Source organism: Limanda limanda, chromosome 6, assembly GCF_963576545.1.
Source record: "Limanda limanda chromosome 6, fLimLim1.1, whole genome shotgun sequence".
NCBI lineage: Eukaryota > Metazoa > Chordata > Actinopteri > Pleuronectiformes > Pleuronectidae > Limanda > Limanda limanda.
In genome coordinates, this window is record NC_083641.1 from 6,149,493 (window position 1) to 6,273,941 (window position 124,449).

General features: G+C 40.8%; 4 protein-coding genes across 9 annotated transcripts; 1 reads left to right on the forward strand and 3 right to left on the reverse strand.

The window, feature by feature from the left end:
* Positions 1–36,783: 36,783 nt before the first annotated feature.
* Positions 36,784–40,538, reverse strand: serpinh1b (serpin peptidase inhibitor, clade H (heat shock protein 47), member 1b). Of its 2 annotated transcripts, XM_061072937.1 has the most exons (8): positions 40,442–40,489; positions 39,752–39,783; positions 38,749–38,898; positions 38,443–38,635; positions 38,042–38,312; positions 37,838–37,936; positions 37,515–37,747; positions 36,784–37,410 (listed from the first exon to the last, which is right to left on the reverse strand). In XM_061072937.1, the coding sequence occupies exons 3-8, from the start codon at positions 38,865–38,867 to the stop codon at positions 37,108–37,110; spliced, it is 1,218 nt and encodes a 405-aa protein (XP_060928920.1). In that variant the 5' UTR covers positions 38,868–38,898; positions 39,752–39,783; positions 40,442–40,489; the 3' UTR covers positions 36,784–37,107. The 2 variants fall into 2 exon arrangements, with proteins under 2 accessions (XP_060928920.1, XP_060928919.1); XM_061072936.1 differs by lacking the exon at positions 39,752–39,783 and having other exon boundaries at positions 40,442–40,538.
* A 5,823-nt stretch (positions 40,539–46,361) lies between these two features.
* Positions 46,362–94,331, forward strand: gdpd5b (glycerophosphodiester phosphodiesterase domain containing 5b). Of its 3 annotated transcripts, XR_009678285.1 has the most exons (17): positions 46,362–46,717; positions 63,786–63,965; positions 74,881–74,984; positions 78,244–78,337; positions 78,525–78,584; positions 79,567–79,665; positions 80,518–80,611; positions 82,007–82,152; positions 83,426–83,508; positions 85,091–85,241; positions 86,975–87,196; positions 87,500–87,657; positions 87,744–87,891; positions 89,032–89,114; positions 91,312–91,424; positions 91,725–92,029; positions 93,042–93,105. XR_009678285.1 is itself a non-coding variant. In XM_061073211.1 (16 exons), the coding sequence occupies exons 2-16, from the start codon at positions 63,849–63,851 to the stop codon at positions 93,125–93,127; spliced, it is 1,758 nt and encodes a 585-aa protein (XP_060929194.1). In that variant the 5' UTR covers positions 46,362–46,717; positions 63,786–63,848; the 3' UTR covers positions 93,128–94,331. The 3 variants fall into 3 exon arrangements, 2 of the variants coding, with proteins under 2 accessions (XP_060929194.1, XP_060929195.1); XM_061073211.1 differs by lacking the exon at positions 91,725–92,029 and having other exon boundaries at positions 93,042–94,331; XM_061073212.1 differs by having other exon boundaries at positions 91,725–93,109.
* Positions 94,332–95,074: 743 nt separating this feature from the next.
* On the reverse strand, positions 95,075–100,659 carry hspa13 (heat shock protein 70 family, member 13). The gene is made up of 5 exons (XM_061073423.1): positions 100,497–100,659; positions 100,067–100,407; positions 99,158–99,371; positions 98,817–98,984; positions 95,075–97,511 (listed from the first exon to the last, which is right to left on the reverse strand). The coding sequence occupies exons 1-5, from the start codon at positions 100,519–100,521 to the stop codon at positions 96,931–96,933; spliced, it is 1,329 nt and encodes a 442-aa protein (XP_060929406.1). The 5' UTR covers positions 100,522–100,659; the 3' UTR covers positions 95,075–96,930.
* Positions 100,660–101,986: 1,327 nt separating this feature from the next.
* On the reverse strand, positions 101,987–111,259 carry samsn1a (SAM domain, SH3 domain and nuclear localisation signals 1a). 3 transcript variants are annotated; one of them, XM_061073297.1, is made up of 8 exons: positions 111,238–111,259; positions 106,857–106,937; positions 106,557–106,685; positions 105,398–105,515; positions 105,156–105,307; positions 104,759–104,974; positions 104,432–104,579; positions 101,987–102,721 (listed from the first exon to the last, which is right to left on the reverse strand). In XM_061073297.1, the coding sequence occupies exons 3-8, from the start codon at positions 106,626–106,628 to the stop codon at positions 102,567–102,569; spliced, it is 861 nt and encodes a 286-aa protein (XP_060929280.1). In that variant the 5' UTR covers positions 106,629–106,685; positions 106,857–106,937; positions 111,238–111,259; the 3' UTR covers positions 101,987–102,566. The 3 variants fall into 3 exon arrangements, with proteins under 3 accessions (XP_060929280.1, XP_060929278.1, XP_060929279.1); XM_061073295.1 differs by lacking the exon at positions 111,238–111,259 and adding an exon at positions 107,961–108,101; XM_061073296.1 differs by lacking the exons at positions 101,987–102,721; positions 111,238–111,259 and adding exons at positions 103,993–104,041; positions 107,961–108,101.
* Between the last annotated feature and the right edge of the window lie 13,190 nt (positions 111,260–124,449).

The following is a 124,449-nucleotide window of genomic DNA, read 5'->3' on the forward strand; positions in this document are numbered from 1 at the left end:
CCACATTGTGTAACTACCTGTACTTACAATTTCAATCAGTGCATCATTTACTTTGAGCTAAACTCCTTGGCTGTAATCCTGCTGTCTTGATGAGAGACATTACTTGGCAGAGTGAGAAAGCCAGCGCAGCAGCGATGCAGACTCCCCAAGGTCCTAGTGCCCGGCCTTTTATAGTTAAGTATGATGAGAGGCTATTGGATTGTAATTTGAAGGGGGAGAAAACATACAAACCAAAAACGCACTCACATATGTAGCATTTTAGAGTTATAAATAACTTGCCAATGTGTAAAACAATAGTTTAATTTAAAAAAAAAATCCCAATAATTATTTGGGGGGTCTGAAGAACATTTAAGGGGGGCTTCAGCCCCATAAAACAGGCCTAACGACGCCCCTGGTTGAAATTCATTTTTTAAATGCAGGCTGTTCAACCAAAGAAAATGGATGAAGACCCTCACAAATTAAATTAACCAGGAGCTTATCAATCTCTCCCTGTGCCAAACGTATGTGGCCACCCATTGAAATTCCAGTATTTATTTCGACCTGCTTGCTTGAGGTGGCCGCTGGCCGATTTGCGGTTCGCTCGCGGGTTACAGATTGATTGAATTCCGTCAGTTTAGTTGGATGTTTCCTCTGTGAAGAAAGAAAATGTTTCCATCAGTATGTAAACCGATGTGGTGTTAATTTAACACACTGACATTAAAATTGATTGACATAAGTTTTTCTATTCCTACATCCATCAAATTCATAATCCTCAATTCTTGCTTACCGAGACCCCTAAGCATGAACATGAAAGACGTGCACGTTGTAAAGCCACCACTTATTGTTATCAATATCTGACTAAACATTGTGATAAATTCCAGATAACGACATACACATTGACATTGACTTGTCCAACTGTCTGACAATGATGGTGTGCATATTCACATCGTCCCTGTTTCAGGGCATTGGAGGCAGCCAAATGATTAGCCTAATATCAGTTTATGTAGTGTAGTTTATTCATTGCTAATGACTGACCTGCAGTTTTTGACACAATATGAGATACTGAACATAATAATGCTATGACCTGAAACGAATGGAAGACAGGAATGGAATTATTATTAGTCCATTGGATGATGGCTGTTAACAGAAGGATGGACATGAGGTGCGTGCACAAGGGTATAGATAGTAGGGATGAGCGAGTACAGCATTATCTGTATCTGTTAACCATATGAATTATCCGTATCCGTACTCGGAGTGGGCGGGGCCTAACCCGGAAGTGGGTGTGATTTAACCCGGAAGTGGGCTGGTTCAACATAACTTTCTTTTTTAACTTTTTTTAAAAAAATTTTATGATTTTTTTATTTTTATTTTTTTTAAAATTTATTTCCACACCAGGTGTGTGTGTGTGTGTGTGTGTGTGTGTGTGTGTGTGTGTGTGTGAGTGAGATGCGAGGGACGTTCACTGTCTCCCGGAGAAATGAACACTCTATGTTTTTAGTATATAAAGACGTGAATTATATTCGTTCACAAGTCATACAGACTGGTTTTGTTATTTTCACTTTACATTAACACTTAAAGTTTAGTGCAGTGTAATAGTTTGCCGTGATAATTAAATGCCAGTGTGATAATAAATGACAATTTCAAACCATACAAACTGTCATGTTGTACTGTATTTAATAGAGGTTTACTTTACTGTAAAGTAAGTGTAAATGTAAAGTGAAAATAACAAAACCAGTCATTATGACTTGTGAACAAATATAATTCATGTCTTTATATACTAAAAACACAGAGTGTTCATTTCTCCGGGAGAAAGTGAACGTCCCTCGCATCTCCAGCGCTCCTCTACTGAGCCAATGCAGGTCTCGTGAAATTTTTTCCAAAGACTCGTACCCCAAGACCCAGTCGGGAAATGAACGAATCATTTCTGCTTCCTTGGCTGAGCCTATGGAACAGTCCCGATGCGCAGTGAACTTGAGTGACTGAGAGACAGAGAGCTGTTCTGTGAGTGAGTGAGCAGAGCCGTGTGTGACGGGAGGAGCGCTGTGACGCTGTGTGAGGATTTTCATTCAGTCCGAGCACAGATAATGACTCCGATTACTCGTATAATAATCGGACTCGGCAAAAGTGCTTTATCCGTACCGGATACTCGTTTCAGCCGAGTATCCGGCTCATCTCTAATAGATAGCCTAACTATTGTCGACGTTAACATACTCAGGGCGATTGCAAGTGCTAGCCAAAATTAGGCTTCTAGTGCCATGAAACGCATATTTTGCTTAATGGAGCAAAGCTCACTAAACAACAAAAACGCTGTCTGAACTACCAATGGAAAGGGACAAATACTGTACTTACCAACACATACTTGCGCAGATTTGAAGATGAATTTTTATAAGCAGAAAGTTCTTTCTGGCGGGGCAGGCATGGCTTACACAGCATTATATAGCTGTTGCCTCTTTTGCGTTTGAAGGCAAACTGCTTGCTGAGCTGTGGCCACGGGTTTTCTTCATCTTCTGTAATCTCAACTGCCGGAAAGTTCGATGCTTCCGCTTGTTGGTCGTCCGCAGCTTGTTGGTAGTCTGCAATATCATCCTTCTCTAGCTCTTGTGACTCGGCACCGGCGGCTTGCATCGACTCCATCATCCACTCTATGAAGCAACGGATGTAATTTCCAATGTAGCAAAGTAGAATACTTCAGTCAAAATCTACTTAAGTAAAAGTAAAATTACCCATTTCAAAAACTACTAAAAATTACCAAGTACACAAAAAACTACTCAATAACAGTAACGTGAGTAAATGTATTTCGTTACTTTACACCTCTGTCTGCAAGCTTACAGTTTCTTCTTAGCCTAATGCAGTGGTTCTCAAACTTTTTCTGTCATGCCCCACTTATGAGCGAGAATATTTTTCATGCCCCACCCGCTCCCCTGCCCCAAAAAATTATGACAAAATAGGCCAAGTTTAACTTCACTTAACTGTATTATAAATAACATACACATGAACATTAACTTCACATCACTTTCAGTAATTTCTGATAAGCAATTAAAACAACTTTTTGTGACATTTGTCACTACTTTGCTACATCAGTCTGTGTGCCTTTTACAAAAAATAGTGCAATAACTTTGGCAAGTTTAACTTGTGTACTTAAATAACATGTACATGAACATTAACTTCACATCCCTTTCAGTAATTTCTGATAAGCAATTAAAACAACTTTTTGTGACATTTGTCACTACTTTGCTACATCAGTCTGTGTGCCTTTAACAAAAAATAGTGCAATAACTTTGGCAAGTTTAACTTGTGTACTTAAATAACATGAACATGAACATTAACTTCACATCACTTTCAGTAATTTCTTTTGTCACTACTTTGCTACATCAGTACATACTATTTCTAAAATGGAGAAAAAATAAATTTAATTATAATTACTTTGTTTCAAAGATTATAAAATTCAACCAAAAATAACACATGCAGAAACTTGGCAAGAAAGATAGGCAAGTCACTATGTGAGAACTTAAGTCTTCTCAACTCTTTTAGTGGCTGCAATGAGACTGTTTTACACTGCACATCTTTTCAAAACGGGGTTGCAGGCTTGATAATGCCACTCTTAAGTCATTTTCAATATTGAGCCTAGATCTGTACTTGGATTTCAGTGAGGCAACAGCAGAAAAGCCTATCTCACAGAGATAGGATGTGGCAAAGGGAAGCAGAATCCTCACAGCCCTCTGCCCTATGAGTGAAGCCACCGTGCTTCGCTGTGAAACAGCACTGCTGAATGTTGAGCTCCCATCTCCTCACAAAGTGCAGGGAACAGCCGCGCTTTCAGTGGTCTTGTTTTTATGACATTTACCACGTTAACAACATCACCCAAAACCTTGTTAAGTTCAGGACTAAGCTGCTTTGATGCTAGAGCTTCTCTGTGTATAACACAGTGGGTCCATTGCACATTTGGTGAGACCTGCTTGGTCAGTGCCTGCAAACCCCTCCTTTTCCCTGCCATGGTCTGTGCTCCATCCGTGCAAACACCTTCACAGTTCCCCCACTTCAGTTCATTTTCTGTCATGTAACAGTCAAGCAGCTTAAAGAGCTCATCAGCTGTGGCTCTACTTTGGACGTACTTGCAAACCAGCAAATCCTCACAGAGTGATTCTGATGTGACAAAGCGAACATAAGCAATTAATAAGCAGTCTTTATTGCAGTCAGTAGCCTCGTCCACTTGTAGGTCGAAACGTTTCTCTTTCATTTTTTTGGTGAGTTGTTCTTCAAAGGTCATTTGAAATGTCGCATATACGTCTTGCAACTGTGTCATTGGACAGGGGAATAACCTTCAGTTTTGAGGCGGTGCTGTCATCAAACATCGTTGACACCATATCTAAAGCTGCAGGGAGTATGAGATCCTCTGCTATCGTGTGTGGTTTTTTGCACTGGGCAATTCTATATGCGACTTTGAAAGATGCCATGGCTGCTTTGCAGTTCACCGATGTAGCTTTGACCTGGGCCTCAAACTGTCAGCCGCCAGAGACACAATACACACAGTGGTCTCTTCTCATCTCCTACTGCACTCACTGTGAATCCAAGAGCAAGATAGGCTTCGTCATACTTCCTTCTCAACTTGGATTTTGAACACTTGTTTGTCTCAGTGTCATCGCTGGTTTTCCTTTTCGTCCCTGTCAAAAATCTGTCCATTTCATCCACGTTGCTGACCAAACACTATAGCTAAGGTGAAAGAAAGATTTGTTAACTGTTCCGCTGTTAAAGAGATTCCGACGTAAAACATTAGTTCCGCTACATTAGTTCCGCATCACGGCAGGTTCGAACCGGAAGCGCCGCGCCAGGTAGCGCCAAGAACAGCCGGGCGCCTCCTCTCAGCCACACTCAATTGTGCTGCTGTTGTCATCGGCTGCGCCTCGCGCCCTGCACCGCCAGAGAACTGAGCTGCGCGGCGCTTCGGTGTATTGTTTGAACCCGCCGTCACATTTCCCCCTCCCGGTCGCGCTAGCGTGCCCCACCTGTAATGCCTCCGCGCCCCACAAGTGGTGCGCGCCACACAGTTTGAGAATCACTGGCCTAATGGGTCTATCAGACAGATTAGTGACCTTCATGGGGACCCACCTATCGCCCCACAGCTGTCACAACGCGGCCAACCATGATGTTTCGCGGCTTTGATTTGGATGAAGTGGGTTTAACAATAACAGTACTTCCTGGTGACATAGGTGTATCTTTAGGCATTATGCCAAAAACAAGGCATTCTTGCCTCGCCAGAAGAATGACAGACTGCTTGAGCCTGACTGTGCCAATCTTGTTTGGCAGCTCCTCACCCCTCCAACGGGATGTGTTTGCAATGAGATCCAAGAACTGCTCACACTTAGAAGATGATGAGAGACTGTTATTGGCGATGAGCCGCCAATAATCATCATTGTTTTTCAACCGGTACATAAGGAACTTTATCACATTTGTACCAATGATAAGGTCGTCTCCCTGACCTGGTACCACAAGAGCTGAAACAATGCAACTCTCCCCATACGCTTTCAGTTCAACCTCGTACATACTGTACATTTTGGTTTCGTGAGTTTTCCTCCACACCCGACTAAAACCACTTCTTTGTCTATTTGTTTAGGTTATGACAATATGTTTTCTATGAGCATCTTTTTCTCTGCTGAATGTACAGGCCATGGAACCCGAGTCTAGCATTCCTGTCATCTGGAATTTATTATTTACACTGACTGGAGCGTAGAACAGTTCATCGTATGGTTCAACTCTTTGTTTGTTCTGAGCTATCACTTTCACACCAACTGTTGCTGTACTGCACGCTGCCGCGACAGCCTTGTTATGGCAAATCCAATATTCAACTTGCTTTAGAAGTCAGCAAGAGGCATACTTGAACATGTTGCATCACCAAAATGTTGTTTCAGTATATCCGTTATCACTTTTGGGTTCTCATGGGGTTTCAGTGATGGGTTGCTACGTAAGGTTACTCTTAATCTTCACTACGTTTAGCTTTACCCATTAGCTTGGATAAAATCTCTTCGAACTGCGCCTCAAGTCGTACCCTCTTTCTCTAATGTGTTCATAAGCTCCTCCCCCTCATTTACAGAATGCTTGTCTGAACCATCTCCTCTGAAAACAGGAGGCTCTCTCACATCGAACTGCATGACTAACTTCATTCCAGTCAGGTTAAGAGCTGAGTCAGTGAGTGTCTGGCCTGCACCTGAGTTCTGAACCTGTACGCCCTCATCTGTCTTAACCTCCCCCTTTAACTGAGCTGATAGAGTCTGTCCCACTTGCTGGGTGATGTGTGTGATGAGATGATTTAAAGCTGGGTCACTAATGTCTGGAATTGCTGAAGGCATCTCAGCAAGTCTATTGGTAGGGATTGGACAATTAGATAATCTGGTGGAGCTAAACGCTGGTGAGCCCACATTGCCTGGAACTCTAATGGGAGTATTACACAGCTCACTTAAAAGTCTTCCCCTCCCAGAATCACCAGAAGGAACATATTCTCCCCTTCCCACATTGAAAGTAATTCTCTTCTGATTAAACACTTAAGCGAGTGCCAAAGAAAATAATAATAAAATAACTGAGAATGTTCTTTCACATTAGGCAATAAAGAAAAATAATAAAATACTATGGGCAACAAATAAAAAAAAAAATCAAAGGGAAATAAGAAAATAAAACGGAATCCCAATGTGACAACGTCACTTCAAGATAAAGTTATTTTAACTGTCATTATCACTTCAGTGCAAACGTTAAAAAACCTTGGGATGACATTCAGCAACCTCCGGTGACCGCTGGTGTTAATCCATGATGGATCCGGGTCACGGCACCAATGTAACCGGTCTATCTTTTGGGTCGTATGCTTTGCGTTGTGTATCAATTAATGAAGACGAAGACCGGGACTTGATTTTCGGCACAGGACTTGTATTGCTGTTAAGAGTTGCGCCAGGAGAAAAGAAAAACGCGTTGGTAATTTGGTCACATGCCGCTCTCAGCCAGCTCTCAGGGGGGCACTCAAAACAGGTCAATCTGAGAAGGGGTGTTTTAAACAGGGTAAAAAGGGTGCTTTTTTAAATTATCCTTGTGGTATTTTGACCAAAATATGTTACAGACATTTCATTAACACCCCAAGGAACGATATCAACTTGTGGTAAAATGGGCATAATATGTCCCCTTTAATATATTTTATATGCAAAAATCTTGATTTGAAAAGTAACTACCAACCATAGCTTGATAGAAAATAATAGTATAGGGAATGAAGGACACTGCTGCAGCTCTGACTTGGAAAATAGAGAAGGCTGATGTAGCTCAGACACAGGGCCTGAAGATGCCGGATTTAGCACAGGCTAGTAAATGCTGGAGTAGATGTATAAAGTAACATGAAATTGCAACACTCAAATGATGTCGTGCCTCAAATTTGTATATGTACAAATGATGAATTAAATCATTGTTTGCCCCCAGACCAGTATAAAACAACAACAAAAATAATAAAATGCAAGTTTTCAGGCACATATCAGATGAATAACATGGCTTGGTGTATGGCTGATTTTCCTGACAGAGAACTCAATGAAGTCTTTGCGCCAGTTTATGTGGTAAGGAAAATACAGCATTGTATTATTTTGTGATATGCTTCCTGCCCTGCTGTGCCCTTCTATCCTCTCTCTCTTGTCTGACCCTCTCAGGTGTTCCTGATCATGCATCTCTGTCTCTGGTTTGCAGAGCGCACAAGCTGCCAGGTGCATTAATTCAACAAGTTTACAATTTGAAAGAATTTTAATCTGAAGGTACTTACATACCAACTTCCAGTTTCTTACCATTTGTTGCATCCACAAGAAGCTCATTCCCGTCAGTCTGTCCTGGTCCCTGATCCCACAAGAAAAGGGATCAATTTCTGACCTCTCCGGTCCTCGCTTTGGTCGTCTCATTTACCAGAGTCTCTCTCTCTCTAATTACGCCACAGTCCATAATACTAATAAATGAAGAAAGCTGGCAGGTCAAGGAGCTTGGCTTCCTAAAGCAGACATAGCCGACAAATCATTTCATACATCCTTCGCGTGAAATCTGTTCGACATCCGGTGAGAAAGGTCGTAGAGCAACCCGAGCATTTAAAACCGTCAGAGAGGCGGTGTTCTTGAGAGTTCCAGCTGTTCTCCATCCGCTGGATGATTCCTCCTGTTACTTTCCCCTAAGCTCAAGTGCATCTCTCTCCAACTTAAACTTCTTCAATCCCTCCACTACCGTTCAAAAGTTTGGGGTCACCCAGACAATTTTGTGTTTTCCATGAAAACTCACACTTTTATTTATCAAATGAGTTGCAAAATGAATAGAAAATATAGTCACGACATTGACAAGGTTAGAAATAATGATTTTTATTTGAAATATTAATTTTGTTCTTCAAACTTTGCTTTCGTCAAAGAATGCTCCATTTGCAGCAATTGCAGCATTGCAGACCTTTGGCACTTCAGTCGCTGTACCATTTTATAATTTCTGTTGGCACTTTATATTATTGGGTCCTCAGAATTAATTTTCGTTTGGTCAAATAACCTTTTATTTTACTTTGCTGAACTTTTGTTATGCTCTTCATTTTAGAACCCATATCATTCATGCACCTGATATTCTGTTTGTAAACACTTTTATTTGGTTCTATGCTCACCTCAATTTCTTTTAATTATGATCTTTACTTCGTTTGGTCGCCCAGATCTTTATCTCATATGGCTTCACTATCACTTGGCCTTCAGCTAAATTGTAGCAAGAGCTATCACCTCAATACATTTATTTGATAAATATCTATATTTGATGATGTTCAAAAAATGTTTGTTCTCACTAAGGTATGAATTCTATATTCTATTGCCTTGAATACTACATTTAAAAGGTAAACATAATTTATCAATTTCAGTTCTCTGTCAAAGTTATCGATCATCTTCACTTTGTTTCCCTCTTTTTATTTTTGGGGGTATTTCCTATACTATGTTCTGCTTCACCCCATTCTATGTTCGATGACATCATATAGAGTCTAAAACGCCAAAAGACTATAACATTCACATCACTTCCTGTGCACATATCAATAAATATTATTAAAATATTGAATCGAAGTGTCTCTTCGGATTGAAATTAAGCTCATCTCAGTTAGAAAATACTTTACCCGAATTAAATCAATCTCAAATTTCTTACTCTCTCTATGCTTATTGATCAGCTGAATGGGGACATTTCTAAATGGCCAATCATGCGGCTGCTGTCAAACTTCAAATCCCTTCTTTTCTCTTCCACAGTCAGATGTCATTCAGTGACACACGCAACCCACCTCCACCCCAATCTCCTCTAGTCTTCAGCAGAATCATCATCATCTCATCTGGATCCTCAACTTCAACTGATCGGGATCGTATTACCGGATCCTGTATCGAGTTCATTGCTCAGCAATGCTTGTGCAGATATTCAAAACCGACTCCTAAAAAGAAAACCAAACAGAAAATATGAATATGACATTGGAGAAAGAAAGTGTCTCTAGATGATAAACATTTGTCCCTGGGGGGCGCCGGTGCTGATTGTCTCGGTGGTGGATGTGATGTTTCCCAGCCTTACCTGCTGCCTCCTCTCTGTCGGGAAGTTGTTGATCCACTGACAGGTGGAGGCTGGCACAGAAAGCTGGGAGAGTTTGGGTTGTAGGTCGGCAAGCTGCAGGGGGGTCCAGCAGGTGGCCTGTGATGTCCTTCAGATAGGTCAACACCAGTCTCTCCAATGCAGTGGTTCTCAAACTTTTTCTGTCATGCCCCACTTTGGGTCTAAAATATTTTTCATTCCCCACCCGCTCCGCCGCCCCAACAAAATGGGCCAAGTTTAACATGTGTATTTGCATAACATACACATGAACATTAAATCCACATTACTTTCATGAATTTCTGACAAAAAGTTGTTTGAAAAATCCTTTTTCAAACTACTTTTTGTGACATTTGTCGCTTCTTTCAAAAAATAGTGCCATAACTTTGCTTAAATTCAACATAATTTAAGTTCTTTTGGTGACATTTATCACTACATTCCTCCATCAGTCTGTACTTTTTCAATAATAGAGAAAAAATTAATTAAATTAAAATCACTTTGTTACAAAGATGATGAAGCTCAACCAAAAAGAACACATGCATGGGACTGGGGTGTAATGTTTCTAAGTGTCTTCTTAATTTGTTTGGTCTCATAGAGTTTTCACTTTTCAGACATAAAATACACACTGGTCTCTCCTCATGTCCTACCACATTGACTGTGAACCCAAGAGCAAGACAGGTTTCATCGTACTTTCTTTTCAACTTGGTTTTTGAACACTGTCTCTTGTTTGTCCCTGACCGTCTGATATTCAGAGTGTGGGTAGTCAGAGAGGTCCTGAACACAGGCATATCAGTCTGACTCTGGAATTATTGATTGATTATTAAGTCTTTTTATAGTACTTTTATTTATTAAAATCTCTTCATTGATACAGTAAAAATGCCATTCATAAAAATTACACAGGTAAGACGATATATACTACTTCTGAATATAATCCAATACATTTTACTTTCAATTATGCATGTTTTATAGGCTCCATGTTAACAGTTTATTTTGAAAACCGGACGTAGGCCCACATATGTTCATCCTCTAACTTCGAGTACTCAGCTGCCGTTCCCGGTCTGGGCGTTTTGGATGCGTTTACCATAAATGTCAGTATATGAGTGCAGTAGAATTTCTGTGTCAGCTGATTTGACCACAGAGATGCGAGTGTCGGCTGGCTTGACCGCAGTCGGCTGCTTCACGTGAACGATGCTCTCCACTGTGTGTGTCTCTGAGTGAGTGAGTGGGGGCGGGGCGGAGCCCCGGGGCTTGAGTGTGTGAGCGACATGGACGACACTGCACAGGGAGCCGCTGCAGAAGGGCTGAAGCCGCGGGCTGCCGACCACTGGCTACGGCGAAAGAGCGATTTGTTTACTGCTCCGCCGTTAAAGAGATGCAGACGTCAAAACATTAGTTTGGCTATAATATTAGTTCCGCCTCACATTTCCTCCTCCCGGTCGCGCGCCCCACCTGTTATGCCTCCGCGCCCCCCACACAGTTTGAGAATCACTGCTCTAATGATTCCATGACTACAAATGTCAGGGCGATCATTAGAGCATTTAATGCTGTGATGGAGGATTTCATGTGGACTGGGATGATGGTGGCGCGTTTGAATCAGGAGGGGACTTCACAGAGCTCCAGCGATCGGTTGAAGATCTGCGTGAAAATTTAGGCCAGCTGGTCAGCACAGACTTTCAGGCAAGAGGGTGACACAGCGTCTGGGCCAGGTGCCTTCCTGAGCTTCTGTCTGTTAAAGACTAATTTCCTCTTCACAGATCATGAAAAAAACAGAACTATATAACAACAGCCAGAACAGAAAAGGTTTTAACAGACAACAGTTACAAGAAAGATCAACTGTATGGAACAGAAAGAAATGACAGGAGACATTTTGATAATGGTACACTGGATACCAGCAGATAACCCAAACACGCGCAGTGGGAACTGTTGCAAGGTGGACTTAGGTTGACTTGGGCTTCGTCTCAGCATCTGTGACCTGGCGGATGAAGATGGCATCTTCCAGGTGGCTGATGTCACCCTTTTCTTGTCAGTTTGGAGAGGTGAGGAGGTGGCAGGGGACGGAGGTTGTTGTCTGATGTCAGAGCAGATGGGGAGGGGGGTGGGGGGGGTGGGGGGAGAATGGGCTTATCAAACCTGCAGTAGAACACATTTAGGTCATCAGCCAGTCAGTGATACTCCGAAGTGTGGAGGCATGGTCTCCTGTAGTTGGTGAGGTCCTGCAGGCCACACTGACACCGAATCGTTGGTTGAAAACCTGTTTTCCATCTTTTCAGTGTCGCTCCTCTTTGCTACTCTCATCTCCTTTCTCAGTATGTTTCTGGCCTGGTTGTACAGGATCCTGTCTCTGCCTGAGTTCAGAAATGAACAAGGGTTTATTGTTGTTGTAAGTGCAGAAGGATTAAGTCTGCACACACATATCCAATGTGTGTATCCCAAAAGCTAATGTACAATGTCATAGTGTCAGTGAGCTCATCCAGGTATGTTGCAGCAGCCTCAAAAAGACTCTGATCAGTGCAGTCAAAGCAGGGCTGTGACTCCAGCTTTGCCTAATAGGTCCATCTCCTCCCAGTCTTGACCACAGGCTTTTCAGATCTTAGTTTCTGCCTGGAGTAAGGGCAGTGTTGTGCATTTTGAACGCGTTCATTGAACGCTTTCATTTTTATGAGAACGATGAACTGAACGCAACCTAATGACAAATAATGAATTTGAACGGTAAACACGTTAATATTGTAGCGTCCTCGCTTATAGACGACAGGAAACTTCTCTCTTTATGTGTAACTTTATTAAAGTCCAACGAACACCACTGTATTCTTCACTCCCCTTCCTCATTCACCCTTGACTCGCCAACTCATCAGCCAATGAGAGCCTGTCATCCCACAATTCCCACAGCTATTGGTCTAGAACTGTCACGTGCCCCATCCCGACCGCTTCACTGACCCTCAGGAAATCTCAATACTTATTGACATGGTGTAGTTAGCTTAACACAAGTCATAGCAAACACAGAACAGTCAAACAGCGATTACATCCGATGCACCTTGTTATTATCTAAGGGATTTTTACACACTGTCTGATAAAGATTCCGACAGTTAAGACAAGGGGTAGTGATGGATAAAGTTTTGGATGGAGAAAGTCTTTCATTCTCACTTTCCACCTTAAAACTATGAAATGAAATGAACAGAATTTAAATGGTGAACTATGAACGTGAACTATTAATTTTTACTTGTATGAACTGAACTTTGAACTAGTTCATGAGAGGTGTGAAATTGCACAACACTGAGTAAGGGAGAATATGAACCAGACATTACATTTACGTTTCAGAGGAGGTTGCACCTTGTAAAGCCCTATGAGACAAATTATGATTTGTGAATATGGGCTCGACACACAACATTTGATGGATTGCATCAACTCAGTGTGGCAGGTGGCAACAAACGACTGAACAAAGAAGAATATATAAACAAATAGTAAACAATGTTCCCTTTATGTAACATGCCTTTGATGTTGGTCATTTGATCTGTTGATATTATAAGCCTATGACATCCACAGATCAAAGGATCAGTTGACCATTTCTCCTATTTAGATCTATTATGTCAAGGTGCACCACCACTAATGACAGGTTAATAAATACAAGCCCAATAACTTTATCATGCAAATCTATGACTTAGAAATTGTGAATTTTGGGGCTATAATCTAAGAATAGCTAACATGGCGACATTTTACTATTGACAAGTACAGTAAGCCATCACAACATTTAGCAGGAAAATCAATACAACATAATTATTTAAGAATTCCAATTGGTAAACAGAATAACATCAATATGAATGTGTGTAGTCCATATATTCCTTTATATTGAATTATACAATTTATTCATGAAGTTAGTTTGATTAACAGCAGGCTAATTTAAGTTATGTAGTGTTTTTATATTATAACAACAGTAAATAAAGCCTTAAACTCCTACCTTACCAATATACTTGCTCTAAGGGTAAGTCTTAACGTTTTCTTGTTTTTACTTTGAATAGAAAGGCAAAGTGAAGTCATGGATGTGAAAAAGCAGAACCTCAGGAAGCCAGCATCTGCTCTCAAGTGGGATTGTAACATTAATGATGCACACAAGTGGCAAGAATCAACATTATCTGGGAAGGAGACAGGTATTCTTTTCAACCTGATTTGATATTTGTGAGGTTGGAAATGTGTTGTTTCTTTGGCATGTAAATATATTGATTTCAATTCTATCTAAATACACTCGGCACTCTCACCCCAGATACAAAAACCCAAGGAACTGTTCAAAGCCGAAGCGTGAAGTTTCCTTCGAACAAGCCCCAGCAGGTTTCAGACCCAAGGACCGTGTCTAACAACCAGATCTGCATCAGTGAGCTGAAGAACCGGGGGGCGGATCTATTGCAGCAGCTGAGGGAGGTGCTGAATGAGAATAGACAGCTGAAGACTCTCCACCATCGCCACAATGTGGCACTCCAGCGCTACCAAAGTGCTGATAACGGTATTTATATGGTAGGTTGTTGTTGGTTATGTTCTTCTGGTGTCTCCAATGCTCATTCAGGTCTGAATCATTACCAATAGTTGTGTTCACAGAACTGTCAGAGACAAACAACACAGGTCGTGGTTTCCCAATCCCTAAAATTTGGAATGCTTTTATCTGCCCCATGCATTACCCAAGTTTTTAAAATCTATGTCTTTTCTCTCAAAACTGAATTTGATTTGTCTTAGATAATCTTTCTCAAATTCTTAAGTTCTGTGTTATTAACTTGATGACATTCCTATTCACAGACCATTGTCAAACAAACAAACGAGGTCCGGACCCTGACTTCTTTGCTCCGTCGAACCCGTGCCTGTCGTAACAACACGGCAGCTAAGCTTAACGCCACAACAGATAGGTTGCTGAACACAAACGACTCTCTTCAGCACCTGCAGCGCCTCAGCATGGATCACAACCTACTGGAGCAAGAGCAGCTCAACTGCATGATGACCGAGGTCTCTGCCAATCTGGAGCAGAAGAACAAGAGGATAAAGGTACAAGGGAATGTGTGGGATGGTTATGGGTGTGGGAATCCAGTGTCCAGCCCATAACTCAAACCAGCATGTGCAGTTTAAGCCCAAATATTTTGATTATAACCCCTGAGGTTTTAATTGGTAATGTGGGGTTTTATGATTTCATTTCTTTGTTAATTTTCTCTTTTTGTATTCTAGGACTTAGAGAGGTATGCTCGGTTGAGCAGAGCCTGGTTCAATTTCCAGTTAGCCTCTGGGCAAAGAATGTTCAACATTACGATGAGCTGTTCGTGCCCAGAGCATAACCTCACCCAGGACAGATTGGTAAGTTGAAAAGACATGCTTTCTAGTTCTCGGTAATATATCATGGGGCAAGCTTGTATCTTCTAAGATGTCACTAGTAGCTTCCAGTATTTTTGTGTCATATACAAGTTCAAGTCAAACTTAAGCATTTGTGGGAGAATTAGATGTTTAACGTTTTTCACCTATGATTGATCACCATGAGTGAACCAATGATACTGAGGACTTTATGCTTGAGTTTGATGGTGTTGTTCCTTCTTAGTGGTCACCAATGATACAGAGAAAACTTACAGATTGTTGTTTATGTTTTATCTAAGCATTTTGCAGACATATATTCGTGAATATGAAATTATTTTTGAATAGTGTTCCAATGAACTGTCACACATTTGCTCAGGTAGGATATCAGACTATATATTTATTGCAGTTCTTGCCTTCCCTTTTATAGGATAAAGCGTGTAGTCTACAAACGCAGAAAATCCTGAGAAGGATGGCCGAATTAGGTAAGGCTTAGAAACTCAAAATAAAACATAACAAGTTCTTGTTGTTACACACAATATATTGTCTAACACACACATCTGATTCACAGCAAGTAAAAGCAAGGAAATTCAAACTTATGGATTAGTTCTCCCCCCCACTGAGGCTTTGGGTCCTGTTAAGTCAGAAACATATGAGACTGTACAACTGGAGGAGCAGCAAGAGGAGCATCAGGAGGAGCAGCAGGAGGAGCAGCAGTTGGAGCAGCTGGAGGACATGCTGGATGAGCAGGAAGATGAGCAGCTGGATATGCTGCTGGAGAAGCTGCTGGAGGAGCAGCTGGAGGATCAGGAAGATGAGCAGCTGGAGGAGCAGGAAGATGCGCAGCTGGAGAAGCAGATACATAAGCAGCTGGAGGAGCAGCAAGAGGAGCAGAAGGAGGAGCAGGAAGACGAGCAGCTGGAGGAACAGGAAGATGAGCAGGAAGATGAGCAGAAGAACCCTGCAAACTGGGTATGTCATTGAAATATTGTCCTGTGTATTTGCAATGTTTTACATTCTTGGTCCTCAATGTATTGCAGAATATAATAACTGTAAAAACATTTACTCTGAAGACGTTCAGATCTATATTTTTGTCATTTATGCATTTATTTTATTGTCTGAAAAATTATGTACAGACTAACAAAACCTGTCTATCATTTCAGTGCTTTTATGACCCATTGCAAGCGTCTTTGGATACTGAAACAGAAGGTCCAACAAATTCCATAAAGAGTCATGTTGATGATCCTGCTGAGGAATTCTCGGAGTCACCAGTGGCATCCCAGGCACCGATGGCATTCAAAGTAAAGCAGAAAATTCGGGAACATGTCTTGAAGGAGTCTCTGAAAATGCTCAACAAAACCAAACAAAACCTTTCATTCAAGCAAACTATAGATAACCTGCACAAAGGAATACCTGCCTTCAGAGGTGAATATGTAAAGAACACAACGACATCTCAAGCCATCGGGAGCAGGATTCATAAACTTCCTCCTAAAAGTTCAAAATCTGGAAAACCCACACAACGTGTTACATGTAGTACTCTAAATAGAGATGGCACAATGAGGAAGTTTTCACACTGGGTAGTAAACCATTGAAAACATTGGCGTTACCGATATTTCATCTGGAGATCTGTAGAGCACTTATAACATTTATGATCTCTAACTTCGTATTTTGTGCTGCACTCTGCACCTCTCTTCCTGTCTCTCTCTCTTTTGTGAGGAAATCTTTGCATTTCATTGATACAAAATAAACATCTGAGCGAACCTCTGACTGCCATATAACATAGAATCTTCATCAGCCAAAACACCACTTAAAACTAAAGTATCCAGAGTATGTTATTAAAAGATGAGGGATGATTCAGATGCTTTCCGATTCTATACACTCCAAGAAGGTGGTGAGGCTGCCACCTGTTTCTGTCTATGCCATTTGTGCTGTGTATGAATGTTTATTAGAAAGCAATGCAAAAACTAGGTAACTCTGAATAACATTTGGCAGATTAGAATTTGCTGTACAATATTACATTGTTACAAATTTGTGTAAGTTAATTACAAAATAAGCTGACTAGGTGAGTGACTATGGAGTTATAATTTTAAATGAACACTAGCTAGCTCAGGGGTTGGCAAACATTTTGACTCGCGGGCCACAATGGGTTCTAAAATTTGACAGAGGGGCCGGGCCAGGAACAGATGGATGAAGTGCTTTTGTGAACTATTATAAATGACATGGAAAAATCATTACATGAAAGGATTTGGCCTTTACCAAGTAGCAAAGCACCTATTTGCAAGGCCATTTAACAAAAACTCGCCTTCAGAGAAAGGCTTGCTAGCCTTTGCTATTTTGAATGCCACCCAAAAAACATGCCTTGGTAGATGACTCTTTAATGGCAGTTTGTCTGTGAAAAAAAATGTTGCTGAGTCTGTAAATTAGTCGCCAACCTCTGAGCTGCAGCCACCCGTTCTTGTGTTGACTGCTTGCTAGCGTAGTTAGCATGCTTCATAGCAAAGTGACGGCTGATGTTGTACTCCATGAAAACTGTGACAGTTTCTCGGCATATCAGGCATACAGCCTTTGATTGGACTTCAGTAAAAAAAGTATTTTGTTGTCGACTCCGTGTTAAACACTCGGCACTCATTGTCCACTTTTCGTTTCCTTGATCCTCTCATTTTACAGAAGGGCTCACAGGGCAAAGGGAAAAGGTGAAGGGAGATCATGTGCCCTTTCGAGCCCTATACACCACACTCCCAGGCAAAATGAATTTAGCTAACGCTTTTATCCAAAGCGACTTACAATAAGTGCATTCAACCCTGAGGGTTCAAACCCAGAACAACAAGAATCAAGAAAGTACGATTTCTTAAAAAATAAAGCAAAACTACAAAGTGCTATAAGTACGTGCCATTTAAGTGCTACTAAATTGCTAGTTGTTTTTTTTTATTTAATTTTTTTTTTTTTTTAATTATTTGGACAAGTTCGGCAGGCCGGATTAAAAAGCCCAACGGGCCGTACTTTGCCCATGTCTGCTCTACACTGTCAAGAACTCCATAACCTTAACTGTTCGTTATATAATCGTGGTTCTCAACCTTTTTTCAGTGATGTAACCCTTTGAAAAAATGTTTCAGTCGAGTACCCACTAACCAGCGCAAAGCATTTTTTGTTGAAAAAATATGTAAAACATAGTGCTGTGCCGTTAGTGTCTGATTTATTTAACTTTGTAACTAGACACTTTCAAATTACAACTCTATCAAAGTGCATAACATTGCTCATTTTTAGTGGTCTATCGTGAACAATTTTGAAATAAAAAGATATAAAAATAACTAAAGATTTATTAGAAAAAGAAATTATTATCGGCTGGTGTCAGTTTGCGGGAGAAAAGGCAAATGGGTGCATTTTCTGGTCCTCTGCCGACCACTGGGAGAGGACTGCTCCCACCCCGGAGTCAGATGCGTCCACCTCCACCGTAAACTGACGCTCTGGATCCGGAAAAGCGAGGATGGGAGCAGATGACAACCTTGTTTTCAGCTCACTGAATGCTTCTTCAGAAGCAGAGGACCACTGGAAGGTGAGTCTCGGGGAGGTGAGAGCCGTAAGAGGGGCCGCCACAGTACTATAATTGCGGATAAAGTGCCTATAGAAATTGGCAATTCCCAGGAACTGCTGAAGCTTCTTCCGAGTGGTGGGGATTGGCCAATCAGCCACTGCTTTTAACTTGGTGGGGTCCATAGCAAGTGCCTGGTGCAGGAGGTTGGTGTCGGCCCCAGAGTCAATTAGGACAGAGACAGTGTTAACCTGTCCTTTGCAGAAGAGCTGGGCGTGGATAAGGGGCCGAGAGGGCTTTTCAGAACTAGTAATGTGGCTCACCAGCGCCCTTGGAATCTCTGGTGAGCCCGGTCTTTTACCGGACAAGATGACACATAGTGACCTCCCTGCCCACAGTACATGCAGCAGTTCTCCACAAGGCGCTGCTGTCGTTCCACTGATGACAGCCGGGTCCTGCCGAGTAACATTGGCTCCGAGGGTGCTTGTGATCGATGCAGGAGGAGTCTGGAGATGGTGAGGGTAGACGGCTACGTTGACTACTCGTCCCCGCTCTCTTTTGTCTCCATTCCTGGAGGCGCCCATCGATGCGGATAGCAGTTGCAATGAGCGCGTCCAAATCAGCCGGGAATCCCGTGCCGCCAACTCATCTTTGATGACGTCAGAAAGACCGTTGTGGAAAGCGTCCCTCAGCGCGAAGGAATTCCACTCACTCTCCATGGCGATAGTCCGGAAGTCAATTGAATAATCCACTACTCGCCGACTCCCCTGGGTCAGGTTAAAAAGCCCCCGAGCAGCCTCTCGGCCGGGATTAGCATGGTCAAACACCTTCCGGAGACCATCGGAGAAGGCTGAGACGGAGGAGCAGATCGCCAACTGTTTCTCCTTCTCGGCGGTTCCCCACTCCCGTGCTCTTCCCGAAAGCTGGGTGATCATACCAGCCACTCTTGATCTCTCGATGGGATAAGTGAGGGGTGTAATTTACGGTACGGTTTTTCTAGATAAGTGACAGGTAGCTGTCACTACCTGTTCAAGGCCAGTGATCTGAACGTAGCCTTTGCTTCAATAAATTCAATACATTTGGTTATCAAAATAAAATATAAAACATTAATATTTAAAATATTAATATTAAATCATAACTTTAGTTTGTTTAAGTTCTCGCGGGGCACCACCCTTCACAGAAGGGAAAAGAAAGCCAATTTATTGATTAAGATCAGTCTCATTTAGATCTAGTTCAATTAGAAATCTTAATATTTACTATTAAAGATTATATATTGAACATTGAAGGTTTATAGAGTTCTTGACAGTGTAGAGCAGGGGTGTCAAACTCAAATACGCAGTGGGCCGAAATCAAAAAATTGCTTCAAGTCGAGGGCAACATGGGTTCAACGTTTATTGAAAACTTATTGAAAGAACCTTAGTGCACATATTGAACCTGGAACTAACAAGGCCTATAGAGTATGCCGATAAAACAACATTAATTATGAAAAAAATGAAATACAAATAATAAATAATACATTAATAAATATAAAAGTAATAAAATCAGTTTCATTAATTGCTTTCTGGCTCTATCTGCAGTATTTCCAGAGTAATTTCCAGCGAAAACATTTTCTACAGGCAAACAACAGCCAAAAATAATTGACTTCAAAGAAAAATCAAATGTCCTGTAGTAGCAAGAGAAAAACAAGTTTCCCTGCAGCATCTGCGTCTCCCACAGGCGCAGCTTGGTTTTAAAGCCCTCACTGTAGCGTACATGTCAGTGATGACACGCCCCCCCCCCCCCCCCGAAGCTGCAGGTGGAGCTCATTCAGGTGGCTCGTGATGTCACACAGAAACGTTTTATTTCGGAGCTCTGTTGGGCCTTTCCCTTTGTTTCAATAAACTCACAGATCTCCTCACGCAACTGGAACCATCTTTCCAGCAACTTTCCCTGGTTCAGCCATCGCACCTGTGTGTGATAGTGCAAGTCACCATATTCTGTACTTAACTCCTCCAGAAAAGACTTGAACTGGTGGTGATTTAAACCTTTGGCTCTGATAAAGTTAACCGCTAATGTTATGATGCTCATCACATGTTCATTTTCAAGGCCTTGCCACACACGACTCCTGGTGTATGATGCCGTGATAAGCTGTCAACTCACTTTTTTCCTCACTTTTTTCCTCCTTCATCTTTTCTCGGATCCACACTTTACATCCGCGAACGTATACTGTTCCTCCCACCTGTCTTGAAAGCTCCTGTTTTCAAATGCCACCTTTCATTTAGACGTTTTTGGGGAGCGGGATAGTTGAAAGTTGTCACAAGTGATATGTGATACTGTGAGGCGCGCGTTCGCGGGACCGTGATTGACGTGCCGACACACGGGCAGTGCATTGTGGGATCTGTCATTCACCATTGACCCGCCCACTCGTCAGCCAATGAGAGCCTGCCATTGGTCTAGAACTGTCACGTGCCCCATCCCGACGTGTTCACTGACCCTCAGGAATTCTCAGTACTTATTTTGTATCGAGAACTTGCAAAACACTGCCGGCGGGCCAGCTCTAATAGTAAATAGATTTTATCATGCGGGCCACATATAATTCATCCGCGGGCCACATGTGGCGGCCTGCTCTTAAATAGGGCTGATGACCCTCAGGTCATGGGACCAGATTGACCAATTGAAGTTGACCCTGGTGGCTCCATGTGTGAAGATGTCCAGAACAGAAGGAACCTGTGGCCCCCTTGGAGACTCAGTTTCTTAGCTTTCCAAGAACAAAGAAAACATGTTGTCCCCTGGGAGACTGAGTTCGCTCCAGCACATGCGGCTTCAAGTTTTTCCACACATACAGAAGGAAGCCAAGTGGTTTGCACAAAGACATTGCCCAACACTGTGCGGGACGGGACATTTTGTAAAATTACGTTATGACGACTTGACTGGAGCTCTGTCCACATCCTCACTAGAGAGAAAATTATCCACCTGAGGAAAGCAGGTGAAATCCCCATGTGCAGAGGACATATAATACAGGGAAAAACATGTATAAGGTATATGTAATGAGTCAACGCTTTATTTACATACAGCACTAATATTGTACAAACACAACTGGCCTAGCCAGTGAAAAACTCAGGTGAAGCTTGAAATGTCTCTTTGCAGCCTCTGGGTCATACGTTCTTTGTGGGACTCTGTCTGAATCTTCTCCAGTGTGTAGACGTCTGTGGTGTATAGCTGTGAGATCCAGTGTAGCTTCCAGTCTTATTTGAAGTGTGGCACACAGGTCGGTGAGCTCCTGGCTGTGGAAGGATGGATCCATGTCATCTGTCCCGCTTCAATCAGCTGTAATCACAATCAGTACAATTAGCACAGTTCAATGACAACCCTATACATCTAACTGAAACATTATCTAATGAATCTAATCTTACCCTCTTTTTTCTGTGACGACTCCTGAACTCCTCAATGCTGCTGCAAGGTCCGGTTGGATGTACTGGAAGCTCCTTCATACTAGCTCATACTGTCTTAGTACGTCATAGTACAGGCAGCTGGAAAACAACACGAGTAGCATGATTTTATTATTAATAAACGGAAATAGCCTCGCTGCATCACCGTTGGAAGATCCACAGCAAAAAAACACAATTACACAAAAACAGTTACTTACATACAATGGCGTCTTTTTCCGCACTGCAAATCCGGACTTGCAGCTAGAGTCTCGGCCTAACGCGCAGTGACTGCCTCGTTGTGTGCGGGAATCAGGATGTGAAAAAACAATGATAAAATGGATCAACCTGGAGAATGTATTTTAAACAGCACAGCACGTCTCTTCTTAAATCTTACCCTCACTCAGGTTCGTGGCCCCGGCCATTTGCATCAGAGGTGTGAAAAGACGGGACTTTCCGACCAATTACATCCGGAGAAAAAGTCACGTTTATGAAAAAACTTAACGAGAAAATACTGTTCGATTTAAGCAGTTCATACATATTTAATCCTTATGTGGTGCTCGGGGCTGTGAGACCCGTTTTCAATGTTTGCTAAAAGAAAAAGTATGTGATTAGTAGTTTTTTCAATCTCAAACTCATTGGCCTAGGCTCATTTTCTGTAATGAACATATACAAGAACATATGTTGGATGACTGTACATGGTACACGCCCCATCTACATGTACCTTACATATGTGGTGTTGGGTCCATTGGACCCAGGGGTAAGAAAAGTGTGGAAATTGTACATTTTAAGCACATCTGCAGGACATACCGTCTTAACCCGCAATATACTGAATCAAGATCTGGCTGCAAGTGTTGCGTAGACTGCCAGAGTTTGTTCAATTTATAACTGAGTTCCAAGAAATAAACATCAATACTGATATTAGTTTTCTCCACCAGTAGCTTGATTGTACTTAATTTTTCTTGTTTAATTGCATTGGATAAAAAAAAAAACGAAAAGCCATTTTATTCATAAATGTGATTTAGCAGGGGTAAATGACAAATATTAACCATATATGCTATCTATATTGCTTGTTATTAGGATAAAGAAAACATCTGTTAAGTCTTTTTACAAAAATTGTTATATCTGTATTGATTTTAAGACCCAATAATGCAGTGGGTCCTCCAGACCCGCAAACATTGGCTGAGCGACAAAAACATGAACACAACACAAGGGTTAAACATGCACTAGTTCTGCTGAAGCAGAATGCTCTATTCTTCTTTTAGCAGCTTTCTCTCTTATCCAACAGTTGTTGACACGCTTTTCAGATCTAAGAGATAGCTTAGCAGTAAGTAATGTCTTCTCTATGTAGCTGGGTCTCACCTTTACTTAGGGACTGTGTGCCCGTCTTCTCCGCCAACACTCGTCCACACTGGGCCCGCGGCATTGCACTCATCTTCACCTCCGAAACAGTGTTGTGTCGACTTCAGCAAGTTATTTACCCCGAAAACAGAGTCACTCGTTCGGTACAATGTAATTCATTATAGCACACTTACTTACTTAAGGGAAACAATTTACAATTTCTGGTTTTATATTTATTTTAAGCCTGGTGTACTTACACCAGATAGTTTAGTTGGTACCTTTTAGAAAAAAGTGTTATCTGCACTGAGGGAAACTATCCTGATTTGCATTTGTAAAGCTCAGAGCATTGTCATTTGCACGTGAAAGCCTTCCCTAGGGGGGTCACCTCCCAACATTCCCAGGCCTGTAAAACTGCCAGAAACTGGTCAGTTTTCTGTACTGCCTGCAGATTCCTGTGAACAGCCGTTAACCGAAACTTCTCCCAACATTTCCTGCGAAACATACTGACACAAATTCTTCTTTTCATGCAGTGAAAGATGTGCTGGCTGCATTCCACTGTTGGCTAATCTCTCCCCACAGAAAAAACACAAAGCCTTGGGTGGGTGGCAACTCGTGAACGTAAATCCCATTAAAACACATTCTTCTGAATATTGACAAAATTTTACCGGCTCTGGTTTCGCCTTCTTTGGCACTTGTCCCTCCGTGTTTTCTCCGTGATTGAATATTTATTAAATAAAAAAATTTTAAAGGATTTTTTGAATGGATGCTAATTTTAAATATATTTAAAAAAAATCTCATGTACCCCCTTGAATACCTTCACGTACCCCCATTTGAGAGCTACTGTCCTATACAATGCTTCATCACCATATAATCCCGATGACATCACATAGGGTCTAAAACGCCAAAAGACTATAACATTCACATCACTTTCTGTGCACATGTCAATAAATATTGGTAAAACGTTGAATCAAAGTCTCTCCTGATTGAAATGAAGCTCAGCTTAAGTTCAGTCAGAAAATACTTAACCCCAATTCAATCAATCTCAAATTTCTTACTCTCTCTGTGCTTATTGATCAGCTGATTGTGGGTGTTTCTAAATGGCCAATTAGATTCTGCCCTAGTCTCTTCTAGCCAATCTTTCTTATCCTGTATGATGTTCATTGCCCAGCAATTCTTGGGCAGATATTCAAAACCAACTCCTAAAAAGGAAACCTAACCAAAACTTGGTGTGAATATGACACAGGAGTAAACAAGTGTCTCCAGAAGATAAAAGTTTGGAGGTTGTTGGTGCACTCCTGCATTAGAGAACAGCAGGTGAGAGTGCCAGGACGACTGAGAGGTGGTGGAAGTGTTGACCTGTAATGTCATCCACCTATTAAAAAAACACCTACTGGAGTGAACAGTATGCTCTTATATCCTCCCCCTGATGCCACCATTTCCAACAGTTAAAGATGAAACATTCAACTCGTGCAGGACATTTCCTCTTTTATTTTTTCAACCCCACAGTGATGGTGGCTTGTAGATTGTGATTCAGGATCATGATGGTGTATCCGTATTAAGCATAGTGGTGATGTAATGTGATCTTGGTGCTGGATAGTGATGGTGGATCCTGAACATAAATGTATATACAAAAGTATACATATATGAACATAAAAAACAACAATGAGCAATGAACAACAAGAATGAGAATGAAATAAGGAAATAGTGCAATGGTTTATGCAGTGTACAAAGATGCTTCAATAAATATTGAAAGATGTTACAGGATACTTTATATTCATGAGGTAGTTGGAATCTCTGGATCATGATGGTGGATTGTGGGTCATGATGGTGGATCCTGATTGTAGGTAGTGATGATGGATTATGATTATGGATCCAGATTAAGCATAATGGCGATGGATCGTGATCTTGGTGGTGGATTATAATGGTGGATGGTGATGGTGCATCTTGTTTGTAGATAGTAAGTAAGACTGCTTTATATACAATATGCCTACTCACATATTCGACCATAACCATTAGTGATTTGTGAATATGGGCTAGACACATACCATTTGATTGATTGATCTATCAACTCAGTGTTTTTAGGTATTTTCATACTTATTCTTTGTTCGGCTTTATTGGCAGGTAGCAACCAACATCAATATTCATTACCACAATCTACTCCTGAACTTCTCTTTCCTTATTTGTTTAGAAGAAGGAAGACAAAGAAGAAGTAGATCCGGTGGTAATGCACCTGGACGTTGGTTGCCACCCGCCAATACACTGAACAAAGATGAATATATAAACAAATAGATACAAACAATGTGCCCCATATGTAACATGCCTTTGATGTTGGTCAGGTGATCTGTTGATATCATAAGCCTATGATAATAAGATATCTGTTGATATCATAAGCTTAAGAAATCAACAGATCAAAGGATCAGTTAACCATTGCCCCTTTTTAGATCTATTATATCAAGGTGCACGATCACCAATCCACACAGGTAAATAAAGACAAGCCCAAGAACTTTATCATGCAAGTCTATGACTTAGAAATTGGGAATTTTCGGGCTATAATCTAAGAATAGCTAACATTGTGACTTCTGATTGTCAAGTCCAGTCAGCCATCGCAACATTTAGCAGGAACATTAATATAACATAATTATTTAAGAACTCCAAGTGGTAAACACAATAACATCAATATGAATGTGTGTAGTGTAAATATTAATTCATATTGAAATATAGAATCCATTCATGAAGTTAGTTTGATTAACAGCAGGCAAATTTAAGTTATATTATAAAAACAGTAAATACAACCCTAAAACTCCTACCTTACAAAAATACTTTCTGTAAGGTTAAGTCTTATGTTTTACTGTTTTTAATTTGAAGCACAGTGAAGCCATGGATGTGAAAAAGCAGAACCTCAGGAAGCCAGTATTTGCTCTCAAGAGGGCACACACGTGGCAAGAATCAAAATTATCTGGGAAGGAGAAAGGTATTCTATTCACCCTGATTTGATATTTGTGAGGTTGGACATGTGTTGTTTCTTTGAAATGTAAAAATATTGATTACATTGAATCTAAATACACTCGGCACTCTCACCCCAGATACAAAAACCCAAGGAACTGTTCAAAGCCGAAGCCTGAAGTTTCCTTCGAACAAGCCCCAGCAGGTTTCAGACCCAAGGACCCTGTCTAACAACCAGATCTGCATCAGCGAGCTGAAGAACCGGAGGGCGGATCTATTGCAGCAGCTGAGTGAGGTGCTGAATGAGAACAGACAGCTGAAGACTCTCCACCATCACCACACTGTGTCACTGCAGCGCTACCAAAATGCAGAAAACGGTGTTTATATGGTAGGTTGTTGTTGGTTATGTTCTTCTGATGTCTCCCATGCTCATGCAGGTCTGAATCATTACCAATCGTGTGCACAGAACTGTCAGAGACAAACAACAGAGGTGTTGGTGCTTTTATCTTCCCCATGCTTTTGAAATCTGCTACCATATATAACCCAAATTGAAATAATCTCAGTTTTTTCTCTCAAAAGAAAGAATTTGTTAAATAATCTTTCTCAAATTCTTAAGTTCTGTGTTATTAACTTGATGACATTCCTATTGCCAGACCATCGTCAAACAAACGGACGAGGTCCAGACCCTGCATTCCGTGCTCCGTCAAACCCGTGCCTGTCGTAACAACACGGCAGCCATGCTAAACGGCACAACGGATAAGTTACTGAACACAAAGGACTCTCTTCAGGAGCTGCAGCGCCTCAGTCAGGATCATAACCTCCTTGAACAAGAGAAGCTCACCCGCATGTTGGCCGAGGCCTCTGCTGAGCTGGAGGAGAAGGACAAGAGGATAAAGGTACAAAGAGGATGAGTGGGGTGGTTATGGGTGTGTGGGAATCAACTATCTTAGCCACCAGAACTTAAACCCGCATCCATAGTTAAAGCCCAAATATTTTGATTATAACCCCTGAGCTTTTACTTAGTAATGTGGATTTTATGATTTCATTCTTTGTTAATTTTCTCTTTTTGTATTCTAGGACTTAGAGAGGTATGCTCGGTTGAGCAGAAGCTGGTTCAATTTCCAGTTAGCCTCTGATAGAGCGTCTGCTGGCCCGGTCGGTGCCCGCTCCTGCTCACGCCTGCCGCATCCCACTGAAGTATATGGTGAAAGAAGCCCAGACTCCGCGTCCTTGTGCAGCACCAATGCGACGGCAAAGCCGCGCCCTCGCTCATTGCTGAGGCTGATGGAGGGTGCAGCTCCGATTCTGGGTACGTCGGCTGCAATGTCAATGTATGCTCCTGTCTCCCCGCCTCATCCTGTCTCCTTGCCCCTTCGTTTTCTTGCACTGAGGCCAGCGGTGGAACTGGCGTCCCCTTTTCCAGTTCCGAGCCCAAGGTCTGTGGTGAGGCCGACACCTGCAGCCCCTGTCCTGGGACCCTCGTCAGCGGAGAGGCCGACGCCTGCAGCCCCTTCAACCACAGTTTGTAGTCCCTCGACGTTGGAGAGGCCAACGCCTTTAGGCCCTGCAGCCCCCGTTCCTGGCCCCTCGTCGGCGGAGAGGTCATCGCCTGCAGGCCCTACAGCCCCTGCTCCTGGTCCCTTGTCAGCGGTGAGGCCGACGCCTGCAGCTCCTTCAGCCCCCATTCCTGGTCCCTCGTCGGCGGAGAGGCCGACGTCTGCAACCCCTGTTCCTGGTCCCTTGTCGGCGGAGAGGCCGACGTCTGCAACCCCCGTTCCTGGTCCCTCGGCAGTGGAGAGGCCGATGCCTGCAGCCCCCCTTCCTGGTACCTTGTCCTTGGAGAGGCCGATTCCTTTAGGCCCTGCAGCCCCCGTTCCTGGTCCCTTGTCAGTGGTGAAGCCGTTGTCTCCTGCACTGAGGCCAGAGGTGGAACTGGCGTCCCATTCTCCTGTTCCGACCCCAAGGTCTGCGGTGAGGCCGACACCTGCAGCCCCTAGTCCCTCATCGTTGGACAGGCCAACGCCTTTAGGCCCTTTATCCCCTGTTCCTGGTCCCTCAGCTGTGGAGAGGCCGACGTCTGCAGGAACTGCAGCCCCTGTTCCTGGTCTCTCGTCGTTCGAGAGGCCGATTCCCTTAGGTCCTGCAGCCCCTGATCCTGGTCCCTTGTCAGCGGTAAGGCTGACGCCTGCAGCCCCTGTTCCTGGTCTCTCGTTGTTTGAGAGGCCGATTCCTTTAGGCCCTGCAGCCCCTGTTCCTGGTCCCTTGTCAGCAGTGAGGCCGACGCCTGCAGCCCCTTCAGCCCCCGTTCCTGGTCCCTCGTCGGCGGAGAGGCCTACGCCTGCAGCCCCTGTTCCAGGTCTGTGGTACGCGGAGAGGCCAATACCTGCAGCCCCGGCTCTTGGTCCCTCATCTGCGAAGAGGTCAACACTTGTAGGCCCTGTTCCTGTTGCCAAGATGCCCGTGTGGCGTTGCCCACCTGCCCGGGCTCCGGAGAGACAATACGCACGACAATACACAAATACTCAAACAAACAAAAAAAATATGTGACCATGCTGCACATTTACCAGGACTCCCAAAAAACTGTTAACCCACACAATTGTTTAACAAATCAGTTACTCAAAACAACATATTCCCTGAAATTAACTGGCTGTCTCAAAGCTTTTCAAGAATGAGCACAGTTTGGCGTGGCTCCCTTGGACCTGTGTCGCTACCCAACAGTGGCTCTTCAGCCCTACAGTTTCTATTGGGGGACCCCTTGTCCTGCAGCGAGGGAGCATGAAGAGGAGAACCTGGGGGGTTACTCGCAGAACCCAGAGGCAGTGTAAGGCTTCAGTCTGTCATAATGAACCTACCATTTCTGTCCAGGATTTTAAGGACAGTCAATGCGATAGGTTAGTCCAATTTCTCCATTAGAGTCCAGCACAGCCAGTACCCTATGGTGGCCCTTCCATTGCGGTGCCAGCTTCACAAGGTCCTCCGTAGCATTGTGCAGCCACACCAGATCTCCTTGGCCGATACATTTCATCAAAATACAGTTTTTGTGTTTAATGACCACTGGTACTAAGCTTCCTGGCACTGCCAAAAGCAGTTTCCAGCCTACCTACCAGGGTGGCTACGAAGACAGCGTGAGACAAAAGAATGTCCAAATGCACTGCCTGAGGAGACACTAACACACACTGCAGGAAAAGAAGAAAGAAGAAATTTGTGTCAGTTAGTGTCACTGCAAATTTAGGTGGAATTTCAGGTTACCGGCTGTTCACAGGATTCTGCAGGCAGCTCAGAAAACTGCCGGGAATTGACGCTGGATTCCAGTTTCTGGCAGTTTTACAAGCCTGAGAATGGTGGGAGGTGACTCCCCTGCTCCCAGGCCAAGGGGAGGCTTTCACATGTAAATGACAATGCTGTGAGCTTTACAAATGCACATCAGGATAGTTTCACTCAGTGTTGCAGAGGTAACACCTCTATCTAAAAGGTACTAGCTAAGGTACCAACTTAAAGTACACCAGGCTTAAAATATATATAAAATCTGAAATTGCAGCTTATATAGATTTCCCTTATGTAAGTAATTGTGCTATAATGAATTACTTTGTATACCATGAGCAAAGGTCAATGCTATGAACTTTTTTTGAAACAGTGCAATTTATTGCCTGTCAAGCTCATCCAAGATAATATGTTGGAATTGAGATAAGTCTTTTTGCTGACACCAAAACACTGTGCTTCAAATAAAGCACATCAGTTGCGTCATCGTGTGTCAAAGTCCCAAATATTTGTCCCTAAATACTGTCAAACTCATACCCATATTCACATATCTATGGCACACTTAGCTGTTGACTCATAATTTTAACTTCAAATGTCCTATTGTTATTAAACTTTCCAAGTATTCCATTAAAACACTCAACACTTTTAGCCAAAGCGACTTACAATAACAATTACATTCAACTATGAGGGTACAAACACAGAACAGCAAGAATCATGTAAGTACATTTGCTTAACACCAGAAAGAATAAACTGGTCCTCAGTCACATACTCATCCCATATTATGTAAAGTACAATTTAAAAACTGTTATAACCGTGCTTCAAAAGTGAAAAGGTAATTTGTGAGGTTTTAATCTGAAAACGTCACGTTAGTCTTTAACGTCACCACAGTAGAGGGCTCGTCCCATCACAGCCTCGTGAATGAAGGGTCTGTCTCCCACAGACATGAAACTACCAGCTCGTGTTTTGCGTGGTCCGACGAGTGGTTCTGTTTTGGTGTAAAAAACTTGCTGTACTCGACACAACACTGTACTCGACACGCACTCATCCTCTCCCATGTGAGCGAGTGACAGAGGCACTCCTATGCAATCTCAATTGTATAGAAGTTAGTGGAAAGTATAGTCTCTATTTCAGCTCGAAGCTCAGTATAGCTGTGGAAAATTGACAGCAGCTCCAAAGTTGGGCCACAAGTATGTGTAATTGGCCGCCGTGCAAGCCCTTCCAACGAGGTGGATATGGTTCAATTTCCTTAACGCAGATGACATCAGACCCAGTCACAAATCTTAACATCTTCCGGAGGCCTATTTCATCCAATCCCCTTATGTACTGATTTAAAAACCACAAACTTTGATTCTCTGCTGAAGTAGCTGGAGAGGCCATGATCAGCTGTAACACCTTTCGTGTTGTTGGTTTAAGATCATCATAGATCTTCTGGATTTCCAGCACACTGGGGAAGAACTTCCTGAGAGTTGGTCTTGGGACTGCAGCAATGTTATCCAGTGCATATTTCGGTTGCTGGATTATTTGCTTGTGGGCCACTTGGAGAAGCACAACTTTCGAGTTTTCTTGTGTTGTTATTGTTCTTACTCCCATGCGATCCATAAGATCAAGGAACTTATCTTCATCATCACCAGCTAGAGCCTCTTGCAAAGCAGTGGACAAGAGATCACGCGCAGACTGACTAAGACGCAACATCAGGGAGTCAAACAGTATATCAGCGACAGAATGTTCACCAAATGTGACCGCTGCTGTAAAGGCTAGAACGAGCCGAGAAGGGAAATATCCATGGTCTTTCTGTGTCAGCTGCTCAACAATTTCTGTTGTGTTTTACTGTTGCTTGTCTACGTCTGTCTGTTTATCAGCTCCCTCTGCCATTTCTTTGAACATATCTTCTCTATTGGTCAGATGCTGTGTGAACAGGTAAAATCTTAACACCCCAATTTACGTGTCTCATAGAGTTCTCCCACACTAATACTGTCATCAAGGGATGCTTGCTGAAAGTCAACAATATTGTGACAAAACTCCTCCCACTTTCCATTTCTTGATTTCTCATTTGGGAAAAATAGCCTATTAGCATTTGACAGAATTTCTTTCCTTGTGGCTTTCTTGGAAATATCAAGAAATCTTGTTCCTCCACCATTGCGTTTTCTCACCTGTCTCTCATCATGTATCCACCCTAACTCTATTTTTCTGGTCACGTTTGAAGCCCTTTATACTTTTTTAGATGCATCTTTGTTGGTTGCATAGAATGCTCTTTCTCCGAATCTTGAAGTCTGTCTTTGTTGCTTTTTGTGTTCATTTTTCTTTTCAATATTTCAAACATAGACAGTCTTTTTGGATCAACTCAGGAACCTCAATTCCGTGACCATTCTCTGGCTAATATGTTTTCACGACTGATTTGACATCTATACACCATTTATACCAAATTAAGCCCCCATGTCCCGCGTAAAAATGTCGGCATTTTTCGCTAGAGGGCTGAATCAAAAATGGAAGCCGGCACCATCTTGTAAAAGTAACTTTTTTACCAGAGCACCTAGAATAATGTATGAATACACTTTGTGGTAAATTGACCATAAGGATTGTGATTCTGACATCATTTTAACATTTAGACATCATCTTGACCCGAAATCCAAGCTGGCCACCATCTGGTAGAGCGAAAACGTAATTTTTGATACACAAATTAACTTTTTAACCAGAGCACCTAGAATAATGTATGAGGACACTTTTTGTGGTAAATTGACCATAAAGATTTTGATTCTGAGATAATTTTGACATTAACACATCCTGTTGACCCCAAAATCCAATATGGCCACCATCCGGGAGAGCAAAAATGTAAAGTTTTATACACAAATCAGCCCCCAGGTCTCCAGGAGATGGGTGATGTATGGCCTTTAGACATCACTTATTATGGAAGGACAAAAACAAAGAATATCAGAAATAAGTTGTATTTAATAACTGTAACTTAAGAAAGGAATGAAAATACACTTGAAACATGCCAATAAGAAATCATGTACCCCGATAATTTTACCTTTTGGTCATTAAAAAAAGACATTAAATTGTAAATTACAGGATGCTTTCATGTTGTTAAATGCTACACATTCTAACAATGTAACTGGTGAATAATAAGGACATTGATATATAAGATTAGTCCAAATCAGAGCATTCTGTCTCACTAGAATCTAAATCACAACTATCCGATGAATCGCTTTTATCTTCCTCGATGTCTTCAATTGGTCTTGATGCAGGTAGATGAGTTCCTACTATATCACCATATGCTGGAATGTCAGCAGCCAAAGTTGCATCATCAATTTCTTCAACTACTGGGCTGTCAATCTGTAATTAAAACAGATTTCTGTTCATAATTCAAACTCAATTTCGATTTATTTTGTTTGTCTTTTGTAGTTCACTGTTATTTATACAGGAGAGTCTGACAGTATTTATGTCATGGCGCTAATACAAGAAACCTTGCCAAACAAAAGACTGTCTAAGAGTGCAACAGTAACATGCAGCACGCTGAAAAAGGGCTCTATGCGAAACGTCCATGCAAAATGTAACTTCATCAAAATAGTAGATAAGTTAACAAACAGAGGCTCAAACACAGCTAGCTGGATCGTGCCATAGCCCTTGTGTTGTCCTTGCTTCCCCGGGCATATGATGACACACACACAGGGCAATAGACACGTGAGCAGCCCTTGCAGAAGTATTTGTTACACCGGCAGCAGACGGTGCAAGTTTTACAGTCTTTTTTCGTGGGGCATGTCTGACACCTCTTCCTCTTATTCGACATGAGTGGTGCTGCTGCTAGGGCCGTGGAAGAGGCCGGTTCGAGCGTCTATGTGGACTATAGCTCTCGATGCGGCGGCGTATTTTACGGCATTCACAACCGCTGCGGACGCTTCCTTGCGGGGGATACACTCCCTTCGTTTGATGAACGGAGAAACGAGAGCCTTTCCCAGCTGCTCTAGGAACACCCTCCGCTTGTTCAGCTTGCCCAGCATCTAGTCTGGGTTGATCTCTCTCCATATCACAAAGGCGTTGTAGGAGGAGATGTCAATAATGTTCTGAAAGACAACCAGGGGCCAGCACGCGGTCATCCCCCTGCAGCTGTATGTTCCGATCACCTTGTCTAGGTTGTCCACGCCACCTTTGCTGTGGTTGTAGTCCAGGACGATGGGCGGTTTCTCGTCCCGGTGGTCGCTGACGTCGGCCTTGGTGTGCAGCGTGCTCAGGAGCAACATGTTCCTGTTTTTCTTTGGGCTGTAAGACACCAGAGTGGCGGTGGGCGTGAATGCAAACTTGGATGAGAACACCTCTCTTCCTGACAGCTCGATCGGGAGCTCGGGCTTGTTCTTCCGAACTGTGCCGACCACGGTGATCTTCCTTGTTGCATGTGACGTTACGACTGTGTAGTCCCTCCATTACATCAAGCACTACCCGCAACCCCAAGTTCAGTTCTGGGCGTCCGTTGCCCGGCTTCCCGGCGGTCACTTCGGGCCCCGGGTTGTAGAAACACGGTAGCCGCGCCACCCATGCGTCCCAGACTTCTTTCACGGCTGCCAATTTGTCCGTTGCTCGTCTCTAGGGTCTCGTCTTGCGGTCGTCGAAGCGCAGCAATCTGGAGTACGTGTGGAATAGCTTTAGGGGCATCGTGGCACGAAATATCGCCCGGCACATGTTTGTTTATATAAACTAACATGTGTACATCCATTCACACCACCATACGTGTACAAGCAGGTGGCTGTCTACTTAAAGTCTATCCACAGTCAGTGGGAAAACCCTGCAACCCCACTTCTCCCTTTCTCACCGTACTACATGAGGAACATTTAGGGACAAATATAAAAAAAGATAGACTAAAGAGATGTAGCATGTAGTCTGCAGTTGCCAGACAGTGCGATAAATAAAGTCTGTCCTTGTACTTCAAACTGATTGTCTGGTGTGTTAAGTAGCACATAATCAGTTCGCGCTCTAGGACAGAGATAATCCAAAAAGCACAGAAGAGTGTCTGTCCTGTGGTCTGCAGCCATTGGTTTCACCAAACATTTTGAAAAGAGAATGGCATGATCAATGATGATGGGTGTCTTCCCTACAAGGACTTTTTAAAAATGTGATTCACCTCTAATCGAATGTTTTGAATTAATATAATTTCTTCATTTTGGTTCAGGGTTCTTTATAAAAAACACATGACTTTTACATGTTAATATGAATTAGTGATATTTCTATTTTCTGTTTACAAATGTCTCACAAAGTGACAAATTCAGACAGAATTTTCTTTTTTGGCACATCAAAGACCACTAAAAGCTGTGCCATTATTTATTCTGGTGTGATGAGAAAACAGAATTGTATAATATGTTGGTCTAATGTGTATAACAGATATCGGAATAAGTCACATAATTACAAATTGAAAAAAATGTTTGCAGATTACACAAATTCCTCCTTGAGACAAAATGCCAGCTTTTTGTAATGTGATAAACACAGGAAAGACCTGCCTTATTAATAGGGATGGGTATCGTTTGGTTTTTATCCGATACCGGTTCCTAACCGATACTTTTAAAACGATACCGGTGCCTAAACGGTGCCTGAACCGATACTTTTTTCAAAAAAGTGCACAAAACGATACCTGACTAAGAAAGGCTTTTTTATTGCCAAATATATTAACTGTATAAAGTAGATTATAAATATGAATAAATACAAAACCCTTTTGAACTTAAAACTATGAATAACATACTAACTGTTAACAAAAGTTTACACTATACTTAAATAAATAAAAACAAATACAAAACACACACACTCTGACTCGTGACTCTGACTTCGGTGCCTGAGCCAAATGAAGACTGAGGGTCGCTTTCCCATCACTCAGAGACCCCCGTGTCTCCGCGGGTGGGGCTGTCGCAGGCAGGCTTCGGCCCGCCTTCGTGCCCCTAAAATGCGGTTGCTTTTATGAAACATTTCTCGGCGTGGTCTTCGTTCCTCCCGCCCGAGCCTTTCCAAGCCGGTCCCGGAGGTGGTCCCGGAGGTGGTCCCGGAGGTGGTCCCAGAGGTGGTCCCGGAGCCGGTCCCGGAGTACCGCCAAGGAGGAAATGCGCCCGGCGGGGGGGGGGGGGGCAGCCAGCGCCGGGGAGAGGTCTCACGAAGAGATCCCCCCCTCCACCATCAACTGCACGGGAGCCTGTCCTGTCAGGAGTCTGTCCACCGGCAGCCGCGCCCGCTTCCCGTGAAGGAAGGAGCGGAAGTGTGAGGAGGCGGGACGAGCGGAGACCTCAGCCTTCCATTGGCTCAGGCACCGAAATGAGGAACCGAAATCTCCTTTGCATTTCGGTCCGGGTAGGTACCGGTTGTATTGGATCGGTTCCATATTGGAACCGGTTCTCGGTACCCAACCCTACTTATTAAACAAAGTATGTTTCATAAAATCTGAAGGTGTATTTACTTGTCACTTCTTTTAATTCTGAAAAGGTGGTTATGATGAAAGTTTAGTAAAAAATTTGTAAATTAACATTTTTACTACTGATAACAAGAGTGTAGAAATCTGAACTGTTCCATTATTGTTCTATTTATTGCTTGAATTATTATTATTACTATTATCATTAATTTTATTATTAGTCGTAGTAGTAGTAGTTTTTTTCTTTACCACTTCTATACTTTTGTTTATAGTATGTTGCTGTAACTGAACAATTTTCATGTAATTTTTGCAATTTTCACACTTCATCTCTCTCGTTTGCATTATCCTGTGCTCTATGACATGTAAACTACTGAGATGTGACTTCCTGATCCCCATATTGTTTCTTTTCTCTTTACATCCAGAGGGGGGTGCTTTTGCACTTAGACAGAACTCAGAGGTTTGCATCATTTTGAAAGCTATAATCATTTAATACTGTTCATCAAGCTGTGACTTACTTCTGTGATAGTGAATGAATATAAAAATAAAAGTGTTGAGATAATGTTTTGACTGAGTGAAAAGCGCTCAAATCAACATAAAAAACTAAAACCAAAAGGGTCGTTTTTGATCCTTTGTTAACCTGTTAGTCAGACTATGGTTGCCCTGTGCTGGAACTGAAGGAGACAGCAGTTACCCATTCACCATGAGAACCTTGCACCCCCACTTTGTCACAGCAGATTCTGCTCTTTTTCTAGTTAGCTCCAAGATCCCACTCACTTATTATTTAGGCTAAAGGTTGGAAGAGAAATTAACCATAATGTCATGGACGATTACATATGGCAGATTAGCAATGCAAGGAAAGGGCAGCCACTTTCAAATTGCTGCATTCCAGACCTGGGAGGATTATCTGACCTCCAGCCAACTGGAAGGATTGTTATCCCATTTCCTTTGAGTGTAAACCCTAGCATACTCATATTACTCTGTTCACCACTGCAGGTTTCCTTTTGATGGTATTAAGACATGCATGGTGAAAAAGAAAATATGACAACCACACAAGAGCCTTTGTATTATTATATTGAAAAATTAACATATTATTTCATAATCACACAATTCCAAGAGTTTTTTGTGGAAAATACATTTACAGTAGCAAAATGGCACAATATTGCTGGCAGCTAAACATTAATTAAGCATCAGATGTCTGTCACTTATCCACTGCAAACTAATTTTGTGCAGGGGAAAAAATCTGTGCAGCTAAAACACTGGCAAAAATAAGGATGTAAAGAAAAGAATGTGCTCACGAGCCAGTCATGCCATTAAACACCCACACACAGGATCCTGACAAAATGTCACAATGCTACCTGAGACGATTGATGACGTCATCATTATAGCTCATCGCGCATCTTTTCTCCATTAGGTCTAACTACTCTGCCGATATAAAGGATAGAGTTGGTCTTGCTGTCCTTCACCAGGAAGATGAACGGATGATCCACATAGAAGAGTTTAGGGTCCCTCAGCTTTCCAGAGCCAAAGATGTTGGTGTCGAACGGATTTCCATCAACATCCAGCTCCAGGGCCGAAGCATGGTAGACGTTGGAGAGGTAGAGGTCCTTCTTTCCAGAAATGTTGGACAAATCCGCCTTGGCTTTGTCTGTGGCTTCAGTTAGCCCAAGTTCAGCCAGGTGTTTCTAGTGAAGATAGAGAAAACAGCGATGCTCAGATACATTTTTTTGTATGCACAATATATCTATGCTTGTGAGAACCATCAAATCAACACTTGTCCACCATTTACCTGCAGATTATGGCTGACTTCCAAAGACATCTTAGGAAGAGAGATGGCCACAGCTCTGTTCTCCATCTTACTGAGCCAAATGTCCACCTGATTCCTGGTCAGGAGTTTCTCCAGGCGTTTCAGAGGCTCCAGGTGGTAGGGCATGATGAAGATCATTGAGGCCTGCTTCTGCCCCAGAGGCATGTTCAGCACAAAGAGACCGTTCACAGTGTCCTCGTAGAAATCATACAGACCTGTGTGAAAAGCAGTCAAATAAATTAAATATTTAGTTCACACTGTTGTTGAGTCAGACATTAAGAATCAGCAATGATGGAGAAACTCACCTGTACGATGCATCATGGGAACCCCAACGGTGAATGAGCGAGTAACCAGGAAACCACGATTGTCCACCATTGTTTCATGGAACTTCTCATCCCAGTGAGCTGTGGGACAAAGATAAGAAGACTCTGTTACACCTCTGATTTAATTAAGTCATGATCAGAAATGTAATAACTTGACTTTGAATCAAAGGGATTATTTATACTTACGCTTGAAGAACATGGCGTTGACAATCAAGGCTCCATCTGGGTTCTGTACTTCCTTGGTGACCTCGGGAAGCTTGCCATCAGTTGACTTTGCCGCCCAATCGTTGATGGAGTTCAGAGTGCTCCTCTTGTCTCGTAAGTTTATTTTTGAATGGTCGAAGTTATAGTGCTTTTTGCTGCTTTCCACAAAATCGTCAGCAAAGGAGACGGAACTTGGCCCATAAAGGCGATTGTTAATCTTCCAGGTGGTGTTGCGTGTCTTGGCATTGCTCACCTGGGAAGAAACAACATACGATCTGTGAATCTAAACTCTATTTTAAGGCCTCTTGGGTAGAATTACAAAGGATAAGAGGAAATAAAACAGTTTTATTATAAGGATTCATTTATTGTATCAGTGTACTTACCTCAGAGAGCAGCTCAGACAGTCCTGCATGCAGATGCTCGTCCTTTAGTTTGTCAGCACTGAGGACAGTTTTGACCTGCGAGGCAGTGGAGGACTTTCCACCAAGAGCCAGCATCCCCAGAGAGGAGGCCACCACCACAGGAGAGATGAGGATGTTCTCTGAGTCTTTCTCCTTTGCCATGTTGTGGTAGAGGCTAAAAAAATAACAAGAACAAAACAGTGCTTTCTTCAAGTGCCCAGTCAGGTAAATTAACCTTACATATGTATAGCCATCAGTTTATAAATGATTATTGTCAGATGGACAGACCTGAAAGCCAGGTTTGCACTGTTGTCAGCCAGTGTGATGGCATGACTGCTCAGCTTCTTGTCCTCTGCAGAGGCCACAAGGGCCAGCAGCCAGAAAGCTGCAATGTTTGTCACCCACATCCTGTCTGTCTCTGAATGCAGCTGTAGAAGCCTGCAAAAAAGCAGATAGTTACTGTGTGAACATTACTTAACCTGGGGTGGTTGAGTAAAATCAAATCAATCATGTTGTGAGTAGCATGCATTTCCCCATGGAGGGAGTGTGTGGATAAATAAACATTCAGAACTATATTAATATATCAAATATATTGAGTAGAAAGAAGTGGGAAATTGCGAGGACACAGACTGGATGTGGAGCTGTGGTAGAGGCAGGGCAGGTCTGGATCTGCCCACACAGAAGCTTGGGAATGCCTCCAATTTGAGGCAGACATGTTCCTCGCCACGTCAGCAGCAGCTAGAGGCTCAGCTGTAAAGCCACTGTGTAGCGTGTAAAGCTCTGTGCAGACTCGAGGCTGTAACAAGATGGCTCCTAATTTTCCTGCATTCATTGTAATCAATGCAAACTGTTCTCGTCTGCATTGATATTGTTTAAAGAGCATATTCTTCCAAAGCCTGTGGAAAGGATATTAAATGTTCGACTTGTTTTCTGTAGCAACACTCATTTCCCGGACAAGAGTTTGTACCTACTTCACACTGAATCTAACTTATCTCATCAAACAAAGAACTGCCTTTGCGCAATCAGATTTTTCATTTACGGGCATCATACATTGGAATACGCTTCAAAAACTTGGTGAAAATTAGCTGAGAGCTCATTTTGAGATCAACGTTTTAGTGCATTGTCCTTGTTTGATAAAAGATAACGAATAACTAGATTCATAGCCTTAACACTGTAATAAATTGGCACATTTCTGACAACAATCCTCCACTGCAGAGATACATTGTATTTATCTCTGTGCTTGCATAACTTGTTTTACAGCAGAAATAACTTTTTCATCATGTTAGGATACCTTGAGATGTTTTGATGTCTGCGATTTTCATTCTGAAAGACAAGAGGTGTATGTAGTAATCTCCACAGAGCAGTCAATAAAACATTATTCAGGCTCTGGTGGAAACATTCTTTGGCATCTGATTCCTCCGTCTTATTTTTACAGTTATTCATCCGTGAGAATTAGAGACTTCCAAATTGAGGTTATTATGGAAGTCTGTTCTGCTTGTTCACACACGATCAGACATGCAAAAAGTTTTCATTGTCTGTGGTGTGTGACCCAGAAAAAATGTCATCCAATCAGACGTGCCACAGTAGAGCAGAACTGATTTCTAGAGGACAGATGAACCACCCATCTTCAAAACCGTGATAGATCCAGATTAAGTCAAAAAGCTTGATTGGGTGCATATATCAAACTTTTCACTGAATTTGTACTGAAATACATTTGAATTCTAAACAAGGCAGTGACCTGCAGGGGGCGAACTAATATGAGAATCATCATGCTGGGATAAGTTGAAGAAGGATTTTAAGCACTCCTGAGTTGTTTTCCTAAAAAAGAAGTCATGTGAAATATGCAGGTCAGACAGCACGATTTTAAACTGGTGAAAATGGAAAAATGCTGGAATGAAACCTTAAACCTGAAAAACAAAGCAGCCAATTCACCCTCTGCGTTCCCTCCTGAAAACAAAGACCATTATCTTCCAATCCTTACCTGGCACAGATTCACTCTATGTGTCCCGTCTGAGCTGTGTCCTGTGAATGTAATGTAACGTCAGTTCACTCTCCTGCTCTTTATACCCTGCGAGAGAACTTTCTAGAAGTGGGAATGGGATATTCAAATGAGGGGTGTCTGTGTTATCCTTAGGAAGTTGCAGCTGGGACGTCCCACAGGCTGGACAGAAAGGGGTTGGCTGGAGTTGAACTCCTCAGCACTGGTCTGGGCTCAGCTTTGAGACTTTTACCACAATGGCTGAGGAGAAACTCAGAGAAAATCTGACTGTGGATCAGTTGTGGTTTGCTGATGTGCAAAAAATAATGCTTAGCCTTCAGGTCCTTCTGCCGTTGCTGACTCAATCTCCAACACCACTTGCATCACACGGAAAAGTGTTTTTCAGCTGTTGCAGCTTGTGGGACTGTGTGAGCCTCTTTAGGGAAACCACCCGTCTGCACTCTCAGCCGACGAGACACCAGAGAAAAGAAGCTGTTGTTCTTTGGTAATGTTCGTTAGCAATGTTTCTCGGAAGTTGCAACATCCTCAGCCCAGCCCCCATCACCACCACTGCCCCCACCCCCACAGTGCCACGTAGGTCCGTCTCAACTGCTAATTATAGGGGGGTTGAAGAATGTGGGTGTTGAGGAGAGCCAACTCCCAGACCTCCTTTTTCAATTCATGCAATATTGCTTTAGATATATTAAAGTAAAGATATAGGCGTAAGGTATGTTACCCTGATCAGTCTCAACTTTTTTTTTTTTTTTTCAGTAGATGCTGGTATCATCCTACATCTGCTGCTATTATACTTGTTAATTACTCCCCACAAAGTATTTTGTACTTCTTCTTTGCGCTATTCTGGTTTGCACTACTCACATTCTATCTATCGTGTGCCTTTGGACAGTGTACTATGGTGTGTACTTGAGTACTTAATTTATGACTGTTGTGTACTTATATATTTCGTCTACTTATATGTTTACGCGGGGGATTAAAGGGAAACAGCTTTTCAATCCCATCTATGTCCTGTACATATGGCAGAATTGACAATAAAATTGACTGTGACTTTTTTGGTCTTGCCAGAATGCGCATGAATTACAAATGCTGTTGAAGGGCAGAACAAAACTGTAGATGGATAAGTTAACACTTAAATTTGCACATTATGAAATTTGGATCACAGTGTTTTTCCTATCAGAGGAATTCCAACAATCTCTTAATTACCATACTCCTCCTCTTTAACGTCTCTCAGCAAACTGTCCTGACATACCAACTGATGAGTGACAGTCGGGGGAGGTACTGAAAAAGTTTGACAAAAGTTTGAGGAAACTAAATCTCCATAATCAAATCATGTTGTAAATTTACAGATGTTTTAAAACATGAGCCATATAGTGGGGACATTGACATCATTAGCAGTTTTGACTTTGTGAGATGCACAAAGCATTTTTGCAGCCTCTTTCCTGCTGTGTGGTGGAGGGGTGTGTGTGTGTGGGGGGGGGGGGGGGGGGAGGGGGGGTTGCTAGTCATTCTTTTAGAAAACCCCAGGAGCCACAGTCAGCAGTCAAATTCCTCAGCATGTGGAGAGTGGGGGGTATTTCTGGGTCAAGCAAGTCAAATCCCCAAGAACATTTAATGTCCATTTAAAGAGTTATACTTTGATTGTGTTCCCTGAGAGGTATAAAGGCACAGACTTAAGATGGGGTAATAAGAGGAAGCTCATGAGCAGGAGACCAAAAATCTATATAGTTACAATAAAAGGAACATAGATTTACTGCATAGCTTTTAAGAAAAGGCTCCTATTATATGCAGCATTAGTGCACACATGTGATGTTACTAAGTATATCTAAATACAGTATGTGTACAGTATGGGTCTTGAAACACTTTTCTGATCCACCACCACACACAAACTGAGGGATTTCAGTGCTGTAGACGTAACAAGAAATGATGCAATATTTCAGCAAATTGAATGTGAACATATTGTCAGATTTCTTTCAAAGACAGTCGGTAAAGGCAGGAACCAGGAACATGTCCGTCACGTTTTCTCCACCAGGGACTCCAATAAAAGAGAAAGACTAGCAGGCCTCAAAGGGTGGAGTTAATCAACAAAATGCCACAAAATACTATTTGAGGACCAGAGCCCATTCAACATCTGCACGTCATCACACCAGCCTCAGCACCAGTTTTGGTCGGCTGCCGTCTCTTTTGCAGTTGCTAAAAATTATCTGGATTTTGATCTCTAGTTTCCCTCAGTAACTTTAGTTCAGTTCTGGTGAAGGAATTTGGATTGAACTTTTGTAGGATAATATCAACCGATTTTTTAATTATGGCAGTTGTTTAAGGATTTTTTCTGTCAATTTTTGTTCACCATGGTGGTCTATGAGAGCAGGTTGATAGACCACCACTGTATTATTTCACGTATTAGAACTGTTACTTCAGTTCTGGTATTTCCCACATAAGACAATTTATACATACCATTTTAGGCAAGTTCACACTGTTGGACAGTGTGGCCATAATCAGTGGAACTGACAGTATTTAAATAGTGACCCCTTGGGCAACAAGAGAGGTTGTCAAGTGCTGATTGAATGTTAAATCACCTCTCACTCATAATAGCAAACAAAACAAGGTTTTGCAGTTGGCACGCCATCAGCAAGACACGTGCCTGAGGTTGCTTGGTTAGAAGTTTGGTTTTGTTTAGAAGGAAAAGAGAAATGAATGTGGTGATTATTAATACATTTAACACAATAAGCTAAATACGTGAATAAAAAAAACTAATCTTGAAATTCAAAAGAGTAAATGACAGCACAATTTAAGTTTAAATTTACATAAAATTAACTTAATAAATAATTGAGTGCGTTAGAATATTCATCATATTGGACATACCAATAAGACGAAATGCATCATTCATGTGTCTGAATATTGGAATTTGTAAAATGATAAAAAATTCAAGATTGAGAACTGAGAAGTTTTTCATCTGTGGAAATGTTTACTTACATTACCTGCATATTTGCAAAGGAAATAAATTACCCACGAAATATAATTTGATTAAAAAGATATAATCACCTAAAATAACAAAAAAGTGTATTTTGGCCACAGAATTTGTGAAATGTAGTTTTCTTTTGTTTGGATGTAGAGTGAAGATGCCCCCTGGTGGGAAAAGTTTGGAATTTTTTTCAGAGACACACAAAGTTTCCTTAACAGTATTTGTTCAAGTTTGTATTGTTGCTTTTTCACCAAAGATGTTTTAAAATTAAATTAAATACATTTTTTAATTAGTTGTTGCAAGTTTTTATTTACCAGCCTAAATATGCAGATGAGTGAATCTGAATTAGAAGAGTTCTGCAAGTAAACCAAAGACATCCACCAACTCCTGTATGGTTTTAGGGAAGCTCTATAATAACTTTACATTTAAAGTATATGTATTTACTGTGAATATCTACAATATACGAGGAAGCAACTGCAAAAAGTCTGAACCGTGTAGCAGACATAACTTGTACAACAGATAAACTGCCAGCAACTGTATTGTGGAGAAACAACCACTAGATGGAGTAAAAAACCTACCAGATAAATAACCACCAATGTATGTGACTGTAACTATCTTCTTCAAAATAACGTCCTGAAACTCACAACAGACATGATTGATTTTTTAGGACTGACACGCAAACATCGTAAAGTTACACACTTGGTTGGCAGATAAAGGGAAAAAGCAAAGCTGCTCTGATTAGAGTCATTAAGAGGAGCTCTACACACACTGATCACCTTAGTCTGATGGTGGTTACAAATATTACATATATATTATATTAATTTGTCTGCTTTAATGATTCCATCATATTCAATCAAAGTTTGAAATTAAACATTTGTGAGCTCTTAGCTGAATCTCAACATCAAGGCCTCACTCTTTTCACCTGTGGGATAGTTATACATACATGTACTGTATATGTAATATAAACGTGCATATTTCAGATGCATGCAGTTATGTTCATACCAACTCCTTAAACTGTAATACAAAGTGAGTTCTGTTCAAATGTCTCTCTGGAGATGATAGAGGCCTCTCGAAAGATCGTACCCTGCCGCCAAATTCCAGCAGACCTTCAAAGTCAGAATCAACTGTTGTGTTGGCATTTAAACAATAACACAGTCAAACTCTTTGCGCCCCTCCTCCCAGTTTTTTTAAAGTGCATTCCGTTTCCTCTCAAACGTTATCAGTCATAAAAATCTCCCTCCAGACCCCGGCTGCATCACGTGACACCACCTGCACAGGAGACCCCTACCAGCAGTCCTCCTCCTTCCTGCCTGTGGATGCTGGTAGGCATTTTACAACGGGTGGAGTTCTATGCAACAACTCGGCAGCTGGAGCTTCTGATTAATGCAAACCTGTGGAGAGAAGAGCAGAGAAGCCCAGGTCAGCCACATTAAATAGGGATATGCCACAGGAAATCACCCTGGGAGGAACATTCCCCCTGCTCCCCCCACCTGTGGATGCACATGGAGAGACATTGTCAAGGTGTGTGTGTACATGTGTGTGTCTCCACTAGCATGAGTGGCTGCATGGTTGGGAGATTGGAGATGTAATCTCCACACTTGTTTGACTTGCCAGATGTTTGTTCTAAATGTAAGAAATCGTGTAAAACAGCATCTACGCACCTGGTTGGTTAACGTTAAAGAGTCATCTGATACTCTGTTGGATTGAAGATGACAGAACTAGAAAACACACATAGGAGCTCCCAAAAGGTCGCTGAACTCCCCTCTGTGCTTTGATCATAAGGTGAATTCATTGACCTGGTACATTTGGATTTTTTTTTCAGATGTAGTGGGCTACATAGATTCTGGAAGGTATCAAATTTTAATTGTATAACAATCACATTATTAAAAAAACAAAAGTGATAACAATAAGAGGCATAAACCCTCAGATCTGATGGTGTAAGTAACAAAACCCTCATCCAAGCCATGGACGACATGATTTCTCCTAAAAAAGTGATTTCAAAGCGTCTCAATTGCCACCTGGTAACTGGCTGCACCATAGGTCATAAATCCTGTATCCTCCATGTTAGTGGATAGGACATGGATCAAAACAGTCAAAAGGCAAAGAGTAAAACATGTTTAATTCTTTCTCAAAGATCGTTCCTGTCATTTTAGGTAGTTGTTATAACACTGATGTTTAATCAAGTGTTTATTTTTTTAAGTTTGGTTTTAATTAATCATGTAATGCTATAAAAACAGAATGAAACATCAATATTGACAGCTGAGACTGACTCACAATTGGTTGAGAATGGGTATAGGTGGAACTCTGTTTCCAACAGCTCCCTCCCCTGATCGCAACAGCACAGTTCCTGGCCTCAAATGGACAAGATAGCAGAGTTCATTTCCAGAATATTTTTAATACATTTTTCTGGATAGTGGGAGGAAGGGAATTAATGTCACAGCCTTTCTAAAAATACCAAAATAAGCTTTTATTTAGCATAGAAAGCGTAACAGCAATAAAAAATAATTAAAAAAAATTGAAATAAATGTTCATTAGGAAAAACAGATTTTCCCTCAATTGAATACAATAGGCTTCCGTAGATACCTGCTCAGACCTCAGACCATATGTCTAGGACAAGCTTGAAAATAATTGCATGTTGTTGCGTTCACGGCCCATCGGATTTTCTGCTTTCACCTTGGGAAAACCAACCGCGGATGGTAGTTCAGTTTAGAGGCGGAGACATCTCTCTGTAAGTGGTGCTCATTATAGCACAGGATAGCGGGAAGTCACTTTGGGACCTGAAAAATATCTTACAGTTTTAAATCTACGCGGTTTAACGACGTGGCCGTGAAGGCGCCGGTTGGCGGTGGAGTCGTGTCGGGAACGCGCTGCTCGCCCCCGCACTACGGGAGGGCTGGAGCTAAAAGGGCGACCCTCACTCCCTCCCTGCACCCCCCCACCCTCAGCTTGTCAGCCCGCCGGTGTGTGCTCATGACACCGCCACACACACACCAGGAGACACGCGTGTACCCGCGGACAGCAGCGGCAGAGGGAACCCGACCCGGGACGAAGAGGGGACATGAGGCGGGACTTCTTGTAGCTGACAAGCGTTCGCCCGGCTCCGTCTCCCCTCCTTTGTGTTCGGTGTAAAACTTCGACCGTGTCAGCAGCTTTGACGCTCCACCGGTGAGCTGCTCACCTCCAGCCCGTCACTTCCCACACGGGCTGTCCCGGTTTGACTCTCTGCTCGCCGGGGAGAAAGTCAGAGAAAAGCCGCTGACACCTCACGCTGAGGCAGGAGAGAAGTGGCAGCAGCCCGCAAACAGGTGAGCGTGAAACCTCCACAGTTCCTACACCAGTTCCTACCGTGGACACATTGGTATAGTTGTCTCTATGTTGCATATATGTATCTAGATATACGTATAGTACACATCTTAATCTTTGTGTCTTTGCATGTGTTTTAATCAATGTTGTGTTTTAATTTAACTGGACCCTGAGTCTGAATAACACAAGTCATCATCATTATTATTATTACAGGATAAAACTATGGCAACAGTGGCTAACATGTGTCCTAATGTCAGTACAAGGTAGTTAGGTTTTCAGGATTGACATTTCTTTCCTTTTGTGTGTGTATACACACACACACACACACACACACACACACACACACACACACACACACACATATATATACACACACACACACATTACCCATCACGTGCTTACAGCAGTGATCGTCCTTCAGTTCTCTGGATGGGACACACCCATGATGATTGTTTTCACCCCATGAAATCCAGGGTTTCATTAGCCTGCATGTGTTTCACATCCTCTGAGTGTATCGCCCACTAAATAATAGATGCAATACAAATCTTCATAATGCAAGTCGATCTTCAGAGGCTGATCGTTGGTTCATCCATCAAAATTGTTCCCCACTCTTTACTCGTTTTGCAGCACTCTTCCTACTCACTTGAATAATTCATGACACCATTAATTTCGTTTGAGGATGAGGATTGTCATGTTGATGTTCCTTGTGCATTATTTAGCATATTAAAAAAGACGGTCATAGTGTGTTAAAAACATATACTTAATTGTAGTGGTACAAGATTGCACAAAAATTTGCTTTGTTCAATGTTAATCATATTTATAGCAATCTTACAATATTCATGTTTTTTATGGTGTCTAAAATAAAGTATGGTGCAGTAAATTGTCTTAATAGTTATGACAACTAAAAATATAAGTCAGTATGCATGTACATACATTGCACACATACATGTACTGACCACATACTTTTACACGTTGCATATTTATACTTTTACATACATCTGCCCATAATCACACTCACAATAAAAACATACAAATAATAACAAACAGGCAACTAGACAAATCTTCAGGGCATTATTAGTTAGCTATATCCATATATTTGATCAATTTATTCGTCCGTTTCTAGTATTCCAGGTCTTGATTTCGAACTTTAGGTTATTTTTTTTCCATTCCAGAATGCTCTTTGCATTTGACCTCAAGTTGTTAAATGAAGGGATTGTTAGTTTTAACCAGCTCCTTGTTCCTTCGGGTCATGCTTGAGTTTAATTTGTTGAACAGCATCTTAAAAATCTTTGGGTGCTAGAGCGGATCCATTTGGTTCAGTTTCTCTATCCGTTACATCCCTCGAGTCTGTTTTTAACACTTCCCCATCTGTCACTCCTCATCTCCAGTAAAAACAGCTAACACTTTTTTGTGTTTGTTCTGAGCTCCAGTTGACAGATGACATTTGTTTACAGCCCACAGGTATGTAAATTAGTATTTCAAAGAGATTAGAACCTGTTTACTCAGAGTTTCAATAAATGGATGAGTCAGGACTAGTGGAGAGTGCCAGGCTGTTATCATTTTATCACTTTAAAAGGATTCAAGGGTTGTGTTGTGCAGTGCGTTGAATATTGGGTTGTTGATATTACTTGCTTTTCCAGTACAGTTGTCTATATGCTCCTGTTTAGGGAAGTGGCCTTGAAGTGCAAATTACAACGGCAAATCACTAAACAACAAATTACAAAACTCCACAGCCACAAGAAAAAGCTAACGAAAAGCAGTCAGTAGTTCCCTCATTTAAAAAGATGGCCAGTACGTCTGTCCAATCAGTGTTTAGCCTTGTTGATAGCCGGTACCTACTTTTCTGTGAGAAGTTAATGTTGTGTTTTGCGATTTTTTTTTTTTCATTGTGGTTCCTTTTTTGTACTGTTTTATTGCTTGATTTTTGCCATTGTGATTTGCACTTCAAGGCCACCGTAGTATAGATACGGGCTCATTTCCTGATAGCAGCCATCACTGTGAAAAAACGTGTTTCAGTTATGATACCCAAAGTGATTATGCAGAACATGAGAAAATTATATAAGAGTTGATATTTTGAGGATATCTGGAAAAATTCCCACTTAACATGTCAATTTCAATTTTATTTGTATATCACATTTAAAACCACTTGGTTGACAAAAGTGCTTTACCGATGTAATGGTACAACAAAAGGACAGTAACATTTAATGCATCATAGTGCAAGTAATACAAATTAAATACAATTAATGTGATTTAAAAAAAATGTAATATAAGATATGCTAAATAAAATCAGCTGCGATGAAAGGTTCTCACCTTTTGAGGAGAACAACTTGGAGAACAGGTGTGTTTTTAGTAGCGATTCAAAGTGTGGTAAAGACTGGGCAGATCTAATGTCTGGTGGTAGGTTGATCCACAGGTTTGGAGTGGCTACCGCGAAGGCGCGAGCACCTCTGGTTCAAGCCTTGTCTGAGGTTTGTCAAGGAGCAGTTGAGTGGCTGATCTCAGTTCCCTAACTGGACTGTGCATAAAGAGAAGTGCGGATAAGTAAGACACAGCCAGTCCGTTAAGAGATTTAAAAGTAAGACTTTTAAAAACGATCCTGTAAACAGGAAGCCAGTGTATGAGGCGCAACATGGGTGTGATATGGTATGTATGCAGGCGAGCAGCAGAATTTTGGACTAGCTGCAGGCGTTTAATGGAGGATTTGTCTAAGCCTACATACAGGGAATTGTAATAATCAAGACGGGAGGTTATGAACGCATGGATAACTCTCTCTAGGTCATTTTGTGGGAGGAAGGCCTTTACCGTGGCTATTTGTCGCAGTTGATGCATGTCTACAGTTTCTTAAATTTGGCTGGATTAGAATAGAATTAAGGCAAGGTTATGTGCAGCCATGCTGAAATGGCTTGGGTTGTGTAAGCAGTGCTTTAAAGATCACTCTTGATTTATACAATTCAAAGGAAGAGGTCATAAGGTGGTCTGACATAATATTGTCTATTTAAGTCAGTCTCAACTGAGGGTCTGCATACCAGGCATTTTGATTATGACCTTTTTGAACTGCGAATCGTGCAAAGATACTCTCAGAATACAAATATCAAGTCGAGGATAATACGCCCTCTTTAAGAGAATAAATTGATGATAAAGGGAGATATAATAGAACAGTGGAATGTGGTGCGCTGAATGTACAGGAGTAAACCCACTTACTGGTTACAAACTCTTTTACAGACACTCGGCACCCTTTTAGATCTGTTGTGGAGATTTATCAAACACACAATAGTAATACTGGGCAGGGCCTCCCTTTGCTCTCAAAACAACCTCAGTTCGATGGCATGGATTTACAAGACATTGCAAGCATTCCTTTGAGATTCTCCTCCATGTTGGTGGGATTATGTCATAAAATGTCATAAAATCACATTCAGCTCATGGATCAAGAGATTTTCTTTGGGTCATGATACATTATTTTGCTGGAAGTAGCCACTACAACATAGTAAATCATTGCCATAAAGGGATGCACATAGCAAAACAATAGTCTGTAGCAATCAAACAATGATTGATTTAAAAAAGCCAAGGTGTGCCAAGACACCAACATCAGTCTGGACTGTTGTAACAAGGAAGGTCCGGTCTGTGGCTTCATTTTGCGATCACTGTACTCGAATGCCATTATCTGTAGCCTCAGGAGAAATCCAGATGAATCTGACCAGGCTATATATTTTTTTGTCTTCAACCTGTGGACACTGCAGCCAAAGATTTATTTTCTTGGCTGAAAGGAAAGGATTCTGACGCTGTCCTCTGCAGTTGTAAACGACCAGCCTCAAGGGTCAATGTGATCTGAGATGCTGTTCTGCTCACCACATTTGTAAAGAGTTATTTGAATAATTGTAGCTTTTATGTACTTTCCAAACAGTATGACCATTGACGTCATGCACTGAACCCCAGATATTCTCCTGAAATTATCTGGAAAAGGTGTTTGAACTGTTGAGTCAGACATTCTCTTGCGCTTTTCCTGCTAGCCCCCTCCAGAGAATGTCAGAGTGAACCCATGTGAGGATACAGTCAGGAGAATTCACTGCAAGTGAATGGTCATGTTGATGACACAGGACAAAGGCAATAACAGAATGCAAATAATTTAGGATGAAAAGTAGAAGCTATACATGTAGAAGACTGCAAAGAAGATGTCAACTATGAAAGACAAGAATATTTAAGAGTGTGTCAATGTGCTTAAAACAAAAACAGGATTTTTGTGGCTGAATTTATACATAATGTCCTGCCTACTGCATGCTCTACCCATGCATCACCCCTTGCTTAAACCCTCCGGAGAGTCCTGTTATTTAAGAAACATACCCAGCATTTATCCTATGAAAGATTTGTAGGTCATTTGCTAGCTTCATATCAGAAGATCTCAGTTGATCAGTCAAACGAGTAGAGAGTTATCCAGAGTGAGACTTGTAAGACTTTTAAGGGACAATTGAACTGAACAGAGCTTTTTGTTAATGTTATTCTTAATATCGGCGGTTTTCCTCCTGTGACATGTCAAAATCTTCCTGTTATTGCTACCCTGAAGTAGGGAAGTTAAGTCCAACCCTCTATGTCTCCGTCTCACAGCTGCATTCAGCTTCTCTGCCTTTATCCAGTAATGATAATGAACCTCCACAAAGCAGGAGTACTTTTGAAAACCTTTGCTATTTATTTCCAGCACCCACATGACAAAAAAACATTTGATTTCTCAGTGGTTTCTCTGACTGAAGTAGTAGCAAACATTTCATGGGATTGGGTAACAATTGGATAAAGATTTGAGAAAACGAGCAGGGACATCATTTGTGCAAGGCTGCGTTTATAACAACCTTTACTCAGCCGAGGACTATCATTTACACAGAATGTTACATCTTGCTGTTTCTTTTCTTCAACAATTTTTCCTTCTACAATACATTTTTCCCTACGTTTAGAAGGTTCCAGAGCTAGATTCTGTTATTGTTTGGGGGCTGGTGAGGTGTATAGATGTTATATGTGCTGTGGAAACGGATGCATTTATAAAATCTTGTTTTTTCAAAACAGATGTTGAATACACAGTCAGTGACATGCATCAAACAAAGGCGCCTTGTTTCACAATGTTGAAAAGAACAATCTTGCACAACATATTGACTGTAAATAGTATGGAATTGAGATATTGCACCTTTTTATCTGCATGTGATAACACAGGCTTGGTCAGTAACTTTCAGTCCACAGCTTTCAATAGGTCAGAGATCAGGATTGACTGGAGGACTGAGCTTAGATCATCCATTGTCCAAGAAGGTCAGAGCCTTGCCTTTTCCCCTCCGTGTCAATCATGCTTCATATTTGCGATGCATAGCAGATCCTGTCACTGTCGACAGTTCACTGTTCTACATTACATGAAATCTGTGGACGGCCTCTACTGTCTCTACTATGATTTGTCACAAATTGTTGTGAAATGGGCACCATCTGTTAAGAGCCAGACAGAATATATATAAAGTGTTTCACCTTATCAGTACAGGTAAAATTTCCAGGGCTAGTTGCCATTAATTGAGCTCCCATACGAGCGTGAGGGGCTTTAGTTCACCGTCTTTTCTAGTCGGCAACTTGAGCTCGCTTCAAAGCCCTCAGACAAGCAGGGAGGTGCACAGTTATTTTGTCAAAGCTGAGGTTCCCCTTTGAAAGACGGCAACAATACCTCCTTGACTGGATAACAGGTCTGCTTATTTTTCTTTCATTCTTGGTAATATTCCCACCATCTGATATCCCTCACCATAGAGTTCAAATATTGACCTTTGCAGCTGAGAAAACGTAAATTTAGAAATATGAGAATGAGGCTTTCTAGTTTCATATTTTCAGTGCATCAAGTATCTCTGAATTGCCACTTATTATTAGCTAATCCTATGAACTGGAGAAGGAAAGATGTTTTCATGGTATTTCATGATGTGAGCTCATGTCAGATAGGCAGTTCTGTGCTTGTCTTGACCACTATTTTATTACTGGTGAAACAGTTTTGTGTAACCATTACATTAATAGAATTTAAAGAACACAATTGTTCATGTGAATAACACAAAGCTGAGCTTTTCTCTTTCTTTTCAGAAAGCCAAGTTCACTGTGGTTGCTCCTGCCTCCTGGGCTCAGACAGCCTGTACAGTAGTCGACAGAGCTTGGTGTAATGTCAACACACAGATGGTGGTGAAGAGCCCTCATGCAGACATACAGATGGTACCTTTATAAAACATGACAGTCCACCAACCTTTTTATTGGCCCCTTCCTCGCAACAGCCGTGGTTGGAGGAATTGTTGTCCATTTACTGCATAGACTGTATTTAAAAATGGACAATATGACAGCCCCCAAAAGTTAAGCAAATAGTCTTTATTGGCCGCTGACAAATTTTCAGACAAATCATATTGAATCAAGTGATGACATTTTATATTCTAAAGATCAAATTCACTGTAACATTAATTTCTACAAAAAACTCATATGACCTTCTTTTAACACCAAATATCAGCAAAAGAAGAGGAGACTTTGACCATATTTTCTGCAACTTAAATTGTTGGCAGAGGTGTGATGCGATAATTGTAGTATCTTCTCCTCTTTGCAATGAAAAACATTCACACTGAGGAGGCCTTAGTGATCTGAGCCAATGGTGTTTCCCATTTGCCCACACAGTACAACAATGGTTTCCACCATGTTTCTGCATGCCACGGATGTCTTTGTCAGATGATTGCTTTCCTGGCCACAGTATCAGCACCACAGTATCACCTATGATCAGGAACAGGCCCCAGAATTCGTTTTCACAGCCCTAACAGGCAGAGAGGCCGGGGGGGGGGGGGGGGGGGGGGTCAGTCAAAACTCCACCTGCCATTGCTTGGTGTTTCCAGGTTGAGTACAAGGAATTATTCAAAGTTTTCTGCCAGGCAGCACTACAATCAGTGATATGCAAGGCATGTAGCTTTCATTACAGTCACAGATTTCACTATAACAATCTGACTAGCCAAAGAACAAATCATTTAAATCACCTGAGAACCTGAATGTGTCATGCCTCTATGAAACATAATTACACTTATGTGTTGTAGGAAGAAAACAACTCTGTGATTGATTGTCACAGTGGTTTCTTTTGACCGGTGAGGGGAAAGGCGGTTGTGAAAGCAGTGACAAAAAAACAAATTTGGATCTTTATTTGATAAGTATTTCAAGCGGGTTGAAGATGTAATTGAAGGTATAGCTGTTGCCTAAAATCCATTATTTACATGCATACATGGGCACTTTTTATGTAGGCAAGTATCTAAAAATATCTGCATACTTCTTTCTCTCATTACCATGTTAATTAACCATTTTATGAACTGTTCGGTGATTTAACCAGTTTGTGCTTGAATTGCTGGAACTGGCTGTTTAATGTAAGCTGCTGACGTGCAAGGCTAGCTGGGTAGAAGCTTCAAGCGTAGTTCTCTTTCACGATCACAGATTTAATGATCAGCAAGAAGGAACTTCAAACCCAGATGAAACTGAGACTATAAAGTTGATTTAAAAAAGAGCCTTTTCATATAAAGCTTGAATATGATCCAGATGTGGCTGGTAATGGCACACTGAAATTAGCTTGACAAGAGGCCCTCTTTACACCCCCTACTCTCCCCAAAACTATGTTTATCCTCCTGTCTTTTTGTTCTGGCCTTCTTTCTCACCCAATACATGAGTCTTTTTAGAAACAGAAAGTATATCTGAATACACTTGTTTTTATCTTTGCAGGCTTGTTACTTTTAGCTGCTTTCATGTAGGGTAGAAAATCATAGCCTTTCTTAAATAGCCTATATTACTGCTGTTCATTTGCATTGTTAGCCATTCTAACGACATGGTCTTATGAATGGTAACATTTAGTTTTTGTTAACTGGTTTATCCTTCTCGTCAGGAAAAAGGGTCAATGTTTCAGAATGAAATGGCTTCACAACTACTAAATGGGTTGTTATCAATTTTGGTAAATCTAATTTTTCCTGTCTTTATCTACTTAAATGATTTAACTTTGGTTATCTTTGGTGTTCCTTTAACTTGAGGTTCATATCTGTAGTTGTGAGAGAAATGTCTATTGGATGGATTGTCATGATAAGTGGGACAAATTAATTTGCCTCTTATCTTTTATCATTTTGACTTTACAGCTAGTGCCATCATCAGGTTTTAATTACACTTTTTTCCAAATAGTTTTGTGTATAATTAAATTGGATTGAGTAAGGTGGTGTTTCAGTGTGGTTAGGGATGTTTTGTGTCAAAGCCAAAAGAATGTTGCTTTTCATTGAATGATCGACTCGCAAACGCATCCTTGATGCGTCTTGGGTGTGTTCACACCTGCACATGAAGCTTTCCACTTGAGATCAGATCACTTGAGAAGCTAATACCAGGTCTGAACTGGGCCTTTGTGTATGAATCATGGACACTGACATTGAGCCTTTGGCTTCCTGTAAATGTCCATTGGCTCTTCTCAGCTGGATCCACCTCCTGTCTTAGATGCTTCCTTTCCTGTTCAGTGCCTCTCCAGAGATCTATAACCACAGGCTTTGTGGAAGTTGATGAGGGGGTTCGGTGCAAATATACATTAAACAGAGAGTCTGTGTCATCTAGTCTTTAAAGTGATAATTATTCAGACCCACACAGCATCAGCTGCCTAAACGGTAGCATGGTGGATCAGAGGTTAGTGCTGTCACCTCTCAGCAGGAAGTTTCTGATTTCAAACCCCACAAAGGGTTACTGCGGGTGTTACATTTCTATCATACTCCGAAACACATGTATAAGGAGCATCAGTAATAATTTTATCCTTGCACTTTAGCTGCTCAAAATGTAGATTCCAATTTATTCATGGTATCACAGGTGATGGCTCAGTGGAGAAGTATTGCTTTGATTTTGCAAAAAACGATTAAATCAGTAATGCCCCCCCCCCCCCATTCACAAGGCTCCATAAAGCTCATAATAAGACTTTATTGTTTGATTTCTACATTGCTTTGCCAAGTTCTGTCCCTGCAGCTACATACAAGCTCATACTTCTCTATTCGACCAACTTTGCTTCTCTATCAAATCCCCTTTTCTCAGAAACCAAACCTTTGTTACTGTTTTTTTCAGCCCTAGAAGGTGGCTTCATACTCGTATTTATGATTATACTCCTTATGATCTCAGGATGAAAAATTAATTATAATTCCACAATTGATACACTTGAACCTTAAATTAGATCGATTTACTTTTCCTCTCCCAGTCATTTGATCCATGCCCTAATAATGGGAATTTATGAGAGTCATGGTACTTCCTCTTCCTGCTTTCAATATTCTAAATTGTTTTTATTTTTAGTTTCTTGGATTATCTCTCCCCCATATTTTTTCAGATTGACGAGCTGTCATTCTGATGAGCAGTGAGATGAGAAGTGTCAGATTGTCAGCATGTCCGTACACCCCCCAACCCATCTTATTCAAGTTATATGCCTCTGTCAACCAGTTTGCAATGCATCTCTCCTCATTGTTACTTTTATTTATTATTCCCCATTTGCTTTGAGCTACTGCTTCACTGTTCACTACCCTGCAAGGCACAAACTAAGCTATAAATGGATAGTTCACCCAAAAATCAAAATTCACTCATTATCTACTCACCACTTTGTCGATAGGAATGAGTGTTTGAGTCCACAAATCAGTTTTGTAGTTTCAGGGGTAAACGGCGTTGCAGCCAAATCCAATACAGTTGAAGTAACCTTTTCAAACGTCCAAAAAAGGACAGAAAAATACATAAAATGCCTACATACTGCTCATGTGGTTTCATCCAAGTGCCCTTGGCCTTGGCATTCAAATTTGACCCAAAATGGCGTCGTTAACACCATGTTTTTCGCCTAAATGTTCTCATATATCCTCCTGGACTCATGTTTGTGCGCATAAACCGCACAAGCTCTCGCCTAAAGAGCCGAGACTAGATGAGTGAGAACTTGCGATAGCAGATAGCTGTATTGCAAGTTCCGGTAGCATGTAAACATATATGCAACGCTATTGCGAGTTTATCTATTGATATTGTAAGCTGCTGTGAAAATTGGGCACAAGAAGACAATAATCATTCTCTTAACAGTGAGTTGTTTATGCTCCATCAAGCTGTCTATACTCCTACTTATCTGTTTAACTGTAACATTAATACACTGCCTTTTTTTTTTTAAGCATTGTTAATTTCATAGAGGATAAAGTTGTTCAACATGATTGCTGTAATCGGTTCTGTTAGTTTCAGAAATAATAGTAGTTACATATGAGCAGGAAGGACATTAACACCCTTGTGAGGATTTTACAGTAACACTATTCTCATTTGTCAGGCCACAATGTTCTGAAACAAGTGTCTCTGAACAAGTATGTGTCAAATACTCAACTCTTCTTTTTTCCATTTTGCTGTCATACGCTTTGAGAGATAGAGAAACATTGATCCGTGTCTCAGGTCTTATATGTCACATTCCTGTTCTTAAGTGCATGGTTGACCTTGGTGGCCCTCACAAAGTGGAATCTGTGGCTATTTTCTATCATTTGTCTCCTAAAGCTATTGAAATGCCTTGGTAATTCTTGCAACAGATGCCTGGATTTAGTGGATACATAAATCGAAAAAATATACTCTACCTGGCTGAGAAACTATAAGCATGTTTTTCTTACCATGTGGACCTTTAACATATGTCTGAAACGCACAAGGAAGCTGATGTTTTCAGTAGTATCCTAAATCAAATTCCTTCTACATGTGCTATGGCTATCAATAGACATGTTGACCTGGAAACCAATACCACAATATCAACCATATTAAGGCAATAATCCAAATAATGGACTGCGATGTAAACAGCATTTTGTGAATAACTTTCTAATTTTGAATCGAATTAAGACATCTGGAATAATCTCACCTTAATCAAATTATGGAGGTATTTATACATTCACATTATAACATCCTCACCACAAACCACAGTACGGCGAATGCCTTAAGGCCAAAGCTAACGTTACCTCACTGAATCTCCGTCCCTGTCTAACGTCAACCAAGAAAACCATAAGAGCGACCCTGCATAGCGCAACAGCGTATCCATCCACCTCCCAAAGACGCACTGAAATAACGGATGCAATCGCATTTCATTTGGCCAAAGACATGTGTCCAATAAATAATTTGCCAAGTAGCAATAACTGTAGCTTTCTTTTAAAATTAAGCCTTTAGGTGAGATTATGATGCTTCAGTTTTAGGGTGATAAATTATACTGTAACGGTTGCAGTATAATTGATCAAGGTGTTAGGCGGCCTAACACCTTGTTATTGCCTTTTCTGCATAGGCCTGAAATACATTAGCTGGAATGTAGCACAACAAGGAAGTGAAAGCAGTGCTCTGTTTTAATTTTGGGTAAAAAGTGTTGATACTATTTTATTTATATTTTCCTAAGAGGTTGTCCCTAAAATTAATGAAAAATTGTGATTAATAATTGAGATCTCAATATTGATAAAAATAATCGTGATTATGATTTTGGCCATAATCATGCAGCCCTATATTGACATACAAACTGCTGGATGATACATGCCCATGTTCGATTGTAAACAAGTGTTAGGATTTAATATAGACTTGAGTCATAACCAGAGCTTACTCTTTAATATGTGAAACTGAATAATTCATTAGCAACTCATGTAAACATCATGATCGAAATAGTGTCACATTCACAATAAGGTTAATAGTTGCTGTCCATGTAAAATCGTCAGTGACTGGTGCAGCTGACAGGGCAGTTCTTGGCGGTTTGTGGTGTCAGACTCAGGAGGAACAGGAGCTGAAGGCAAGAGTCTCTGCCACACACCACACTGACTCATGGGAATGATAATGGGATTTTCTCAGGTGTGTTGATAACTTGGGCTGAACTGATAATATTTATGACTGCACTTAAGATTACTGTTCATGGACACTTGCCAAACATTATTTTGAGTGGTTAATGCAGAAGATTTCTTTATGAATTAATAATTACAACAAATCTGAGTTCTAGTTGAAAGGAAACCCCAATATTTGTTAATGCACAACATGTAATACTTTAAGACTAACTTAAATATGTTGTATGCTTTTCTGAAGCTGCAACTGAAGGGTTCTGTGCTACTTAACTAGGTGATGTTTCATGACACGGAAGAGGACAATGAGTAAATGGATAACTTGATTTAGAAATGTAGAATGTAAAATCAGTGCATATGTTGATGATTTCAAACAGTGGGTTTTGGAACCTTATAAGTTATTTGACAACAACACGTAAAACAAGTTGGTAGGAGCGAGAAATCTGTTTTCACAGAGGGTGAAAGACACTACCTCGTACTTTTTACAAGACTTTGTGTTCCCACTCGTCTGACGTCATAATTGAATCCTCTGCTCCTCAACTCAAACATAGCTGAAGAGGGTATTCATTAGTCTGTCAGCATATTATGATGTGTGTAACTTGTTTGGCTGATTTTATTTTACAGCACACAGGGAGAATAAACTAAATGAAACTGTTTCTTTTACAGCCTGAGAAGACATTTATTGTGAAACGGTCATATGAAACAGTGAACGCGAGTCTGTTAATTTTGTTTTTTTTATTGCTACATCATTGTCTTTGAAATTTTTTCAAATTTAGTTGTGAAACAAGGTCTGATCTTCATGATACAGTTGATTGCAGGCATTATTTTGCTGCCATCAAAATGTACCAACAGGATAATATGAATTTATGATACAATGTAAGGGGATACAAATAATTAATTAGGAAAATGGGTCTAGTTAGCACATCATTTTTCAGATTTAATGGTAGTTTTGTGACCTATCATCGTTTAAAGGAGAGCTAGACTGTCCCTTTTCTTTCTATACAGCTCTCTTTTTTTATAAATTTTATTTAATAGTCATCTAATGATCGTAGTTTCTCCCATTCCCCTTTTTGTAATAATAATAATAACATACATTATGCAGTCTGACTGGCCAGTAAGAACATGTCTTTATTTTTTTGTATCCCAGGAAACTCACCCGGCTTTGTCTCATGGTGTGAGAAATTAAAGAAAGCAGTGTGAGGTGTATCCTGCTTTTGTGTATTCTTCCTTATTATCTGTGCTTACCTTTGCTTGTACTCTTAAGTGCATTATCTGTAACCTCTTCAGACCATACCTTGAATAAAATTTTTAAACTAACAATTTAGTAGCACTTAAATGGCGCTTACTTATAGCACTTTGTAGTTTTGCTTTTTGAAGAAATTGTACTTTTTTGATTCTTGTTCTGGGTTTTTACCCTCATGGTTGAATGTACTTATTGTAAGTTGCTTTGGATAAAAGCGTCAACTAAATGAAATGTAATGTAAATTCCTCTTTAAACAAAAAATCTTTATATTGAATTAAGTGCAATATTCTATTTATCATAACACAATAATGACTATTCACGGCTGGATTATAAAAGTGTGCACATATGCTGTTGTAAACACAGGCTTGTTTTATTGCAGTTCTGTCCTGCAGTGCACAGGAAGTGGCAGGATTTACTTCAGAAAGCAGCAACAAAGGCTTGTTTAGACTACACAGCAGAAGAGGTGCGTTTTGGGAGTTACTGAGAGTATTGCTGCAGGGATGATGGATCTTTTAGGACCTAATTTAAAACATTGGCAAGTCTCTCTCGAGTGAGCGCTTTTGACTGTCATTGCTGAGCTAGCTGTAATATAGTTCTGATGTAATGACTCATTGCTTGTTAGCGTGTGCATTATCACCGATGTGTCATTTATCAGCTCCCTTACAGGCATCTTCTGATGCCACAGGGTTTAGCCAAGTCTCAATGGTGCTTTTACTCTGTGTCAATTCACATCTCAGTTCAGATTGTTAAGACATGATCACGAAAAGATGAAATTTATGATGTTTGTTGATGATTGGTTTTCAGAAGACTCAATATATTACTAAATGCAGATAGATTTTTGCGTGTTGTATTTATTCTTTTGCTTATGAAAAGACTACTCATGCTGTTTTTGGAGTCTAGTAGTGTCAGTCGAACCAAAGTGCTTGTATCTAGTTATATTAACATACAGAGAACATTAAAGATCACTTGACAGTGGCCTACAATATAGATTGTGAAGCTTGGAGTGTCACATTGTTCAGTTCTGTGTTAATGGTCTGATTCATCGATTTATGAACCACAACATCTTGTAACACAATCTAGTTGAAAAATAATTCACCCAAAGGTGTAAAAAGAGTTATATTGAATTGGAAAGTGTCCATCATCCGTTTCTTCCGTTTACCTGAGGTTAGGTAGCCACAGCAACATCCAACCTACGTAGAAAACTAATTTCAGCTGCTTGTATCTGCAATCTTTTTCACTCAATCACTACCCAGAGTTCATGACCGTAGGCGAGGGTCGGAACATTGATCGACTAGTGGATAGAAAGCTTGGCCTTGAGGCTTGGCTGCATCTTCACCACAGTAGGCCAATAACACACCTGTAGTACTGCCGATACTGACAATTGCAAGCCTGTAGTATTGGATTTTGTAATATTGAGCAGGTGGTACAGACTGATTTTATTCAGTCCGTAAATGACTTGGGTTTTTAATAACAGTGAAGAGGCTAATTAAGCATAATTTGTCAAATTTATTTTTGTCAAGTATTCTTTTTAGTGTCTCTTGTTTGTCACTAGTCGGTTGGATAGTTCTCTGCTGCTTGGCCTTTCCTTCAGTTCCCTCGTCAGAAGTAGACACTGCTTTCTGCCAGGGAATCTGCTGAAACATTTCCTCCCCTGCAGACTATTTTCCCTCGCTGGGCCTGTTGATGGGAGGAAATGAGGCAGCAGAAAAGGAGATGACACCAGCTGTTTAGGGGGTTTTCATACACCCCAATTGTTGACCGACGTTGGACAACTTGAGACAGTCACATATGTTAAGAAAACTGCTGCTTCTGTTTTTGATGATTTCATGATAGTGTGGCTGTGACACTGCCATGACTGGAAGCTTTTTGACAACAAGTGACAACATGACCGTGCAGAAAGTGGTTGTTACTTTGCCTTGATGAACGCACCAACAGAGACTCACTGTGTCAGTGCTTGATTTCTTTTTCTGTCTTAAAGGTTTGGTCGACGTGCCCAGACAAACATCCATATTTGTCTTCTGTTCATGTGTGAAGTCATTACTCATACCCAACCATCACTGAATTTCAGGTCAATCAATATTTAAAATTGCTAAATGAAATGTCATTTGGCATTTGTGTGTTAATGATACAGGAATGGATTTTTTTACGTTAGCCACGTAAATGGACTTAAAATGAATGTATAGTTCTTAAAGTATTGGTAGGTCAGATTTCAATTTATCAACTAGATCACAAGAGGTAAATGCTAGTGAGTACATTTTTTCAAAGTGAAGGAATTGTATGAAAGACATGAAACTAAAATGGCAAAAGATATATAAAATACCAACAGTATGGCACTAACGGAGAGGACATACTCCCACCAAGGATAAATCCCTATTTTGCCTTATTAAAGAGAGTGGGAACAAATGTATACATGTATGTTTATATATGTATATTTGAATTCTGTTCTCACAAAATTATAATCTCCATCTACACGACAGACATGGTTTATTCGGAAGAAGTTTCTGAAGAGCAGTAGTCTAACAATGCCTGATTTAGGTCTTAATCCCTGTAGTGTAGTGTGAGGTTGGAAGCATATAGATCAATGTTGGGTAATACATTGGTACAGACATCAAATAAGATGAGGTGATATTGATTAAACACTGGTGAACATTGGTGGGACATAACAATGTGACTCTCAGCCTCCCTCTGGTCTGAGCTAGGTTTTGCCTGACATTGCCTGTCAAAGACACTTGTGGTCCTGCTGGGGTGGGCCAGGATTATTATACCCTCGGGGTCAGGCCCGCCCTCCTCAGAGCAGTTATACAAATAACAGGAAACATGGTTCCTGCTGCAGATGTTAATGAGCAGCTGCCCAGAGCCGGAGACGGAATGATTACAGCAAGAGGAGTATAACATGCAGAAAGCCTCTTGAACATCAGAGGAGACTTAGCCACTTGCTAGCTCTGCTTCACAAACTGCAGCTAAGCATGTTGGTGTGTCTATACTTCTAATTGTGTTTTTTTGACTCCTCAGCAAAGAGCTGTCATTAATTACGCATAATTAATGCTTTGATGACACCAACATGCACTTTCAACCTCAGATTAAACAAAGTTATGCATCTGAAACTGCAGCAGCACAACAGGCTCCGTCATGTCTCCGGAGGGTGAGGTAAACTTGTGATAACAGTGAGCAATTCTGTTCTATCATTACTGTTATTGCTGATAGCAGAGTATCGGTGCTGAGTCAGCAGCAGCTCAATGGGAAGACTTGAGTTATGACTGAATGTTTACAGCTAACACCGCCTGGTTCTTCCTGTGGTCGCTCCAACAGTGTTAGCCAAGAGCTACAGTATGGGAGCTGAGGTTTTTTAGCAGTATCTTGGTGCTCTGCTGCTCCTCCACACTGGGAGGAGCTAGTGGAGCTGGAGCAGGCACAGGGTAGGGTGCCTCCCTGATAAAAGGCTTAACATTTGCAGATACAAACATTAAATTATATAAAACCCTGTTTTTATTCACAACATCACATCCTCGTTTTGTTTGCAGGTTCTGTTGCCATGTATTCCATAAATGTTCCCCAAAGCAGAATACGCTGATTTTATTCATTTATTTTTAAACTGAAAGTTGAAGTGTTTTGCTCAAATGCCATTGTTACATAACATTCTTGTTAGGCCTGTTGGCCTTTTCTTTCCTTTTTTTTTCTTATCTGGCCTGACATAAAAGGAAGAGATAGTAACTACATGCTGCCTTTTCTGCTCCGATATGAAGTGACTACTTGATATATTCATGGTCAATGTAATTTAACACAATGGTCAATTACTGGTCGGTTCACCAAGCCCTCTTTTCCCCTTGATCATACTTATGAAAACTGCTTGCACTCTCTGTTGTCATTGGAAATGGGAGCTGGGTTTTGCCTGAAAAGCATGATGCTTTTCAAGCAGTTCCATGAATTATCCAATGTGGTCTTCCAAACAACTTGTAACTGCTTACTTCAATGTTAATCCTGTTTTCTCTTTTCATCTCCTTACAGGGTTCTTAATAGTCAGTGGGATGTTAGAGGTCTGGAAGCAGGACCAGGACTGACTGAAGGAGCATGGTGAAACACCAACCCCTCCAGGTCTATGAGCGGCAGCTGTGTCTGTCATGTATCACTGGGATCTATGGTTGCCGCTGGAAACGCTATCAACGTTCCCACGATGACACCACCAAGGTGAGAGGGGGAGGAAACCCCTTTAGTGGATGAAGTGTAGCAATCACAACAGCTGTGCATCTGGTTAAGATGAGGCCCTTAACAGTGTGACACCATGTAGCATATTGCATAGAGTGCATGATTCAGTGCATGTACATCACTCATGTTTGCCCTCAGCAGCCAATCTGACAATGCACCAGAAAATGACATTTGACAGACCATGCAGCAGCACATGTCTGAATCCTTCACATCTTACAGATTTACTCTAGTTTTACATTCAAGAGATTGTAGATAACACTTTTCACTGTGGTGGTTTAATATGTGGAATTTTTGAAACGACAAAACACAAAATAACAGAACATGTGTTCACATCAAGTGGCAGCAAATTCTGTCTAATTTATGTCAAGGTCATTTTCTGTGGTAACTGCACTGCTGTACCAAGACAAATGTATGTATGTGTGTTGGTTTGTAAGCAAGCTTACACAAAAACTACTAAACCGATTTTCCATAAATTTTGGTGCAGATCCGACGAAGGGGCTGATCTTTTTTTTCCTCACTTTCTTTAAATTTCGGATTCGGTTTTTCAGCATTTTTCATGTTTTCTCAGAGAATAATTAACGGATCTTAATGAAAAAACAGGCATAATAAGGGGAGTTATATTTATGAGTGTGTACAATTTGGTGCAGATCAAGTGAATTTAAATGTGGTTTCATAAGAATTTGGAGGAAGTATGTGCTCTAGTGAGTGCCATTCTAGTTTCCTTTATATTGGACTTCCAATGACGTTAACTTCATTTGTGTTAAAATATTTTTAAGTAAATCATTACACTCCGTTATTTGGCTGCTGAATTCAAAAGTTATTGCTGGAGCTGTTCCATTTATCTTTGTCTTATCATACCTTGAATAACAAGTTGGCTGTGAAGAAAGGGCTCCATTACTGACTGTCCTATGAAAAAAAAATATATCAAACCTATACAAGACTCTAGTGTACGTCTGTGTTTAACATCAAAAGCAGTGTTACAGCCCCTGGTCTGTAGATACCCTCCCCTGATGTTGTCTTTCAACATTGATTTACCAAGAACACTTATCTTTGACCAAATCTGTCCTTACTGGCTTATCCTCCACCCAGTAACCTTGAGCTTTCCACACTGAGGCTCATTCGATATCACAAAACTCCAGTGTTTCCACTGTGTTTTAATTAGTTTTTAGTTCTAGTCATAAATGTCGACCTTTAGTGTTTGTGTGCATAATTAGTATAGCACTTGGCTGTTGTTTGGTGCAGAATTTAGTGTTCTTTATTGCAGTCGCATCTGGGATGACTTTAAGAAAATCAAAATTTATGAGTAATTTATTTGGCATTTTAAATTATTGTTAGGCACTTAGTTACTTTTTAAAATATGCCATTTGAGATGAATGTTTGAATGCATTTTTATTTTTTGTAGTTTCCCTTTTGTAGCTACAGTTTCTTTTAAAAATGTAAAGCCAAATTTGCAACCATAGCTGTCAAATTCAACCCCCAACCAAGGAATTTAGTCATTAATTTTGTATCGTATTAGGCACATGCCAGAATCAGTATCACAGCTTGGTACACAAGATGAGCCTTGTGTTCTGAGCTTTCCCTTAATCTCCTCTATTCTCTATCTAATGTCACAAAGGTTATTTTGTTGCAGCAAACCCAAACACATGCAGCATATAACAACATTTATAACCTCTAACCAACCTAATTTTACTCATGTCGGTAAATTTGGTTAATACTTTCCCCAATGCGTATATTAACAAACTGTTTGATTTCTGCTAAGTTCCATGCTGTATTATCAAGCTGCATGTTTTCCAACCTCACTCCCTTGCTGACCTGCCCTCACTTTACACATTGACAATAAACACCAACACTAATCAGAGGTTATATGGACACGTAGGCTACAGTACTTGACGTTTTCTTTGTGTTTGTTTGTTTTGCTCTAAAGTTTAGGAGACAAGTATTTAAATGCATACGTAGTTCACAAACAACACGAGATGTAACGTGGTGTGTGGAATCATGAATTGTAATCAATGTAAAAGTTTTAATTAATCGTGATTTTGATTTGAAGTCATATCCCCCAGCCATATTATACTGAATATGAGCAGAGACCCAGAACATCAATCTCATGTCTTGTAGTCACAAAAAAAATTTAAAATACATAAAGCCTACAATAACCCTAAATGGAATGTTTAAACGGAAACAAACAACACACTAAGTCATTGACAGCACTTGGATCAAGTAAGCATAGCAGAACTAAATAAAGGCATATTGATTTTCTTTCCCCCTGTTTGCAGGAAACTTGACACTGTGTAGCTCTATTTCCTGTTGCCAGTGGTTGTCTTTCAGGCTCACTGATGGGATAGTGCAGAGTCGGCATTATTTGTTCACGGTGCTCATCTTTTTGTTTCGACCGTGTGGTTTTGTACAGCACACGAACATGCTCTTGACCCAAGTGTAAGAAGCTAACAGGCACATGCACTCTGCTGCAGGCTGCACACCCTTTCCAACCAGGTGATTCCACATATCGAACTGACGCACTGAGCCACTACCAAGTGCTGCTTTGTCCTGGTGCTGAAAAGACCAGTCATTTCCATTGCGAGTGCTACCTGGTGTAGGTCAAGGTGATGTCACATAAGCCTGCATCTGTAATGATCCCAGTAAACAAACTGTGACCAATCAAGGGCAGGTATCCGCTACATGTAACTGGACCTGAGCGAATCACAGAGGCGTGAGACCTGAGAGTGTCGTGTTGAAACAACGGTGCAATCCTTCATAAGCCACAAGTAGCTCATGCTATTTCACCCCATTATCATCTTTGTTCACTGTGATGAGCCGTTTCAGGTCGACCGGCTGTCTCAGCGAAACTGCTTCTGTCTGTACTCAAGGTGCTTTGTAGAGGGAAGGCCCACGTCATGCAGTGCAAGCCGATCTGACCTCTCAGTAATAATTGAAAGTATTTCCATTTAGCCACTCATTACCATTCAGTCACATAAAGGCTTCAAAAATAGAAACAAAGCTGCTCTGCCATCATCTGTCAGTGATCTTGTGGTCTTCATTTTCCCTGCACTGTGAGGTATTGGACGAGGCAGGCAAAATAATTACCTAGAGTTAGAAGTTACACTTACTTGGCTGCAAAAGGATATAATCAAATAGTTTTTGAAGAGATTTTGTTTGTAAAATTATTCCTTTGTCCTGCTTCAGACTTACTGTGAAATTTCATTTATTTTCATGATTTGTAAGAGTGTCCGAAATTCCATTTTTATGTCCACCAAGGAGGTAATGTTGTTGTCTGTTGATCATGAAAATAAACTAAAGAACTTTTTTTCCTGAAACATGGTGGAAGGTTGGGATCGAGCCACTGTTGAGTGGAATTGAATAATGGGGAGGGTACAGGAATAATAATGACTAATAAGGGTAGTGTGTAAAGAATAACATTGGGTTATTATTTCATGGGGGATGATTTTGAAGGTCATACATATATTATAATAATAACCATAAAAATCAAAACGCAGCATTTAAATAATACATAAAGATGGGACACCCACTTGTTAGTACCAAGACAGCAGAGAGGGTAGGTTTTTGATTTGAGTTTTATCATAGTTTCCAAATCATCCATTGTTGTGTTACTCACCTGAATAAAGGCTGATATTTATATTTACAGGCGTAATAAACCAAACCCTTTATCTAAAACCTATTTAAAATATGCCCTGAAATATGTAGGAAATGCCTTGTTCGCTCACATTATCAATTCATCATCGACGGTAAATATTTGCTTTCAGAAGCTGTGAGCGCAGATGTAATGATTCATTGATTGTTAATGAGAGTTATCCTGATGAAGAAAAACTCACACTGTGCTGGGGGAAAAAGGTTAAGCCGGCTCAAACAAAAACTATTTTGAAATGAAAACGAATTAATCCTTTTCTCATTATTCCCCTTGAACATAATACAGCCTATGATTTAACGTAACTTATTTTTACTATGCTCACCCCACCCGTGCTCGAAAAAGCTTAACGGCTGTGTTCACGGTCAGCTCACTGGTTGGAGCGGGGTAGCTGCAGCATCCCTCAAATACATGAATTGTTTCTCTCTCTGAGTTTTCTGTTTGTGTTTCTGATATAAAGATCTAGATTAGTTTGTGTAAACTATAATGATTTATTTAGGATTTGCACATCCCCAGTGCCAAATATTTACCTTGACATCTTCTCGAGAATCAGCTACTCTTTATGTCCTGTGATGGGATACTGAATATCTGATGTCAGCTCAGGCTTCAGGAAAATATGATCAGGTTTTATGACTATATTCTTCAATACGCAATAGAAAATTTAAAAAAGCCATGAACTTTACCCTTGTTAATCACTGACTATAGTTTAAAATATATATATCACAGATTAAGTATTTTTGTCAAAAGAGATTGTCTCCTGACTTCCCCACATTTCCTTCCTAAAAGATGTCAGTCATGCAGGATACCCTGACATGTTCCAGATCGTGAAAATAAGGCCTTGGAGGACAAGGGATTTATTTTTAGCTTCTCTATAATGTTAGTACACTGCAAGGCATGGGTTGCAATTACATTCTCTAGCCAGTGTGATTTATTTGAATCTAGAACCATCCAACTGTAAACATGCAAGTGTTCGGACTGTTGCAGAACAACATATTGACTTTATTGGCTGTGATTACCAAAGCCTCAAGCTTCTTTCTGTGCATCTTCTGAGCCTTGTGACACATAGTGAGTGACTTGTGCCATATGTTTCCTCTGACCTAAACAAATAATTCCAAACATCAAATGCTACAAGCTTAACAATTGGTTGCTGGAAATGGTTGCATGATGTCCTGCTAAACCTTTCCATGTAATATTAGAAAATTAAGTGAAAAAGGGAAATACATTGACAGTGTTATCTGTATTTCTTCATTTTAAAGTAATGGGAAATTTCAGTTCAGTACTTGGCAAGTGTTTTATTTTTTTATCCTCAGTTCCTCCTCTCTATTTTTGCAGACACATTACTTTCCGTGCCTTACTCTGGTGCTACGTTATAAAGCTGTGCACACCCAGTGTGAAATGCCAGGGACTTATCGGGATATGCTCAGGAATGTGACAAGGGACTGAGGTGTTAAGTCCAGTGAAGATAGAGGCAAAGAGGGAGGCATGTGAGACTGCACAGTCAGAGAAGGATTAAAAGCTGTAGGAGCTTTGTCTTTTTCTTTTTGCCTTCTCTCCTACATTTACATGTTTACATTGGCTCTGGGCTAAATCCCAATCTCAGGGCTTCAATGTTGAGTTTCACAAATCAATGTGCGACGTTGTATGGGTTGACACTTGGTCGTACCTAACTGAATCAATAATTTGATTGTGTGTTAACTACCGTAACAGAGATCTACTTTACACTGAAATCACCTTGACATATATCATTTCATAACTGTAATGTGTATTGTGTATAGAGTAAATGATACTCTATAATTACACTTGGTTAATACATTATGTCAATCACTATAAATTGCTTGCATACGTATGCGCTAAATTGTGGGTTCTGTGTCTTTACGTACATTTTCATCATCTCTTTGTAGTTACTTGTACAGTAGCTACTGTCTTCTTTCGGACTAATCTTATCAGTTGTGTAACTCACACAAACAGCAGCTCTATCACAGTCAGAAGCGCATTATCAGTCACAAAGTGTGTTGGGAAAATTTTTCTTTGTTATATAAGTGTAGACAAGTTCGGACACCTTTTTGTAGCCACACACAGTAACGTACTGTACATAATGCAAGTACAACTCCTTCATATATCCTCACACACTGTAACCAGCACACATCCAAACAGGGTCATTTAGCATAACATGCGAGTTCACTCTGTAGTTATACCAAAGAATGCAATGCTATGTGGTAGAAATGTGTGAGTTATTATAATAACGATCCATATGCTTGCTTGTGTGATTAATAGGCCGTTGGGTTGTTTTTTCTCCCTGTCTGCTGGTAAGGAGGTCAGAGTTATACACAGAAGGCGTGTGTATTGTAGCTTGAAGAAAATGTACACAACAATAAACAACCTGACCTATGAATCTAAAGAAAGACAGGTTTTGTTATGCAACTTTTTGTATAGCTTCTCGACCACACACCATCCTCATTATAACTTACAAATTAGTAGATAAGATTGTCATGTGCTTTTTTTAATAGTAATACAACGTGGTTTGGTGTGTCTGTGTGAGAGTGAGTGTGATTTCTTATGTGTACCTAAACAAACATGCCCATGCATGCATGTACTGTGCAATAGAGCAGCAGCTGAGCATGCATAATGTCCCTCCTGTGGATAGCACTCCGATTGTTGCCTAAATCATGTTGGCATTAGATGTTGTGCACATAGGGAAAAGTTTAACAAGTAAATAACAGAAAAAAGCTGTACCCATCATGGAATCTACATTACAAAGTGATGCTACATTTAACCATGTTCTGTGCATGTGTCATTTTCCTGGCATGGTTACAGAAAAAAGTGTTTGTTAGTCAGCCCAAAATATAAAGAGTTTTTAAGTAACTTAGGGATGAAGTTAATCTCTTTGCACTCCAATTGACTCACCCTACAGAAGATGGAATTATTTATGCAATCATTTTAGTATCCAAATTTATATCTTTGCTGCAAAATGTTGTCACTGCTTTCAGTTTAGCTGGGTATTAAATAATAATGATGTAAATGAACATGGCTGAAGTTAAAATAATATAAATTATCTAAATTCAGACAACCTGATACTAACCTGATGGTGTAAGTTGACGCATAGACTGTCGATGCATAGACTGTGTATATATGAATTGACAACTCATCTCCAGTTGCCCCTTCCTCCCACAATCTAGAAGTTGAGTCATAATATCATGGATATGAACACTTTCATCTTGAGCATTTGGAGCCAGAGTCTGCAAATGTGTTAATCATGACAGTTCACATTTTTTTTGCATCAAATAACTAATAAAAAACGGCTTTACTGGAAAAAAATAACATCAGTGTAAAGAAACATCAGTGTGATAAACTGCCTAAACAGAATTGTTTTTGACATGTACGTTTTAGTTTGACCCACATTCCATCTGCTAAGATGAAGGAGGTGGGTTTTATGACCTTGAGCTGTGTAGTTGTCATGGCGTCCATCTTTAAATACAGTCTATGGAAGCAATAAAGCCCAAATAATTTCCATTAGATCTTGAACCAGAAAGATGCTACTTTGCCAATGTGATTACACAGCACTGAGAACTAAACAGCTTGATGGTGTCAGCTTGACAAGAAGAAATACACGATGGTAACCGGAAGGTTTGTCACAATAACTCCAGACATTTAAATGCTTTTTAAATGCTACATTTTTGCAAGGATATCTCTGTAGATAGATTCTTACCTTGTCTGAAAAAGGGCAGAAATTACCACACCTGCTTTTCCCAGATGTTAAATCACTTTTGCAACTTCTGGCTGGGGGGGATTATAAATCTTTAGTGGATACAAATGTCTACATGCTGCAATTATATTTGTCCCTATCCATTTAATATTTATGTTTCAGCTGTAAAACTTGTCCAATATAGTTAGGTCCTTTACTTCCATCCTTTTTTCATATTTACGTTGAATTAATTTTCAAAATATATTAATGTATGCTATTGCAGCTGTTTGGACTACATTTCTAAAAGTAGCTACAAAAAGGTCCTTGATGATTTTGAAAAGTCATTTGAATATTTTGGAATTATGCTTTAATTACAGCTCAACTTAATAATTTGATATGAGCTAATTCAGTGGCTCTTAGTTTTCCCAAAGGTGAACTATGTCCTCTTTGTCTTTCATGATTTCTCCAAGGGGCGAACAGCGTAACACTATAGTCAGGGTAATTACTAGAGCAAAGCTAAGATGGCCATTAGCGTGCACTGTTCTTCAAACAGTCTGATTCCCAAAGCAGAGCTTGTGATTTTCTGATAGATTTCTGCTGCCATGGGGGTGCTGCGCCTGAATAAAATGCCAGCCATGCAGAATGTTAACGTGATGTCGCCAGGGCAGGCTAAGTCAGGCCACACAAGCTCTGCTGCTTAGTTAGCTGGGAAACAGGAAGAGGGACCGTCAGGCCTGATAGGAGTGGGAATCTGTAAAGCTGCTCTCATTTTCAAATGTATGCACCACACTGTCAACCCTTCAGAGAAGTCCCCTATCCTCAAACACACATATGCACACACAATGTTGAACCACTGGCTAAGACAGCCGGCTGTGTGGTTGTGAGGTTGGACGTCTCAGGACTTCTGCGCTCCTCACACATTGCCTATACCTGCAGTTCAAGCGGCTCAGTACGACAATGGTCTTGGCCGTCAGGAAACTCCAGGGGCACAAGGCCTCTACTTCTTACGCCATTTCTATCGCTAAGTTGTGTGTGCTGCTACTGGAATTGTTGCTCATAGCAACCTAGATCATTAACAAGCTAATTGGTATCTGGTATGTGTATGAGACACTTCAGATGAAACTTGGGGGTTGAAGCTACACTTTAAATGAAATATCAAAACTATCCACTCCTTAAGGCCAAAGAGCTACCACCAAGACCCTGGACCGTAAACACAGGATTTCTTCCCTAGAAACGGATTCATATTTATCCAACAATAAAAGATGCCTAATTGTCATATTGTCATGTTCTTATGGAACGTATGAAATGTTTTTCAGTTTATTAGATGATCTAATCTATTAAAGAGAACTTGTTCTCTCAGGGGCATCTCGGATCACATCCACATTATTGCAGAGAGGAGGGGTGGGCATTGGAGGAGTGAGAGAGTGAAGGGGGTGGAACAACGTCATCCCGCAGGAGCAAGGTCAGATTTCCCAGGTGTTTTCAGGTAGTCACCAAGGACCATGGGTACCAGCAATGGTGCTTTGTCATCAATGAGCAGTGCTGTCTGCCACTTCTGATGTTATTAGCTTAATGTTGAGAGATGTGTGTAGCCAATTATTATTTAGATGGTGCCCATTTTTCATGATGTAAGAGGACCTTAAAGGGATAGTTCACTGAAAAAGGAAAATTCACCAATTATCTATCACCACTATGCCGATGGAGTGTTTGAGTTGCCAAATCACTTTTTGAGTCTCAGGGGTAAACAGTGTTGCAACAGAAATCAATCCAATAAAATACTGGCCAAGTCTGAATGCGGAAGACAGTGTGCATATAGGCTATTGAAGTAACTGGTGATCAGTTTTTCAAACGTAAAACAACAGCAGATACCATACTGCTCCTGTGGTGTTATCCAAGTGTCCGGCAGCCCCGACATTCAAATTTGACTGGTAACGGCTTAATTTATGTCCAAATATGAGGGGGGATAGAATCAGCATTCCCCTCGACTCTTTTCACTTCTCTGTGCAACTGATCGCTCATGTCATAAGAACCTTGTCCATAGATTAGGTAATAGAACTTTATACTATCATGATTCCCAAGTTCAGTTTGTCCCAGGACTGAATAATGAAATCTGGGGAAGCACTATGTTTTATTTATGATTAGAGTTTCCATATTAAATACGTGAAGAACTTAAGATTAAGTGCACTAAACCACAGTGAGGATGAGATCAGATATAAACAGCTCAGACAGGCTGTCTTACCTGTATCACATCAGCTGGTCGAAGAGATAATAATCTGATACTTGGCATGTACAACACTGGTGCATTCAAGGTGACTGAGAGTCTATCTTGACACTAGTGCGTATAATGAACACATACAGATGATTCTAGGATATTTAGGCAGCAGCTTCTAAATATGGATTAGCCTATGTTTTTCTTGCTTCAGATTCAGCTGTACTTTTTACTTCTATATTACATGTTAGATCGCACTGGGCAGCAAAATGTCGTATTCTACATATCGGGGTGCAGGTCATAGTTAACAACAACATAAGACACATAATCCATGTAATGTAAAACACAAGTTAGTTTTCTTTTTTAGTCTTTAAACCTCTTGTTTAAGGTAAACTAAATCCTAACATTGGAGGAGCTTGAACCAGTATATGTTACATATTTCTCCATTGATCAATCATTTATCAAAATGCCATACCAAATGATCAAGTAAAAACAACATGTCATACATCTTTGTTGTTCATACTCGTATTGCCCTTTTTTTTGCATGCCATCACTTTGCCAAATGCATGAAAGACACTCAATTACACCTACAGTGGACCCAAATCGAAGGAATACATTGACTGAAAAAAGTGATTTGGGCAATTTTGTCCAGATAAAACTAAATTCGAATGCTGCTAGCCAACTAAGTACTTATTATCTTTTTTAAATATGTGCATATTCTCAGACCTTTCCCTTAAAGAGTTTACTGACATCAGCTGATAAAGTCCGAAATTACTCTTCAATACAGAGACATCATTCTATTAACATTGTCAATGTGTGGGTCAGCAGCTCATTTGAAGTCAGCCGAAGCACATGCTGCTCAAGTTCTCTTGCGTTGCCTTTTAAATGAGAAATAGCTCTTTGCTTTATAAAAAAGGTCAACATGTCCATTTCCGAGTCACAGCATGAGAGAAAGTGGATTTTCAGTCGCTAACTTTGAGAAAGATGTACTGTAGCGGAGTCTGCCTCCAAATCCTCTTGAGTATGGCCCAAGTGTTCGCTTCTGTCTATCTTTTTCTGCTGATGTGGCCGGTAAAATTTTTGCCACAGTACAAAAGTGCTGGAAAGAGGAGGACCGTAATTAGTTGTCCTGCATGTGAAGTTATTAAAAGTAAATCCTTGATAATTAGCAAAGTGTATGAGGGAATACTCTTTGAAGAGTTCAGTAGCCAGTTCAAAACATGTGCTCAAAAATGGATTAGCTTGTGAAAAGTGAACATCACTTATAAAGTCTCTGAAAATCTTCTTGAAAAGTTAGTGTGTGTCTCTGTGTGTCCGTGTGAGAATAATAATATTGTCATATAATCATGTTTGTGTGTTTGCCCAGTGGGAGCTGCTGTGGTCACTCATCCTCCTTCTCACGTTCTGTCTGCTGCTGGTCTGGTGCTACTTTTGGTGGGAGGCACATAATGACTACAATGAATTCAACTGGTGAGTACATAACCAAACTGACTGCTTGTGTGTGTGTTGTCATGTCTAAAATAGCACCAGACGCCCGTCACCTTAATGGTTTGGCTGTAAATAGAGTTTATCTGTGCCTGTCTGTTTATTAATTTCCTAAATCACGAGCTTAATCTGTCTACTGCCTTAATCTGAGCAGAGACCCAGGACTTCACAGATTACACCATTATGTAACAGAGACATTGCTCAAAACATTTCCTATACGGTCAGCCCTGTACAATATGTACAAAAATAACAATTTGATGTGTAAGCGTTATTTCAAATACAAGCAAAATATTTTTTAAATACAATTTTTGTTAAAACACTAATTCACCTAAAATTAGACTAGTTATTAGGACTGGATGTTACAATACCTGTGGATCAACACTAATTGATTGGGAATATTCCGATGAAAAGCACCAGATGATGTTGTTTGGAACTCATTTTCATTCGTGTTTCTCAGTGTCCTTCTGCTTTTTGCTCACAAGGCACCCACTCCTGAGGCAGGCCCAAAGCAGGCTGATCAGACCCCCAGGCTCTACTGTTTATGGTCTCTATTGGCTGTCAGTTATTATCAGTGGCGGAGTTAGGATTTTTCTAAATCTGAGCGAAAATTTACACATAGGGGCCAATTTTACATCCAACATTCACGTACAATTCCTGATAAAGTAAATTGCACATAAGAGTCAGTCTTTGTTGTGTCGGGAGGTGGTATCTTGTCTGTGTGAAATCTGTTGCAGCTTGACTGACTTTAAGGCAACTGTTGGGCTCTGCCATTCTTATTTATAATTGGTAACTGAAAATTGGAAATAGGACAGGCAGTCATCCGCTACGTCAGTCTCAAGGGCTTATCACCGGAAGAGGTCCAAGAGGACACAAGGGTAACACGAAGGAAGGGTGCCCCTTCTTACAGCATGGAGATGAAGAGATGACACTCATTCTGGATGACTAATCAATACCCATTAGGGTGATGACAAGGATCCTTATACTCCACGACTGGACTAAATGTAGGGGGCGACTATATTGAAAAAAAACAATGCAAATTTCCCTAAAATTGAATGCTTTAGGCCACAAATGTATATCTATCATCCCTTGTGAATACATCGTTCTATAGGCTAGGCTACAGTACAAATAACTACTGTGTCCCTATAATGGAACATACACTGGACGTCTTTATTGCCAATTTCCTTATTTCCCCCTCCCCCGCTGCTGACAGACACCTCTACAATGTCACCTTTTTATCATCACCTTCCCTTCCATTACCTCTTTTAATCTTCCTTACCCAATGTCATTTGTTTCTGTGGTATCCCAGTACCCTTTGTCCTCCCTTACTTCCCACCCATTTTACATTTTAATAGACTCTTTTTCTTAACATCCTTTGCTGTCTGTAATCTCCATCCTCTTTTTTTTTTCAGTTCCCCCGAACTTTCATCCCAGTTCACTTTTATCAGCAGTCTCACCACCAGTGTGTTTTCTTGTTATCTTTGGATATCATTGTTGGTGGGCAGACATTTACCATTCATTTTTAATAGGGAGTGTACACATTTCCTGCTCTTCTTCCTGCGTTTTGTGTGGATTCCAAAGATAATCACAGAGATGACGTCCCTGCCCTCTATGTGTTCTTGTGATTTAGTAGCCTTGTGTCCTGGTCCAGCTAAGTGTCCCTGCTGCAGCTCCAGGCCTCTCGAACCACTAATAAGGATTTTGGATGTAATTATCTGCGGCTGTAACCCTTTTGATATGCCCAGTGTCAGTCTTTTGAGAAATACAGCTCGGAGTGACATGGGTGTTTACTTATACTAGAGTTGTAACTGTGGGAAATCTTCATGGCAAAATTAAAGTGACCAAAATGATCATGGTTATCTGTATTCATGTGGTTAAATGATTAAAAAACAGATATATACACAAACAATATTTTTAATATTATTTCACTCATGTTTTCCATCCCTCTCTTACACTAACACAAATTGTTATGTCGCATGTAGGGCTGCCCGATATATCAATAATGTATCTTCATCGCCATATCAACATGCGCATTTTACGTATCGCAAAAGACGACTTGAAATGCAATGAGTGGTGTGCCATGGATTCATGCTGTGCATGTCAATATATTCGGCCAATCAGATGGAGCCCTGCTGCCCTAGATAATAAATTAATTATTTATGATAGTCCTAGAGCATGAAAGAAAAGTAATGGCACACCCACACACTGACTCCGCTCCTCTCTCTTAATCTCTTTTTTTAACTTGTTGGTTAAGTGAGTAAACATTATTATGTGCGATAGGTGAATTGTCTGCCAACACAATGCAAATGGCAGCACAGGAATATGTAGGGTCATTCAGAAGCCCCCACGTCAGACTTTAAGCTTTCTTTCCACGTGTTCTGCAGATAAGGTATTTGATCAAGTTTCCCCAGCACTCTTGTATCATTAAAATATGACCGCACTGATGACTTTGTTCTCTTAAGCTGAAAAAACTCCAAGCGCTGGCGCTGCCTTCCACTGTGATTGCAGTGATGCAAATCAAGTTACACCTGTAAGAGCGTTGCTAACTTTGATTGATACTGGGTGTCTACTTTTTCAAAAAGGACTAATGAGATATATTTTTACTAGTAATAGCAATGGTAATACTAACATTAGAGTTTCATGGGTATGTCTTGATGCATGCTGTGAAGTCTGGATATTTTTGTTTTCTGTGTCCTACTCTTAAGTTCCTCCTCAAGACAGAAACCAGCTATTAATAATTTGCCACCCTTCCATTTATTATAGCAATAACATAATATATTTGGTCTGTGTGCTTCCTGTAATAATGTCTGCAGTTTGAGGCTGCTGTCTGTGTTATGTTTGTGTTAGTTTTATTGCAACAATAAAGCATTCATCTCAAGGTTACTTGATCGTCTGCCTGTATATCAGAGACCTTTGAAAAGCAGCAGCCTACAATGCTAAAGAGCATGGGTCGTCATGTTTTAACTGTGCTTGACTTTAGCCGCAGATCCATTACAAATACAAAATTCTGCAAACCCCTAAACTAACATTACCTTGCAAAAAGCCTGTAAAGACCAGTTTTGCAGTGTTGCTAATATAATGTACTGTAATTTTACATAATTTAAGGGATAGTTTGTATTTGAGGGACTAAAGGTGACTGATTATGATTTAAAAGCTAAACCGCAGCCTTCACATCAGTTGGTTGTGATAAAATGCAGGTGAGCTGTGCTCAGATGAATAAACATTATTCCCTCTCTTGTTCCTGCAGGTTCCTCTACAACCGCTCTGGGGAGTGGAGTGATGGCACTGTTCCCATCCTGGCAACCACCGCTGCGGGCTTCACCTACATTGCATTATTAATGGTCTGTCCCACGTCAGATACACACTAATGCGGAGGTGCTACAGGCTGCACTCATGATGAATGTGTTGCCATACAAGCAAAGTCACATGTTGATGCTGAGCAAGTGGAAATATGTGAGACAGAAAACTTGTTTTTGAAAGTTGTACTCTTATCTGTGTGTCTTTCTTTTTTTCCTTCTCATTTTTCAGATTTTAGCACTTTGCCACGTTTCACTTGGACAACAGTTAAATTTGCACTGGCTCCATAAGGTAATGTGCCAAGTGGGAGAGAAACTGTGTTTGTGAGTGTTGGTGGGGAAAACTTGTAGGTAGAAAGAAAGAGGTCAGCAAGATTTATAGATGAATGTTTCTCTCTCGCGCTCTCTCTCTCTCTCTCTCTCTCTGTGTATGTTAGACTGTATAAAGATGGACAATGAGTCTCCACTTTCTCCCACTTTCCAAAAATGAAGCCCAAATCATCAAAGCTATGCCCCCCAAACAGTGAACTGCTAAAAGCTGACTGTAACTCGCTCGCTGCATTCTGACTGTCTTCTTTGCCTCAGCCGTGTCTCTATAGCATGTGAAGACGCTGGTTATGCACAGTGAGTGCGCGCAGGCTGACAGGCTGGTTAGTGACAGACAGGTACACCAACCAATTATTTCATTCAGTTCAAGTGAAATGATTGGTTGTCTTTATTACAATCCTGCAAGGGCCACAGATCTCAACAAATAAGAGTGATACAGAAACGACTTACCAATACTACCATAAGAATTAGCACTTGAACATCAGAACTTATTTAAGAAGTACTTAAAAAGACAGAAGCCATCTTTGATGGACGCACAACATTTTTTTAACCTGTACTTTTACTATTACTGCAGCCAGCTACCAGGATGGAGATGCTTTGGCTTCACTTTTGGGGAGCTTTCATTTTGTCGCCCTAATATAGTTTATGATGTGTGTGTGCGTGTGTGTACATATTTTGTGTATCCCCTTATCTGTTTGCTGTTTGGTGATTGCATGTGTTCATTCAGTGCAGCCAGCTGAACTTGTCCTGAACCAGCTTGTGAAAGCCCAGTAAATGACCTGCTCGAGAACGTTATCTGCAAAACAAACACAAGAACCAAACAGTGTTTTAGGTGTGACAGGCCTGGGAGCTATTCAGGGTTAATCTGTTTTATGTCTTTGTGTGTCTGTCTGTGAGAATGTATAAGTACTGTATGTAGTCAAAGTTCTCCCTTTCTGCTCACACAGGTTGGAGTGGCCGTTGCTCTGCTCACCACCGTCGCTGGGGTGATATCTATCAATCAGACATGGGGGCAAGAGTGGGAAATCATCCCCATCTCCCTGCAGGTCAGCACACTAAAACACAGGAAAGCCCCAAAGACACTTTAAATACCTTGACATCACTTTTTTTTCTTGGGGGGTGACGGTTCCATTATGGACTCACACCAATGATTTTGTGGTTGTGGCATTTGCTGTATCCATTCAGCCGCAAGGGGCTCTGTGTTTGAACTGATAAGTTTCAGTGCTAAAGTATTGTCATGCATTGGGGAAGGAAGTCTGTTATTTACAGTATACACAACAACTTTGGCAACTTTGTTGTTCCAAAGAATAATTAAGCCAGACCACTTTAACCAGTGTGAAGAAGAAATCTATCTTTTCCATATGAAACTAGAAAAGAGAGCAAACCTTCAACAAAGAATTCTCCTTAAATTCAGTCAACCTGCACCAAATTTCACACACTAGAATAGAATATAAATCAGTCCTCTAACATGCCAGATTCTTTCATCTTGCTTACGAACAGACAGGGATGAAAACAAAATCTCCTTGGTGGAGGTAACAAAGTGTAATATCTTCATCTTGTCTGGTAACATTAAGTTCCTTAATAATATCCAAGGAAGTACATAATCAGTGTGTCTTTGTGAGGAGTGAGTGTTTGAAGTGGACAGATCCCGCTACTGATACTGATGCCATTTAATCAATCGTATCTATTATTTCTGAGTAGTGTAACTGTTGTGTTAAATCCAGATGATCTCTGTTATTCCATGCCTCTCTGACTTCTTTCTTTTTATCTCTTTTGTTGTCTCTTAAATTCAAATTCTCTTTGCCCTATCTCTATTTCTTTTTTTCCCTTTCTGTTTATCATTTGTCTCTTATTGTCTCTTATTCTTCCTCTCTGTTCTGGCTCACATCTCTGACCAGGCGACAGGTCCGTTCCTGCACATAGGGGCTCTCGCTGCTGTCACAGCACTGTCTTGGATTGTGGCTGGACAGGTCTCCCGCGCAGAAAAAACAAGTATGTGTACTTTCGCAGCACAGAATACGAGGCACTGTTACATGAGGTAACAGTGTGACACACAAACACACACAGAGGCACAGGAAGAGTGGTGAATGATTAACACTTTGTGGACGGAGGCCAGGACCTCTACCCAGGGTGTCGGAGATAGCAAACATTCTTTCAGTCTCATGTGATTCACCCCGGACACCTTAGATTGTTTTCTCCTCAGGTGCAGGACTCTCTCTGGGAATTAGCAGCACTGAACTCGTATTCTAACTCACACTGCTGTAGAATATACCAGGTGTGAATACAGTTGAAGTTAATTGTCATTTATGTACCAGGCTTATTGTATTCTGTATAAATGATCGCCAGATATGTAAAGTATTTATTGTAAATTATGTTGGTAATGTACATTTTTTTTCAAAACTAAAACTAAGCTCAGTCGGGAGCTCGGACAGCTCACATGGAGCATCGAATTCCCGTCCAGACTTGCCACCACTTTTTTAATTAAGTTTGAGGAATGAACACGTACGATGTCTTTCTTCTTCTTCATTTTTTACAGGACTTGTAAATAAGTGCACCAGAAACCGGAAGACACGCAATACCAGCCTAGAAACTCTACCCCACTAGTGTTTCGGGCGGTGTAAAGACTCATACACCTACGCACAACTATGAATGCTCTGCCCTTTGTGTAGGCTACCTGCGTAGCACGCAGATGCATGAATTGGAAATTACCATCCTATATCAATAGAGAGAGACGAAATGCCCAAGCATAAGAAGATTCCTAATCTGTTTTGAAATATGAATGTGTTTGAAGAACACTCACTCACTGGAAATATACACCCACAGGATAGTGACCGAGGACAACTTATTCAGACATTTGCATTCACACATAGTACTCAGCTAGAAATGTTCAGGGTTGTAAGTGCATTCCTGAACGCACCTTTATTTAATTTTAAGATACATTTGATTAAGATGATTTTACCGCCAGTGGGTTATATATAACTTTCTGGACAAGGCAGTTTCTATCTTGTATGTGATTTATTTGTAACATTTAAAAAACTAGTTTGACATATTTTAAACATTCTTTTTTGATTTCATGTTTGGAGTTAGAAAAACATTAGAGAATTTATAGCATGTGCATGTCTAGCTTTATACGATGGGGTTGGGACTGGGTGTAGAGGCAACACAAAGGTAAAAGAATCTGGTCCATAACTCTCTGTAAATAAATGAGAAATGTTTCCAGTCTTTATGCTAGGCTATGCTTATATTTACTATACCAGCATAGTGACAGTGGCATCAATCTTCTCATCTATATCTCAGCAAAACAAGCTAATTGGATCTATATTTTCAACTTTGAAAATTGTATCTGGATATCGGATCAAACTATATTGTCATATGTATGTGCCCCAGGGTTCCAGGTGGTCGTCATGCTGCTGTATCTCAGTTTGTTACTGGGACTCTATGTGACGCCCCTGTACATCACCTCCCCCTGCATCATGGAACACGCCTCTCTCAAACCCCGTCCTGACGTTATTGGTCTTCGGGGAGCCTCCATGGTAAGTCAGCTGACCTCTCTCATGCAATCAGAAGGTGGGAAACAGGCAAAGTAAATTGTATCACATATGCTCTTTCATTACCATACACTTTCAGCTATGTGATACTGGCTTCAGAGGGAATCAAACCCAAACCTTGGTGCCATTGATGATACTGAGCCTCTGCGAAATGGAGCCTCTAGCTCCACTTGATTCTGATCTGGAGATAGCAGAAGACAAACTCTGCTGCCTTTTTATAGATATTTGTCCGCCTCGTTTTTCATTAACTTTTCTTCTCTGCTCTTCCCAGAGCTATTCTAGTCTGTTAATGACCTCATGGTCCTGCAACTGAAAATAGTCCACAAACATTGGCCGGTCAGAGCCGGGAGCTTTCACTGCCGGATGCATAGCAAGAATATATTACCAGCTGTATTCTGTGTATTTCTGGAAAATACAAAGACGTGCAGAGATGACTGTTTTCCAGAACAATGTTTTGATTTTTCAGTCACACCAGATCTCTCACTGATCCGATTGTAGACTCCAGATTACAGTTTTTAACAAGCTTCTGGTTAAGTTTGCTTTAGATTAGAAGAAAGATTTATTATTGTTTATGCAGACCTCATATTCTTTTTTCATGTTTTATTTATGTGCTTAGTTTAATGTAAACGCTTCTAAACCTCTCCTATAGAAGTATTAATGTACTTGGTAAATTCAACTCCTGAGTATTACGCAACACTTGGAAGAAAACGGAAGGAGTATTTTCTCTCCGAAACGCTCCTTGCCTTTTGTGGTATTTGCATAAAACGATCGATCCTCACTGTGGAATCTAAACTTAGGAGTAGATCTACGAGGCTGTAAGACTCTCACTGGAAAACTGAAAAAAAATCACATGACTTGACTCAGTTTCCCAGAAGGAATCAGTATTGATTATGGCATCATTCCCAGATATTAGCTTTACTCATGGGGTCCGTTGGGAAGATGAATTTTTAGTAAGTGTTTAACCTATTGACTTTGTATTGAGCTAAACCTTGACTTGAAGAGAAAAAGATGACCCTGCTCTTTTTCATTTTACACCATTTCTCTGTTTTCAGTGGAAGGAGTCCATGTTCATATACATCATAATATTTATGATTTTCTTTTTACTTTGTAGATCTGTTTTATGTTTGTTTACATTTTGATTGTCATATTTCTCCTCAGTAGTAGGACTTCTAGGAAAGTCATCTATTAGTTCATTGTTACAGGAATATGTTGTGTAATTGTGTGTTAATTTTTACTCTGTGTGTGTGTGGGTTTCCAGCTGGCTCCAGAGAACACACTGTGGTCTTTCCAGCGAGCTTTGCAGATGAACGTCACTGGGTTGGAAGCTGATGTGGCTATCAGGTGTGCATACACACACAAACCTGATCAATACAGCAATATGACAAAGCTTAACAAATTAAGTATTTTCTTTTTCTTTGTCTAGATTATGCCTCACTGATTTATTTCAATGACATCATCATTCTGGTTTCCCTAAAACAGTGCATACCAGTATTTAGCATTACATACTATCAGCCACAACACAATTTGTTGCTTTTGATAACTGTCTACTCTGTCAATATAATGGATGGAGGTGAATTATGATTTCTGTCAGAAAAGATAAGTAATGGCTACGAGCTCTTTCAAAATGTGACAGGAGTAACTGGACACACACTCAGGTTATTAAGTCAGTCGATGGAGGCATTACATCACCAACATAATGGGAGGTGACAGGCTAAGCCCAGCAAGGCACACTTGGAGGAGGAGAGGGAGGTTGGAGAGTGGATACTATAGTGGTGTATGATGGATAGGGGGTAAACTTGTCATCTCATGCATGTGAAGTGATGGAGGAGGAGTTGTTGTGTAGGAGGAGGGGGGTTGCTTTGTTGGCCCAGCTAGGGTGAGTGTTTGTTGGCCTGTATTTACCACCGCAGTGTATCTCTCTCGCGTCTTTTTTTGTTTTGCCGATGCTACTATTGGAGAGATCACGAAATTCGTGCGTGTTCGCCCGCCCGCCTCACTGTCGCTCTGGTTGTCATCAGGTCTAATTACTCAGAAGCTCACCTGTCAGCAATCTGCTCCACACATCCATATAGGGGACATAGTCAAAGCGCACAAACACACACATTCAAACTATGCCAAAACATTGTTTTTTTTTCCCCTCCTCATGACTATATATCATTTTCTTGCAGTATATAAAGCTATGAGAGGAAACATATATTGTAAGGTTATGCAATGAGTATTAAGAGATATAGCAAAAGTATTCCTCAGAAAACGCTGTGATCGTTATGGGGCGCCTTAATGTTTAATTAACATTTTTCTCTTCAGCTAAGTTTAGAAATATTATTATATTATTAGAGATATTAAAACAATCAGATGCCTTTGTTGTCTCTTTTTCTTTCGTTTTTTATTTTTAATAAATTTTTCCCAATTTTTTTTCCACATTATCGTTATGGGTTATTGTGTGGAATAAGGCTATAACATTAAAAAAATGTGGAAAAAGTGAAGCGCAGTGAATACTTTCCGGATGCACTGTAGCTGTGCTGGGTTGATATTGCGTATGTGGAAATATGCAGACCTAGTGATGTTATTAATGTGAGATTCGAAAGATCGAGTGCTGTCGAGGACGACACTCTTGGCTTGGGGAGATGGAGGAACTGTGGAGTTGTCAACTGTTAGTGAAGGACTGTTACAATTGGCCAGAGTGGACTTGGTACCAACAAGGAGAAGTTTATTGCAGTTAAGTTTGAGGAAATTGAGTGATTCTTATGTGGCAGTCAGAGAGGGAAGATGGTGGGAGGGCAATGTTGGGCTTGGTGAAAAGATAGAGCTGGGTGTCGTTCACATAGCAGAAATTAGTCTATCATTCATCAGTTCTATGTACAATCTCCTCTTTCTTGCCTTCTTTTACCTTCCTTTCCAACGCCAACCTGTCTCTGATCACTAGTGTGGACGGAGTGCCTTTCCTGATGCACGACCGCACGCTGCGGAGGACCACAGACATAGAGAAGGTTTTCCCAGACAGGCAGACGGATGAAGCTGCACTCTTTAACTGGACAGATCTGCAGCAGCTCAATGCCGGACAGTGGTTCCTTAAGGTAGTTCTGGGTTATTTTAAAGCCATTTCAGCTTTACACACAGCGTGACGTGCAGTGATGTGCAATATAAGTCATAGGCCATTGAATCATGTTTGTCTAATTGATCTGCCATGACGGTTTCATCTAAACGCTGAGATCAATTTATGTTTCAGAGATCCTCAGGGTCAAAGCATGCTTCAGAAAAATTATTTGTTTTAACCTGATGTGCCAGACTAGTGCTCCAGACAGGATGAGACACACAAACAAGCAATGAAAAGTGTATATAAATTAGGGATGTCACATTGTTGAAATTTTCCCACGGGGCAATAAACTTGTGACAACAGCTGTGTTATTGGTCACACTGGACATTTAACAAGAAGACCGTGTAGTGATGTGGGTGCTGAAACACAAAAATAAACTACATAAATTTATGTCTAAGAAAAAAAATGAAATGATGTTGTAGCCGGTGGGCAAGTAATGAAATGGGTGTGTGTCTGAACACCGTGTAACCAAGTGTAACACTGGTAACAACAACTACCAAGGCAACCCAAGTGTAAATACAGCCTGTCCTGTAGTGTGTGTTTACAGGCTGCATTATGTATCTGAACCCCGTTGGAGCCCAAGAGAAACTAAACTAATCGAGCCCAGGCCCAAACATTTTCTTTTTTGTGTCCAAACCAAACTCAGTCCCGATACATTAAATATAACCTGCTCAGAGTATTTTTTTTACTTTATCCTTCACATGTTTTTTAGTTGTTTTTCTTGATTACAGACATGTGCAGTGTAGAAAATCAACAAAACCAACCTTACAAACCAGACTGGAACTTGCAAATCATTTAAAAGTTAATGTCTGGACTGATGTCAAATAATCCTCTACCTGGTACCCACAATTATTCTTACCAGCCTGCATCCATATGATGTACCATCTAGAGGAAATGAAATAAGGAACTGAAATGGTGACAGGACATTATCCATTATTCCTACTTACCCATTTCCTGCCCCTGCACTCTTAGCTTCCTACTTAACTGCTTCTTTGTGGGCTCTTTAATCCTGCATCAGTCAAGAGTTTGTACTCCTCTTGTCATCTTGCTTCCAAGCTACTGTGGTAAATAATCACTGTAAAATCTGTTGTGTTTGTTTGATATTTTCTACTGAAGCTGAGATTTTATGAGATCGGACTGCTGCACAGACACACTTTGCTGCTCTGCCTCTGCTGTGTCAGTATTCGTTTGACTCCACATTATGTTCTCCTCTGTCCTTCTTTCAGTCTATTTACACTGCACGTGCATACATCGTTGCTGGATATCTATTCCACAAAATACCTTTATTACTTCTGTACAGTCACAGTCATTGTCCGTCTGATTTATCTGCCAGAACATGCCACATAATATGTCTTGATTGATTATTAAAAGTGTCATCAAAATGACATGATGAGGTAAAGCACATCATGGATGACCTAAAAAAGAGCTTGTAAGCTTTGACAAGGATTAATGGAGCACTGAAGCGAGAAAGAATATGAAGAAAATAAGGAAAATAATCCTATTTTGTATATCCTGTAGGCATTGTCTAAACAGTCTACATCACATTAAAACAAATGCATTTATTCAAATGAACAATTAGGATTATGAATGCATATTTATTTTTCGTCAGGTTTCCAAAAACACACTTGAATTTTTAGCAGTTGGAGCGTTGTTATGATGTTTTGATCATATTTTAAACAGTGAAACCCCCTTATATGAGGTCCTGTGTTTTAGGAGGACCCCTTCTGGACGGTGAACACGCTGTCCTCGCGTGAGAAGACTCTGATTGCCAACCAAAGTGTGTGCAGCCTGGAGCAGCTTCTAAACCTGTCCTCCTACCATAACAGCACAGTGGTTTTCAGACTCAGGAGACCACCTCTGGAACACCCCTTCTACCACAGCTGGATCAACGACACACTGCATGCTGTGCAGCAGTCTCGGGTTCCTCAGAACCTGGTAGGTGTAGAGGAGCCCAATCCATGGACCAAGCACCCACAGAACAATGTCTGGCTATTCATTCTGAACATATTTAATTTGATAGGATGATTGGAAATGTCAAATATTCCAAACTATAAATGTATTGATTATCTTTAACCACAGTTTTAATGCATTTATATGTTGAATATGTCACAAACATCTTTATAAACACTACCTATATCTGTTTCAAAGTATAAGCACTCAATGTTTCTGAGACTGAATCCATTCATTTGTTTTGACAAGGTTTTTAACAGAGGGTTGTGTGTCCTGTGCTGTCTGCAGGTGATGTGGACTCCAGATGAGCACAGAGCTCAGATTAGAGAGCTGGCTCCTGGTCTGATCCAGACTTCATTGGAGAAACGGAGTCCTCAAAGTCTCAACCAGTCGGGCATCAGCAGGCTGCTGCTCAGATACAACCAGGCCAGCACACAGGAAATCAGGTGGGGAACACGCACGTATGATGGCAATTTAACACTTGTATTATATTTTAAAACAAATGTGTTTAGATGTGTGTAATTGGTTTCAGTGACTTCTCCGAGAGCCACATCAACCTCACCTTCTACACTGTTAACGAGCCCTGGCTGTTCTCGGTGCTCTGGTGCAGCGGGGTTTCATCGGTTTCTTCAGAGGCTCCGCACATCCTCAAAAAGGTGCCTTACCCCATCTGGCATTTGGTAATTATGATTAAATACACTTTTATATTAAACCTTTTATTTTAAAATCCCTCAAAGTCTTTATCAACACACAAGTGTTTCTCTGTTTCTGTAACGGACCACATTTCATTTTAAAATGCTAGACTCATCCTGTGATGTGTTCATCTTCATTCATGTTTGCGCTTGCTATAAGCTCATGGTAAGGTGTTAACTTTTATCCTCAGCCTGTCTCCTCTCCTTCAGCTGCACCTCCTCTGTATGACTTAATTAGATTTGTCTGGGTGATGTCAATTTGGGACCCTTGCTTTCCACTGAGCTCGTCCAGTCTGTTTATTACCTGCACTGAACAGGCTCGTCCTATTATTTCCCAGCACTCATCTGAAGTCCCGGCACAGTGAAAATACCTTTTTATTAAGAGCATCAACAAGTATAATCATTGTGGCAGATCCTAGAGAACCGCTCAACACTGCGTCTCTGTGGTATTGTTTCACCTGCCTCGTCTGTGCAGCGTGCCAGCCTGGGCTTCCTGTATGTGTCGCCATATGGGAACTCAGCATGACAACATGTTAATGTGACCCCGACTCCCCTGCTGTGGTTCAGGGAGAGTTTGCACTGTGAATTTAGGTCAAACTAGAATGTCATTTGGTAGAGCGCACAGCTCCAACCAGGCCCAATAGTCCCCTTAAATTAATTCAAGCTGCACCAAATATCATACACTCGCAGGTATCGTTCCCCTTAATGTGCATGATATTTTTAATCAAGATTCATGGATTATTCCCTGGAAAATACTGTATATGAAAATATTAATTCCTGGATCCGCACAACATTTGATGGGTTCTTCCTGGCCCCTACCACATCCTTCAACCTAGTTTGATGGAAATCTGTTATGCTGTTCCTGTGTAATTTTGCACATCTTTGTCAAAGGAAATGTACATCTTTCTGTGGATGTTGACAAGAATGCACATTGCAAGACCTAATAACTTGTCCCAATGTAATTATGGAAGATTCATCCAATAAACTCATATCGTAGGACTAATGTAAATATCATGTAAGCTGGTTAAGATGATGCTTCTAACTTAAGAGACTGTATGTTGATATATACTGCCACCCAGTGGTGAGTCCTGCTATGTAATGCGGGTGCGGCTGTGTGTGTGTTTCCAGAGACCACAGGATTACTGCCTGATGTGGGTGACTGCAGACCTCATCTCTTTTGCTGTAGTTGTAGGAATATTCATTTTCCAGAAGTAAGTACGGACACTGGGTGATGTAGCTGTAGTAAAATCACTGAATTGAGTTCTAACGCACAAGTTAACGTTTCTTAAATTATATCCTGATGAAGGAAATGGAAAAAAAATGATGCTCTTTACTTGTTTTTCATTGGGGGGGTTGGGTTTGCCACGTATTGCTGCCAATTAACAAGAACTACTGTGTCTGGAACACATCATGAAAACTACAGCTTACACCTAACAATTCTCTTCTCCTGTGTTTTCATGTATTTAAAAATGATTTGCTATGACACATATTTGTTATGTGGTTTAATAAGATGCATCCCAGCTGTCCTCTCCTGTGGTGTGACAGAGAAGATGTACTTTCTATGAGCATGTCTCCTCCTGGTTAAAGTGTATACACCATTCCAGAATTTCTTTATTTAAGAGTGTGGTCTTTCTGTTTGAGATCAGGATTTATGGATTTCATGTTCAGATGTCTGTCTAAATGTCTGAACCAATAGAATGCAGGTGTAGTGTTGACAAATGAAATAATCTCACCCTCATTGTGGATCATTTGCTGTTGCTACTGTTACCATAAGATACAGTGGGAAAAGAAAAAAACTAATTGGTTTTATCATTGCTCCCATAATATAAAAACTGGATTGAAACCCTTGGCGTTGCTGCTCCATCGTGACCAGCGATCTTCTAGACTCCTGCTTCATGAAAGTGTTGTCCACAACGAGGGCAGGACATTTTCATTGGCCATTGCTACACCTGGCATTCTATTGGTTGGGGAATTTTGACAAACATAAACAAAATCCGAGAGCAGATGTTTCACATGCGCTCAGAAGCTGCTTGAGCACGAGATGCGCTGAAGCCGGAGTACAGGAGATCTGAGCACAAGCGGGTATATTTGAGTGCAAGTGCAGGGTTTTAAGTGAGAGCATTACAAAATCTGAACGAGATATTACTCCTGTTCTCAAACTGAAAGACCACACTCTTGATAAAGAAAGGAAAAAAAACATTTATTTTCCTCTGTTGGAGAGCAGTAGATTGTGATGGTCTGTCCTTTAGGGGGCGTGATATTGTTTGTTTGTTTTCATGATGCGTTGCAGGTTTGCTCGGCTCAGTCCAGTTCAACAGTAGCTTCTGCTGGCTTCTAAACTGACCTCTCTTGTCTCCCGTCCTTTTTTTGTCCTTCCGCCTCTCCTTCCTCTTCCTCTGCCTGATGTGCATGCTCTTCTCCTCCTCTGCTGCATTCTGGCATCTTCTCTCAGCTATCACATGATCAGGTAACTGGGTCACGTCTTTCTGACCCAAAGTCTTCTACCTTTTCCTCCTCTGTCTTCCAATTTCTATATCCATCATTCTGTTCTTGGAGGCATTCTTTGTCTTCTCTTTCTTTTCTTTGTTGCTCTTTATTATGACTCATCACTCTCCATCAGATTTTTCTCTCCACACTACTTATGTATTTAAATCCTCTCTCTTTCTTTTATGTATCTCAACTGAATGGTAAAGCACTGCTGCCACTTTCCTCTAGAGGGTCTTTATCCCTGCATATAAGGCAGCACAAAATATCCACCGCATTTAGTCCCTGATGAGATTTATTCATTTATTTTCCGTCCCATTAGCCAAAAGACTTAAATGTCCAAAATGAACGACAGCCTCATCAGGGGAAGTGCCTCAGGACTGATGCTGATGAAGCAAAGCCTCGCTTGTTTGCATTTCTGTTTTTGAAAGCCTCTCTGCATTAGTCCTGATTTATTGAGACTAATGCTTGTCAGTTAAGTTAATTGAAATTAAGGCTGTTCATTTAAACAAGGATGTGATTTTCGCATACAGGAAATGACTGTCTCTCTCCTTGACTGACGTACTAATCCCAAATAGCGAGGGATTGATCCCGTCAGCGACTGTAAAAAGTTAATTAGCTGAATGCTGTCCTAATGTTTCACAGAGCAGAATGTTCTTTCTTGATTATTCACAAGGCACAGTATTATATAGGCTTACAGCACATGACGGAAAAGTCATACATATTTAATAAAACAGATTTATATGTCCATAAAACAGCCAGATTTGATCAACTAACTCATTAGTTATTAAAAAATGTAAACTTGAACTTTCCCCCTGTCGACCCTAAACTGCACATTACGAGCAGAGGCCACAGCGTTAAGTGGCGTCCGCATTGTCTCCAGGCGATTTCTGAAAGTGTAAGATGTAACATGTGACCCTGCAGGTATAGGATGAGTGGTATGCGCAGCTACAACCCTGAGCAGATCATGCTGAGTGCTGCCGTCAGGAGGTCCAGTCGAGACATGAGCGTCATGAAGGAGAAACTTATCTTCTCAGGTGAGGCCCTCACATAGAAATGAAAATGTCCTCTTGTGCGTTTTTGTCGTTTGTTTGTATTGTGTTGTTGTTTGGGCTCCTGAACTCAAAGACAGATTCTTCTCTTTGTACGTTATCCTTTGATTTACCGATTTTACAAAAACAATCTCACACTTTTTGAAATTGAAGATGAGGAATGGGCTTTTTCTTGAGTTTCAGGTGCCCCACTAGCATGTGACTCCATCCCAGCATGAATCTTTCTGAGTGTCTGTGAATGTTCTTGCTCCTTCTTTCCTCCTCTACCTCTCATCCTCATTGAAGGTCAGCCCCAGTAAAGCCGCCTGCCTCCTCCATCCTTCGTGTGTGATGTGCACCACCTCCTGTCCATCCTACCTCCTCTCCATCTCTTCACCAGCAGTGATTCTTCCATTTTTATTCCATGCATCCATTGCATCCCTCGTTACCTGCCACCTCTATGTCTATTATGCCCTTTCCAACCATTCATCCACCGCTTCACACACCTTGTGATCTCCCCATCATTCCTCCAAGTGGAGACGTCGTTCTGTGTAAGGGAGTTTATAGACACCCTGTTCTGTCTAGACAGCCTGTAGTGCTGGGGGGGAAAGGTAAGCAATGTCAGCTGATCATCATTTCCTGTTTTGAATTTCAGTTTTGCACACTATTACGACTCTTTCTTTGTTCACTAAAGCCCCTTTCAGACATGAAAATCTTCAGAAAATTTGAGTTTTCTTTTTACATATCAAAAACACAACAGTAGACTGTATGGGGTCAGATGCTCTCACAACAACAAACATTTTCAAAAGAAATATGGGGTTTCAATTCAGCAGAAATGACGTGTTTTTGTTTACAGCACATCGAAACAGGCATCAGCAGGTATAGATCTAGAATGTCCTTGTCTTTCCATGTTGTCATTTTAGTCAGAGTTTTGTACGTGTATAGCTCCTCTTTTTTTTCTTTACTGTTTAACGTCTGTCGCATGTTGGATACATCATCGGCATGCCTTCGATGTTCTGGACATTTTCCTGCTGTTTTCTCAGGTCTTTTTTCTTGTTCCCTCCTAAGATATTAATTTTTCAACCATCTCTCTAAAGTCACTCTCAAAATGATTTGGTTCCTCTGTTATCTCAGATAAATGTGAATTTCATCTTGGTCAGAAACCCTGCTTGCTTTTCTCTCTCTGAAGCTCGAATGGAAGAAGGTCCTGCCTCCAACCACCAGAATAGGATAGGTGTATTAGTCCTCACTCCAAGTAGCGATTTCACTCCAGTCATGTAGAGGTTCAACAGACTATCAGGGTACTTTTAAATGTAGCTACGCTACTAAACTATTAGTTATTATTAGGAGAAGTAGGATGCTATGATGATGATAAAGTACAGCAGCAGATGGAGCTAATGCACCTTGATGTTGATTGCCACCTGCCAATAAAGTAAACAAAGAAGAAGCTTGTAGCTGTCACTTAGGCTCTTTCGGACGTTAAAATGTAATTAAAATGTCCAGTTCAGTTCATGTCTGGAAGCAGCTTTATTGACCAAGAGTGAGAATGTTTATGAAAACAAGAGTTTAAAATTGTATTATAGTTTACTGACTTTTTTTGTTTTATCCTTTGGCGCCCTCCAGAGGTGGGAAACGGGGCTGGCAGTGCTGAGGAGCTGTATGAGGACAATGACTGCGACTACTACACCAATCAGGGCATCAGCCAGTGATTGAAACTGAGCCCTGTGTGGATCTGCTGTGGCGTGATGAAGACAACGACACTCTGTGTTCAAATCATTACTGTTTTTATTCGATGTGAGGTCTCCCCTCTGTCCTACTGATGAACTGACAGATATGCTGTATAGGAGAAAACAACCTCCCAGTTGTAATGTGTACATTCTGTAAATAAGTTTTTTTGCTTGTCAGATTTACTGTCTATCACATAGGACGAAACTTTTTATTAAAAGAATTCGCCAAATTTGAGGCCGAGAGGCCCCCCAGGCTACCATCGCCTGCTTCTCCTCAAAACTTTGTTTCCAGATTCTTTATTTTAAGCAGTTTATTGCTGCAAGCAATCTAAATGATATTGTTCTCCTTGCAGATTAATTTATTTTTAAACAAGGATTTTTCAAATCCTTTATTGCCGCATGAGACAAAAAGCTTCATTCCCCGTTATGCTCCTGCCTTCTGTCACAACTCTGCTGTGCTGCTGTTCATAATGGACCGAATATTACTATTTATATTTAAAGAGAAGAAGAAAAGAACACAGACAATTTGTTTACAGAGATCCTGCCTTCTCCAGGTGAAATATTCACGTGACGTATGTAAGATGATTCCTTTGATCGAGGCTGAATGAAAAGCTCCGCCCTCTGATCAGTGCATGTTACAGTTACCATCATATCAGACTTGTGTGAGCTGTGCTTCTGCTGTTCTACAGGAGGACCTGGTGAAAATGGTTTGGGGTGGAGATATTTGATGTCTTTTAGTGGTTAATGTGAATGTGTTACGGATAACTTTTTTTTTTTAAAGATGTGTATTGAGTGTGTCCTGACTGGATATGTATTTTTTTTACCCTGTGTGCAGTGCTGTGGTGAATGTGTTGCACAGGAAAAGTGAACCAATGTTAGAGATGCTGCAGCCGACTACACGTTGCATTTTAACAATGTGACAGTTTAATATTACGGCAGCAAAAGTAATTTCTCTTCACACAAGTCTCTGGGCTGCAGTAGGGTGTGTGGCGTGCTGAGGAACATCTCACTGTCGGTGTCTGAATGCTGTAATGTAAATGAAGTGGGTACTAAATGTGAAGGTGGAGCTCCAAGCTCACAGAGGACACACGGCTTCAGGTGTCACAGGGTCAAGACATTGGTTGCTTTTTGTGTTGACTTCTTTTCTGTGCCTCAGAATTAAACATTAAAAGATTTTAAAATACAAGAGCTCAGTTGTGGTGATTTGTTCTGTTTGTATATATATTTGTTTAGCATTTTCATGCTTAACAAATTGCGTTTTTGGTCCATATGCATAAAAATGTATCAAACTATTTTAATATTGTAGGCCACTTTTGATCTTGAGGCCAGAACAAAATGGATGTGAGCCTAAAGTGGCCCATGTGGTAAAGGGTGGATATGGCCAGTATACAACTAATGTGGTTGAGATGCAGTATTGTTATGGCTCATTACATGTGGCCAAGCTCTGGCAAACAGGAGTGGACCGCCAATGTGCCTTCTACAAGTTTTAAAAGGGTCTTTTTTCCCCCTAAGATTGTGTTTTAGACACTATTTGGCAAAGTAAAACACATTTTCGGGATTTGCTAACATGCAATACAGCATGTGCTCAAGAGGAGCCGGGGATCACCAGGTCTGTGTCTCAAACCAATAATATAACTCATTATGTGGCTCAGTTGAGTGGTGGTGAGCATGAGACTCGCTCCAGCTAATTTTCATTTTGATACAAGGTAAATTGCCGGAAATATGGGTCTTTCCAACAAGTAGACGAAAAAACTTCAAGATGGTCCGTGTTTTATCTGCAGACGTGGCAACCCTGCTGGGGATCAATGAACTTGTGTCACTACCACCATCTCACTGTTAACCTGGAGGTATGATGTTTGGGTCCCATCTCCTTCTGTTGATAAGGTTAGTTCAACTTTTTCTCAAAATAATAAACACACACTCGACAGGCAGGGGAATGCAGTTTTAATTTTTCATAGCAAATTAGCTTCACTTCCAAGGTGTATAGTCTGACAATGAGTTACACTTGAAATACAAAAACAGTTCCACATTTCAGTTTTGTTTTTTTGGTCTCTACTTCCATAGAGACTGAAACAGTATCTCTACAGTATCGAAAGCAAAATGTGCAGCCTCATATTGCTTTATCTTAATTGAAAGCTCTTCATTTGATGAAAATGAAATGAAATAAAATAAATACACCTACTCATGAGTAAAAAAAAACTGTTTTACAGGAATGTGGTTACTATAAGTTATCTGTGAGAGGTTGATACCCACTGGATACAAAATTATGGGTTTCATTCTTTCAAATAAAGATACATAGTTTTGGAACAGAAATGGAATTTAGGCTCCATGATGGATAAATAACCAGCTTAACGTCCACCAGAGTCAATGCAGGTGTACAGTCTTCATTTCCCTTCGGGGATGAATAAAGTACTCTATCTATCTGTCTACAATAATAAACAGATTCATCAGATTTCAGGCACTGATCAAACATCCTGTGTGCGACAGTAACATGTTTCTCAGTATCAAATACGCGAGGCAGCAGTAAGCAATGCTTTGGTCCTCCTGTGGGAGAGTCAAGCTTCTCTTCCTACAGCAGCAAACAACCTGGGGTTCCAAACACTCACGTGCAGCGTTGTGCAAGTCAATTCACTTTAAATAAAGCAAACGCAGAGGAACATAATGCCCCGGCAAGTCCTGATATACGACAGGGAAAAATATATCATAATATGACATGAACAAAGTCATAATACTGTGTTACAAAAATAAAGTAATTGCTTTATTTTCAAGTTAACCCTATGTAAAGGTTTCACATATAAGAAAATACTTCCTGCTCAACAGCACCACGTAAGTATTATTCACATATAACAACTTTATTCTTGTATTATTACAATTTTCTTCTCGTAAGCGACTTTCTTCAATATGAACATAATACAGTGTTGTACTGAAAAGTGTAGCACTACTAAGTAAATTTACTCATGGTGCAAATGATTTCAGCAGTCTCATCTGTTTGCTGCCGGCTCTGCACCTGACCAGGATTCATTAGTTATCAGGTGAGCAGTCTAATCAGTATTACGGTGAAGTTGTATTAAATAACTTTTCTGCGTATTTGCATGACTTCCAGTGGACATGGGATCATATCAGGGACCTGGAAAAGGGCCTCTGTCTGAACCACCGACTCACGGCTGTTGGGTTCAGAGTATAGCAGCTTTCTGAAAAGGCACAAACACACTGTACATCCGCCTTCAATGAGAAGATGTGAAAAGGAATTTAAGGCCTGTAAAACACTGTCACTCATACATACGCAGACACACACACACAACAGCCATACTGTCAATGAAATAAATAAATAAATAGCTGATGATGATGCACTGGTTCATCTTTAAACCAGTGGTGGTTCCCTGAATCAAACAGCATCTAAGTATCTAACATAACTCAGCATCACGGGTGTAGCTGAACAGATCAGTAGACACACGACAGAGAAACGTCTCTTTCACATTTCAAGGTCTCGCTGTGTTACACACAACAAAAGCAGCCGTCACTGTGAAATTGAGAAGAGGAATGTTGACTTCGGCAGATGATAATCACTACACGTCAAATAGAAATGTCGGCATGTTTCAATACACAATCTGCATTTTTTTCCTTCTGTTACCGAAATCTCTCACGAACAAGGAAGCAAGAGACAAGTTGAAAACCAAAATGTCTTGTGTGTGATCAGCAATATTTGCATTAAGCACATTAAGAGACGTCTGACACAGAGAGGAATCTGTGGCCAGTCTGCTTCATCACCTTTTTCTTTGTGAAGGTTAGCTGAGGTTCGTCTTGCGTAAGTGTCTGTTGAGGATTTCGATAGCGCTCACTTGCAGTGGCCAGGAACCGCCCATGATGCCCGCCTGAAGGGCCACACCTGTTACCACAGCCAGGTCAGGGTCGACAGATGTGTTGGGCTCCTTCCCAAAATACTCAGCGATCAGCCTCCTGATCCGCGGGATCCTCGTGGAGCCTCCGACCAGAACGATCTCATCTACCTCCTCTTTCTCCAGGCGGCCTTCAGCCAACACCGTCTCAACAGGAGCCAGGATCTTCTTGAAAAGGTCATCGTTGAGCTCCTCAAACAGCTTGCGATGGATCACGGCCTGGAAGAGAACCGGAACAGGAGCGGAGCCTTCGGGCGACTCCGAGCTGCCATGGGTTTGAAGGAGCAGCGGCACTGAGATGGAGACACTGGGCTGGAGGGTGAGGTTGAGCTTTGCAGCCTCCACAGTCTGCCGGAGACGGTGAATGTCCTCTTTGAGAGTGGGTGGGACGCCAAACTCTTGCCGAACTCGCTCTGTGGTGTACTGGAGCAACCTCTGGCTGAAGTCTTGACCTCCCAGCTTGCTGTTTCCTGCAAAAACCCATCAGCTTATTAACAGCATTCAGTTCTCTTCAGAGAAACAAAAACACAAACACTTCCTCAAACAAAAGCTGCTTTGTTCTTTCTTTACATCAGACAAACCAGGTGACAATTATGATCTGAAATAATAGCTGTTGAACCGACTTCAACTAAGAACAAAATAATGAATTGTGCTTTTGAAGAAGCAGTCCAAAATATTTTTATTTCAATAAATGTCTGAAAAATTACTTTCTAATTCTATATCCACATTACTGTGACATCAACTCCACTACACATACGCTCCTACACTACCCCGGAGTCTTAGAGCTAGAACGCTGCTCGCCCCATCTAGTCTCAACGGGCAGAAACTGAGACGTTGGGAAACAATGACACAGTGAAATTCTGCATATTACAACATGACAACTGCTTTGCATAAATGAGAAGCTATTATTTGACCCATCCGTGTCCATGGGGACATGCATGCCTTCCTGTTCTCTGTGTACATGACAGTGAGCTCAGCACTTACTGCTACTGCTCATTCAAATGTTTTTGTTCAAAGGATCAGTCATTGTACGGAGGAACCAAACAATAAGATGAAGAGCTGCATGCGACAGGAGACTCACCTGCAACCTTCATAACCAACTAATTTCCCTGTATTCTGTGCATCATGTAATCAGATCATTGTTGCTGATAGAATGATGGAAAACAGCCAATACTTTCTGACAGCTTTATTAAAACAACATTAGTTTGTTTGGCTGAGGCCAGTAATCTGTGACTTGTTGTTGTAAAACACTGTTGCTGTTACCACCGCAAACTACAGGTGTGGGCCAGACCACCAGGACTGTTGCATCAACATCTGTCCTGAGAGATCCAATCACAAGTGGTCAGCGTTTAAATTCAAATGTGTCCTGAAGCGTCTCCTGTGATCACTGGTGATCTCACTTCCCAGCTCTATTTGCAAGTTAATATGTATGTTTGTGTTCGCAATGATCAAATTCTGTTTGTTTTAACCAGTCTTGAGTTTAAGGATGTGTCCCATGACAAAGTGACTGTCAGCACAAGCAGGTGATAAGTGACTACATGTTGTTGATGCAGCTCTACTGTGAGAGATTTTACCCAACTGAAAACAAATACAACTCCTTATGTAGTCAGTGTAAATATTATGGCCACAAATTACAGTTTGGACAGAGAGAGAAGAGTCTGTTTGATTTGTGAGATTGAAGCGGGTCAGAGGACATCTCGTCACTCTAGGTCTTTGCTGTGCAACTACAATTAGTTCATGTCACTTCCTGAATACTAGAGCAGCGAAGCACCTACCTGCCATGGCTCTGGTGAAGAACATGCCTCCCTGTTTGTTAAGCAGAGATACATCCAGTGTTCCTCCCCCGAGATCAACCACCAGCACGTTAGAGACGTCTACCTTGTGCAGGCCGTACGCCATGGCAGCAGCCGTGGGCTCGTTGATCACTCGCAGGACCTCCAAGCCTGCAAGACAGTAATGATGGAGTTAGTGTGAAAAGGATTCCAGTGACATAGTGTGTCAATGACTCTGGGAGAGAAAAGCTATCGAGGATCTCAAGTGAGTTTTAGACTCAGGTGTCTGATGTGCTGTTTTGTCAAGACATCTAACATCCTTATGAAACCGTTGCAGGACTGACCGGCGAGGTTGGCGGCCCTGACGGTGTAGTTCCTCTGTCTTTCATCAAACTCTGCGGGCACAGAGATGACGGCTTTCTGGATGAGCACACCCAGCTGCTTCTCAGCCATCTTTCTCATCTTCAGCAACAGCCTGGAGCCGATGAACTCTGGGCTCACGGTGAAGGTGTGATTGGTGGAGATCAGAAACTCTGCACTGCCATTGTTGTTGATCACCTGCAGGAGGAGGAGGAGTCAGAGAGAGAGTGAACAGGGAGGAGAGGTGTCAGTAGATCAGATCAGGAGGAATACATGAAAAATGTTTTTGTTTTTTTAAATGTATTGAAGTATATTCTGGTCGGCCGAGAGGTTGATGTGGTTGTAGAAGCTTGATGATGAAGGAAAGGAACGCGGACCCAGTACTTACAAGTATAATGATGTTTATTACACAAAAGTAGTACAGGTCAGGACAAGCTCTAGAAACTTGGAGAAATCACACAGCCAAACAGTGAAGTCTGTCTTCTCCCTGCAGGGCAAGAAGTTTTATAGGTGGGAGGTGGGACCCCAAAACTAGAGATAACATGACATCACACAACAGGGCTTCAGCCTAAATAAGGAGTTGTTTTGCACATGAAGATGAAAATGCATTGGTCAAGGACCCCCATCCATTTGCTGGTCAGAAGTCATTCCCTAGGTAAAAGGTCTTTCCAAAGAGGGACAGACCTCCTTGAATAAACATCTGGAGGATTCTCTGGGAATGTCTGAGAGTCCCAAAGATAAGCATCATATATATCAGCCTGTCATTGTATTTAAACACATGCTAAAATCATTAACTCTAGTGAATACACGACAGTATTATATTAAAGTGTGTGTGTGTGATCCTATTGAATTCATAAATGAGTTTCATCAATGAAATCAGCACCATGACCCACCTTAAAAGGGTAGCGGGCGCTCTCCTGCTCCAGCAGCTCCGGGTCGAACAGCTTCCCGATGAACCTCTTGGCGTCGTACACGGTGTTCTGTGGGTTGGTGCTGGCCAGGTCCACGGCATCGTGTCCGGCCAGCACCGCATCGGTGGTGAAGGAGACGGCGGAGGGGATGCTTTTCCTCCCCTCCTCATCCGCCAGCACCTCCACCTCCCCGCTGCCCGGGTGGAAGACGCCCACCGAGCAGAAGGTGGTGCCCAGGTCCAGGCCGATGACCAGGGGTTTGGGAGGAGGAAGGTACTGCTGGCCCAGGTACCCTGCCAGGAACAGGGCCAGGATGACGGAGCCTGGGGACCGATGGAGACACCGTTAGCTCATGTGTTAGCATCCAAACACCGGCGAGCTACCGGGAGGACAGAGATCTCCTTTCACTTACCGATCATAGAAACTTCTCCGGACATGGTCTCACACTGTAGCGAGGCCTCACGCCACTGACACGTCACAATGTGTCGGTATCAGGTGCTTCAGTGCGGATTAAAACACGCGAAGCTTCAACAGCTGGAGGAGAACTCTTCAGACCAGCATGAAAACACACGTCAACGCTGTATGGCCCCAGGTGCTTTCTGGGTACTGTAGTTTACATCACGTACTCTCCTGGAATAGCGAATCAGATTTGAGCTCAATACTACATCTCCCATCAAGGCTTGCGACACATGACGTACTCTAAAAGGTTTCGAGACGTGTCCATGTTTTCAGCCAACCAGACGGAGCCTAAGCAGTCCAGGTTGAAAAATATATTATTTATAAAGATACAAAATGAAAAGCACATTAAAACTAGGGCTGCGAGCAGCACTGTGCGGACCCGAGCTCTTTGGAACTCTGCCCCTGAAGCGGCCGCAGGAGAACAGATAAACGGATTAACTCTTCACTTCCTGTGTGCGTCACGCAACCCCGAACCACGCCCACTAATGACGCACGGTCCCCACCATCAAGTGCAGACCACACGGTGGAAAACGAGGCTTACTTCCTCTTGCCACTAGGTGGGGCTATCACTACATACAGACTAATAGATCTGTTAAGGTCAAAAACACTGTTGATTCTCTTCAACATCAATACATCTTTCACCTTTGATAAATCTTAGACATCAGAGGAATCTATGACCACTGACACTATACAGATACAACAACCTTGGGTTTTGATGCTGGTAATCAAACTTTGATGCTATGCCATGGCCACACCGTGGGACAAGAACTCTAAAATCTAGGTAGTTTTAATCTCCATGTTGTTGAGAGGACCCTCATCGAAATTGAAGTTGATCTGATGAAAGCTCTAGGAGACAAAGAGACTCTGCTGAGTTTACAGACGGACTGTGGGCAACTTCAGGAGAGATACAATGAGTTCAAAGCAAAGCTGACATATTCGAAAACTCACTAAACTTTGCGGGCGAGTGAGGCCTGATGACAATGTACGTATTCTGGAGTCAAAATTAGCATGGCAAAATGGCTCAACAGCGTCTGTAAATTCCGTCTGGTTTAACCGATCATCAGGAAATTCAGTACACACTTTTATCATGACTGGACAAAAAATATTTGATTAACGCAGCAGGAAGTCAGCCATTTCCCGTTTTGTGGCCATTTTGTAAAAAATGCCACTAATTTTCATGAATAATCAGACGAAAAGCAATGGGAAGTAATAAATGTAATAATAAAAACAATATTAAAACGTAGTAAAAATATAAATATGGACACTAGTTAAATTATATTAAATAAAATTGAATTGAATATTGTGAAAACATTTAAATTAATACAATTAAATTAAATCAATTTTTTTTACTCTGTTATAGTTCATTAATGCTTACATTTATGTGTACAGCACTGATAAATCATGTAGTGGTAGTTGAAATAATTCCAAATACACAACAAAAAATAAATGTAAGCGTATTTCTTTAATTTTATTTACAAAAAGTTGTGGAAACAGATAAATGGCTTTCATATACAGGCTCTCTTTCTCACACTCACACACACACATTCAAAAAGTAACATATGTGCTTTACATCATACATACATCTTGTACAGTTTATATTATTTAAAAAAAACACCCGATTAACAATACCACTCGATTCACATGGGAAAAGAAAAGACGATCCTGGACGTTGAATTGAGACTGGATGTGATGAGGATGATAAAAGTGATATATAAAGGCAGAACGTACATGTAATGACACTGAATGATTGTTAATGCAATAAATAAAAGTGATGTTAAACAGTGACATGTCACTTCTTCAACATAAAATGGTTAAAAAAAACTTCTTGTAAAGTTTATTATGATCTTGATGAACTGACAAATGGATGAGATGACATTTAGAGTACCGGCGGTTTGTTCTTTCTATATTAGATGTAGCTTGTGGCTTTCTGGTATGAAGGATGTTAATGCAACATTAAAGACATGAATTGTTAAAACCATCAGTCATAAGAAAATGACAAACACTTAATTCCCAAACGAGCAGATCACGAGGCCCCAGCGTCTGTGAGCTGCTCGGCGTCCTCTTTGCTGTCTGAACATTCTGACGGGATGAAGCAGCCCGAGTCTCTGGGACAGTCACTGTCTTCCTCCTTTTGAGTGTGGGAGGATTTGTGCTCCTCCACATCCCTGACATCATCACCTGTGGCCGCAAGACAAGGTGGAATTAATACAAATGTCATACTCTTTCAACTTTGCGTTTCCAACCACATGAGGGAAGTGAAAATCTGTGCCAAGAGAGAAATAAAGCCAGATTTAGACGTGAAAGGCTGATGCTCTTTGACATTTTGGTTTTATTGCTTTTATAGCAGAAGCAATGTGCAATAATTTGGACTGCAAAGTTTGTTACTGTCCAAATGGATGTGTGATTGAGTCACTGAAAATAGCAAAATCACACAAATGATAAAATAACTACTGAAGGTGTGACCCAGCAAAAAGCAACCCGAAGCACCTCAGATTCAATTTGTATTTTTCTACTACCAGACTGATCTGAGCTGCACCATTCTTTAATATTTTGACCTCACTGACAGAAACTACTAATCCTAACATCCACGGTGCCAAAGCACTAACCTAATGGAGTTCAGCTTGATTAAATTACTGGCCTCTCCTGTGAGGCAGGCAGGGTCACACTGCAGCCGCCATCTGTTTCGTCAAACTGTCGCCCAAGCAGGAAAAATGACAATGACCTTTAATTACTGAGGTTACATGCAGTATAGCTAACACACACACACACACACGCACACACACACACACACACACACACACACACACAAAGAAAAAGAGTGAATAGAAGCTGCCAGTGAACTCTACTCCTTCCTCTTGCTCGGAAAGTATTGTTTTGCATCATAAATGCAGCCCTCTGCGATAATCAGCCTTTTGCTTCAAGACACCAGATTACTGGAACAGCTTCTGCCCTCTTAAGCACTTTCTATCTGAGTAACAGGAAATCACTGATAAGCCTCTCACAGTGTGCAGGATGTCTTTCTATTCAGAGTGGCACTAACCTCCAGCTTCCGTCTGCTGTTTCACATCGTTCGTATGTCAGATTACTTTTCATAAAACTCAATGTGTTAGAAACACATTCGTTTTGTTTGTCTTTGTGTTTGGATTTGAAAGGTTTATTCTTTTTGTTTGAAGGACAATGTGCAATAAAAACCCATATTGGACAATAAGCGCTCTCATTGTGACAGAAAGCCTGAGGGGACACTTTAGTTTTATAGTAGGTTATTGAACATGAATTCTTACAAACACCTGCAAAGGAATTTTAAAGGTTTAAGTGTGGGGACTATTTTTGTACATTATCTCCAACATACAGCCTTAGCATCCATTTAGCATTTGTAAAAACCCGAGTGATGAAACCAATCAGTCATCAATGAGGTTTACCTTGCCTGAGACGCACTTTAAAGCTCCTGCGTCAGAATGAGAGGCCTCCAGCGTCGGGACTGCTTTGCTATGCCTCAGCCTGGAATTTAAATTATGTTTATTTTATCTTTTTGATGTGAATAAATCCAATAGTTTATTTAGTTTTTAAAGGTTTGAGGTATACGCCCCATGGGACAACTTGATCGCAGCATGTGACTTCGATAATAAATAAACCGTGACATAAGCATTTGTCTCAATTCAGGGACTTCATGCTTCTGTGTTGCTGGTCTATTAGACCACAAAGACTGAACCGAAATAGGATGGTCTGGTCTAAAGAGGGTTTCCTTGAATTTGAAGGCGCTCATCGAAATGGCACAACCTGGTCTTGCCGCTGCGACTGAATTGGGCTTCAAATGCAGCCTCTGAATTGAGACACAGCTATTAAATATTAAAATCATTCGTCGCAGTTGTAGTTTGGTGTGTTTCTAACCTTCTGTGTAGCGGCACTCAGCAGCAGCCAGAAGTCTGTGTCTGTGCTCGGGGTCGTTGACGTTCAGCTCTATCAAGTGTTTCTCTTGCAGGTGCATCAGGTCCTCCACCGTCTGGTAGCCATTCAACAGCAACGCAGAGGCATACTCCTGCAAAGCCCAAAGCAAAGCTCAGTGAAAAAAAGACCCACATCAGGTTTCAGATCAAGTGTTAACAAATGTGATGTTTGTCCTCCGAAGCAGGAAATCAACGGGGGCTGATAACATCGGGTATTTATCTCTTTATGTCTGAAGTTGAGTTGTGAATGATCAGGCGAACACCCCCTCACCTCCAGATTCAGTCGCTCCAGTAACTCCAGCAACGTTTTAGGTCTAGGTCTTTTGGAGAGCTTCTGCTGTCTGATCTTTGGGACTTCTTCTTCCTCCTCCTCTTTCTCCACTAAAACATCTACGTAGATGAACTTGAAGTTCCCCACTTTGTCGTTCAACATGCCCGTCCAGATGCCCATTGGAGGCTTACTGATGATGTTGATGATGTCACCCACCTAGGAAAAAATAACAGGCTTTTAATTGGAGTTCAACTGGGATGGGTTATAGTTATCTTTTCTTAAAGCAGAGTCTGTAGGACACAAACATCAATGTAGATGTAGTGTGTGTGTGTGTGTGTGTGTGTGTGTGTGTGTGTGTGTGTGTGTGTGTGTGTGTGTGTGTGTGTGTGTGTATCACCTTGAGTTTGAGAGAATCTGTGTCATACGGGCTTGGAACAAAGTCTGTGTGGACACGAGCTCTGCCACAGAACTGTCCCTGGTAGGATCCGTCCTCCTCTAGCCTCACACTGTCTTTCTGAGCAGAACTATTGGACTCACTGGTCACACCACCTGAACCCACAAACACAGTGTGATTACACAGCGATGGTGATAAAACAATTCTGTGTTCTGTGCAGGATCCTCTTTGTGAAGTATACTCACTGGAGGTGCTCTGGCCGCTGTACAGACTCTCTAAGGAGTTACTTGTCTTTGCATTGTCTTTCTCAGCTGTAGTGCTGCTCTCTGCTTCTGCCTCCAGTTCTTTATCCATATCATCACCCTACAGGCAGAAAAACAATTGGGAGGCATGTTATATAAAACAGACTGACGCTGTGAAGATCTTTGCATTGGTATTAGAATCAAACTTGTAAAGTGCAGTAGGACACTTTGTGGTGTATGTCATAGTGAAGCATGTCAGCAGCAGCGTTATATATAAGGATGTGGGTTTGTGAGAGATGACAGCGATAAAGATTCTTGAGAAAAACAACACAGGTTTGCTGTAACTGACGCTGATCGTCGATGAGTCTGGTCTCTCACTGCGTATCAAGAGTGTTGTTGGTCCTTTGTGCACAGGTGTTTGCTGGGTTTGCATTTATGTTTAGAGTGGCAAGGGGTGGCTGTGGATCATGGGAGAAAGCAGTTCATCCACTAACCAGAAGGTCAGTGGGTTTATCCCTGAACTCCAGTTTGCAAGCCACAGGGCACTACACTAAACCTCAAATTGCCCCATGTGCCAGCAGTGTGTGATAGAAGTGCAGTGTATAGTACCGCTGTATGACTGTATGTCTAAACTAGGGAATGGCTTGTACTGTAAAGTGCTGTGAGTGGCCGATTAGACTAGAAAAGCTCTATATAAACACAGTCTAGTCACCAAATAGTGACATTTACGCTTGAATGAGGGATTAAGGACACAAATAGCTTTATTCATGGTGCCTGATGGAGTTTCTGTGCGTGTGTGCTCTTGTACAACTATCTTCGTGAGGACCAGTTTGAGTCGACAACCTATGGAGTACGGACATTTCGGGAAAGTGAGGACCTTTTGGCCGGTCCTCACTTCGTGACCCCCTTTAATGTAGTGTTTGGGAGTTAAGACTTGGTTTTAGGGTTAGGGTTAGAATTAGGTTTAAGTTAGGTAAAGGGTTAGGGTTAGGTATTACGTTTTGATGGTTAGGGTTAGGGTAAGGTTCTAGGGAATGCATTATGCCTCTGAGTGTCCTCACTAAGATAGCTGTACAAATATCTGTGTGTGTGTGTGTGCGTGTGTGTATGTGTGTGTGTGTGTGTGTGTGTGTGTGTGTGAGTGAATTTTCCAGTGACTCACAGGCTCCTCAGAAAAATACTTGGCGTGTTTTTTGCCCATTTTTCTGCGCATGGTTAGTGAAATAGCCTTCATCTTCTTCCCAAGTCCAGTTGCTTTGTTAGGGTCTGAACTTTCACATTCTTCCACGACCTGTGGGCAGAAAGTTGGTTAAGTAAAGACAACGGATTTAGACCATACTGCAGCTGCTCATATTTCTCCCATCTTCTCATCTTTTGTCCACCATGTGTACAACATTTTTACCCAGTATGAACCTTTTCCTGTTGTTATGATTTTAAAGTGAAATCAAACACATTTACGCACCACGTTTGTGCCATTCTCCTCTGGTTTGGCCGGTGACAAGTGATGTCTGAAACCCTCGAACTTGCCGAAGCTTGTGGAGCGCTGTGGGGAGGATTTAAAAAAACAAGAAGGAAAGATGTCATAAAAACATCTAGCAAGATTTACCAGCATTACATAATATCAAGTCACCATGTGTGTCAAGGGTCAAAAATCCTGCAAGACGTTGCATCTTCGAGTGGATAAAATGGATGATATAACACAGAAGCTTCTATAGCTGTCTTTGTCTATAGGGGCAAGGAACGCCAGTTTTCTTTTTTGGGCCGACACACACACACACACACACACACACACACACACACACACACACACACACACACACACACACACATACACAGACACACACACATGTTCTCCATACATGTGCACTGACATATTTATCTGTATAAAAAATTAAGGATAATTGAACTTAAGTTTTACTCGTTATTATCATTTTATTACTGGCAAAATTTACTCACAGTGACCTCACTTTGGCTTAGTTTTAATTGTTTCTTCTGTTTTTTCCCTCCCACATTTTTTTATAAACTAAAAGTCATCATAATCTCTCCCAAACCCCCATCATCTCCACCGCAGAGCACCAAAACAATTATATAAACCAATAATCCCTTGAAATCCTGGTTAAATAGGAACTCCTAGACAGCTCACTGCAGATTGTTTTAATGTCGCGTCGTTTTACTCCATTGTCTACAAACGCAGCAGCAGAATCAAAAGATTGTGTTTCAAAGCAACTCTTTCCATTAATTATTTTTACATAGTAGGAATTTTACTGTCATTGTCTCTTTTACAGCGTGATAATTGAAAATCCATTTTATTGTATCTGTGTTAAAAAACTGCCTTCTAGTCTATGAGAGGCATTAGTATTTTAAAAAGTATAAATTATCCCTAAATCCTAAATCTACAAAAATGGTATTAGGTTACACAGTAATTTCAAGTACAACCAGAACTAATTTGCACAGATGTCATTTAAACAACGACCTCTGTCAGACTCTGTCACAAGTTTTGAAGAAACTATTTGAACATAAAATTGTACATCATTGGCTTCACATTTGAATTCACATTTTCACCTACCTTTGGTTTGCTGCTCTTTGCTTTGTCCGACACGTTGGATGCCGTCCTATGTAACATTTTCTATTGTTCTTTAATCAAATATCAACCCTTTCTCTTCTCTTTTCTTTTTACCCCACTCTCCCCTGACAGTAAAGTGTTAACTAACACAGTGTAACAGTGAATACTGGCTGTCTGAAGTGCTGGCTAGCCCACTTCCTTTCAACATACAGGATGTGAGGCAATTGACACAGTGTCTTGCTGCTTTGAAGGGGAAAAACACAAGTGCTTGAGTATGCATTTTGTGGCCCGTTCAACAAAATCATCAAGATCTACTTCCAGGAACAACTGTGTTTAAGTTTTGTAAATGTCGTATTTGTTTTTTTTTAAATCGTCAGATATGAGATATGCTGGTGAGGATGAGCTTGAGTCACATTTGCTGCTGTGTTACATCTCTGTAGTTGGTTAAGCTCAGAGTTGGACTGTAAAGTCAAGTATAACAATGACATTAGAGTGACTCAAAGTTTCACCCTGACAATATGTTTATTCTAAGTGGCCCTTAGCCTCATAATAACAGCGTTTTTTAAAGAATTGAATGGATAAAATAGGAAGACAACATGTAAAACAAACATATATTTGATTCAAATCAGGTCTAATTTTATTATCCCTGAAGATTTTCCATTATTACTAATGAGGAAGTTGCTTTTGTAAATTATGCTATGACTCCTTTGCATTTATTTCTTCATGTGGGGTGAGTATGTTGAGGAAGTGCTGACGTACAACAGAGGAACAGCTGAAAGTGGCAACTTTACTGTGTCGAAACCTTTTCCTGTTTATCTCTGCTTTCAGTATAGAGGGCAACACTGAATATTTTATTTGATGTCTCAGAAACACTTAACTGTCAAACACGTGATCCAATTTTTCTCAATCATTAAACAACCGCCTGTCACCTATTTACAAATCATGGCCTTCCCCAGTGAATGTGAATTTAGGATTGAGCTTGACTTTCCCCAAGATCCTACATCGCTGTCAGTTGTAGCTTTCCTCTTGCAATTTGTGTGTGTGTGTGTGTATGTGTGTCTGTGTGTGTGTTTACATTAATGAGAGTTGGTATCAGTCAGATGCAGAAAAAGGAATTCCAAAGACGACACATTGTCCAATCCTGCTGCCTTCAATCAGCCGAAAACTCCTGTCAATCCAGATTAAAGCTTCTAATCTATTACTTTAGAACCTCCTGACGGCCTGGAGAGGCCATTGTTCATTTGAAGAGTTAAAAAAAAGTAAAAGTCACCTAGTATTTGTTAATGTCTTAAACAATTTAGAGAGAGGGTTTTCGTATTTGTCAGTATTATTAGGCAGATAACTTTCCAGTAATTTTCAAAACTACGCGCTACGATGAAAGTTTGCTTATTCTAAGACAAAATAATGAAACTGCTCACTGGCAAAACACTGTCTGTGAAACATCTAATTTGACCATGTGCTGACAAAAGGTGAAATATTCACAAAGAAGAGCAGAGTAAAACCAAGTATGATGAGTGTTTTCTTTTCTATTCTGTGTATGACGAACGAGTCATAAACTCCACACCATCTCTATAGACTTAAGAGGCTTCATGTCTAATGAAATTACATTTGTCTCTAAGAACCATATAGATCCATAGGCATCTTGTAATCTCTACTCCGGATCATCCTTTTCATCAGACAATTCTCCCAAGTGATGTTAAGCTTTAACGACTGCTTTATGTCTGACTGCACGTGTTCGCTGGATATCGGTCCGGGTCTTATGCTTCGAGGGCACGCAACGGCTTTGACCTCTTTGGTCAAAGAGCTCTATTGTGTGGTATTAGCACTGAGTGACCTCCGACCTCACTGCACTGAACTGCAACTGATTGAAAACCTTCCCACTGGGAGAGTTTATCTTTGATCAGAAATTAATTTAAACTTGGAGACATTTTTCACACTTAATGGATTGGCATGCTTCTTAAAACATTGTTCACATGCTTGTATAAACAGTCTTTCCCAGAAAACATATGGGTGTGGGCCACTTGATGCAGCACTTCTGGACTTCTTGTGGTCAGACAAAAATGGATGAGGCATGTGAGCTTGTAAATTAGAAAATGTGGCCCAAATATCCCAAAACATTTTGTGAGCTTTTTCTTAGCAAGGTTTAATCTTTAAATTAATCTACCTTCTTGGGCCACCTTTGGCACCTTGGGTTGACATGCGGTATTGCTATGGCTTGTGGCCCAGATCTGGCAAACAGGAGGTGGCCTTCCAAATGCCATCATTCCATATGGTATACAGGATGTGAGCCAAATGTGGGCCAAAAATTTGCTATGTGAGTTGGATGTTTTTAATAAAGGACTTGACAGACTCCCTCCCAGTGTAAACTCAGACTAAGAAAATACACAAAAATGTATTTCCAAAGTTTAGCCAAAGCTGATAATGTAATAATATCAGCAGTCTGAGTGAAGCATAAATCAAGACAAGCAGGTATACTCAAAGTAATGATGTAATGTTGAATTTATGGATTTGACAGATTGCTTACATCAACTCCACTTCTGCTGTTAATGGATTTCTGTACAAAATGAAGACTCTGGCTTTTATGCTGAAATCCAATTAGGACGGTATCACTTCATGGCCAATAAAAATGGGAGGAGTGATTACAGAAAGCAACTAGAATACCCCCCTTTTGTTGTATGCCTCTGCCAGCCAGTGCATTTTCAGTCCACATAAAAAAAATGTTCAGACTCGTATATGGTCACCATGACATTTGACCCCTGAAATCAAATCGGTTAATCTTTGAGTCCACTTGAGATATGATGTTCAAGAGGCCAAAAACATGCTTTGTGAAGCCACGTGACCTTTGACCTCCAAAATCATATTATTCAATCTCTAAATTTATGTGAAGACATTTGAAAGGATCCTCTGGAGGTTGTTCCTGAGATACCGAGTGCCCAATGCAAAAGGTGTAGTTTATGGGGTCACACTTTTGTCCTTGACCACCAAAATCTTAGCAGTTCATCCTTGAGCCAAACTTGAACTTTGCACAACTTAGCACAAAATTTGAAGAAATCCCCTCTGTACGTTTTTGAGACTTTGTGTTTACAAGAATGAGACGAAGACATAATGCCTCCAGGCACTAGCTGTCTCTAACGTGGAGGCATGAAAACTGTTGCAATTAACATAGCTGACATATAATATTGTGGAATCTTGAAGAGACTCATTCAACTACTTTGTAAGAATCCAATACTCAGGCTCTGTTTTCCTGGAATAAAAACACAAAACATCAACATCAACTTACGTCTGGTTCTGACAGATCCAAGTCAGTGACAGGGCGTGACACCTTTGGGGGAATCGGGGGTTTACAGTCCCGTTTCAAGCTGGAATCCTGGGCCTGCTCCTGTCTTTCCTCCCATTCCTTCCCATTGGCTGGGGTGAAGTCATGAGAGTACATGCGGTACTCTGTGAGCGGTCTGCGACAGGTGTGTTGGACGGTCCCCCAGGATGGACTGCTGTCGCCTGGGTTGCTCCAGCGCTGGTTGTAGGTGTGGGTGGGCGTCGCACCACCGGGTAGGCTGGCCATGTCTGTGCAGCGGCCTGGCGTTGTGTTCTCCTGAGAGGGGAGGGTGGACGACTTGCCAAGGTAGGGCCTCCTATCTGATCTGTACGGCACATCCAGATAGTGGGGTCCCATGGGTGGGCTCATGGAAATGGGTTGGGAGTGAACTGAGAAAGGAGACATTTGTCAAAAAAGACTGTTGATGTGAATTGTTAGGGATGGACTCATCGTAACCTCGCCAAGGAGGTAATGTTTTCATTTTGCATTTGTTTGTTTGTTTGGAGAGGACATCACCCAAAGAAGAAACCATACATTTTTTTTGCAAATCCAGGATTTTTTTCTTCACTTTCATGTTAACATTCTGAGAGAAGGTGATTTCAATATTTATGTTGTTTGTGCAGAGAATAAGTGTGAGCAATTTGGTGAAGATCCAAACAACATCTAGATGTATTGAATTTAAATATGGATTCATAGGGGCACGTTTGGGGTGCCATTCTAGTTAGAACTGGAACCAAACCTGTATATTATCTTATTATAAGGTGCCTAATAATTTATGTAAAAACGTAACACAAACACAAAACATGGCAGCTTCATACAGTCATGCTATACATAGGCTACATCGCCTCGCAACAAAGAGAGTGATACAAAGTTTTGCAATGGAAAAAGGTTTTTACTAGAGAGGGAAAATCCTCTGTTTTTCTGTTTTTGCCTTACATGTTTAAGCATCTGATTAATGTGGTTTCTCTGTGTAACCACTATGAGTAGGTTGAACAGGTACTTGTTAACCATAAGGCAGCCCCTTGTGGACCTGTGACACAACACACCTACACTGAAGTTTAAAAGCAGAGGTGTAAATTCAAAATCTACCATAGGAAAAAGAAAGAAGTCCCAAACATGTTTTTCTTTTACATTTACCACATTTTGACAAATGCATCATCAGCCTTTTCTGCTTCTGTAAGCACAATTCTAAGTTAGTCATAGATTAGTCATAGAGAGGTGAGAAAGGCCAAAAGACAGATTGATCAGAGGAGAGTGGAGACATATCTTAATGTTTGAGTATTTTTGGAAAGCTGTCTTACCTGTGGACTTTTGACTTCTCTTTGATGCTTCTTTCCCGCTCTTTCCAGCTGTTTTTTTTCCCGTCTTTTGGCTTCTTTTGACGGCAGGTTTAGACTCTGGCACCAGTCCGGTGACATGGATACTCTGGTAAGATGCAACATACATCCCATGTAAAAACTAATTTGACACCTCTTCTGATTTCCACCCATTCATCCATTTTTTTTATACCATTTATCCTTTGAGGGTTATGGGGGGAGCTGGAGCCAATTCCAGCTGGTATTGGGCAAGAGGTGGGATACAATAGGACAGATCACCAGTTTATTGCGGGCCCAACATACAGAGACAACAACCATTGACACTCATGGTCAATTAAGAGTCGATTTAAGCCAACCCCAACCCATGTCTTCTGACTGTGGGAAGAAGCCCAAGAACCTGGAACGAACCCAGGCAGACACAAAGAGAGCATCTCAACACAGAAAGACCCCAGCCAAAGCAGGATTCAAACGGGCAACCTAGCTTTAAGCGATTCAAGTTGTCTGGCAGTGAGTCTGTCCACCATTGGGGTGTAGATGGAAATATCTCAACAGATATTGGATGGGTTTTCATCAAATTTGGTATAAACGTTTTCATGGATCTCCTCCTTTTCAGGTAAGCCCAATTGTCAGGTCAAAGCTTTTTTTCATCAAGTCCCTTGTCTCTGGTCTTTTTTAGTTGCTTCCACTTTTTAAGGCAATGGAAGCCACTGCTGATCCAGTACTGGCAGACTCTGCTTTGTTTGATTCTCACTATGTTGGACTTTAGTCTAAATGGTCACTGGGTGTCCTGTTGTAAGGCCTCTAAACCCTCATCACCCCAAACACACACACACACAGACAGACAGACAGACACGCACACACACACACACACACACACACACACACACACACACACACACACACACACACACACACACACACACACACACACACACACACCATGTGGCCCAGAGATTACTTTCAGCGCAGTCCCCCTCTTTGGACCATCTGTACTGTATTAACCCAATCAGCATTTTTGTTAAATGATTGTGGCCATTTAGGCCACCAGAGGCTCTCTGTATGTTAAAAGCAGGTGGCAGCTTCAGACTCCTAACTCAACACAAAACAGTCTGATGTGTAATGAGAAAAAACAGTCCCTCACACTCGTCATGTACTATCACCTTATTGACTTTAAAGAAACTGGTCTCTGGCTGGGTCCGAAGTCTCTCACTAATCACTACATAGTCTACTTTTTAGGTAGTTCGCCATTTTTTTGTGCTGTCTGAATGTCAAGTGAGGTTTTTTATACTCTATATAGCACCCTCATTGTTTCCCACAATGCATCTTAAAAAGCAGTTGACACCTGATAGTCATTAACCAAGCAATATGTTCCATCATGCATTGCGCTCGCTGCAGACGACAGGAGAGAGGGCAGCAGGAACAGCTTGACCTGTCGTACAAATTTAAATACGAGCAGAGCAGCTAATCACAGCAGAAACAAGTGTAATTCTACATTTAAACTATAATCATTCAATGTGCATTTCACCTAAAATGATTAATACTAAGTGTAAATTAAACATTTAAACATTTTCCACAATTTCTGTTGTTGAGGGCCAACAATACCATGATCAGAAAACCCTGAACAAGGCACCCCAGTTTAATGTAGTGGCCCGCAGTCCCTTTTGCCCTGGAGCCCTCAAAGTCTCTTGAAACGCCCCTGGTGTTTAGGCACAATTTTGGCAACGGAGGGAGAACAGAAACTCAAAAACAAGAATATGCTCTAAACACTTTGCTTAGGTCTTTGTGGCTGCTGTTTGGATGTGGCTTCTATCCCTCAAAGCTACTGAACTATAAACAAACAAAAAAAAGCTGTTGCACTTGGTTATTAAATATATTTGTTATGTTACCAGCACCGTCATCAAAGAATAGAAGTGCTTACAACATTTCACCCCATGTTTGCATAAAAAAAGCTTTTCAATAATCTCACCTGACTCAACGGCGGTTTCTCCTTTTTCCTTGTGCCGGAATGATGAGCTCCTTTCCCTCCTTTAGTTTCTGTTCTGTGTTTAGGTTTCCTCGTCTCTAGAGGGGACACAACATATACATGTTTACAGTATATCATCAGGATAGTGAAACACCACAAATACCAAAGACAACCACAACCATCAACAGAAGACTACTGAACTCAGTGAGGTGTTTTGTTTATGAGCTGCTCCGCTCCTGTAGTTTAAAACTCCTGATCAGTGGTGTGTTATTTGTTGTCTATTAAACTGCTGTTCTGAACCTCAGTGCAATTCATATGTTAAAAAAAAAGGCCAGTGCAAAATGTGTGATCACTGCTGGCCTGTGCACCATGATTTAACAACCAGAAATGTGGGGTGTGATTTTGGTGCTGAACTGGTTCAAAAACCCACTGGTCAGCATCTTCAGACGTCATGCTGAGACTCCAAATGACTGATGGCACACAGATGAGCTTAACCCATTTATTTCCTATTTACCTTCATTGTGATTGTTGGTGATGTGGACTAAATCTTCTTGGCTCTTGGCGCCCTGCCAGACCGTGGTATTACAACCGGGGTTATCTGCAGTGGAGAGAGACAGACAAATTACAAACACTGAGGATTTGAAGTGAAAAGTCTCGGGTGAATGGAGGTCATGCAGAGACACATGGGGCTGAATGAAATTGTTCTCTGATCCACAGACAAGAGATATGGAAGGTTATTGGAGGTTTTAATCTAATATTTACTAGCAGCTCCCTATAGGTCATTCTTTAGCTTTGAGAGTAGGGGTAAAAAATTGTAAAAATGACCATAAAGAATTATAAAGACAGTGGCTGTCTTGATCCAATCATACCTCTTTAAACTAATTTTTAGACATGCAGACAGCTCATCTACACCAGTGTCGGCCCTTATCACCAGAAGCTCTCTTGACTCATTTGTTGGTGTCTTCCATGTGTATTGCCCTACTTTTTTGTCCAGAGATATTTGTTTTAATTTTGCATTTATTGTTTTTGCGTCTGTCTGGGGTTAGGAAAATCAAGGGTAAATGCTGCAGAGGATCTCCTGCTGTGTCGGCTCCTTTGGACTTTCTGAGGTCTAAGAGGGCAGATGGAGAAAGTCTGCATAAAATGTCCGGAGGCTCTTACTCTGCGATTGGGTTCACACATGCCCTACGGAGAAACTCCGGAGGATCTCTGGGGTTCAGTGTACATCTGAAAGCAGCTTATGTTAATCACATTATTATTAATCAAGAGGGAATTGCTCTTACTCACCCAATGTCTCATTATCTGATGCAGATTTGTGTATATGTGTTCTGAAATAAAAATCAACAGAGATATAATATTAGATGTTTGCCTTTAACTATAGCATTTGAGTAGTGTCTTGTGGCCCATTAGTTAAACTACACACCAGAAAAAACACACTGATATGATGTTTTGTGTTATATACAGTCAGTGTACAGAGCAACACGCTAACTTGCACTCAGTACATCCACAAGATTTAATGCAAATTGCTTTAGCAGTTTTTGTGAAAACTTGTTAACTTATGAACAAAAAGACAAAAACAGTGACCTCCTTGAAAGAAATATTACAAAGACGCTTGGCAAAAAGGACAACCACAGCACATTATGAAGATGAGAGTAAAAACTATCATCTCATATTGAGGAAGTACAGTCTGTGCGATGTACCGACGAGATCTAGTCTATACCGAACTATGACATAAATTGTGTTTCTTTCAACAGAACACCAGCGGAGTAAAGGTGTTGTGGCAACTGGGGACTATAAGTAGGTGGGCCTTGAATCCGCTTAGTCCAACTTGCCCAAAGCCATAATCTGCCTTCTGCTGGCCCAACACTCCACAGAGCCCTGCTTCTCAAAAAAACATTCACTATCAGACAAACTGAACAATGCATCCGTACAAAGCTTTCGTTTCAATCGTTTCTAATGGTGCTGCCACTCCCTCTTCTAAAATCAAAGCATTGTCTCAAACAGGCCACACAAAGTTGATGTAAGGTTAAGACAAGGAGAAATGCGGAAGAGCCTGTTTTCTCTGCTGCACGAAGGATTTACAGAATTAACCCACAGAGAAAATAAAAAGGGAGCCTTCAAGCCATATTATTACTCTATGGGAAAACCCTTTCACTTGCAGGGCGGCTTTTTTACTCTGCTTTGCACGCACATCCAGAAAAAAGAAAAAGAACTAAAGCTACAGTATACAGCAGACATACACAGGCCTGCATGCTGATAGGATTACAATGTCTCTAATAAATTTTCATTGCCTGTTTACAGTCGAATGACAATAATAATATAGGAACAACCTACAAACATGTAAAATGGATTTGCGAGAGATAAAAACCAATGTACTCTAGTTCCTCTAATACAATGTAGGCTTGATTGTGTCTAATTCCCTGCTGAGCTCACCTTCTTATCTTTTTATTAGAGTTGGTCGCCTGCGTCTGAGGCATCTCCTGCAGGAAAAAACAAAGCTTTTTCAGTTTGATGTTCATGTGTGGTTTTTTTTGTCACATTCAAATGGATTTGATAAATAAATCACTGTTTTACTCATTCACTGATACACCAAGGACATCTGCCTATTCAACAAACATCTGACATCTCGATGGCCCAGGGAAGTGTAGTGCAGATTTTGGTTCCATTTGGGCACGCAATACCTCCAACCGACCAATCTTCTTTCAATCAACCTTCCTCCTTGTTGTATTCAATGTAAAAGCACAACGTTTGTTTTGTTGCAGTAATCAAGCTGAATTTACAGAGCTTTTATTTTGAAACGTTGTGAGCCGCAGGGACTGAAGATTGTGTTGATTGTTTAACAAACCTCTGAATAGCCAACATGCAATGTAGGAAAAAATAACTAGTTCAGTAAGTCATTCATTGCAGATAAACCAGGTCTGATGAACACAAATTTTGACTCTGCACAAAAGACTATTAAAAAAATATATGCCCACCACGGCCAGCACACAAAAAGTTAAATGTGACATTATACATAGAGCTGTGGAGGACTCACTAATGACAAGGAATAATTCTGAAGCTCCAGAGCATTAACACAGTCCATTTCAAACAGGCAGGTTCAGAATAGGCACTACACCTCTGCTTAATTAAACATTTTAAAATGTGAAAAGTCTGGCAGCAACAGCTCTCAGATGACTTTGTTCTTCATTTCATAATCAGTTTTACATCACAGGTACATTTTGGTTGGTGGTCATAATTGTTCCCAAGAATCCACCAGTCACAACCTGTGCTCTGGAATTCCACTCAGTACAAAGCATTGTTGACAACCTGACGATCTTAACTATGGGGTGCCGTTTGTCAAGCAGCTCATGCTGAAAATAACAGCAACATTTTGTCACATTTAGCTTCAAACCATGTTTAAAAAACTGGTGTGAATTTTTGAGAGTCACTTTTTTGCACATTTACAACAATATTTGTCAACTTGGAGATATTTTAAATATTTAAATCCAAATGTTAAATGTAACACTTAAATGTTAAATCTAAATGTTAAATCTAAATCTAAATGTTAAATCTAAATCTAAATGTTAAATTTAAATCTAAATGTTAAATATAAATATAAATGTTAAATTTATATTTAAATATAAATGTTAAATATAAATGTTAAATTTAAATCTAATTGTTAAATTTATATCTAATTGTTAAATCTGAATCTAAATATAAATGTTAAATCTAAATGTTAAATATAAATATAAATGTTAAATCTAAATTTAAATCTAAATGTTTAATCTAAATGTTAAATTTAAATGTAAATGTTAAATTTAAATTTAAATCTAAATGTTAAATCTAAATATAAATATAAATGTTAAATCTAAATGTTTCGGGTGAAACTAAATATTTAGCTAATATGCAAATTCAAATGCCGGTTACAGGAAGTAGTAACAAAATAAAAGCTCGAGGAAGTCTTAGCGATGTCCTGTGTGTGTCTGTGTCTGCTTCCTCCTCACGTCCCTCTGTCCCCCGCTCACTTTACACTTTAACAATAAACACCAGCGCTGATCACAAGTTATTAGGACACCTACAGGACTGATGTTATGAGCTCATACTATCTCATAATAATGAGATACTGACTGCAGGGTCTGTCATGGGAGACTGTGTGTGTGTGTGTGTGTGGGCTGTGTGCGTGTGTGTGTGTGTGGGCTGTGTGCGTGTGTGTGTGTGTGTGTGTGTGTGTGTGTGTGTTGGGGGGGTGTATGCTTGTCTCTGTTCCTCTTCACTAAAACTGATAATCACATGTATTTTTTAGTTATTATCCGATGATGACCGATCATGACTTCGGATCGCTCCGTCACTTTAACGCTGACGGTCCTGACTGTGCGCGTCACGTTCTGCTTGTGTTGTGTGGAGCGGGGGACTACGTGCACACGGTGTTTAAACATGTGTTTAATGAGCTCAAACAAACACAAAGTAAACATCAGTCCTGTAGGTGTCCTAATAACTTGTAATCAGCGCTGGTGTTTATTGTTAAAGTGTAAAGCGAGCGCGGGACAGAGGGAAGTGAGGCGGAAGCAGACACAGACACACACAGGACAACCGGACTTTTAATGAGCGTCTGTTCTGGTTATAATGATTCAGCGGCAGCACATCGCTAAGACAATGAACGCAGCAGAAAACATGGATCGATCCTGTTATGTCTCTGTATCGATGCACAGTCGCCCACTTCCGCGAGTAGGGAGGCTGTCCCCGCAGCCGCTCAGCCCTGCTCTGTGGCGCGCCCCCCCCCCCAACCCGTATCTCATAATAATGACTTAATATGTCATTATTATGAGATACCCGGATGTACATTGTCCTAAACTTTCTCGGGATCTCGCAAAAGTCATTTTGCTGTCCTCATTTCCCCCCGTGTCCCCTGGGGGGCTCCGTAATAAACACACTCTGACTTCCTCGAGCTTTTATTTTGTTACTACTTCCTGTAACCGGCATTTGAATTTGCGTATTAGCTAAATATTTAGTTTCACCCGAAACATTTAGATTTAACATTTATATTTAGATTTAGATTTAACATTTAGATTTAAATTTAACATTTACATTTAAATTTAACATTTAGATTAAACATTTAGATTTAAATTTAGATTTAACATTTATATTTATATTTAACATTTAGATTTAACATTTATATTTAGATTCAGATTTAACAATTAGATTTAAATTTAACAATTAGATTTAAATTTAACATTTATATTTAACATTTATATTTAAATTTAAATTTAACATTTATATTTATATTTAACATTTAGATTTAAATTTAACATTTAGATTTAGATTTAACATTTAGATTTAGATTTAGCATTTAGATTTAACATTTAAGTGTTACATTTAACATTTGGATTTAAATATTTAAAATATCTCCAAGTTGACAAATATTGTTGTAAATGTGCAAAAAAGTGACTCTCAAAAATTCACACCAGTTTTTTAAACATGGTTTGAAGCTAAATGTGACAAAATGTTGCTGTTATTTTCAGTGTGAGCTGCTTGACAAACGGCACCCCATACTTAACAAGTGAAAATCCCTTACTGCACCAGCTGCCAAATGTGCTTGTTTTGAGTAAAATCCTGCTTATATCTGGGCAGTTTGGCCTTAAATTTGAAATGTTGTTTTCAGTATAGCATGCTGTCTTTTCCCTCTCACCATGGATATTGATCTCCCGGAGCCTTGCCACTTTGTGTTGTTGTCCAGCAGGACCGCTGGGCTGCAGGAGCGGCTGCAGGAGCGGCTGGATGAGCGGCTGGGAATGGGCTTCGGGGGCCCGTCGCTGGAGCTCTGCACCGCCTCATACAGGCTGTCCATAGACCCCTCCTGACAACCAGACACAGAGCTGTTAGACAGTTGAACCCTGGAAACAGGTTTCATTTATGAAGTGTTCTATTTGGATTTAGTCTGATTGTGATCGTGTGCACAAATCATGCAGCTTTTGTTGGTACAACTCTCATGATGAGGAAATGTCGTGCTGTAAAGGGAGTGTTAAATCAAACCTCACACTGCTGCATTTCAGGAATCAAGCAGAAAATCCTCCTCTACTGCAAACACAAACATCATCACTAATTTCAATGGTTGATCCCTGAGCCTAAAACTCATGAAACGTATCACATGCGAAGCATCGAAGTTGGAGATATAAAGATTTGATATGACAGCTTGTCGATGTTGGATGTAAGGGAGGATTGAGATTCCTCTCACATCTCAGTGTGGATTAATATCTTGTTGGACATATTTAGGTTCCTTTGAGGAACAAATATCCTTTTTCTGTTCTTATCCATTTCGTCTTTTGTGTACATTGACATCTTATCAGTGCACTGGACAGACGGATATTTGTTTGATTTCATAATTTGTTCATGTTCTCTGGATTGTGAAAAAACAGGATACCAAAGATTTTGAAATACGAATTCCTTTTATCTGTGTTTTTTTAGTAACATATCACGTTCAACATAAACCTGTGATTTCATGAATTTTTACAGTGCTTTGTATTTAACCTTTGTGCCCAATGAATACAAATAGGCAAATTACATGCACTGATAATAATTTCCCGAATGCCTCATAAACGTGATTGTGCAGAAAAAGAAGAAATCACGTACACGTGATGTGGAATATTGACAATATAGAGGACGATCAGTGCAACCACAGTTCAAGCCTCTGTTCGCTGTAGCAAGACGTCAGTTAATCATCCTGATTATTGGTCAACATCCTTCGACATCTGTGCAGAAGACGAGCTGAATATATGTGCCCCCGTGTCCACGTGTAGAATGACAGCTGCAGCAGCATCTGACGCACCATACGTGTGTTTGTGTGCGTCTGTCACGGTTTCAGTAACTCTTTTCCCCCCACCAATCAGACTTTCTTTGTGCTTTCTTTTGCATTATCAGTGTGCATGAACATATCAGCAAATTAAATGAACTATGGAATAAAAATCACATATTACAGTGCCGCTATGTCACATTTTCTACGGCAACATACAGTGATCAAAATGAGGCAGGTTTTTTTCATTTTCAGAAAAAGTGAGATTGTTCAAAAGGAGCAACTCAGTGTCAGGAGGATATTTCTAATAATTAATAGTCAGTGGGCTTATGATGTAACTACAACAAGAAATAACAGTAGGTGTGTTTGAGATTCAGTAATTTGTCTTTGGAATAATATATAGCTTATTTTGAGGCACACTATGATAAACATAGGTCTTTCTCTTTAATATCCACTATTTAATGTATTCCTTGTGTTGTCAAGTTAATATTTCCCTAACATCTCTCTCTCTCTCTCTCTCTCTCTCTCTCTCTCTCTCTCTCTCTCTCTCTCCTTCTCCCTCTCCCTCTCCCTCTCTCTCTCTCCTCTCTCTCTCTCTCTCTCTCTCTCTCTCTCTCTCTCTCTCTCTCTCTCTCTCTCTCTCTCTCACACATACACAGCTTGGTGAAAAGGTTCAGACAGAAAGCAAAAAGGTGAGTGTCCTACCAGTGAGAAGCAGAAAAGGTTCATGGTGGCAGACAGTGTCTCCCGTTCACGTCTGTGCGTCTAACGGGCGGTGAGACAGCAAGCTGAGTGGCAGCCAGAGACTGAGAGAGAGAGAAAGAGAGAGAGAGAGAGAGAAAGAGAGAGAGAGAGAGAGACAACAGCTCAGTGTGAGCCCTGGGTCGCCTGCTGTCTTCTCAGATTAATACCACAGTGAAATCCCTCCACTAATCCAATAGATGGACCACCATTTCTCTACCAGCTGAGGCTGAACTCACTCTTGACAACAAGCCCACCATTGGCCAGTGGTGGAGCAACAGATTGAGTCTTGTTTTGTTTTGTTTTTTTGCAGACAAGCTTTGTCCTGCAGCCGTGCTCTTTTTAACCTCGAGGGGACAGAAGTATTACGTCCTGCATTCAAATAAAATACTTTCTCTGTAAAATATCTGCGACTGATATATTATTAAACGGTACGTTGCGGTTAACGGTATATTGCTATGCTAACTATTATTTTTTAGGTCAGGTAATCTAATCTGGTTGCATAAAACTATTGGAGCTGGGCCTCTGCAAAAGATCGAAGGATTAACATTACGTTTGTGAAAGAATTCATGAGAAAAAAAGAAAATAAGAAAAGTTCTGCCTCTCAAACTAATATCTTACATCACTTTAACGTTTGGGGGTTTTAAACATTTTAACTTTTTTTACCCAGGGAATAATTAATGGATCTTGAAAAAAAAGAAATTGCATACAGGGAACTGATATGTGTGTAGAATTTGTTGCGATTCGTCCTTGTTGGAGGTATGCAATCCTCTGAGGTTCAAATCATTGCATTCATTTCAGTGTTATCCAAAACAGTATTATCCAAAACAATTTTACAAAGCAAAAAAATACACATATACACGTATACACATTCCAAGAATGAAAAAATGGAGCAGGAGAAAGAAAAAATCATTTTTTGATTTCCATTCTTGCCCAAATATCATAACAAATTAAATATTTATCAATCAATAGCCAACACAAATGTTACTATAACAGTTAATTGTTTTAGCTCACGTTGAATATTATTTGATTTACATCATCATGTTGCTGTTGAAATTCTCGTTAGAACTGGTGAGCATTGGTTGAACTCCTGATAGCTGCAATTACTGCAGCAGTAACTAAGAGGAGAATAACAGAGGACATGTGGGTTAAAAACATGCTGTAAATGATGTAGTCCAATTTGAATGTTGGGGCTTACGGACACTAAGATGACACCATAAGGGCATTTTAGTATTTTTTCTGCAGGTTTTTACCTTAGAAAAATTGGTCATCAGTTACTTCAATTGTATTAGATTTGACAGCAATGCTGTTTACCCTTAAACTCCATGAGTGTTTTGTGGACTCAAACACTTCACCCACCCCTCCATCGGCATAGTGGTGAGTAGATAATGAGTGAAGTTTAACAATCCCTTTAAATTCCTCCAAATGATGGAAAGTTTTTGGTTTGGGGACAAATCACCCGAACGTGATGCATTTAGTAATTTGGTCTGTCTGTGTATATGTGGACAATATGTGGGTGTATTTAACAGTAACACATAAAGTGTAGAGGTTAATCCACCAATCATCCATCTCTGATGTCTGAATCGCTTATGTAGAGAAGAAACAGCTGGAGAGATTAACACTTATGACCTATATTTCCATGCTGGTGTTAGAGGCAGCATGGTGGTCGAAAGGTATTTTGAACACACACCTTGTTAAGCTCAGTCGTTTCATTGTCATATTTTATGTTTTAACTTATTTGTGATGTGGAGCCAGATGTGGAGGCTTTTGTGCTTTTAAGCAACATGAATCATAATAATAAACAAAAAAGTTTCCTGAATACTTCAAAGTCAAAGTCAATTTAATTGTCAATTATTCCAAATATACAAGACATTGACATCGAAATAGCATTGGTTTGTGGAAGATGCACAAACACTCAACATATAAGAACACAACACAGAAACAGTCAAAAGGCACAGGGTAGTTAGGATATAAGGAGTGGAGGGTGGTATAGTGCAAAAATAGATTGTGCAGTACAAAATTACTTAATCATTGTCGCCTTGAACACCTTCATAGAAAATCTGGTCTCACTATCCATAAAAATATGCACACTGATCACATTATATACGACGAGGATGCTCTCTCCAAAGACAGATCAGACTATTATGCCAACCTAATTTGGTGTGGCGATCGGAACACAAGAACACTATTTTCTACTGTTAATAACATCTTGCGTCCTCCAGACACTCTTGCACCTCACATGCTCATCACCTATTACTGCAACAACTTCATGTACTTTTTCAATAGTAAGATTGAAACAATCCATCAGCAGCTGTCCTCTGTGAAACACACCTCTTCTGGTCCACTTCATCCATCCTCCTACGATTCTTCCTTCTCTCCTTTCTCCAGCT

Excerpts from the sequence above, each read along its gene's own strand:
- serpinh1b (XM_061072936.1), bottom strand. The coding sequence starts at position 38,867 with ATGTGGGTGACAAACATTGCAGCTTTCTGGCTGCTGGCCCTTGTGGCC. Across the intron at positions 37,748-37,837 it reads TCCCATGATGCATCGTACAG|GTCTGTATGATTTCTACGAG; the intron begins GTGAGTTTCTCC and ends CTTTTCACACAG. Across the intron at positions 37,411-37,514 it reads AAGTCAGCCATAATCTGCAG|AAACACCTGGCTGAACTTGG; the intron begins GTAAATGGTGGA and ends TATCTTCACTAG.
- gdpd5b (XM_061073211.1), top strand. The coding sequence starts at position 63,849 with ATGGTGAAACACCAACCCCTCCAGGTCTATGAGCGGCAGCTGTGTCTG. Across the intron at positions 83,509-85,090 it reads GAAGCTGATGTGGCTATCAG|TGTGGACGGAGTGCCTTTCC; the intron begins GTGTGCATACAC and ends TCTGATCACTAG. Across the intron at positions 87,197-87,499 it reads CTCGGGTTCCTCAGAACCTG|GTGATGTGGACTCCAGATGA; the intron begins GTAGGTGTAGAG and ends TGCTGTCTGCAG.
- hspa13 (XM_061073423.1), bottom strand. The coding sequence starts at position 100,521 with ATGTCCGGAGAAGTTTCTATGATCG. Across the intron at positions 100,408-100,496 it reads CGGAGAAGTTTCTATGATCG|GCTCCGTCATCCTGGCCCTG; the intron begins GTAAGTGAAAGG and ends ATCGGTCCCCAG. Across the intron at positions 99,372-100,066 it reads GCGCCCGCTACCCTTTTAAG|GTGATCAACAACAATGGCAG; the intron begins GTGGGTCATGGT and ends CTCCTCCTGCAG.
- samsn1a (XM_061073295.1), bottom strand. The coding sequence starts at position 108,017 with ATGTTACATAGGACGGCATCCAACGTGTCGGACAAAGCAAAGAGCAGC. Across the intron at positions 106,938-107,960 it reads CAAAGAGCAGCAAACCAAAG|CGCTCCACAAGCTTCGGCAA; the intron begins GTAGGTGAAAAT and ends TCCTCCCCACAG. Across the intron at positions 104,975-105,155 it reads CAGATTCTCTCAAACTCAAG|GTGGGTGACATCATCAACAT; the intron begins GTGATACACACA and ends ATTTTTTCCTAG.